The following is a 144,179-nucleotide window of genomic DNA, read 5'->3' as shown; positions in this document are numbered from 1 at the left end:
AGAGAGAGAGAGAGAGAGAGAGAGAGAGACAAAGAGACAGAGAGAGAGAGAGACAGAGAGAGACAAAGAGACAGAGAGATAGACAGACAGAGAGAGACAGACAGAGAGAGAGAGATTAGAGCTTAGTACAGTTTATAAAGAACATTGGATTGGGTAATATAATTATATTTTTGTTTCATTAATTTGGAGTATCCTACATTTGAAACATTTTTAAATAAAAGAAAATGTGATCAAATTCCAAGGAACACGGGTATGTGAATCGAACCATTATCTCAGATCTAATTGGAAGAGGCCGAGATGTGAATCTTTCTAATTAGGCATTTGACACACACAACACATATTGTCTTATAACTAGTAGCACTGTCCATCTCTCTTTTCTCTACAGGCATAAATGATTTATCCATAAAGTGTGCAGGCCTTTAATAAAGCAATAAAACTCTTATTAGTCTCCCATTATGACTGGATAGCAAGTACTTTAATACAGAAAGTTAGCTAGTCATTTAATATAATAGAATATTGCCTTCTATAATTGCTACTCTGTCCCTTTTGTTTTTTTTACCTGTGGTTATAAGTGTGAATAAACTGTAATAAAACAAAAAGAACTTCCAGGTGTTTGGACTGGTGGTGTACATTAACCACCAATTAAAGCCCTCTTAGGATCCTTTTAACATACAATCAGTGTCATCATCCTAAATCAACCAACCAGCTCAAAATCCTGGCAACTCCACAATAAATCTAATGACCAGCCTGGAACCATGGGAAAGTGCACTGAAAAGAGAAAATCCATCATATCTCTGACATCATTAATGCCTAAAATATAATTCATGCGCCGACTGGTCAGACTGGAGCTTTAAGGATGTCTTGTTAGCAGGCTGGAGGTGGTGAGAAATGTGACGAGTTGTGGAAACGAATTCTCTGGTAATCTTTTACATTGGACAAAAAAGTCCAGCACAAAAGAGTGGCACAGAGGTGACAAACGGTCCGCAAAACCAAGGTAAAAGCATAACTACTCATTCATATCAATACTCTGGTTAACGTATAGCTTCAGAATCTTTACTGATGTCAAGGTAGAAAACTATAACCTATTTTACTTGATTGACTAAACGTATGAAAGTAATACGACAAGCTTCACAAAAGAAAAGGACTCAAATTGCGCCCTGATTTTAATTCAAATGAAATTTATTTTCATTTCATTTCATTTAGTTAGTGCTCCTATCATGAAGGAATGCTTTAGCTACTAGTTACTAACTATTCCTAATTTCTTAAACGTCAGCTAACACGATATCTGATATCTTGACCGCTTCCAATGATGCACGTAGTTAATATAGAATTACAAGTGTACAGAGCAGCAGATAGATTACAGTGATACATATTAAGTCTCATTCTCCCAAAGAAAATTTTTTTGTTGAATTTGTTAGGAATTTCGATCAAAACCATAAAGCTGTCTGATGTTAAAAGTTCACATTCTGTCTTTATAAATAAATGATTATAGAGAAATGTAGTGATTTAGAGAGTCAGAAGCATTAAGTGAAAGAAAATCTCAGGTAAAGTACAGATACTTAAAAGTTGTACTTATATATATAGAGCAACAAAGTATAATTCCTAACTTTTCGAATAATTCTGGAATTTTTTGGAAATGGCCATCACCAAAAGCTATTTATATCAATTTTGAGATTTTACAAACATTATAAGATAAACAGGGATATACAAATGATAATGATACATGATAAATGGATGAAGTGATTTAGTTTTGCTTCAGAAATGACATGTAATGTCTAGTAGCGAGGCATGACATTTAATCAAAAGTTACATAAAGAGGTTAGTAAAGCAGAATCTGCTGAAGCTATCCCATCTGATCCTTTTTCGGGGTCTTTCTTGTAAAAACAGATGAATAGATTTTCACCTTTCGTATTACGATGCACCATCCACAAGCTGTTATGTTCTCTGCTTCCAGACTTTGTCTTTTTTAGCCCTTGTAAGTCACATTTGTTTGTGTTATAAATTACATTTTAATGATGCTTAATAAAACCAAACCTTTCCGGGGAGATTTAATGTCCACCTTGAATCATAAATGGATACCTTGCATTTTTAAATATGAAAGGGGATTGTATGGATGCTTAAGGTAACAGCTGGGTGTTGAGAAGTGGATGAAGAGAATGCTTTTTGTTAGTGTCGATGTGTGTGCGTGTGTGTTTTATCTGTCCAGATGGTACGCATTGATTATCCGATGCTGTGGGTGCAAGTCGGGTGAATTCTTACAGCCAGAAGCTGCCAGTACTAAAGCGCAGGCGGCTGCTAAAGAACCTGTTTAAACGCTGGGCTGCAATCTGAGGTACTGTACAGAAAATATAGATAGAGACGTATACACATATAACAGTTGTTCTCTGTAACTAAACTTAATTAAACTCCACCAATGGAAAACACGGGCCAGTGTTATTCTATTTATCATTTATTCTCATCATTATGAGTCATTATTTGACTCGCCATAAAACCTGAACCGATTTAGTCCAAAACTCAATAGCTAAAATTGTGCCTTATAAATAATGGACCTAATGTGACGGAACAAAAAGATCTAGGTCTACAATAAATAAAGCAATTTTACTGTACACATTTAAATCCTGTGCATAAAATAAATATTTACTGAGGAATCGATGGAACTGAAATCAGGAATCCATTCGAGAAATTCTAATACAGAAAACAGCAGGAAATAAATAACATTACCTTAAGGAATAAAAGACTGCAATCGTCGTATTTATACCTACTATAAGTAGAATTCAATTTAATATTACAAATAAAAAGCCTAAAGATGCGTAATGGCTATTTGTTTCGTTTTTTTAACTACATATAAAAAAGCACACATTTCCAATATATCTCACACTTATATATATATATACATATATATATATATATATATATATAGTGTGTAATTTGATGATTCACACAAGCCTAAAGCTAAACAATTAGATTATGATTGGTGTAGTGTCTGAATAACGACATATAAGGTTATTCAAAAGGTCCACTTTGATAGCTGTTGGCCTATTAGTTGTACTATAAACAATTTCTGCAAATAAATAACCATCCATTACCTTTACACAGTGCTGGTACATAATACTAAGATTTTACTGTTTATCTGTGAGGCATATTTTTTTTCTTCCCCTTTTTAAAGACACGAATCTCTGTGGCAAGATATAAATGTAACTCTCTTTCAAAGAAATCCTAAATTATTAAGATCTTTTCTGGCATGGCCAAGGTCACACGCTGTTAAAGGTTAAGGTGCGAGTCACGGAGGAGAACACCCACACTGTTGTATGGCATTCCTGGTACACACAGTGAAGACCTTTCCTAAGAGCTATATATGTATATATATATTTTTTTTTAGGAACATTACCACAACTCGAATTAGTCATCATTCTTCTCCCAAAGAGAGATGAGTCACAATTCTGAAACATCAATAATTTTCAGTCTGTCCATTTCAAAATCCTGTTTAGAAGGAAAAAAAAACAAAAAAAAAAAACACACCCACGCATAAAAGCAATTACATGTGAGCTGAGATTGCAGCTACATGAAAGCCCTAAAACATGTCAGTGTGCTTCTTCTACAAGCTTCCAGGCTTGGACACTGAGTGCACTTCCTCCTGACAAATGGTTCATCATTACCAGGCAGATATAATAAATATGTTTGTCCACATCTATTTCTGTAGACATGCTTTACTTTACTCTTTACAGCTCACCTACTCTTCAGCATTTCACTTAACCCCAATAAGAATCTTGGAACACTGATACTGGAACAGGTGATCGGATTATATTAAAAACAACTAAACATGTGTTCAGAAGTGATTATCCTGTACCTCTCCTAGACGTGAAGCATCCATGAATTAAGGCTATACGTGAGGTTGTATAATAGCTGGCATGTGGGGTCATCAATCCGGATGAATCACAAGCCATCACCGCTGAGCTCGTATAGCTGTAGAGAAATTGTTATTTTTGCCACGTTCACAATCTTGTAATGTTGCAGAATGAGTGACACTCAGCTTTGACCTCTTTATGTGCTGCAAAATGCCAGTCTTATGCTTTAGACGTGTAGCGGCTGGGAAAAACCTTTCAGAGATTTTGACCTTTTCGTTTAGATGAATTCGGAAAACTTGCTCCGATTCGTCATGGCTTTAACAATTAATGTCAAAAATGTAATTAATTGGAATCCATTTACGTCTTTAGAGGTATCCTATTTTGATTACCTGACTTTACAAAATGAATTACATAATTCCCATAGTCTCTAACTACACAACACTTATTCTAATTATACCGACTGATTCACACGGTCATCGATCTGGGTTTAAACAGAGAAAGCAAACAACGGAGCAACTTACAATTGACCTGATACATCAAGCCCGCATGTTTAATGTCATTGTTAGATTATTTCTATTATTTACAGGTTGGCTTAGTAAACATGGCAATAAACCTGATGCGATTAGGCTGGTTTGCATAGCTATCTAAGAAGCAATGATTCCATTATCATGGTTAGTCTGTCTTACAGGCTGCTAAATAAATCTCGCTAAGCTGCAGGACAGACTGCACACACATGCCTTCATTACTGATGAGAGTGTAGACAAATTGAGACACTACTTAAGGATATTTATGTTTTGCTAAGAGTCATTTTTTTTTTTTTTTTTTACATATTATTAAAGCAAAGGCTTGGATCTAGGCAAGGAACGAAATGATTCGTTTTAAAAAATCCATTTCCTTTCCATCATCTGATTATGCCTGAAACTCCCTCTTTCCTTAACAAACTGAAATAAAAATCTTATATCAGAATTAAATGAAAAACAATTTAACGAAATGGATATTGAAAGTATTGCTTTCAAAACCAGCCAACATAAAATTAGCAGACATGAATTGATTTCTGTCTCTCTCTCTCTCTCTCTCTTTTTTTTTCTTCCTGTGGAACGTCTGCATGATATGACCTGGCGGCTGGCAGGAAGAGAGTAAATTCAGTGTGGGCATATTGTGAAGTTTAACCGTCTTGTACAAAAACAGCATGTGTGTGTTTTCAGTGCCAAGTGAAAGACCAAGGGGATAAATAGATAGATTTGCAATTAAAAAATGTAATCATTTAAATAATTAATGTATAATTATACACTCACCATCCACTCTAATGGGAACACCTGTATCCCTGCTCATTTATATAGGAATCCAATCAGCCAATCATGTGGCAGCAGCGCAGTGGGTCAAGAGATGTTCACACCGAACATCAGAATGATGAGAAGTGATGTTGCTGCCAGATGGGCTGATTTGAGGATTTCAGAAACTAGCAGATATCTTCACATTCTACAATTTACACAGAATGGTGCAAAAAAACAAAAAACAATGCCACACGTCAGAAGAGATCACGTTTTCCCCATTCCGATGTTTGATTATCTGAAGCATTATCATGAATAAGCCTTCCATCTGTTTCTAAAATTCCAGTTGTATAAATAATTCAATGTTATTTAAATATTTAAGTGTCAAAAAATATCACAAGATATTGTGACAAACTGACGCTAAACTACGACTAAAACTGAAGGCTAAATTAGAATTGCTAAAATGACGGACTCGCACACGCAGCAGTCCGACATTGTCAAGCTCGTCTTATCCGACTATGTTTTGAGCTGCGGCGATTTGTTTGTTTGAGAGAGCGAGGGATTGTGCGAGTGTGTAGGCAAACGTGTGTATGATATATGGAAACAGGTTGCACCATCGATTGCAGAGGTTTTCCTGTGTCACATTCTGCCTCTAATCACTCCATTGCTCCTCAAAAAGTGTGTTCTTCCCATATAAACACACCTCTAATGTCAAAGAGAGGTGCAAAACTCGGGCTCACACAGCAGCATGCGGATACACACACACACACACACACACACACACACAGAATACAAGTTCTGTTTCTCACTTACACTCCAGCTCTCTTTCCTCTTTCTCACTTTGGTTTCCTCCTGCTGTTTCACTTTCTCCTCATAATTCACCCGCATCCCGCTTTACCCAAACACTTTCTTTTCTTATGTTTGAATTTTTTTCCCCTCTCACTCATTCCACCTTTGAAAATGACGGAAAAAAGAGACTCACCCCCTCCTCCGCCCAGCAGGGTCTTGTTGGCTGAAATGACAAACAGAAAACAGAAGAGTGTTCAGGGAAAAACTTATCAGAATGACAAATACTGGGCTTTCCAGCCCAACGCCTGTAACCAATATGATTACTGTTCAGATTAAGGAGAGAAAAATGTATGAGTCGTTCTAACCCATAAGGATTAAGGTAAGGCTGGTCTACCTGTGCACTGACCTGAATGTTAAATAGTCCATTCAGAAGTATGTGTCATCACTCTTTAGCTGGGTTGAAAAGCTTTAGCCTGTTGCTGAAATGCTCATGTCAGACTTGGCTTTTAAGCCTGCAATAATTCCACAGCTATGCAAAGCAGCAGCATTAAACAATTCAAGCTTATAAAATAAAGAAGACTTGCAGGAAAAGGTTGAATCCAGACTAATTCATAAGGTTGGAGATGGATAATGTAGGTGAAAAAGCAGTCAGTGCTTCTGTGTGGGTGAGAAACAAAGCACCTTGATAACTCAGGTATATGTTCTTTACACATACTCTACAGTAAACACTGCAGGATAATATTTTCTCAGTCTGAGACTGGAAATATTGAATACTACTACACATTTGGAGTAAAAGACAATAAAACCATTTTTTTTCTCAATCTAATCATTACCTACTATCTGTGTAATATAGCCAAAAGTATCTGGACACCTGACCATTACACGCATATGCTGACATTTCGCAAATTGTTGTCACAAATTTGAAGCACAATTATCTATAATGTCTTTGTATGCTACTGAATTACAAAATTCTCTTCATTAGAACTAAGTGGCCCAAACCTGTTCCAGCATGACATTACACCTGTGCATAAAGCAAAGCCCATAAAGCCATGGTTTGGAAAGGCTGGAGTGGAAGAAAATAAGTGTCCTGTACAGAGACCTGACCTCAACCCAGCTGAACACCTTTGGGATGAACTCAAACACTGAACGATCTTTTCAACCCATGTCAGTAACTAAGCACACAAATGCTATTGCAGCTGAATGGCAACAGCTAAAATCTAATGAAACACCTCCGCATCAAAGGAGACTGGATGTATAATGGGATGTTCATGAAGCACATACTGTATGGGTGTAATTGGTCAGATGTCCACATACTTTTGGAAATACAATTTAAATGTGCTTACCACATTCCCCTGTTCTAAGGGCATTTAGTATACTTTAATATTTTCTCATACTGCCTAGTCTTACATGCCAGGCAGCTAAAATGGCTGCCTTTCTTGTTTACATGCAGGCCATGAATATTTGAGCATCTATGAATATATTGGGGCTCTTAAGCACACTCTCTTGATGACTGGTGTTAAATTAGCAATGTAGTGCTCATGTCCCTAAAATCTCATCATTCTGTTTGGTGAAGCAGTGTTGGCATTTTCTGTGTAAATGCCACCTTGGGTGTAGAAAAAGCTCAGACAGGGCTCATGTTCCTCAGAGTGTACAGCTGGTAAAAGGAGAGCTTAGCAATATAGAGCAGCACCTGAGGGCCAAGATACAGTACCCTGCCTGTGGCTCAATGAGGATTAAACGGCACACTTTTGTATTTAGAATGGATGAGCCTGGTCAATACAAGACATACTAGCAAATCGAATACTGGATTTACTTTTATTCCTGAGTGGTTGAGCGTTAAGGACATTGCTCATGGGTTCAACGGTGACACTGTGGAAGTCCTGAGATATTAATTAACAAGCTTCTGGCTACTGAACCTGTACAACCAAGCTACTGCATCTGTAAGCACAAACTACCATATGCTGGTATTCATACAATTCTGCAAAGGCTTTAATTTTCATCTAATGAAAATGAATGAGGTTTAGATTGAAGGCAGGAGGTATGATGGTGCAGCAGGTAATGTTGCTGTTTCACTGATCCATGGTGCCCAGTTTGATCCTGAGCTTGCGTTACTCTGTATCTCCCTGTGGGTTTCTTACCACCTCCCAAAAATGTGCAACAGGTTAATGGTGCCTTTCAGTGGACTAGAATACCACCCTGGATGTACAACCCAACCCCAGGGTTCCCACAACAGGCTCCAGATCCACCACAACAACTAACCAGGATAAAGTGGCTACTGTAGATGAAGATGGATTGAATGCAAGGTGCAGAGAATACTGGGAACTTTCAACAAATGGTGAGAACATGCCCTGGCTAGGACATCAGTTTTTGGAAGATGGGAGGAAACCAGAGAAACAGAGGAAACCCATATCAAAATTATTTCAACTGGCCACAATTTCTAGATACATATATGATTATAAAAGGAAGCTCTGACTTGTTCTCCCACTTGTAAAACAAACGACTTTTTAGGTTTTGTGTGCAAAGACACTAAGCACAATTACATTCATTCATCTTGTGGCTTAATCACACCACCATCAACCCTAAACATAATGACCATTTTAGGGATAATTGTGAGGCCACCAGTTTACTTGAATCAGACATTATAAAGGCTTGGTGGACACTGAGAGTTCTTGACACCGTACTCAGGATAATGTACTCTGGCTGATGAACTGGAAGGACCTTAACGCTGAACAAAAAAATGGACAGCATGGTTTAATCCAAGATTAGGGGTTTATTAATCAGGGCAAAGAGAGAAAAGCTGTAATCAGGGGGAAATTACTGAAACTGCTTCTTGACCACTAGTATAATATCAGTAAACAGGCATTACTGAACCCCTGCTGAGATTGATGGAGGTTTGTATGTGAGGCAGCGCCTGAAGCTGGAGGAGGGCTGTGCGCAAGTAACACTTTATGACCAGACTGCACAGCTCCATCACAAATGAGCAATTTGATAGTTGATTAAATGTCTCTCATTTGAATTTCATTATATCTGTGCACACAGTGAATAAAGCAAGCAGTCAGCAATGCCTTTATACAGAGAGCTGTTAAACCCAGGCCATGGAAGTAAAATCAAAGAGCTTTTTATAGCATTGTACACCTGAATGGAGACAAGGCTGTAAATAAACATGCAAACACACAAAAAGCAAGATAAACATCACCAAATTCAGAGACACTCAACCGACACACACACAGACACACACACAAAAACACTGTGGATGGAGAGGTAACCATAGCAACGTCAAAGCCCAAAGGTTTTATACTGAAACCTTATTTACTTATTTAATTACACAGAGAGGGGAAACGGGGAGAAAGATAGAGAGAACTGGAGAAGATGAGAGTGCGAAACAAGAAAGAATGAATAAAATAAAGGAGGGAGGGAAGGAAGGAAGGAAGGAAGAAAAAAAGGGAGAGAGAGAAAACTGATGGGGAGACATGAGAGAAAGAGAGAGAAAAAAAAAAAGAAAAACAGAGAGAAAGGATATAATTTGCCAGCGGTGGTGCCGCTCTGTGCTGTCTGTCAAAAAAAAAGACTACTAGTGAAGAGGAAAAGGGATCAGACATGCATGAGGAAGGACAGGCAGGGAAACAGTGAGGGAGAAGATGAGTGCAGGCGGTTTGTCCCTGATACCCCAGGGAGAGAGATTTGCCATCTGCCAGAACCCTGTATGTGCAGCTGTACCCAGGAGAAGGGTGGCAGAGCAACCATAGAGCTCTTTCGCTCTTTCATATATGCATGGATGCACACACACACACAGCCTAGTGAGATGAAACGATATGATCAGACTGAACATGTCAACGTGTTCAACACACACGTTTTGCTCACATCCATAACAATCCCCCTTAGACAGAAGGCACATTAACTTCAATGCCAAGGTTAAGAGTGAAAGAAAGCCCCTAAAATTGACTCTTTCTTCCCAGTGGAAAAAAGATCAAATAAAGGCAAATAAAGTGTATAAACATAAGAGTGAGTATATCTGGATTACAATTACAAAGAAAAAAAAAAAAAACAAAGATGGGAGAGGGAACAGACAGTACAAGCAGAAAGACAGACAAGCAAGATAAAGAGAGAGAGTCAGGAAGAGTGTGTGCTCAAATGGAAAAGCAACAAAAAACCTTTTAGAAACGGCAAAAGCGCTGGGTATTAATGCTATATCATTTCAGGTAGAACACACAGATCGGTCTTTGTGTCCTGATGAGGACGTCCCATCTACATAGCTAATGAATGCTATGTTACACCTAAACCTAACCCTAAACTTAACCGTAGTTAACTTCAGGCTCTTTTAAGTTTTTGTGACTGCAGATTATGTAAAAGTTCAATTCTTTTAGGGACATTTGGTCCCCACATAGATAGCAAAACAAGCCCATACCCGTGAAGAGTCGATGGACAGCAAGCATGGTTTTAAAGAAGGGAGAAGAGAAAAGAGCAAAAGGTAGGAAGCGCTCACATCAAAAGAGAGTGAGTGACACAGGTAGAGAGGAGCAGAGTGAACGAGAACGCCAGCCACAAGATGATGACATGATATAGTGTGGTTTGAAGATGTGGTGGAAAGAGAACAGGAACAGAGAGAATGGAGAATGTGAGTGTGCCGTGGTGAGAGAAGGTGTGTTAGTGTGGAATGAGCTGCTGGATCTTAAAGAGCATTCAGGGCTTTTATCAGAGAACCCTGAGGTTTCAGTTTACTCAGCCAGGTTCTGAGTAAAGGCCTTATATTGTACTATGGACAGTTAATTACATTACTTATCAAAATCCCAGAATCTAAATCACCAGAATGTGATTTTCAAGCTTTAGCAAAATCACACTGTGTGCTAAACGAATCAATTTACATCGACTCCACCCTGTATTTTGCACTTTTAAGTCGAAACTGCTATATTCACTTGCAAATTCGACTTTTTCAAAAAAAATTTTTATAGGTGTTCCGCATTTAAAAATACAGTCCTCAGTTATGAAACCATCCATCCATTATCTATACCCGCTTTATTCCTAATTAGGGTCACGGGGATCTGCTGGAGCCTATCCTACATTGGGCGAAAGGCAGGGGTACACCCTGGACAGGTCGCCAGTCCATCACAGGGTCAGGGCCACAGGGACAACCACACACACTCACTCCTATGGGCAATTTAGAATTACCAATAAACCGGGAGGAAGCCGGAATTAACCCATGCAGGTACAGGGAGAACATGCCCCTGAGAACAAGGCCCCTGCCTGTTCGAACCCGGGATTCGAACCCAGGACTCGAACCCAGGACCTTCTTGCTGTGAGGCAACAGTGCAAACCACCAAGCCACTGTGCTTCCCGTTATGGAACCAGTATGCTTCTATTGTGTTGGATTTTATCACTGTTGTTTGTAGTTTTCCACATGCAAACCTTTAGTTAATCAAGAATGAATGAGGTGCAGGCACATTGAGTGCAGGCAAGTCTTGAACAAAACAAAATCTGAATCTAAGAACTAATATGAGCTGGATTTTGCAGTTGCTCCTTCAGTCATTTGGAAAAAAACAAAAAAGAAAATATCCAAAAATATAGACGAGAGATTGGGCATTTCTGGCTTATGTAATATAAGAATTCCTCTCTTGCCAAAACTTTATCAGCCTCCTTTTCAACTCCTGGGTCCACCTGAACACCAAGGAACTTCTCCCTGAGTTATTTTGGCTTTTTCCATCTTATACAAACTTATTTTTTATTCTCACACTGGCTGGTGCTCAAAAGAAAAAATCTGCTTTGTGGTACGCCGTTCTTGCTATTTCATCTACCTGTGCTCACATTATAAGATTCATTGTGGTTTATGTAAAACACGCTGTAAAAAATGTCGGAGCAGCTGTGCCTGCTCACACACTTGGTAAGTCGTGTCTCTAAACTGCTCACGCTTAACGAGCAGATGTGATGAGCATGCTCAAAGAGTAACGGTGATGTGACGAGCATGCTCACTGATTTCAGGGGGTGGTTGTAGACTCAAATAAATTGTTGACGACAGGTCTTTGCTCTAGGTTCGCCCTCTCTACATCATATTCCTTTCATATCTCTCCTTTGGGCATCTACGCTGTTTTCTTCTGCAAAATATCAATGCCATCTGCTCGTTCGTCCTCCTGCTTTAAGTCTATACTATTGCTCATTAGAGTGTGTTCAATGCCACTTTTAAGAGTAAACTTTTACGGCATATATGATAACTCTGAACAATTACAGATGCAGTATAATAATGTGAATAGAAATCACAACGTATGCAAATATAATTTATAGGTACATTAAGGAAAATGAATGGAAATCGTGTATATTTTACCGGAAATCGTCCACATGTTAATGGACATTATGTATGTAGTTGGAAATCATGTGTATGTTAATTAAAATCATGTATGCTAATGCAAGTCATTTTTATTAAAAAGCATGAAAAAGGTTGTACAGACTGTACAATACTAGTGGAAAGTGTGTGTGTGTGTGTGTGTGTGTGTGCATGGAGTGGAAGCGTGTGTGTTCTTGTGTCTAAAATAGCATTTCACAGGGGTGAGTGGGTGAAGTACAGTGAGCGAGTGAGACGCACTGTGCTAGGGGATAGTAACAGATGTCCTTAGTGTCTGACACTCCAGAACCCTGCCAACACTTTGGCTAACACACACATACAAGCCTAATAGTCACTTCCTCCCACTTAGTACATATGCATTCACTAACACTTGACTCCGTTCTTGGACAATCTTACACAGCTTAACGATTCATCTGGGCAATAGCAACATCTGGATTGGCTGAACCACAGGCCTGGCAGTTGAAGCGCTGGTCTAATATAAGATGAAATAGACGCCCTACTGCAAACTCGTCTTTCCCAACATCCGTTTTGCTTTTGATTGTACGGATGATAATCGCAGAGGCAAATATATTGCTGATAGAAAACTGTTGTGCTAGACCTGAGAGACCAATATGTGTCAAGTGTGATTTAGTTTGTCACATAATTTAAGATACTACTGCAGGCCATGCTAGGTGGAAACAACCAGAGCCCCTTACATGCTTTTTTAACATCTCTAACTACACGGATCAGGCATAACAGTGAATTATACTGATTATCTCCTCATCATGGCACCTGTTAGTGGGTGGGATATATTAAGCAGCATGTGAACATTTTGTCCTCAAAGTTGATGTGTTAGAAGCAGGAAAAATGGGCAAGTGTAAGGATTTGAGCGAGTTTGACAAAGGGACAAATTGTTTTGGCTAGACGACTGAATCAGAGCATCTCCAAAACTGCAGCTCTTGTGGGGTGTTCCCGGTCTACAGTGGTCAGTATCTGTCAAAAGAGGTCCAAGGAAGGAACAGTGGTGAACCGGCGAGAGGGTCATGGGCGGCCAAGGCTCATTGATGCACGTGGGGAGTGAAGGCTGGACCGTGTGATCCGATCCAACAGACGAGCTACTGTTGCTCAAACTGCTGAAGAAGTTAATGCTGGTTCTGATAGAAAGATGTCAGAATACACAGTGCATGATGGGTCAGAGCGGTTTTGGGAGCAAAAGTGGGACCAACATAATACTAGGCAGGTGGTCATAATGTTATGCCTGATCGGTGTAGAGCCATAGTTTCTCTGTAGTTTCAAATATTCGAGTGCTTTAAATGTCATCCACTGCCAATGCTTTAAATTAACACTAGATTTAAATAAATATGTGCTAGATATAACAGCACAAGAGTAATAAGACCTCTGAGGGTTACGATGTAGGGCCAGAGTTGGTGGAAGATGTTGTGTCCAGTCTTATTTCAGGGATAGCAGATGTCTCCCTTAGCCTGCAATAAAGCTTTCTGATGCACAGCTCCACTGATTGTTTTTTTTTGTACACAGATGCACAGCATATGCTAATTTAAGCACATTTTGAGTCAGAAGGGAAAATATGCTTGGTGTCAAAAAGTAGCGCATTTAGTTAATAAGGTGTAGCGAGGATGAGGAAGTTTTTTGTACAGGGGAACGAGTAGCAAACTTAACTAAATGCAAACAGAATAAACATCAGTGCTGTGGTTATGTTATAGACTGCTTTCTAAACTGTGGTGCCCTCATCGTAGAAAGGTGTATATAGGCTAGTGTACATGTAAAATTTTACTCTAACATGTAATTATGTATGAAAATATCTTTTAAGGTACAATGTATTGAAAGACACAAATTAGAGATATAAAAGTATAAATTCTAGTTTAGTTCCCCTAATCTGAGGGTGTAGACCAATATTTAGCAGTTTTATGCAAGTTAATACTAATAAACTGAAATCTGTTTTGTTTAACGTTTGTCTTTCACACAGAATCTGTAGACACTCGTGCATGTGGCCTGCATGGCCATTTTCACTTTGAGTGCATGGATGCTGTGTTTTGTGGAAAGCATGAACACTACTGAAACTTGGATTGTTTCGAGGTTCTGTCACCTGGACTTAATGAACACATTCACGTGGAATGCGTGAGCACTTTCACTCGGAATGCACGGACACTCGCTTTGAATGTGTGCACAGTTTCACCTGGAATGCACGGACACATTCATGTGAAATGAGCAGATATTTTCATATGGAGTGCGTGCACACCTACGTGGAGCGCATGGACACTCACATGGGCCGTGTGGACGCTCACGTGGAATGCATGGACACTGCTCGCTTGGAATGCATTAACACACTTTCACTTGGAATGCGTGGACGCTCGTTCACACAGTATGCCTGAACGCATTCGCTTAGAATGTGTGGACATTTTCAAGCAGAATATGTGAAAACTTTCAGTTGGAATGCATGGACACAATTTCATGTGAAATGTGTGGAAGCTCTCGTTCGGGATACACGGGCGTGGCTTGTGAAATGTGTGCAAATGTTTGACTTGAAATGCGTGGACACTCTTGCATGGGCACTTGCATGCACTCACACAGCGCGCATCATGCTGACACATGTTGCGTTTGTGTAACTGAGGAAGTGGCCCTGTCCTGTGCATATGAGCCAAAGGGATGACTTCATTTACCATCTCCCTGGACAGTAAACAAATAACAAACTGGCATTTTATGTTATAAGGGTTTCCCTTGTGCAGGATGACCGGTTGTATTGTTTATATACATGAACAATCATATCGTTAAGACAGTGGCTAATGTTCTAAGTGCATTTTTTTCTCTCCCTTATTGGCCCACAAAACGGTTCGAGTCCGCTGAGGAGCTGGAGGGGTGGAGCGCGCGCGCGGAGCGGAGCGCGCCGTTTGTGTGACAGAGAGAGACAGCAGAGCGCGAGAGCCTGTGCGCGCGGCACTCACAACAGACCGGCGCGTGCCACAAGCGTTTTAACGGCGTTTTAACGGAAAGCGGGGTCGTTACACACATTAACTCTCGAGAGAAGGAAGCGAGAAACGGAGAGAAATGCGGACTGCTGAAATACAGGTATGCAGCGTTCAGATTTATACACACACACATATATATATATATATATATATATATATATTTATGACTAAAGCGTCGTCTAACGTTACCAGATTTAACCGGCTTGTTTCTTACTCTTAGAAACGTCTCACGAGAGGAAGCGGGAATCATTTGATTACACTAATAGGCGTCTTTTGACTTTAATAAAGGATGCTTTTTATTCATGCATTAAAATGATGCAATAAAAGATGTAAAGTGCGTTAAATGGCTAGGGCTGAGTAACTTAGTCCTGAATAGCCAGGCATTCTTCTCCAGATATTTTAGAAGTATATAAGTGGATGTGTTGCTCAGATAAATGCTCCCTTTTTTCATTGCATGACGAGTTGTTTGGTGTGTTTTTGGCATCGGAGTCTATCCCAACCTGTTACAGATCTGTGCACTCTCAGAAACAAAGACACCAAACTGGACTTTTCCTTGTCGCTTACATTAACTGACCATCTTATTCCTGGGGAAAGGGCATGTGGCGTACCTTTAAATACGCCTTTAAAGCTTTTAATAGATGCATTATCGGTCAACATTATGTACCTTATTTTTATTTATTTAAAAAAAAAAAAGAAGAAAAAGATGATTCCAGACTAGTGAGACAGAAAGTACCTTTAAGTTTAGTACCATTAATAAAACCCTAAAACTGATCAGCATCTCTTCTACAGAGGAGCCATGGGTTTTGTTCGAGGCTCAAGTATCTACAGGTCAGCAATTGTAAACTGAAACCTTCTTGTTTTTAGTGATGACTTTTCCCGAGATAAATACAAACATTTTACAGATAAAGAGAAAATCTACATAGGTGTAGATGAACACACACACACACCGTGTGAGAGCACGTACATATGGAAACAATCTCTATGTGAGGTGGCAGGTGATGACGCCAAACACACGAGTGTGTGCATGTTTTGGTTAAAACACACGGTCAGTAAATAATCCTGGCTGTCAAAATACTTTAACGCTGTAAGCCATCATAATATGATGTCTGTTTTAATACGATTTTAATGTTTATTGTGCCTCTGCATCTCTTCTATAAAGGAGTACACTGCAACGTGAAAACTAAATGTGGATTTCAAGTATCCCCCGGTCATTTCCCTCCAGACATTAGTCTTTACCTTGTTTTTTTAAGCGGCTAGTGATCACCTTTGAGATACAGACAGTGCCCTGGACAACTTACAGAGGTCCATGTTGAGCTGAAGATGATTTACAGATGAATCAGATCGCGTACAGATCTAAACGATCCCAATGTGTGGTGGCAGGTGATGATTGCTAAAGTGCCAGCATGTGTATGTGTGTGTGTGTGTGTATGGTGATAACTCCGCTATCTTTCATCGCTTTCCACCGTCTCTCCTCTTTCTTCCTGCCCTGTTGGTGACAGCCAGAAAACAGTGGGGTTTTTGTAGACTCGCCAGCATGAGCTCCCAGCCATGCCAGCACAGTGGGAAGAGTGTGTAACATAGTCTACACCGCATGAAACCACTCCGTACTGGACCACAGAGAACCACATCACACACGCACACACACACACACACACACACACAAGCCTTCAGTGACATGCACACACTTTTCTGCACTGCTGTCAGCTTCATGACAGGATCTGGGTTATCTCTCTGTTGTAATAAATTGTGACTGTTTTAAATAATGATTTGTCAAAGTACCAGAAGTTTAACTGCTATTATAACACTACTAAGCCTTTCTATTGTGCAAATGTGATTTCTCGATTGCTTGAAGCGCAATTTCAGCAAATCAACCCAATTCTAATTAAGGTGATAGTTCAGTAGTTTGAGAAAGAGTGAAACTGGCTGAAATCTATTCCATGGCTGTTTTTTTTTTAATACTCAAACACACTTGAGGTAATTCCATCGATCGAAATAATTTAATTATAACCCCTAGCTCTAAAACTGACCTCAACACTAGGATACTAATAAGAAAAGAAAATGTATAATTATTTAAGAGGACCCTAAGGGCAACAATTTTCCCATAATTGTGGCTCTTCACCCAGTTGTGAACTGTCTATACATGTGACTGTTCTGTACATAACACTGAGATCACACACTGAAATGCCAGCTTTTGAGTATAAAACAGATCCATTGACATTGAATGGCCTCAGTCAAGGATTGTACAGTCTTCGTCTTCATAATCTGTTCTGTGGTCAGCAGCTGCAGCTGTGTTTAATTCACAGCTCGATTCTGACCGAGTGATGTGTGCGTCATGGGTCAGTCTGCGCTCAGCAGCACGATAAAAATACTGCAGCCACAATACTGTGCGGATTACAGCGGAAATCTCTCGCCCTTTCTTTCTCTCTCTCTCTCTCTCTCTCTCTCTCTCTCTCTCTCTCTCTCACACACACACACACACAAAGAGCTGGCCTGCCTTGGAGCTGACACTTAAACAAAAGCATTTGCAGCCTGCGAAAAAATACACAGCTGCAGCACAAAAGCAAATACTGTCATTATGCAATTGGACTTTATAGAGGTTTTATCAAGACTCTCTGTTTATACAAAGATGTAGGTTGAAACTAGAGCACTGCTGGAAAGCTAGACCAAAGGAGAACCTGGTTGATATATTAAAACAATTATAATTGTTTCAAACAATTAATCAGACAGCTCTGATCCGATACTTAGGATCGGTATCAGGCCAATAAATTAAAAAAAAAAAAGAAAAAGAAAAAAAAAAGCAGACAGGATATTAAAAAGAAAAAAAGAGAATGAATTAGATCCAATCATGTAACAGCCTGAAATATTAAATAAACAATTAAATATAACAGCCAGAGTATTGCTCGCAGCACAACAACATAAATCAGGTAAAAGTAATGCACGCCTTAAAAACAGTAGCCATGTGGCTTAAAGTTAACAACAAGCCGTGAGCTATTCAGCACAACATATGTGTGGGAGTTGCTCTCATATCAGCTGTGTGGAAACACTTCACACTAAATGACTGTTGATTTCATGGACAGATTTGTATTATTATCGAGATGGAAATGGTTAGGCTAGACTGAATGTTTTTTTTTTTTTTTGTTAGGTTTAATTTTACTATATTAACACTTTATTATATTTATTTATACTAGAACCGATTTGTGTGTGAATCAAAATAACTGTGTTTTAGATATCTGTTTTTTTCTGCATTTTTTCCCCCCTATAAATAAAAAAAAAATCAAGAAAAAATGATCGGTTAGATATCAGTAACCGCTCATACTCAAGGTTCTATACTGGTATTGAAAAATAAAAAGTGGTATTATCTCATCTCTGAAATGAACTTTTATCTCCTAATGAATACTGCATGAAGAGTGTCTGGAAATCTGCTTAAATAGAGAGTGTTGTCTATTACAACTGTATTAGAGCACACACATACACATGCACACACGTGCGTATACACACACACATGCACACAAAGGCCTCTCTAGAGAAGACTCCACTCCAGCACAACAATGAGCAGTTCTGTCTCATCTTCTGCCAGGCCAAGGTTGTCATAGACACCATGAGATGTACATCAGCCTCTTTCATTAATCACTGTGGCCATTTTATTCATTGTCACCGAGTGATTTATTTCAGTCAAATCAAACATTCTTCTGTCGTGCACAGATTTTGGACTGAATGCCATTTGTGGCGGACAGTGAAGTGAAAAGCCGTGTTGTTCATGAGCATGGGGAGTATTGAAGAGCAGCCGTATGGCACTAAACTGCAGCTCTAAGACTTTCTTACAACGTTGCGGAGTTGGTGACGGAATATCCCAGACCCTATACTATGAACCGCTTCAGTGTGTTTCAAAAGGCTGCGTAAAAGTGAAAGATGCCTAAAATCCATCTCTGCCTAGGTGATTTCTTTAAGATTTCAGCACATGCAAAAGTGGTCAGTGCATGCAAACCAGCTCCTGGACAGGACCTTGGACATTTGTGTTTTTCACACAAAGTAGTCTTAAGGCGTGACTTTGTTGTGAAAGGTAGACAAGTTTAACTTCAACAGACTTGTGCGGATTTAGTAAACAAGTAAATCTCGCCCAGGTTTTAAGAACAAGTTCCTTCAAATGTAAATGCTGTGAAATGTAGGAAACAATGTAAGAATTACAGATGGGCAACTTGTATCGTTACAAATAAAAAGCACGCAGCTGTATTAACAAAGTGACTATTTTAATATCGCCTACACCCGAAGACACTCTACTCTGAAACATTGAAAGGAAAATTCTAACAAAGATAACTATAGCTTATATCTGGACTATAACGATGTCTTAAATACAAAATTGTGTCTGTAATATTTAGACTGGCCAAAATACATAGGAAAAGTGTCACCCTTTTCATAATTGGTTTGTGGTGTGCAAATATTATGTCCATTTTAACATCGATCCATCTTCAGTAGGCTCTTTATTCTGGTCAGGCTTGCAGTGTATCTGGAGTTTATCCTGGTAACACTGGGTGCAACACAGTTGGGAGAAATCACTCTGGACGGGACACGATAAACAAGCCCACATGTTCATGTCTGAGACAAATTTGAGAACTATTATAGATAGAAAAAATAATCTCCACTCAAACACAAGTGTCTGATGCTAAATATCTCCAGACGTTGCTATTCCACTTGCCATGCAGATGCAACACCAGCTGCTTTTGACTAGACATTCTCTGTGGTTCTACCCCACAGTTCATGATTTGCCAAAAGGAAAGACTACGTAACGTAACGATCACAGAAGTTCAATACAGAAAACTACTGAACTAATTTTTTAAAACCAGATTAAGCAAACGAATAATAAATGAGTTCCGATATCCAGATTAACTAGTACAGTAATACCTCACACATCGGCGAGGTTACGTTCCAGGACTCCATCGCCAATGACGAGGTTTTGCAGATGGGCGGTGGAGTCACTAAAAATGCTAATACTGTACTGTAAATGCTTATTTTTAGAGTTTAAACCCTAAACATGACCCCGATCATGCTCCCAAAACACTTTCATTTAAAAGTTAGCTTAATACATTACCCTTAAAAAATAAATAAATGCATGACGTAAAAATAGAGTACAGTATCACCTGTATAAAAAACAAGGAAAAAATCACCGACATCACTGATTCACGGAATATACACGCGTGTTGAACCGAGTACAAGGTACGGGGAGATGAACCGCCACATCACGCATACAAAGCATCGTAGCTACCAGCCAATCGGCATCTAGGTAAAACTGTTAATGCTCTGCAATTGGCTACTTCCAACCCTTCCGGCCAATAGCGTGTCTTAATAGCTGTACCGTACGCATGGGATATCGGCGACGTTCGATATCATTCAAATAACATTTAGATTTTATTTATATTGATATTTTGTTGATTTTACTTTTATATTTCTATTATTAAATTAATAAACAAAATTTTTCTTAATAATTTCGCATTAAAAAGCATGAAAATGACGTAAACACTTTTGCAGGATTTTGTCAGGATTTCGCAGGAAAAATTCGCAGATGCAAATTAGTTAGGTTCCAAAGAAAATTTCACGGATCGGTGAAGTCGCGAATCGTGAGACGCGGATCTGCGAGGTATTATAAGATTTTGACATGAACAAACACAGCCAGGGATACGTCTGGGATAATAATATTGTTTGTGTTAATTAGTCATGCCTTCTGTGGCATAAATGTCCCATCACAATACCTGATGTTTTCTTAATACATGATATTTATCACAATATTTCATCACGCTGACTTTTTACAAGCACGACAATTTGCTACGTCGTGAAAAAACAATGTGAAAAGTGCATAAAAATATTTAATAAAAAAAAACAAAAAAACGATACTAATATTCTAAAAAAAACCCCACAATGATTATGATCATATCAGCCTTCTCGCATTTTGAGTATCATGATCGAATAATTGCAAATTAATTATTGACACATGAATGCGTCTACCACTCATTAATATATTAATAGTAGTTTTACAGCAGCAGAGTGTCTACTGCTACAGCCTGGGTCTGTTAAGGGCTTTTAAACAAGCAGAACCCCATTAACACCAGTGTTATGTGTATGTGTGAAAATTGTGGATACATGACTGAGACCTTCACTCACAGCATTACCTTGTGCGCCATTAGAGTGAACATTAGGACAACCATTAGTAGCATAATAAAAGTCGTTACTGTGTGGTTTTTGGTCATCCACAAGTGATGTAAGGAATAAAATGCAGGACGGCACACGGGGAACTGATCAATGCTGGGGTTGGTGTGTGTGATGTGACCTGTCGCAAAGTGAAATTTATTATTTCTATTAACAGGACGCCTGTAGTAGTTTATTCCTTTTCTACCACAACAATTTGCCAATTTTTTATTTATTAAAAAATATATAATATATATATATAAATATATAAAATATATTTTAATAAAAGACATGATTTCTAACTATGGTTGTAAGGCAGATGCTCCACATAATCTAATAATAAATTGATTTAAAAATAGTGTTTTTCTTAGGACATGTTACATTTATGGAAGGAGTTTCTGGTGTCAGTGCAGTATAAAAGTCACAGTGTTTTGTAAATTTCCCAGCACAGGAGACTTTACACACAGAGTTGTTTATGCTTTCCAGTTTTTCAGTGACAAACTACATTTTTTTAAACAAAAAATTTTTATTATTAACTTGAAGAGAGAATCCGAGATGCTGGAGAGGGAAGGGCCGTTTATCATTGATATAACGTAACTGATAACAGGAACTCGGACGTCTTGTGAACGTTTCACAACAATAAATGTAACTATAAACCGTTCATAAGTGTGACATGTTCATTAATAAATGAAACATTGTTATCGTAACCCTTCAAACTGTGCGGTTATACACACGTCAGTTCATATCACACCGCTCCAGCACGTGCTTTTATAAGAGCCTCGTTTGTCTGATAGGATGTGATATATCTATTCAGTCTCTTTAAGCAACTCGCAACATGTGACTGCAATTTAAAATGATAACTAGCTAATGTAAACAGGATTACACAAATTTACATGTACCATCTCCCTTTCTAACACACCGCTTGGTGCCTACTAGTCTGGCTCTAATTAAGCTATAAAAAAAAGTGCAAAGACCTCCCAGAGGAAGGCTAATCATGTTCAGCTTAGTAGAGAGTGTTTGTTGAACACGGCCAGTTCCACATGATGATCTTTTAGCAGGGCACATTTACCATTTAGGCAACTATGTTCACTGACCTAAATGCTGAAGGCAGCCTTATATAAACAGAGACATGTTGTGCTGTGTGTTTAAACTGATGATCTCTAACCTCCTCCTGGAGATCTACCTTTCCGTAGAATTTAGCTCAGGCTCTAATCCAGCTGAGCTGATCCGGCTAATCCACTAGACTGATTATCTTGAGTCGGTGTGTAGGATTAGAGACTAAAGTGAATTCTGTAGAAAGGTAGATAATCAGGGAAGGGTTGAAGATCATCACTAGGTATGTGATGACCTACAGGTTTACCATTTTAACTAGAAAACAGACATGAAATGAATCTTTAGGGATATTTTTATACGGAACTCTCAATATTTCCTTAGAGTTGTATGTCCATGTGTTTATGAGAACTGTTGGAAAGAGCATGAAGGTGTGTGTGTGTGTGTGTGTGCGTGCTGTACTAAAAGACAGAGCGTGGAAAGCTGTGAAGAATCCAGTGCTTAAATTGCCTGTTTATTTCCAGACACTGCATCATTTACACAGCTACAGAGGGAGCAAGTGAAGCAGAGAAAGACAAAGGGGGAAAGTGAAACTGAGGGCTTGGAAAGGATGAAACATAAAAGCAAACAAAACAAAGTGGTGGTTTATCTCTGCAGAGAAAGAGAGATGATTAAGATGATTAGGATCCTTGGTTTTTGATAACCTTGAATTTTTGCTAGCAGTTGTCAAATAGTTCAGGCATAACTCCAATCAAAGACAGAAAAATTTTCAGCTGACATGCAGTAGAGACTAAAAGCAGGAGATGAGTTCAAACATCCAACTAAAGTGACATGAATGGAGGAAAGAGGAAGAGGGGTGAAAAGACTAGAACAGGGCTGACAGGATGTGATTCCTGTTTATAGCTTTTGCCAGTTCATTAGAGAGCATGAGAGAGGGAGAGAGAGAGAGAGAGAAAGAGAGTGAATAGTGGGAAGGAGGGAAATTGCAGGAGAGGTAAAGCATAAATAATTCCAAAAAAACACTGCATCAAATTTAATAGGCTGCATTTATACAGTGCTGTGTAAGGTGTGTGAATCTCAGGTGTGTCTGTGCGTGAAAGAGGCAGAGACTGACAGAAAAGGAAGAAAGAGAGAACAGAAAAGCGAGTGAAAGGGAAAGAGAGCAAGCGTTTGAGTGAAAAGAGATAGTTTGAACTAGAGATAGTCTGACAGCGTGACAATTATTCTAGGCTGAGAGTAACTGTGAGGAGATTGGATTCAGAGCCATTTCGTTTGCTACATACATGCACACATTTTCAACATTTACAGGGCAAACAAACATATTTACATAGGCTTATAATAGGCTACACAAGTTAGACTATTAATTATACTAATGATCTTCAAGTAAAAATAGACAGTTTGTTGTATATTAATCAGGAACATCATTTTTGGCTTTGACATAATATAATTATCAATCAACAGGTGAATCTAGCTGCCTAACTGGTTAACGTTATATTTTTGTTGATTTATGGACGTCCGGTTTGTGTTTAGACTACGTATTTGGTGGGATACTATGAGGGGAATAATTACTTAGATTTATTTCGAGTATAACAGTGTGAATATTTAGCATTTCAAAGATCTATTTAATTAATGTAACTAATGAGGAGTATAATTTTCATTCAAAGTCTGAATGAATACAGGAGTATTAATGCAGAATATGAAAGAAAAGCCTCTTGGCTAAATAATGAAATGCTAATCATGAGTTCGTGATCAAGCAAAAAATAATACTGATTATCATTCAGCTCCATCATGTGCATTACAGGCAGTCCCTTATATTTATCTACCGTTTGTACTACTAAAACAGACCTCAGGGTTCAGCTAGAGGTGAAGGAAAATAATCTGCATCAGTTGAAGCATACAGTGGATGAAAGGAGCTATTGTGTAGGATGTGTTTGTGTGTGTATATGTGTGTGTGTGTGTGTAGTCTCGACATTCACTAACACACAATTTGTATAGTTCTCTCCTGGAATCTAGTCTACAAAAGTAAAAGTAGCGCATGATTTTGTTAGGAATCTTTCCGAATGCAGGTACCACGGACTAACCTACCCCCAAAATGCCACACAGCGAAGTAAGAATTAAACCTCAGAGCAGGATATTTTTCAGAGCTGACTTACTACCAGTGAGAGCCCATGCCACAGAGATAAATACAACAGGTCTGTTATAAAAAGGCTAGAGATCAAAATCAATCACAAGATGAAAAAAGAACAGTCTGCTCCCATCTGCTTCAACAAATGAAACATAACTTTGGTAGAGTGAAGCCGAACTGCTAAGAGAAACATGAAAAATGGCAAGTGGGCAGCAAGTAGAACAGGAAACAAAAATAAATCCTAACCCACCTTGTTATGAAAACCAACGCAAACACACGGCATTGCAACAGTCCAGGGCTCAGGTGGACAGTCCTGTCCATCACATTTAGGGCCAATAACGTGATCATCTTTAACGGCACGCCAGGCCTAGTGTGTTAAAGGGCAGGTCAACCTTCAATTTTTGTTTCACATACTACGATATCAAGCATGGCTCAGACTCAAGGGAGCCAATTTAAGAAAAAAATAAAAAAAAACCTCAGAGAACAAGAAAGGAAAAAGAACCAGTGTGTGTATTTGTGTGTATAGATTAGTGTCCTGTTCAGGGTGGTAGAGAGAGAGAGAGAGAGAGAGAGAATATTCAAAAGAGGAGTTTGAAGAAGTCCACTGTTTAGAAAATTCTATGATGGAAAATCCCCTATCTTTTCTCTTTCTATCCTGTTTACCCTTTACCCTCAACTCTCCTGTTCTGTTGTTCCCTGTCCTCTCCTCCGCCACTGCCTCTCTCTCTCTCTCTCTCTCTGTCTGTGGTTGTTCATGCTAAAAAGGCTGCTGTGTGCGGCTCCGCGTTGAGAGGCTGGTCACATCCTTCTGTGTCTGTACATCTCCCACAGATTTTTCCCTCCCATTGCCGAGTTATTCTTGATTACCTTTAGCTAATTATCATCAGATCATACACACACACACACACGCACACACAAATTACTATTCAAAGCCATAGTCAGTTTAAGATCTGTGCTGTCACCAGGCCGGAGGGAGGGAAAAAAAAAGGCTGGTTTCCAGACACCTCTCATCAAGGTATTTTATGGATAATACCTGGCAAAACACTTTGGTGTAGCAATTACGTTCTTTCTCCTTCTTCTGAATAGTACATAATTAGACTGAGCCCTGAGGACAGGTTTGATATAGAAACTCTGAAGCCTCATTAGTTCGTGATCCTGATGTAGAGGATGTAGAGGAGGAAGATTTGAAAAATGTGACAGTGATATTAGTGGCCAAAAATATCTTAATAAACAAGCAGTCCAGAGGCCACCATTCTACCACTCCACCACTCTAAAGCAGGACTGGGGGACAGAAAGACATGTAGACATGCCCACACTTATACACACACACACACACACAAAGGCTGGCCCACTGCCCTAATGCACATGCACCATATCTACAGTACCAGAGCCTAAGGGATACACTGTAAATCATATTAAGTGTTTTGCTACCATTCTCATGTACTAGACATCACACACACAAATTACTCTGTCTGTTTACTCTGCTCACATGGGTCTGTATCACAACACCATATATCAAGTCCTGCCCTGAATTAATAATGAACTCGATCTGCTGCAGAATAATTATTTCATGATGTACTTTAGTAATATTTTATGACAAAGCAGTGTGAGGGGTCATTAAGTTTTCATGTTCCTTCATGAACTTAAGACAAAGAGTGCGCAAGCATATAAGTGTGTGTGTGTGTGTGTGTGTGTGTGTTTGATGAATTCAGGCACTGTGTTGGGCTTAAATCCTACTTGGCCTAACAGTAATTTTTGCCTACAAATTTCATTGCAATGGATTCATCAATCTTCCTTCTTCCCTTTCCTTCTCCATCTGGCTCTCCCTCACTTTCACTCTCTCATTCCCTCAGTCAGTAAATGAGAAATTGAAAGCCAGAGATGGGGAGGGTTACGTGCACAGGTTGGTTAAATGGTTTCCACACACACACACACACACACACACACACACACACACACACACACACAGGCTATGCTAACATATAAGCACACAGGGGACATTAATCACATCTTTTCCATTTACAATTTTCTAGAGAATAGTTTTAACTACTGAGACCGAACAAGCTGTACTATATAGCTGTGTCCCAAATGGTGCCATAAGCCTTGAGGTCCTCTTCCAAGTCCACATTTTGTTGACATCATTGAAGTGTAGACCTCTAGTGCACAAGTGACCAAGCACACAGGGGTGTAAAAGTGAACATAACAATCCGGCCTTGCCTAAGATCACACTGACAAACTTAAACCATGTACTAAAGCAAAAATCTCCCAATAAAACAATATATAAACTGTGAAAAACGTGATTTTTTTTTCCGGATTTGGTTAACATAAGGTGTTTCACTAATCCTGCTTGATACATATACATTATTTATGAAATTCACTTTAGGACTAAGTTTATTTGGACGTGTTTCTTCACATCATTGCCTTTTAATATTACTCTACTGTATCCACTAAGCCTTGATCTTGACAAACCCATCCACAGTGATTACAGTCCTTGCAAATAATTGCAAAGGCTTTCGAGTAATAGACTGGTGCGAAGTCTGCAGGATTCAGCAAACACCCTGCAATACGAACAAAGACTGCAATGCCATGCATTATAGCCCTGTAGTGTATAAGTGTATAAAATATTACCTGCTGCCATCAACAGCAATAACCATGAAGCAATACAATGTGAATTGCTGTGACAATCTCATGCAGGTCTGTACAGTCAGGGTCAAAGTAAAAGCAAGTACAGCAGTAGCCGTGACAAACTTCCATCAAATCTGATCATCACATTCGAGCTTACACTATCCTAATAAAAAGGTTATAGACAGAAAAAGAAGTAAAAGGAGAAAAAGGATAGGCAGCAAGCTATAAGCACAAAAAGGTGAGAGCAGCATATGAGAATGTAGAAGTGTAGAGTAGAGTGTAATGAGAGTGTAAATGGAATATAAAACATAGCCAGCTCTGAGTGCAGGACAGATGGAAATGCATCGCGGATTCAGAAGTTCATCTTCTGCATATCAATCTATCGTTCTGCTCCTCCCCTGTGTACCAACAATCAGCACAGTTTCACTAAAAATCCCCAAATCCATTATTGATTTTAATTAACCCACACATTCATTATTACCACAGTGAATCATTCTATGTGAATTATCTCCGAGCTGGAAATGTTCAGTCTCCCCACGCAGGTCAGTAAAGCTCTCCAGCGATCCATTTCCACCTGGCTCGCTCTATATTGCCCACACTGTGCCCTGCATGTCAGGAATATTGTTTTTGAACACTGCATCTCTGATTGATGCATAGCAAAACCATTAGATTGTGAGTCAATGGGCCCTGGGAGAGACTTTAAAAAATAAAAAAACTCTTCCACAACATAGCCACATGTTAGGACTGGGAAATACATCATAGTGTTGCAACGAAAGATAATACTCACCAGTGTAAAACTCCGGGTCCCGTAATGGCCATTGTGGTAAACATAAACACAAAACAATCAAATATCTACACACTACAATTTTAGACTCTTGCCATGAAATTACTGAGGCATCTGTAAATGTCTTTTGTTTTGCTCTTGCATAATGAGGCATTTTGTGTGGAGATGTATCCATCCTGTTCTTCAGCTCTTTGAACAAAGTGACCCAGTTAGTATTAATATTGTGTTTAGGTCTGGGCCGTAGCTTAGAGCCATCTGTAAAAGAGATTTTCCACTTAATTCTGCATGCCGAATTCTTTTCACTCCCCAGTTTTTAAAGCTCCCATTTTGTCAAGATGTGGTGTTTTTAAGTACTTAGACTATGAATGCATTCATTCACCATTGTGACTTCTGTGTTCCCGACAGGTGATGGCTTCTCAAAATTGATGCAAGCGGTTGTTCCATCCATCACCATGTGATATACAATCAGAATGATGACAATGCCTTTGGATGAACTGAGACTTCAACTCAAAACATCAGCTACAGGTCCTTTTGGTTTTGGAAGTGGTGACAAACACTGACTGCTTTGACTGGTTAAGACGGCAAACTTTTTCTTTCCTGAATGGAGTTATTCTCGCCTCTGTGCCTATATTTTACAAGAATCCTCCCAGTAATGGCTTTGATGGCCATCACTCACTGAAGTGACACTGAAATCCAATAAGACTGAAGATTTTACCACAATCTTATCTCATCACTGAACAGTTTGATCCATCGGCAGTGGGACACCCACACACTCATACGCTACAACTTACACAAAAAAAGGACCACCAAATTCACTCAAGCAGGTAAGGTATTTATTCTATATGCATATTCTGTATATATGTGTATCTAACATTTTGTATGTGACTCTTTTAAATAGCATGTTACCTAACAGAAGAAGAATTTACTTGAACAGTAGAGGACAAAAACTTCATTTAGAGACAAATTCATCCCAATATTGCATTTTAAAACAAAAAACAAAAACAAATAAAGTGTAAGGAAAGAAAAAATGAGCTAGATAACTCCTACAAACAAGATATTTTCAAATAGTGATGGTGACAGAAAAAGATGACACTAAAATACTACACACAGCTGTAGAGTCAGCGGGAGAAGAGGGCTGGTTAAGAAAATGACCAGTGATTAAACCATTTAAGTGTAGGGGGAAAAAAAGGAAATGAGCTGGAAATGAAGGTGGATAAGCAGGTGTGTAACTGTATTCATTAGGAACGTGGAGTAAAAATCCTGTCTATAAAGTCATGGCTGCAGTGCTAAAGTGTGCACACACACACACACACACACACATACAAACGCACAGCATACTTTTTCTACCATACATAGAATATTTTCTTAATAGACAGACAGACAGACAGACAGACAGACAGACAGACAGACAGATAGATAGATAGATAGATAGATAGATAGATAGATAGATAGATAGATAGATAGATAGATAGGCAGGCAGACAGGCAGACAGACAGACAGATAGATAAATAGATAGATAGATAGACAGGTATGCAGGCAGGCAGACAGACACACAGACAGATAGATAGATAGATAGATAGATAGATAGATAGATAGATAGATAGGCAGACAGACAGACAGACAGACAGACAGACAGACAGACAGACAGACAGACAGACAGATAGATAGATAGATAGATAGATAGATAGATAGATAGATAGATAGAGGTTTATATTAGGTGGGTTATGTTGGCATCCGCTAGTTCTGAGGCAACAGTGGGCTCAGGGTCACCAAAACTGGACAGTTAAAGATTGGAAAAAGACCAGGCAATTTTTTTCCTAATCTTTACCTGTCCCATTTTAGTGAGTCTGTGCTCACCATAGCCTCAGATTCCTGTTCTTGGCTGAAAGGAGTGTAACCCTAAATCTCATGCTGTTGTAACCCATCCAGCTCAAGGTTTATGTTTTGTATGCTTTTTGCTCACAGCCGTTGTAAAGACTGGTTATTTGAGTTACTGTATCCTTCCTGCTGGCTTGAACAAATCTGCCCATTTTCCTCTGACCTCTCTCAGCAACAAGGCATCTCCTCAAACAGAACTGTCGCTCTCTTGATGTTTTTTTTTTTTTTTTGCACCATTTTGTATAAACTCAAGAGACTGTTTGTTTGAAAATCAAGGAGATTAGCAGTTTGTGAAATACTCAAAACAGCTTGTCTGGCATCAACAGCCATGCCATGGTTAAAGCCACTGAGAACACACTTTCCCCATATATCAATTTGAAATTCAAAAATATGGCTACTGCAATCACCATCCTCTGTTCTGCTTGGTCTCCCTGCTCAAATACAAACACTATGAGCCTGGAGAGACAGTTGATTTTAGTCTAAAAATACCCATATGCATACACACTGAGAGAACAATTAAATATGACATTTAAATTGCTCTCCGTTTTCTGCCAAAGTACCTCTTTTCATGACTGGTAACAGTCGTAAATGGTGAGTGTTCTTTATATACTGCTTCATTTTTAAGAAGCAGTGATGTCTCTGGAGCTGATTTGAAGAAAATGAATTTTCTAAATATAAGAGAAAAATCATTTGTTTGGTAAATTGGTTTCCTTAAAATACATTGCACCTGTTACGAATTGTTGTCAATAAGCATAGCAAACCGTATGCAAAATTATTTCTCACTACTAATCTTTCTCTTCACCTATCTGGGAAAACCAACTCGATCGGTTTTGCATGTGAGCTAGCTCTGTTCAAGGGCTTGTTTTGCATGTAGTTGCTGCCTGAGGCAACAATGTGTGCAGCCGAGGGGCAGCTAACCAACTCCCATCTGGCCTGGCCAACAACACAAACAAGGCCGACTACACCCCCACGAGAGAGCAGGCAGCAAAAAAGAATGAGGCCCCAACAGAAATCTCACACACCTTTGCGCTCAAAACATGTAAGAATACAAACAGGTGGTGGTGTGTCCCTTTTGTGGCTTCATGAATAAAAAATCCAAATGGATAAACTTTCAGCAAAACCTGTGATGAGGCTTTGAAACAGGCTGAATTTGGATTAAGGCTAATGTTGATCTCACACGCCGTCCCACTCAATTAAATGAGAACTGTTCATGAATTAATTGACAAATCAATAAATAAAATATAAAAAAGATAAATTATGCACATATAGGCACATTTGATAGGTAAATAGAGAAAAACTGATGAACTAAAAAATATTTATTTAATGGTTTTCCATCCTATTTTTCTGATTTGACTGAACACATTTTCCAGTTACACTTTGATTTAGCAATTGTGCGAGGACAGAGGTCCTGTACTCCTGTCAATTATTTTAACTACAAAAGCTGTTGCAAACTACAGAGGCTGTCACTGGCTAGCTGAAGTTCCAGCTTTTCACCGTCAATAACTTTAATCACATCGGGGACTGAATGAGCAGTAATCATGCAGTAATCATCTGCAAGTGAATTTAAAAAATGTCTTCTCTTTGTTCACAGAAGCAGAAGGTTGGCATTAAAGACATAAGTACAGAAATGTAAATGGTAAAAAAAAATAAAAATAAGTAGAGCTAAAACTGTACATACCTCACACTTCATATCTGAAACATTAAAAATGCTGAGGATTTTTGAAAACGCTATAGAGACAATAAAAAAAAAAATCCTCAAAATCTCAAGGTGCTCATCTGGTTGAAGCTATTGGTCCATATATCTATCTTTGGCTTATCTGTACAACACATCTCACCTACAGTCAGAATATCAACATCGTCATTACATATAGTGAGTGAAATTGTACGTGTATTAACAATAAAAATAGCTAATACCAAATAATGCTAATCACGACTCACACAGGAACCATGTAGCTAATGGGATTCAGTGTGATTTGTAAATGTGAATCAGAATGCATAGTCCTGAAACTTCTATGATGGCTTATCACAACTGTTTGTTTGTTGATGGCTACTGCCAGTGTCAGTCATTCAGGTACATTCATCCAAGATGAATGACTTATTTACCACTTTCACACCATCACTTCCAGTTTGGTCAAGTTGTCAGTCGAATCCTGTTGTACACAACCAGTTTAACCTAAGATCAGCCAGCTGGTGATGACGCCTACACACCACTTTTTCTGTTTTGTATGAGCTGTGAAATGATTGACAACCATTTGGGATCCCATATTTGTATACGGAAGACAGATAAAGAACTAAAGAGGAAAAAAAACACTTGACAAGTATGAATTTATCCTATTGGTTATTGCATGATAAAAAGATTTCCACATTATTTTTACCCACACTTTTTGTCCCCTCACTTGTATTATATATTGCTTATCCATCACCTTGTGCATTTCTCAATGCATTCATTTGTTCAGTTCGTTAAATAAAACAAAAACATATTTATCAATCTTTTTTTTTTTTTAGTTTTTTTGCAATAATTTCCTCCAAGAAGGAAGAGAATGCAAAGTATTCTAGATTTTATCATTTTAAGCAGACAAGATGCAAAATGAAATGTGTAGAAGTAATTTCCATCCTAATTGCAAGTGCTATTCCCTCCACATCTCCCTCTGGTGATGATGAAGGCCTACATAAAACAGACACAGAATATAAAGCAAACCAAGCCTTTATCTTTCATGGGGAGTCCAGACTATCTCTTTGAATAATTCAACTTATTTTGAAAACAGTTTCCACAGACGGGCATAATTTGTATTAAACATGTAGTTTCCCATGTTGTTGTTTCTCTCTTAAATCCCAAATGCAAATGATGCAACAAAATGTAGTTGCAAAGGAATACAGTTTCAATTTGTACATTTAAGCTATATATGTCTACTGAGTCTGTTTCACCTTTTGCTTTATTTTTCCACAGGTCCAAAAAGTGCTGTCAGGAAAAAAAAAAATTGCCACCAAAAAAGTTTCCAAAGGAGTTGTGCTGTTTGCAGGATACTGAAAGACCATGGCAGCTGAAAGCGTGATCGAGCTCAGGGACTGGCTGTTCCTGCTTCTCCTTTGCCTGACTTTATTGGTGGAAGTGCTGGAATTTGCAGCGGCAACAGCTGCGATCACCGAGGCAGCACTTGGGGAGGCAGAGCTTCAGGGCGATGTTCCATGTCCATCAGCATGTAGATGTGATGATGGCTTTATTTACTGCAATGACCGTGGATTGAGCATCATACCACCTTTACCGTTAACAGCAGCTGTGCTCTATTTGCAAAATAATCGCATTAATAACGCTGGCCTACCAACCTCCTTAGAGCGGCGAATGACTGTTCAAGTAGTTTATCTCTATGACAATGAACTTGATGACTTTCCAACACATCTGCCTCCATCACTACGTGAACTTCACCTTCAGGACAACAACATACGAACTTTGCCTCGTTCAGCTCTTGCACGTTTACCCTTACTAGAGAAGCTCCACATGGATGATAATTCAATTTCAACCGTAAGCATTGAAGACAAAGCTTTTGCAAACAATCCACGACTACGACTTCTCTTCTTGTCACGTAACCACCTTTCAAGTATACCATCAGGGTTGCCATCATCACTAGAGGAGCTCAGATTGGATGACAATCGGATTTCTACAATTCCAACACATGCATTCAGGGGACTTACCTCACTAAGACGTCTTTTTCTTGACGGGAACTTGTTGGCAAATCAACGTATAGCTGATGACACATTTTCACGACTGTCTAATTTAACAGAGCTCTCTTTGGTACGCAACTCTCTTCAGTCACCACCTTTAAACCTTCCCAGCATGCACCTTCTTCGACTATACCTACAGGAAAATGCTATGACTCACATGCCAAGAGGTTCATTGGATGGTATGCATAGGCTGCAAAAGCTTGATTTGTCAGGCAACAACCTGACAACCCTTCCTAGGGGTTTGTTCAGGGACTTGGACAGCATCTCACAGCTACTTCTGCGTGGGAATCCCTGGTATTGTGGCTGCAACCTCCGCTGGCTCCATGATTGGTTGCATGTCCGAGGTTCATCGGTAACAGTGAGGGGTCTAACATGCCACGGACCAGAAAAAGTCAAGGGCAAATCACTTAGGGACCTCACAAGTCAAATGGAACAATGTGAGGCAGGTGTGGATGGACCTGGAGGAGTTGGAGGAGCAGTGGGAGGCGATGGACCTAAAAGAGACAAAGTGGATTCTTCAACTGAAACCCCAACCACAACAACCCTCACTCTTCCCCAGGGTTCTCTATTCACACTCAGGTCCAGAAGACCCGTACACAGATACCCTGACTTGCGACAGGACAATTCTGCAGAGGGTGAAGGTGAGGATGTTAGTAAAACATTGTTGATCAGTGTAAAGCCTTTAACTCCAGAGACAGCCCATATTACGTGGCAGGCTGCTCAACCAGCCTCAGCGTTCAGGCTATCCTGGCTAAGACTTAGCAGTAACCCAGCCATGGGATCTATTACAGAGACACTCGTCCCTGGAGACCGCAGAGAGTATTTACTCACTCAGTTACAACCACGGTCAAGTTATATTATCTGTGTGGTGCCTCTTGTTGTCAATAAAGGAAGGAGGACACCATTTACAGGAACAGGCGGGTTGAATTTGAACACTGACTCAGAGCATGAACACCCTGCTTGTGCCAGAACAGAGACAGCAGACCTTCAGATTCAGCCTAGTGCTGATCAAGGTCAGGGTGATCAAGGTACAGATGAATTTACTGTCTTACCCCTTGCAGGGATTATAGGAGGGGTGACTGCATGTGTTTCTCTGTTTTTAATTTTTGGGATTTTCTGCTGGTATGGACATCGGGCAGGATATCTCACAGCTGATGATCATACGGTCTATGCGCGTGACGTTGTCGGGCCCCGTAGTGCTGTCAAGCATTATGATGACTATGTAGAATCTGGTACCATTAAGGACACTTCGATCTTAGAGATCGGAACACCTGGTTTCCAGATGACGCCGTTGGCAGCCCAACAGCCACTGCAGCCAAAGGCAAAAGTTGAGGACATGACATATATTCATACTATTTTTCCCTCAAATAATACAACCCTTTACAGGAGCACCCTAAACCACACAGCGAATCCAAGCTATGGAACCAACCGTGGATACAGAGAAGGTGGAATACCAGATATAGATTATGCTTACACGTGATAGTCTTTGTAACGTCCCCTATCTTTCCTGGCGACTATCTTTAAGACAAAGTAGCTGAGTAGGGTTTTGTTCATTGTCTTAGGTTCCAAAGTAGGGGTGTGCCAATTCTGATGTAGTCTACGTATCATCTATATCCACAATAATCTTGTTACATTAAAATGCTTGTTTTAAACATATTAAATCAAAAGGTTAATTAAACAATTGCATAAACAGTGTGTAGAAACAATCCATGAAATCCATATAGTCTCCAAAATCCAGTGAAAACCAAATTTGATTCCCAAACCACTCAAGGTGCAAAAACAAAACCAGAATATCTTCTGAGTTTTAATATATTCATTGATTTCTTATGTGATTTGTCTCATCATAACCACAAGATTACCACAAGACAAGATTACCAAATGGCCTCATTTTCACACAGTCATGACGCAGGTTTTCACATGGCACACCCCTAATCCAATGTACCCTTTTGTGCCTCCTTCGGTCTGTTTCCAGTCTATCTGTAAACCGTTACAATTTGGGACAATGATTCCCTGGGGAAAAAAAATCTAGAACAAATAAGTGCCAGAGATACCATTCTTGGTATTGATATTATTTAACATTGAAGGTTTGGGGAACTTTTATATTTTTTTCATACCTGTTTATTTCCTTGAGCTAAGTCATGTTAAAGGGACATAACAGTAGCAGTAAGATAATGTTATCCTGAGGAACCAGGTGTGTATAGTTAGAACTTTACTACCTGTACTGTGTATGAGCAAAGGAAATGGGTGCCTTTCATTTGTTGTCAACATCTACTATGACAAAAATAACAAAAAATTTTTGTTTGTAATTCAGATTATAGGTTCTTACTATTCCCATTACCCTGTCTCTCTTTTGATTTTCTCCGGTATTGTATTTTCTTTTATTTTTTATGCTGTGCAGCCCGAAAAAGCTGACAGGGGTGATAACGGTTTGACATTTAGTTGGTTTCTTTCTTTTTTATTGGGGAAGGGTGTGGGTGCCAGGAAAACAGAAAAAAAATGGTTTCATGGTTTTGTGTTTACTAAGAAATTAGTTATTAAAAACCAGTTTTTGCAAAATGAGCATCATATATTAAAAACCCGAGCTAAAAAAGAAGCTAGATGAGATGTTCAAAATGGGAAAAGGCCTATTCAAAGACAATCATGCGAGTAAGACATCTCTCTCAAACTGACAGGCTGACACAGATAAAGCAGTCAATTTGGTACTAACTTAATCCAAGCTAATGGGAAGAGGATATCGATAAAGAACCACTGTCTGGAGAATAACATGAGCACTTAATCCAATAAAGGCCATGAAAAGTAGCCAGTGGACATTTCCATGACTCTAACTATGTCACCATGAAGAACCACTAATAAAAATCCATCCATGCCCTTAGACAATAGAAATCAGGTACAAATTTAAAAATAAGAGTTACAACACTGTGGACCTCTGCAACTTCTGTATAAGTAATGGAATGTGGTATAGAATGCCGTCTTTCTTTTTTAAATGGATAAAGGAGAATCTTGTACCCAAATTATTGGTAGAAACTGGAAGCATTGCTTGTAAAGCTGGAGTGTTAGTAATGTCAGCAAAATAGTATATAGTCCCTTTAATTTTCCTGCCTTTTATGATGCATTTTGAAAGTGAAATATCTGAACAAATAGCAAATCTGTCACTTTTTCTCTGCAGTAAATAATAAACAGCTTGTTTTTTTCCCATCCGTATACATATCTATATATATATATATATACATCAAAATTAAAACAGTTGTGCTGAACAGCATTTCTGTGTTAATTTGAGTTTTACAAATATACATCTAAAAGACAACATACTATTCTTTTGCCAAATCTAAAAATACACAAATTATGGGTAGGTCCTCAACTGGTCCTGGCATTTCTAAAAAATAAAAAAAATAATGACCTTTATGGCACAAGAGTCAGTGAGGAAAGAGAATGATGTGAAGAGAAAGCAAATGGATTGAGTCTTTTCTTTTTTGTCTTCAATCTGAAGTGTGTGGTAAAGCCTGTGTAAGCAACACATGGATCAATATAATAAGAAAGGACAGTGTAAGTGTTCATCTAAGACAGAGAAGAGGTTTTTCATAGGCAGGTATTCCCAACACCAATTAACACCATTATATTTTTCATTCTATTTCTGGACATTTACTCAAACCCATTCTTGGTGAATTATTATCAACAGCAATTAAACTTCTATAAATCATGTATGCTATTTTTAACAACTACACTTACATGGATTTAATGCATCTCTGGAACCCAAAACTCTCTGTGTATGTTTGTGCGAAAGAGAGAGAGAGAGGGCAAAAGAAAACAAGGTTTATCTGGGCTAATTAGTGTGAAAACTCTGTTGATTTTGGTTAAATGATACATAGCACTAACAGGGAAGTTAAACCATATGCTGAATATTTCACCCATGTTTGGATTCAAGTGAAATTTTGAAATATAAAATTAACACGTTAACATCACAAGTTCTAAAACGTTCAACTGAAAGAGTTCATACAAACTGAGCAAAACATCAAGCTATTTTGTTTAACAGCGCTATGCAACAAGCTTCCTGATGATGGCCCTGATGATCAGCATGTCTCTTCTTCCTCCATTTACCACATTGGGGCAATTAAGCTAATTAGACTAAGAGAAGGCCAGCATTCAAGTTTCCTTCATTTGAGCTAAAGTGGCGATTGATTGGAAGAGAATGGAAGGGGTGGGAGGCTTTTAACGAGGCCTGCAATAATTGCTATGCATGCCTTTCTGCAAGCTCACTGAGTTAGTTTTTAAAGCCACCGTACTGTTCATTAATGGCTCAGCATCTGAGAGTTGGTTCGTCAGTGCTGTACATCAAACGGAATTTCAATTAACACAGTCGACGTTCCGCAAAAAAAATTCCAGATGTTGCCGAACATTCACGTACAAGAGTGTATCTGCTCATTAACTACACATCATTTACACATTCATTTTCGAAACTCCGTCCTTACAATTCTACTCCAAACCATGATATACCATTTCAAAAGCGCTAGGCTACTCGGTAGGTAATTCGTAGTAAATGTTAAATAAATGTGTATACTCGCTGGAAAAACAGCGTCATGCTGTTGTAGCGCATGATATCAAAAAATTTGTAAGCGTCTCAGATTGCAATGAATTTATTAGGCGTGTGACAACTGTTTCCCTCTATCAAGCCTGGCTTCCAATTAGCAACAATGTGACATACGCTGAGAGATGTGAGATTTCACTGCGTGAACTCATTTTGAATTCGCTTATGCTAGTGAGAGAGGGCTCTGAACCAGGAGCTTGGAATGCTATGCCTCATTTGCAACAGATAACAGATTTAATGGCTTACACACTTTGACAAATAAGGTGCATTTTCAGACCTATTTAGAGATGTCTACACATTTTCCCCCTCATATGCCCATACGACAAAATAATCTGCATACTAAAGCTATGTAAATTTACTCTCTCTGGGTTAGAGGAGCATGTGAATTATACGCTGTGTGAACTAAACTATCCTCCCTACTCTATTTATCATCCCTTTATTTAAACTACAGGGCCAGTTTCTGTGTCTTACACTGGAGTGGGATCTGTAGGTCATATCCCTGGGCCTTTTAGATAATACTGTCAGTCAGGGAAAGACATAAAATAATAATTTGAAAAAAAAACAAAAAAAAAACCCTCTAACCACATTAACATGGCTCTCTTATCTAAAGTGCCAGGGAAATGAAAACATAAAAAAGAGAAACCTGGTGCTGCATTCTGTTTCGAGCTACAGTATATCGGACAGGGTCCCTTCTATCTGACATCATTCCATTGCCTCCCTGGGAATCTGGTTTGCAATATCTATTATCTGTGTCCCAGAAATATACATTCTCCTCCTCCATCAGAGTAATCCAAACAGAAAGACTCAAAGGGAAAATTTAAATCAACATGCCAAATTCAATCTCTTTTTTCTTGAGCCAAGGATGCCTGACGATGAGACACGTCCTTAAAGCCCTTGTCTGAGGAAACAGGCGCTGTCAGCGTTGTTTAACAGAAGTTATGTGGTCACTGACGAAACAGACGTTTAATAAGACATTCAGACCAGTGTCTCTTGAGTTTAAAGTGTAGTACTCGTGACTTTTCCGCATGAAACCCTCTCTCTGGGCATTGTCATAATCATGTCTACTTTGATTGTGGCTTTAAAGTTTAAAGCTTTAAACACCAGTAAGAAATCAAACAGAAATAAACCCGGGAAATTTTATTAGGTCATATGATTTACTAGGACTTACAGACATCTGTGCATGTAAGTCTCTTTTCTCTCTAGCTCACGGCTTAACAATCCACTCTACGTGAAACAACGCATCTTAATAAACCAACCTGCAACAATATATCCTCCCTAATTTACTAGATGGATAGACGGATCAATGGATAGATGGATGGATGGATTTAGTAGTGTAAAAAGGATGTTTACCCCTCCCCGGTCCCCGCCTCTCAGGAGGACAGTTCCTAAGTGCTAGTGGATTTTATGTTGGGTGTATTTTATGGGGGAAGCAGGAGCCAAGAGTTGTAAAATGTTGTGAGAAGGAGGAGAGAGAGGACAGGGGGTGGAGGCAATCTTATTGGAAATCCAATCTTTATTGAGAACAACACACAAACAGTCCTCCCCCTCTCCCACCCAGCCTTGCATCTCACACTGCTCTGCCTCTCTCCATCTTGTGATCGATCATCTCTCAGTGAAGTTTCAGGAAAGACGGATATGTGTGTGTGTGTGTGTCTTAAAAAAAAGAATAAAACACTTGAATGCATGATTTTAGACGAAAATATTCAATTACAGCAAGGTGCGATGTCGTCGAAAGAGAATGCACTGAATTGTTCTATTCCTTTTATACCACTATTTTCACATCCTGCAAATGAAAAGATTTTATTTATTAAAGGCCAACTTTATTACCGTTTGTATTTACAGTATTGTGGAACATCCAGGAGAAAAGTAATACCTGTGCTGATCAACAGCAAAGCAACAGCACCTGTATACTAAAGACTTTAGAGACTACTGACTGTTACAAAGCGCTGACTCCTTTTCCGTATGCCTCATGAGGGATTTTTTTTTTTTTTTGCTGTTACATGTTTTTTAATCTATTTATTGTTAGATTGTCTGCAGATGATAGAAATATTAACATATAAGAACGAGAGCATAAAATATAAACCTTTTTTGTGTGGTGCTACGGTAAGAGCTGCCGTTATAGAAAAGTAATGAAATGCCAGTGCCGAGGTATAAAGGTATATATACGATGGCACGGATTATAATAAGAATTCAATTAAAAGGAGTTATTACGGTACAGATCCTGCCCAGCTGCTCTTCATTTAGTTTAACACGATGTTTCAAGAAGGCATCGAGTCTCCGATTTCCTGCGAAGAGCTGTCAAAAGCCTTTATCAGTTAAGAAGATTGAACCTTTTAGGGGACAGCCTTTTATTTTCTCATCTAGTTCCTGGTTGTGTTCAGTGATACATTAGCAGGGCTACTCGCATAGTTTAATCAATATCTCTATGTGAAGGAGCGAAGCAGCTCAGTGGGTAAGATGAATATTTCATATTTGGTTTTAAAAAGGTAATAATGAGCAAGTAGGTCTGATGAATGTAAGACAGGTTTTTACAATCACATTTCAATCTAAAGGATTTAAATCAGGCTGATATCACAGTTCATATTCAGCTGTCGGATTTGTTGATCTGAAGTCGTCTGGGGCTTAGTGATGGAGAAATTCTGAAATCTCATTCTGTGAAACTCTGCTACAGACACTTCAGGACAGAAGGGACAAGAAATCAGATGCTTAAAGGGATTTTGAACCACTTTTTTGTGGACAAATATTTTTATAATCCTTTTTAAATGACCTGTATTAAAACCTAAGCACAAACGCCATCATTTCAATTCATGTATCGGCAAATCAGTTATTATTTTTGCCACAAGCATGCACCAAGAGTGGTCTCTTATTTTGTAAAATGACCTTTTTAAACTGCCTCAATTATAAGCACTTACAGTTCATCTGAATTTTAAGTGCCGGCCAAAGGTTAATACAAGTCCAGAAGCTCATAACGTAACCAAGAAAACTAGAAACACCTACAAGACTATTCTCAAATTAATACTGAACACAAGTCAGCACTGTGCAGCAGAAAAACAAGCTACAAGCTTCAAACACTGCAATAGGATGCTTTGACCTGCTATAAAAACAGCTCACATGAAAACATCGGACAAGAAAACGCCACACACAATCACAGTAGACTGAATTTCTTGATTAAGTTCTTGAGCTATCTCTGTTACTAAGATACAGGAAAGTAATTAATTTAATCCATTTATCAATTCGTCCATTGCGTGACTAGTTTTAGACGTGCTGCTGAGGAGTTTATTGTGGATTGCGGCTGTTCCGGTGAATCGCAGGTGTTCATAAAACTGTGCAAATCCTAAGTGTTGCTGAAGAGGAAGGTGCGAATTAATGAAACACGCTGATTACTTTTAAGCATAATTTAATAATTGCAAGCACATTATCACTCAAAACAGCTTCATCACAATTAACATTTCTGTCATAATTGAGCACTCGTGAGTGTCCTCAGGGGGTTACGAGCTTTTGAGATACTCAGCACTCTCTTGGTGCCTTTCAAATTTTCACCGGATTTTGGTGCGAAGGTAATGTTTATTACAGCAGAGAGCTGTGGGAGTGCGTACGTGTTATGGACTTATTTTTCACTCAAACTAAAGAAACAGCGTATAACAAGAAGAAACGAATGACAAATCCATATTATCATATTACACCTACCTACTAGAACAATGGGTAATACAGCAAATCCCATTGGAATATACTTGGTTTAGAAGCCGTTGTTCTTACAGAAATTAATTGTGTACAAACACTAGGCAAGATTATCCCACACTTTCCTTCTGCTGTCTCGTAAAATGAGTTTATAGGGAACATGTATATCATGAAAAAGAAATACGTAAACGTTGAAATAATAAGGAAAAAGTTATAGTGAGAATAAATGATTTTTTAAGGACATTAGTATTTATTTATCTATAGATGGTGTCTACTAGAATCAAAAACAAATGGCTTCCGTTCCTGAAACATACCATTGCGCTAATAATTCACAATAGTCAGGAGGATAGATGATTGATTTTAGCCTTTACATCATCGGATGCATTAACGGAGGAAGGTGGACAGATTTAAAAGGGGGTGGAGTTTGGATAACGATCACTTTGCATCGTAATAAGCTGAACATAGTTTACTCTCATCGTCTACGGTCATAGAAAAGAAATCTGCATGGCAGTAATTTTATCGCGTTTGACAGAGTGGCACAGCGAGTAGCGGTGCCATCTCACAGCTCCAGGGTCTCCAGTTCGATCCTGAGCTCAGTTACTGTCTGTGTGAAATCTCATGAGGTGTCTGTGTGTGTTTCTTTTGGTTTCCTGACACTTCCTAAAAACATACCCATTGTTGGATTGGCCTCTCTGAATTGCCCCTAGGTGTGAAGGAGTATGTGAATGTGTAGAAGAGCTCTTCTGATCCATTGTGCCCATGACCAGGATAAAACAGTTACTGATGATAAATGAACATACTTTTATTGTGACCTTTTAGATATCTTTAAAAAAAAAAAAAAATGAAATGAGTAATGTAATTCTGGATGACAGTTTTATGTCTCGTTTAATATGTTTCTTCAGATCTATTAGATAACAAGAAGTAAAGACGGAATTATATAAAACATTTGCAAAAAAACAATCAGTTTCTGATTTTTTCTGACAATCTACAAAACTGACTGAATTAAAATGACTTAATTCGGCAGTGCATCATGTGTGTGACAGTAAATGGCATTGTTCATGCATAATTATGGACGCTGGAGAAGAATAAAGGAGCAATGTGTGGTTGTGCTTGACATTCTGTATGTTAAACTGGAGACCAGCGTCTGTGATATCCAATAACACACCCCTGCAATGTTTAAACTGTGTGTGTGTGTGTGTGTGTGTGTGTGGATATGTGAATACACTAACGTACTGGATCGTTGCACACTTAGCAGTCTTGAGAAGTCCATTCCAGCAACCAAATTAATTACCTCTGGACAGTCTGTTAATCCTCACGCTTTTACACCGAGGCCCAGCGGCCAGTCGATCAATGCTGCTGAGAGGGATGAATCAGTGTCCTGTCACACTAACTCCTATCCCTATCCCTTCTCTCCCACCTCCTCTCAATAACTTTTTCCACTCGCTTCTTTTGTCTTACGCTCCTTTAATTTCTTCAGCAAACTCCACTCTAAACTCCGAATAGGATATTAAGCCCTAACAGGTTTCTCTGGTGCTGTTGGGATCACGTGTTGCCTTCTCAGAGCATGACTGCTCAAATGTTAACACGTCGTTGTCTCGCTCTATAGCCCATTTTGGAACAGATGATGGACAAAATAATAAACCCTGCGCAATTTTACAGTGCCGTGATACCGCATTAATGTCAGCACTGCCAAATAACCATGAAATGCTGACACTGATCCTGGCGGCACAACATCTGTGAGACTGATGCGACCATTCTCTATAAAGTGATGTAATCGACAGCAAATTCCCTCTCGAATTGCAGCATATGGAATTATTTCTCTTCAGGGAATTGCCAGACTGAGTGTTTACCAGGCAAACCCCAAGAGTCCCTGCTAGCAATAGCACCAATATGGAAATAAACTTTGCTTCCATCTAGTGGTGATAAACTCTTATCATTAAGCCAGATCCTTTAAGTTCTAAGTTGCTTTTCATCTTGCTTGTGCTACATCTAGCATTAATGATATTATATTTAAATCTTTGCAGGGGTTGACCTCGTGAGTATAATGCATTTTATAGTAGTCAGATTGCTCAACACAAAATATTTCTTTTCATACCCTTGTATAGCCATATATATACACTACTCACAAAAAGTTAAGGATATTTGGCTTTTGGGTGAAATTTATGGAAAATGAAAAAAGTTCACGCTACATTGATATTATATCATGAAAGTAGGGCATTTAAGTAGAAGCATGCAATGGTGAGTTCTTCATCTCAAACAATTTATTGAAACAAAAGCCAACAACAGTGGTGGGTATACCGCAACAAAAAATGTCAGTGTCTCAATAATTTGTCATGTGCCCTTGACCATCAATTACAGCTTGACGACGATGTCGACTTATTGTCTGCTGAGGCACGGCATTCCACTCTTCTTGAAGGGCGGCCCTCAGGTCATTGAGGTTCTGGGGTGCAGGGTTACGAGCCTCTACACGGCAACTCAGCTGATCCCATAGGTTTTCTATGAGATTCAGGCCTGGAGAAAGTGCAGGCCACTCCGTTTGAGGTACCCCAGCCTCCAGCAGCCGTTCCCTAATGATGCGACCTTGATGAGCTGGAGCATCGTCATCCATGAAGATGAAATTAGGCCTGTGTTGTTCATGCAGGGGAACAATGACTGGATTAATGATGTTATTCAGGTAGTATTGGCTTGTCACTGTACCATTCACAAGATGCAGGTGACGCATAGCGCTCTCCTTGACGTCTCCACATTGGCCATCATTTCTCCTTAACGTGAATCGACTTTCATCAGAGAACAGCACTGAGGCCCACTGGTCCCTTGTCCAGCGTAAATGCTCCCTGGCCTAACACCTGTGACTGGTGGTGTGGTCAGGTACCCTTGCAGGTCATCTAGCAAGCAGACCACGCTGATGTAAATGGTTTTGAATGGTCTGAGGTGACACTTGGGTGCCTCTCACCTCCCGTAAATGTGCCTGGAGTTGAGTGGCATTCATCATCCGGTTCTGCAGGGCACTGTTCACAATGAAGCGGTCTTCAACGTGGGATGTGGCCAAAAGATGTCCACATCTATGCCTTTCTGTGACTCTTCCAGTCTCTCTGTATCTCTGTCTCAACCTGCTGATGACACTCTGTGACACTCTAAGCTCAGTGGCCACTTCCCTCTGAGAACATCCTGTTTGAAGCCTTGCAATGGTGAGGTACTGTTGATCAATTGTTAGGTGTGGTCTTGGTCTCATGATGTCAAAATGTGAACAGCATGATGAAGAGGACTGTTTAAATACCAAATCTAATTGAACCAGAAAATGTATTGGTCGATTCATGGATCAAACACCAGTTGTGAATTTTGCCGTTAAGCACCTTGTTAGAGAACAGCAAGTTATGCAAAAAGTACTGAAACACTGAACAGTTGGACATGTGCATTCCAAAGTGTAGAGAAGGTCAAATTAAGTTCACCTGTAAAGGTTATAGTGCATTTTAGGTGCATCCTGAAATTTCACCCAAAAGCTGAATATCCTTAACCTTTTGTGAGTAGTGTATATATATACACTGTATTGCCAAAAGTATTCGCTCACTTGCCTTGACTCGCATATGAACTTAAGTGACATCCCATTCCTAATCCATAGGGTTCAATATGACGTCGGTCCACCCTTTGCAGCTATAACAGCTTCAGCTCTTCTGGGAAGGCTGTCCACAAGGTTTAGGAGTGTGTTTATGGGAAATTTTGACCATTCTTCAAGAAGCGCATTTGTGAGGTCACACACTGATGTTGGACGAGAAGGCCTGGCTCTCAGTCTCCGTTCTAATTCATCCCAAAGGTGTTCTATCGGGTTGAGGTCAGGACTCTGTGCAGGCCAGTCAAGTTCATCCACACCAGACTCTGTCATCCATGTCTTTATGGACCTTGTTTTGTGCACTGGTGCACAGTCATGTTGGAAGAGGAAGGGGCCAGCTCCAAACTGTTCCCACAAAGTTGGGAGCATGGAATTGTCCAAAATGTCTTGGTATGCTGAAGCATTCAGAGTTCCTTTCACTGGAACTAAGGGGCCAAGCCCAGCTCCTGAAAAACAACCCCACACCATAATCCCCCCTCCACCAAACTTTACACTTGGCACAATGCAGTCAGACAAGTACCGTTCTCCTGGCAACCGCCAAACCCAGACTCGTCCATCAGATTGCCAGATGGAGAAGCGCGATTCGTCACTCCAGAGAACGCGTCTCCACTGCTCTAGAGTCCAGTGGCGGCGTGCTTTACACCCCTGCATCCGACGCTTTGCATTGCACTTGGTGATGTATGGCTTGGATGCAGCTGCTCGGCCATGGAAACCCATTCCATGAAGCTCTCTGCGCACTGTTCTTGAGCTAATCTGAAGGCCACATGAAGTTTGGAGGTCTGTAGCGATTGACTCTGCAGAAAGTTGGCGACCTCTTCGCACTATGCGCCTCAGCATCCGCTGACCCCGCTCCGTCAGTTTATGTGGCCTACCACTTCGTGGCTGAGTTGCTGTCATTCCCAAACACTTCCACGTTCTTATAATACAGCTGACAGTTGACTGTGGAATATTTAGGAGCGAGGAAATTTCACGACTGGATTTGTTGCACAGGTGGCATCCTATCACAGTTCCACGCTGGAATTCACTGAGTTCCTGAGAGCGACCCATTCTTTCACAAATGTTTGTAAAAACAGTCTGCATGCCTAGGTGCTTGATTTTATACACCTGTGGCCATGGAAGTGATTGGAACACCTGATTCTGATTATTTGGATGGGTGAGCGAATACTTTTGGCAATATAGTGTATATATATATATATATATATATATATATATGGACAGTAAATAGCATCAAACTAAGAAATGATTAAAAAACTAAACATTTTATTATTATAATCTCTGATCCATTTTATTTTACTGCTGACCTTATGATAAAGCTTATGGATTTATTTTATTCAATCAAGTCTTGTTGAAACAAACACTAACTACATCGATTTCAGGCTAGTCTGTCAACATTTCGTAGCTAACTAATAATAGCCAATTAACTGTTGATTTAATTTGCCAAAAGTTGCAACGAGTACACCTTTTTGCCATTTGTTAGTTAATTATTTTCCAATAACAGTGAATAAATCTAGAAGTGTTTTCCCCTCTCATACCACAGCAATTTGCAAAAGCTTTCAATTTTAGATGTGATATGACAGAAGTGTAACAGACAATACACCTTTCAAACTCCTATGTAATAAAGAATTTACCATGATAGAAAACTGAAAAGCTGAAAAATTTGGCACTCAAGACTCCTTCCAGAAATGTTCAATAAACCTTTCTTGTACAGAAACCTTCACCATTTTGATTTTTTCTTTGTTTAATAATAACCCCTGAGTTTATTATTAGTCTTAAATTTTGTACAACAGCCGCCATATTATATTCCTGTGAATTAGCTGGGTTTTTTATTTAAATAATCATAAACCTGTGATTTGAGTTACAGCCAGCACTAATATCAAAGCTGCTGTTATAGAAAATTAATAAACACCTTCAGACCAATCACATTCAAGAATTCAACACCGATATGGTATAACCAAGGTTGAACCACAGCTTATACTTTATATTCTTTTTAATATTATGGTAGAACTTCAAATCACAACTATGAATTATAATTTTTGTCTTTTTGTTGTGTGAACTAAAATCATTTTTATTGCTTCTTTCCTAGGAACGTGAAACATACCGTCACCTCTGTATTCTGTGATTGTGATATACATAACTGCTGGATTTATACTCATATATTCATTTTCTGTCCAACTGTCTCAGATAGAATAACATGTGAACTGATGCACCAGCCATAGCGGGTCTGAGCATCTAGTATTAGGCACACCATGATTTTATTTCAGTGCATAATCCTCACCTGCATTGGCAATGGCATCTATCTCCAGTTTGGTGATGTCACCACGGAAGAGAGAGATTTTCTGATTCAGTTCATCGTTGGCCTTGTAAAGAGGCTTAGCAGATACAGTGTCTAGTCGCCAAAGAGGGGGGAAAAAATGTTCAGTGTGATAAAAATGAAATTATTTAGGAAAGGCTGAGCAAACAGCAATGCATAGAACACAGTGTTCAAAACAAGTCGTCTTTTATATCATCGCCCTGCAACAAGGTTAATGGGGTTATGGACATGTGGTGAGAGACAGAAACAGAGCTAGGTCTGTCTACTGCACTTGAGACAAAACAGGAGCTTTCCTTTAGAATACTTGCATTCTATATGACCTGTGAGTAGATGAAGAAGCAAACAGGAGTATGCTACAGTTTGAAGCCCTGCAATCCTGCCAATGTTGCCGTCTCCAGCTGTGGCCAAGATCAGCTTCAGTGACTTAACTCGAGTGCCTCACCTCGGGAATACAACTAGTGGGCTAGATCAATTTGGTTTTAGGAAAGGCCTCATAGATTATTGCATATTATGTTCTGGGGCATAGGGAGAGAGAAGCAAATAACACTGTAAGGCATATACAATAGCAGAATATGTAGACTGAGCTCTATGATTTCTGTGCAATATAATGAAGGTAATGCAGAATACGAGAAGCCACAGATCTTATTTAACTGGATTGGCCAAAACAACTACAATATTTTAAGCACTGCTTTAAAAAATTTACAACTGCAGGTTTTTTTTAAAGGCAGAAGATGTTTTATACAAGCGCCATGTTATAAACAGTGTGTGTTATTATAAATAAAGTGTGTGTGAGTTGGGTAGAGAGCTGATTAATAGAAATGCTAAATCTTCATGAGCTAGATATAAGTATTTAGTTACCCATGTGCTTCCAGACAGGAACCTTGTCCAGGGAGATGTAGTCAGTCCTGTACATCTCTCTTCTCTCCTTCACGCTCATGGACAGAAGCTCCTCTAATATGGCACACAATATAATGATACAAGGCAATAATGTAAAAACACACGCGCGCACACAAACTGCACATAAACTAAAGCTTTCAATAATTCGTTAAAAGGTTAATTGAGGCATTTAATCCCTCATTCATTGAATCTATTTTAAGACCATTAAGGCTTTATTGATATTTTAATGAGACTGTATAGTCACATAGACAGAAGGAATTAAGGCTTGTTGTAAATACTAAATTGGCTGTTAAAATATTTACGATTTAAAGGTAACTGAATGATAGATAAACCACCACACTTGTGATTTTGTGTTATCTGCTTTTATTTTCATATTGCTTTATTATTTATTCATTAAAAAGAAAGTTACTGTATACTCTACGTACAGTCACAGACCGAGTTGACTACCCCTTGGTAGGCTATATACTCCAACCTCCTTATTATTGACAGAATTAAGTAAATGTTTGATATTTCTGTGCAGCACAGTTTTGCAGTGATTCGCGTTGCCATCTCATAGCTCTAATTACCCCCAGATGAATTCTGAGATTCTGGTTGGAGTGTTGCATGTTTTCTCTGTATCTGTGTGGCTTTCTTTGGGTTCTCTGGCTTCCTGTTACATAAACACTGCTTCTAGCTGTGAATCAGTCTGCAAATGTGTGTGTGTGTGTGTATAGTGCCCTTTGATGGACTGGTGTCTCATACAGGATGTATTCTAGTCTCATTCCCAGTGCTGCTGGGATAGCTTCCAGAGCCACTGGAACCCGGACTGGGATAAATCGAGAAGTGGAGATGCATGAAGGAATAACTTGTCCATGATGTAGCATTAGGACTAATTTAGAAACTGTTCCCTTTCTACCAGTGCTTACCAGCTGGCAAAAATGGTCTACCAGTTTGACCACTTTGAACTGTGTTGTGGCAACTGGTAGCTAGACAGTCCAAACTGGATTGTAAATTTGGGTCAAATTGATGATGCTAAATTTCACCAAGAATAACACTGTTTTAAAAAAATATATATAGTAGTACACTCTATTACATAAGTTTGTCACCCCCCGAATATAACACACTGACCACGCCCCTTTATTCATAATCAATAAAGGGGCGTGTCTGCGCTCTCCTCAGTTGACCTAATCACAGTAAATGAACTCACTTTTCACTTCTTTCCAGTCACTTTTGTCCGAGTCTAAGTTGACAGGTGGGCGCGCGGCCATGGCACAAACTGCACTCGAGCTCAGCACGGCGGCGGACACACCGACAGCTCCGAGCAGCACCGCGACAGAGCGCTTCCGACTGGACACGCCACTGGACACACTAACACCTTTCCACTTCGGGGTCACAGAAGAGGTGGAGAACAACTCCGAGCGCGTGGCTATATTTACACCTCGGCGCGCGCACGGCGGGGTATTCCCAGCGGGGTGAAATAAACTGAACTTCACGCGACGCGAAAGCTGGTGCTTTTCCAAAACACGACTTATCACGGACACTGAAACACGAGTCGCTAGTCTGGATATTTGAAACGCCATAACCCAAATTAGCAGTACTGTCCACAATGCTTTTACGTCGGCCAAATTTATTACCAGTCTGATTTATTACTGATTCTTTATCCCCCCTAAAGTTTGCCTTCATAAACGATGAAAGCGAAAGTACAGCGTCGCTCACTGGGAATGTACCATTAAATAGGGGTCCAGTGGACGTACACTTCTCGTTGGACTTTCAAGGTGTCTTATTATCCTGCACTGCCGTCTAGTGGTCAATACATTCAGCTCCGAACTTTTTGGGTGAGATACTAATATAATGTCCGGTTGGGGTTCTCTACATTTTTACTTAAAAAATGGACTGTGATTCATGATGCAACTATTCAGTTATCATGCAGCTATAATGTCAAAGAGCACTGATCTAAAGTTCAGTACTGATGTACAATGATCATGCATTACATTATGACCACCTGCCTATTATTGTGTTGGTCCCCCTTTTGCAGCAAAAACCCATCCTGCACTGTGTATTCTAGCACCTTTCTATCAGAACCAGCATTAACTTCTTCAGCAATTTGAGCAACAGTAGCTCGTCTGTTGGATCGGATCACACGGGCCAGCCTTCACTCCTCACATGCATCAATGAGCCTTGGCCGCCCATGACCCTGTCACCGGTTCACCACTGTTCCTTCCTTGGACCACTTTTGATAGATACTGACCACTGCAGACCGGGAACACCCCACAAGAGCTGCAGTTTTGGAGATGCTCTGATCCAGTCGTCTAGGCATCACAATTTGACCCCTGTCAAACTCTAAATAAATAAATAAATAATAGTATGCTTAGAGTACAATTACAGCCTCATAGATCACAGGATCCCTAAACACCATGCTGAAAACCACTGCTTGACAGAACAAGTCAAGGTGTTTGATAGACAATTTTTTTTCTTTTTCAGATTAAAGCAGGACCACACAAATATTTCAACACAGAGAACAGTGTTTAATATATGAACTGAATATTGCATATAATGCAATACATAAATAACCTGCTAGTTGTAAATCATGAGAAAGTGTCCCACAAACTTCAGCACATAATTCAGAAATTAACCAACAGCAGAGTGCCGTGGTGCAGACCATTACAAAACAGACAGTCCTTACCATCCCCAAGGTTATTATTTTCCTATAATAATGTGTCCTCATGTGTTTTATACGTCTTATATCACAGCAGTTTGGTAAATTACAGCATGAGTGTGAGCACAATTATTTATTAATTAAAGAATGACATGCCATACTTTTGTAAAATCAGTTAATCAGTTTATATCACCGCATTGTGTTATTTTCCTCATGTGTCTTATATAAACTGATTACAATAAGGTCTTATGAAAATAAATTAGCACATAGCTTTTATTATGTTTCATTCTACATTCATTCTGAGGATTATCATCTGTAACATGCAAATAGAAAACCATATAATACCTTGTGACAATTCAGTGAGGTTCATATTTTTAATTGTAATTAACATTATTAAATATTAAAATATTCAACTTTAAATAACATTCATGGAGCTGGAATCAATTTCCTTTTCTCTGTGAAATTAAAATTTGGACAGATTACAAATAGGCCATATTAAACTGGGTTAAATGGCTGGAATGGTATTTCAACAAGGTCTTCACTCAGGTTTGGTCGTCTTCACTCGAGACTCATTATCTTACACTGCCCTCTAGTTGTAAACATCACCAAGCACCAAGTCTATTTTAGTGACAGTACTGTAAAGCAAACTTATGAGGTTGTGCTGGATCTTTAATAAAAAATAAGGCAAAGTATAGACTCCTTGGAAAAAGAAAGCAGACCTTTTCCAAAGAGTCTATTAAAAGACCGTCCTATCCTCTCTATGCTTGTCTAATTGTAATGGATGTAGATTGTACTACATTAGTCATTTTTGTGGTGGGTGAAAAGGCAGCACTGACATGAGTCACTGTAGCAAGAATAAATTGAAACACTAAGTAATAAAGATGTTCCTTCCTATCTGCCTTAATAGACCAGATAAACAGTTATTTTAGGTGCTCTGAGCTCTTATAGGAACACACCCAAAAGAGACTGTGGTCACACACTTTTCCGTTATACAGAAACTGACAGAAAAGTAACACCCCTTTCTCACATAACTACGGTGGCATACAGGAAAAATCTACCACCTTCAGTGTGAAAGCGAGCTGGAAGATATAAGTCATTTTCAGACGTGAAGACACTGCACTCAACCAAAGACAGAAAAGGTAGTCATATTTTATTGCTCGTTTCATTGATGACATTGTACTTAATAGTGAGCGTCATAGTTATCTGATATCAAGTAGCAGGACTTCTATTGAAAGAGACAATCTGTTAAAAACTAATCTGACTGAAAAGCCTTAGAAATGACCTTATAATGTGCATGTGAGAAAATACATCATTGTACGTAAAGGTATGTCCTTTTAATCAGTTATGATCGTGGTATAAACAACAACAACAATGGCGACAACATCAATAGCAATAATATGAATATCAATATTTACATAGATTAATGTTTTTAAAAAAATGCAAATGTAGGATATTTATGCGACATCGTCCTTAATTTAGTCTTGTGATATAAACTGATTAATCTTAAATATTGGCAGCAATATACTTTACTTCGAACAGCATATCTCTACCATCATCTTAAATGTCTATAATCAGTGTAAAATCTAAGCAAATGAATATGATGTCTAATTCATATTCAGTCATTTATGAAAGTTGATAAGTTACATGTACTAGTAAAGAGTAAAGTATACACTGGTTTGTCCATCTTGGGATCCTAATACGTTCTTTGTAGGATCCTACTAGAAGGGGTTTTCCTTACAGAACAAGTTTCAGAAGAAGCGCCTTTATAAAGCTTGACCATCTTTAGAAAGAACCTTAGAGAAACCTTTATCTTCGTTTTGATATGATTATCGTTCTGATGAAGCTAATCAATTAAAATATGTTGCATGAGCAAGTACAATATGCACAATAACGTCTGGGTCTGGGACATGGTAAAGATATATAGATAAACATATTTGAATCATATAAGTCTATTTGTTCTAACGTTCTCTGGGTCCCCACCCTTCCCCATTCTTCTGTGCCGGTGGGGCTGTGTGTGTGTGTGTGTGTACACATGCCTGTGTATGGTTAAAAGCAGCTGTTGATGTTTAACTGAAAGAGGAAGCATGTTTTAGTGTGATTGTGGTAAAAATGGGAAGTATAGTGTATTGCAGGGCAAGATTCGGAAAAGTAATGTCATGCACACAGGGGGATGTGTGTGGAAGGAAGTGTGTGCATTTCTCCATACATGTGTGAGTGCTAGCATGTGATAGACAAACCGAGTCATTCTTTTTAACAGCATGCACCATGAGGTACATCATCAGGAACATTATGTAGCACATGTTTGAAAAAGTAAGAACTCAGCACATATTCATGCTTTCTGTTATAACACTGGGAGTATTAAAACAACTACTGGAAATAAACAAAGGCATTTTTATGGCCAAGAAAAATAAGCACCTTCACAGCTTTGCATGTAGAAAGGGAAAGCTTCCCAATGGAATTGATGCTGGAAATTAAAATTTGCCTGGCAGACAGCAGAGATCTCTGAAAATGACAAACCGCTCCTTTAAACATGCTCAGATTATTACAGTGTCTGTAGCACTTCTTTATGAATATGTCCATTAATTGAGATTGCTTATATTCTTTCTCTCATTTATATATTCATTTCTCTCCAGCTCCTTGAGGATGGCGGCGTGGGACCTGTCAGTCAGTATAGATGACTTGGGCCCTGAAGCTCCACCCGTTAAAATCAGCGTAACCTCTGACCTCCACATAGGAGGGGTTATCCTGAAAATTGTACACAGAACACGTGAGTTATATCATACATCCTGCATGGTTGGGAAAGTTTAATGGATTTATAACAAAAAATGTTTCGTCCAAACAGATTTCACAGAAAAGATGATGAGATAAAAGTCAAATCAAAGTATTCAAAATCTAACAAATATTTGGAACAAAACAGGATTCTTATGATGCTCTTTTATACTGTATATGCAGTAAGAATATTCTGATTAAACCCCCTGCATTAATGATTGCATATTTTGACCTCTTGTATTAGAGATGCAGCAGAACTGGTCAGATCATGCGATTTGGTGGGAGCAGAAGCAGCAGTGGGTCTTGCAGACAGGCTGGACACTTGACAAATGTGGGATTCATGCAGATGCGCGACTGCTCTTCACACGTCAACACAAGCCTCTGCGGCTGGGCCTTCCTAACGGAGTCACCTTGCGGTTCCCTGTCTGCTTCTCCAGCTCCATGTTCCGAACTGTCAGAGGAATCTGCAGGATTTTGAGTAAGAAACTTACTTAGAAACATGTTGCTAATGTTCACAATTAAAGCAAAGCATGCTGCAAATATCAATGGCACAATACAGCAGGTGGATTTATTTTTGATACAGTATGTGTATCAGGGTCTCATAGCAGATCTATGAAACTATTCTAATACTATGAATAGTCTGCCTTGGTCAAAGCAAAATGTGCCATAATTCAGTGATTGCATACCAAATCATGACCTTACTTGCTATGGGCATGCTTTTTGATATGTGGCTCATACACAGAAATCCTAGTCAGTCTGATGCTGTCTAACTAACATGAAGCTCATGAAGCTCAGCTAGCGGCCAGTTATCAATACAGTTAGATTAAGATAGTAGGTTGGAAGTGTTTCCAGTTGTTATTGTGATAAGGGAAAAGTGTAGGCGATTCTGTGTATTCAAAAGTAAAAACTTTTGTCTTTTTCAGAGGGTGGAACCACCACAATGAACAATTTATTATCTAGAATTTGGGTGGAAAGTGACATGGTGGTGCAATGGGTAGTGTTGTTGACTCCCAGTTCCAGCAATTTCAACTTGTACGGGCTACTGTCTGTGTTGACATGTCCATGTGTGTTTCCTCAGGGCTTTCTGGTTTCCTCCTAACACAAAAACATGCTATTGGCTACACTAAATGAATCCTAGGTTTAATAATGGTGCCATGTGACGGTGTCCCATTCAAGTGGTTTCACCTCAAACCCAGTGCTTCTGGGAAAGCCTTGGGACCCACGGCAACTATGACCAAGATAAAGCGGTTACTGAAGATAAACAAATGTATGAATTGAATGACTGAAAGGTTTGAGTGACTTTATTCTGTTTCCATCCGTCTACTTCTTCCTCTCTCAGACATCCGCCACCCAGAGGAACTGTCTCTGCTAAAGCCAGTGGAGGAGAAAAAGAAAAAGAAAGAAAAAGATTCTGTGGAGGAGGAATACGAGCTTACAGGCGTACCACTAACATCAGGTATTTTGCACAATTGTGTAACTTAAATCGTTACCTTCTCAAAAATAATTAACCCCTAAAATACACTGACTGTACATTTTATCAAGTTGATAAGATCAAATCAAACCATACTTCCAGGATCAGATCCACATCTGTATAATGGCATGCCGGCTCATTTCGCTGACTCCCCTAAAACTGAGGCTGTCTATAAGAGTCTGTCTGTGTGCCAGCCGTCTCCTGCTCCAGAGACCATCGCTAAACTCTACCGACCAGCCAGCAAGGTGGACAAAACACACATCCACACCAGGTATCAGCAAACACTACTGAATGAATCTCCATACTGCGAATGCAAAACATTTATACTGCATTTTTTTTTCATTCAGATGGCTGGATTCATCACGTTCACTCATGCAGCAGGGGATACAGGAGAACGATAAGCTTTGGCTCCGCTTCAAATACTACACCTTTCATGACATGGACCCCAAGGTGTGTGTGTGTCTGAGTGTGTGTGTGTGTGTCTGAGTGCCTCTGTGCAATACAGATTATAAATTATGACAAGTATGATGTCTCAAAACTTTTATTATTTCTGGCAGTACGATCAGGTGCGCCTGACGCAGCTGTATGAGCAGGCACGCTGGGCAATTCTGCTGGAGGACACCGACTGCACTGAGGAAGAAATGATGCTGTTTGGAGCCCTGCAGGTTGGTTCATTACAATACAGACTCTCAAAGCTACAGAGAACTTTACACCTGCTTCTCGCTCGGTGCCTTACAGCCACCCACAGGAAACAAAGGTCAGAGCTTTAGGATGACATAAACAAAGGCTTTTAAACCACAATAAGCAGGCAACACCCACTAAACTAGCAGCAGTGCAGTTCAATGTGTATCTGTGACTGAAAACAGAACAGAAATTTTGTACTGCTCATGTTTCTAGTCAGTTTGTGCACAACATATGAGCATCAGTCAAAAGAAAAATCTTTCATTAGATTGTTGATTATGTTCTACTTATAATCAAAATGTAATGGTCTTTGCACATCCCTAAACACCTTTTGCTTGCCACCAGGCACAAGGCATCATATAATGAACTGACGGTACCATTCAATTTTATTCCTACATCATCATTTAAATTACATTTCCAGTAGTGATCTCTTCGCTATCCTTTTATTGATGATTCCTATTTCTGTTTCTCTTATCTGTTTCAGTCTTCACACCAGTCCTTCTGGCCACAGGCATAACCAGTTACAGCTGGGTGATATATTAGATGGCAGAGCTTACAAAATAAAAATCTCATAAGATAAATATTAATATCGCTTTCACTTCTTCATTCTGTTTATTTTTCTTCCAACCTTCGGTGGTGCTGTCGTGTATAGTTCCACAAAAAGAAGAATCCTCCTCAAAATGTTGATTTCGAAATCTGATGTGGATACCGAAAATAAAACCCTTTTTCTTCACCCACACATACAGTACTGTATAGAAATAAACTGTCTCTATTCCTCTCTCAGTACCATATAGGGAAGATGTCACTGTCTCAGGATATCAGCTCCACCCCCACCCAAGGCATGGATGACCTGGATTCTGCCTTGAAATCTCTTGAGGTCAAGATAGTGGGAGAGAACAGCAGCACAAACCAGCTGGTAGGCAGCTGATTAACTGTTTATACGCTACCTGATGTACCTCATTACACATTAGTTTGGTTTGATATGGACATACACTTGACCATACAAGTGCATTTTTAAGAAATGTATTTGAGGTTTTGACTATTTTTAACTGTTTAGGATAACTTGACTCCACCAGAACTGCATGACTACTTGAAAATATTTCGGTAAGACTAATTATTTATCTTTTGTCTTCAAGTTACTCTTTTTTCTAGAACTAAAAAGGGACCAGAATCATTTATTGTGAGTCATTTTTACTTGTTTTGATATATATAGGCCCAAGAGACTAACTCTGAGGGATTACAAACAATACTGGTTCAAGTTTCAGGACACTTCTATCTTCTATTATAAGAGTAAAGAGGAAAGCTATGGGGAGCCCATCCAGCAAATGAATCTGAAAGGTATACACACACACACACACACACACACACAAATTTCGTATAGTTAAATTTCTACAGTGGCCCTTACATAGGTGAAATCACAAAAGAAGGATTTTCTTTAGATGGAAAATGCCACATTTCCATTTCAATGCTAAAGTTGGCATACTCTAAGGACAAACAGACAGGGGACTCCTGAATGGTGCAACAGAAAGATTTCCTTATCCATATGGAAATTGTGACTTAAAATCCCAGTGATGCCACAGACAGCCATAACTGAGTAGTATATGGAGTCCAAGAGAGTATAATTCGCTGTGCTCTCTGGGTATGGCCTACTCTCTCTCTCTCTCTCTCTCTCTCTCTCTCTTGTGAATCACAGCGATGCAAGCCAAATATGGGCATTTTCGAGGTCATATATATGTCTACAGAAGAGGTCTGACTTCACCACATGTGCTATGATGCAGCATGATGAGCTGCAGTTTTAAAATATATAGTTCATAAACATGTGGTTGGCTGACTTCACATCTCAGAGGAAGCAGGTTTTAGTTGTCACCCTTCCTGGATCATAGCTGTTGTTCACGCTTTACAGAATATGTTTCTGTTGATTTTTTATTATGGTTTGAATTAGTATCTTGTTGCAGGAAACCCCATACCACACAATTCTGTTGTAACATTTCAAACTTTTATACCTCTATTCAAAAACCATGGGGGGTGTAAACGTTTGCCCTTGGCTGATATGTCATTATTATATACTGAGGCACACAAGCTGTTTGTAGTGTTGTCAGTCGCTGTCAGTAGTTTCTGTACCCTTACAAACTCATTTCTTTTTATGTGAAAGTGAATGTGCCTTCTAAAGCCTCAGGGTTGTGTCTCTGCAGGCTGTGAAGTGGCTCCTGATGTGAACATAGCAGGACAGAAGTTCTGTATCAAACTCCTCATCCCAGTGCCAGAGGGCATGACGGAGGTGTATCTGCGATGTGAGAATGTAAGTGATGACACTGACTACAGCGGGATGCCTTGGGAATCAGCTTTGTGCAGCATCTCAGAAAACAGACATCATAATGCTGTGAAAGCTTACATCATGATGTGAAAGCTTATGTTTTATTTGACAGGCACAAAGCAACATGTATCTAATCCGTCTCATTTCACCAGAAGTGTTAAATCTATTTCTGGCTTCTGTGCTAATGTACCTGCTGCTAGCTCTCTACTTATACGTTTAAAATGTGCACAAGTAGTCATTTTACTGTTCCATACTCTCTTTCCATGACCTCTCTCCCTGTAGGAGAAGCAGTACTCTGAGTGGATGGCAGCCTGTAAGCTGGGGTCTAAAGGCCTGACCTTGCTGGACAGTTCTTATCAGAGTGAGGTGAAAAACATCCAGACCTTCTTGGCCATGCAGCGCTCCAGTTCATCTGTTTCACCTGCACAAACTGATGACAGCATTAACACACTGAGCCTTGTCTCACCTCGCTACACAAAAAAATACAAGGCCAAACAGGTAATCAGATAAAATAGATTCTTTATGTCTACTGTACAATTTTTATACAAAGATCAATGATGGACATCATATCCCAATGAAAAAACTGTACTTGGATAAGCTAGTTTAAATTGCCCCTAGATGTGAATCAGTGTGTGTGTGTGTGTGTGTGTGTGTTCTGTTAATTCCTTCCTTGCACCAGATCCATCACAACCATGACTAGGATTAAGTGGCTACTAAAGATCAGTAAATGAATGAATAAATAAATAAATAAGAATTATGTCAAAATGCATTTTAAATAGGAATTATATAATTTCATCCTAACGAAATCTACGAAATATAAAACAAAATGAATGAAGCAGATGTTTAGCTACACCACTCTCATGATACACAGTAAAAATTTGTAATTATTTTATTTGTAAGTAATAATGTTTTCTGCCATAGTTACGACTCCTACTTTGTTCTGTTTATCTGTATAAAGTTCATATTAAAAGATACACGTGAATCAAAACACAAAACACAATTCATGTTTTGTATTTGGAAAGTTTCACTCATCTGTCAGTAAAAAAAATATAATAAATCTTTTTTTATATTAAAATATGAACGTTATTATGAATGACAGTAGAAACCTAACACTAACACAACGATTCCCTGCCCTCTGCTTGTATTTGCAGTTAACTCCACGGATCCTGGAGGCTTATCAGAATGTGGCGCAGCTCTCCCTCACAGCAGCCATTTTGAAGTTCCTCCAGATCTGGCAATCCCTGCCTGACTTTGGCATTTCCTACTTTATGGTCAGGTAAGAAAGTATTAGGCAGAAAGCTTTCACTGGAGGTGCCAGGCTTCTGTTCGATGGTTAGCTTTTAATACTGAATATCAATTTAGACTGGGAAAATGTAAATTAGAGCTGCAGTGAATTTTGATTTTATTTATTTCAGATTTAAGGGTAGCCGTAAAGACGAGGTCTTGGGCATTGCCAACAATCGCCTGATCCGTATTGATCTGGGAGTGGGGGATGTAGTGAAGACCTGGCGTTACAACAACATGAGGCAGTGGAACGTCAACTGGGACATACGACAGGTCAGTCATGATCAATTCAATTTATTAAATCAATAAAAAGTCCATTTCTATTTGAAGTCCAACATTTTCAACCATGCTGTAATTGCACTTCTCTACAGGTGGCCATAGAGTTTGATGGCAACATCAACGTAGCCTTCAGCTGTGTGAATGCAGACTGTAAGATAGTGCACGAGTACATTGGTGGCTACATCTTCATGACCACGCGTGTGCGACAGATCGGTGACGCTCTGAATGAGGAGCTTTTCCACAAACTCACTGGGGGCCATGATGCTCTTTAATCTGCAATAATGCCCAGCAGGACCTATAGATCATTTTATAGTTAACAGCTGTATAAAATTCCAATGATATTAGGCATATCTGGCTACCATGAAGAGCTACAGCTTGATGTGGTGAAAAACCTCCCTGAAGAGCTGCAGTGTGTGTATGTGTGTTTTTTAAAGATCATTACAATTTCTGTCCGATTTCTAACCACATAGCATTCCATTTAAATGGGCTTAGAGAAATATTCATTCATTTGTCCTATCCACTGACTGACAGGTGTGTGATATATAAAGACATTTCTTTATCACACTCTTTATTCTGTTGATCATTTTTGCACCGTGTCTGAGCACGACTGTAGCACAAGTATTTTATTGTATACGGATGCTTATACACATGACAATAAATGTGAAACCTCAAACCATTGTCTCTACAGGAGCATTAATTAAACATACCTACAGAAGAGATTTATTTAAATTACAAAAGAGAAAAATAAATAGTTGCATCAATAATCGAAGAAATCCGCACAAAACATTCTAGAACTAAACTATATTCTCATTACAAACTATTCAAGTGACAGTTGAGGAAACCACAAGTCTATCATACCCAGCACAAGAAGTGACACATCAACCAGCAGTTTTTTAACAAAACATTACAAAAGAACTTCCTTATCTTTATCCAACATCATGCAGGCTTCAGTTGAGCAGACCACAACCAGTGCCTGCCTCTTTTCTGATAGTCTGTATGACATGGAGCTCAGTGGGACCAAGCTTCAATTCATACAGTATGTCTTTGACAGTGCAATCGGGTGTCTCTAAGAAACTTAAGCTACACAGGTTTCCCAGTCCATTGCATTTCAGTGCTGCTGGTTACCATTAACAGGCGTTCATGGTTTTGCTAAAGATCAGTTGTAGTTTTTTGTTTGGTCATCAAATCCATCTTTTCCCATTGTCTATTCCAGATCAAGTTCACATGCTGCAATTAAAAGACATACATTAAGTTATTCTTATTATGCTACAGGAAAAAGTATCACCAAAGCAGTTATATTTATTTCCCATGATATTGTCTAATGAAATCAGTTTTCAGTAGCCACAGACAATGGAGGAACATGCTCTAACGAACTCGTTAAACCAGAATCAAAACCACAGAGACGCTGACCAGAATACAATATTTACTGAAGAATGACCGGAAAACAAAACATTTACTAATGACCCATGCCACCAGTGTACATTCGATACTGGGTGACATCTGATAACTGACTTCTTCAGTTCACAGGATCAAACCCTGGAGCTGTGAGGCTTCACTGCATACACCCATATAAGGTGGCATTGTTTTTACTCACGGCTACCAAGTGGCAGATTTGTTTCTACAGAAACCTGTGGACTCTTTTGATACAAATGTGGTAGAGCTGTTTGAGAAACTCACTTGCAGGTGTCAGTCTTTGCGCACGCAAGAAATATCGAGGAGCCAACAGTCCGTCAGCATCACCTGGCGTCAAGAGCACTTTATTTTCGGACCAGTAAAATTGAATTCCGTCTAAGGAAAAGAAAAAATAAATGTTAATCTTAAGAGGTAAACTAAGACGATGAAAATGCTTCTGCTTCTCTGCTTACCTGCTAGAGCTTTGGGGACATTGATGTACACAGCAAGATCACAATTATGTCTCATACCTGACCAAAAATAAGATAAAGAAATATTTTTACTCATGAATGTGTACAGAATATTGCACATGTACTCTGTTATTTAGCTACAGAACCTCACAGAAAGCTCTATGTCTCAGTCATATTGCCATCTTCCAGAATAGTGGGTCTCTACAATGAATCTTGAGTTACCCTGCTCTAGACATACCGCTTTATCTTCAACACCCATATCAACCTAAAGAACATGGGAATGATCTAAACAGCTGGAGAGAAACAAAGGTTCTCCAGGACCTAGGTTGAGAACTACTGCTCTAGAACATCTAGTCCAAAAAATTAGGGTGAGGCAGACACAACTCCAGTGCAACACTAAAGAAACAGCATTCACAGCATGTGAAGTAAAACCAAAACACTGAATTCTCTTTACAACTCGCACCACTGATGACTTGGCCCTCTCCGGGCAGACCAGGCGCCAGATGGATGTGTGTTCTGCTCATCCTAGACAGGCCCCGGCTACGGATTGATGGCCAGTGCTTCATGTAGGACCCATGAACAGCCTCCTGTGGACAATCTGGAGCTCCTAGAACCACTGCTGTCAATTCTAAGTCTTCAACCTGAACACACACAAAAGAGTCCTTATAACATTTCAGGATCAGAATATAAAACCTTTGTGGAACAGTAAATAAAGTCAAGCAAATTAAAAAAGCACAAAGTAAGTATTATTACATAATCATAAGCTTTATCATGGCTACACTTACCTTGTTTCTATCAAAGGAGAGATACTGACTCCACTGACCTGTACAGTATGTCCTTGATTGGCACGGATCTGTAGCCGTCCATTTTCAGGATGGTCCTGCAGTTTGAAGCGCTGCTTCTCATTTGTAGACACCACTCTCTCAACGTCCTCCAATGAAAATGAGCTGAACTGTCCATGAGTCAGAAGTTCGTCCACAAATACAAAGCCGTCTGGATTCAATGACAGGAAAGAAATCAATACAACCAGCCAAGGGGGGGGGGGGGGGGGTCTCGGACTTTTTTCCAGTTAGGACCTCCTTTAACTCTAATCATATACAAATCATGGACTCCCTTAGGACATTCTTGTTTTAGAAACATAAGCAATTTAAGTTACATAGTATACCCATTATTTACATTTTTATTTATATTATATACATTACAAACAATCGTTTAGCTATGTGCTATTGCCCTAGAGCAGTTTTCATGGACTTTCCATCAAGAGAACACTTTAGGTCAATTCAGTGGCTAGTTAAACAGGCTAAATAAACTAAAATACACTAACTTGATCACTTTAACAAATTATTGTAAAATTATTGTGACTCCTGGGAATCCCTGATCTCCACATTAAGAACCATCCATCAATTTTCTATACCTGCTTTATTTCTAATTAGGGTCATGGGGATCTGCTGGAGCCTGTCCCAGCACACATTGGGCAAAAGGCAGGGGTACACCCTGAACAGGTCACCAGTCCAGCACAGGGTCAGGGCCACATATAGACAGACAACCACACACACTCACTCCTAAGGGCAATTTAGAATTACCAATCAATCTAATGTACATGTTTTTGGACTGTGGGAGGAATAAGGAATAAAGAATAAACAAACTCTCTCTCTCACACACACACACACACACACACCTGAGCCCATTTTAAGCCCCATTTTAGCAGCACCATGTCTCAAGGCATAAGACAGGGATTTGGACAGACGCACATCTCTGCTCTACAAGAGAAACACGAAGAAGATTGAGTAAAGACTGTACACTTCAAATAAGGAAGTAGATTAATCAAGTTCACCAAGTTACTATAAATAGTAAACACTGGGTGTTAGTTTTTGTATCTAGGGGTGTTACACCTCTTCTCGGTTGTCTCGTCTTCCTCTTCCGCTTCCTCTTTTCCCTTTCGCTCGATGCTGCCCGTCCATCTAACCGTCACTTATTACCAGATAAAACTTTTATATGAATAAAACTAGTTGTGTTTACAAATCTACAGATACAAACACCCGTGAGTCGACACACACACACACACACACACACACACACACACTTGTTTCTACACGGAACCTAAACAGCGGCGTACGTCACTCTCCTGTTCAGTATATGGGAGTAGTGAGTTCATGAAGCGTCTGGAAAAATAGACGAAAATTTACATTTCTATTTGGATTTTAAAATGGAATGCAAATATAAAGTGAATTTAAATAGTGTGGTTTCTATAGAGTGTACGTAAAATGTAAAATCTCTAAGATTTGGGCCTTTTCTGTGCATCACAGCACTCGGTTCTTATCATTAATAAGAGTCGACTCCAGAGCGACTCGTTTACAAAACCAGTCGGATTTTTCCCCCTTATTAATTTTATATTAAAACAATTATAGATTTTAAATTACTATTAATGTTTAAGGTTTATTATTACTTGTTTAAAGTGCAAGGTGCGATTTAGTGATACATGATTATTATTTTAATATGTTGGCGCCATCTAGCGTACTAAAATGGAAATACACTGCAGAAATAAATACATTACAACGCAACAACTATTGTAAAATTTCATTCTCTGATTTTTTTGTAAAATATTTCGTTAAATTATTATGTTAAAGCAAAGGGTAAGTGGGTGTTGGAATACAGATAGAGAAATAAGACGGACAATATTGTTGCAACGTTGTACATCAGTAATAATCTTAATAATAATCAGATTTATTCATTAGTAATTATATCAGTGTCGTGATAAAGCCTATTTATAATCACTAAACACTAAATAGCCTCAATTTATGTATTTGTGCATTAAATTCAGGATGAAACAACAAGGGGATAATGATATTTTCATACACAAACACTGGTTGTTTCATTATTTCAAATCAGCTTATTTTGGGAGAACATTTATAGGCCTATATAGGGAGCTTGTTGGTCAGTAAAGAAGGTCATTAATCATTATATACATATACATATATACATGTATACATATATACTATTGACTACACTGTTCAGACATAATGTTATGGCCACTGACAGGTAAAGTGAATAACACTGATTATCTCCTCCTCATGGCACTTGTTAGTGGGTCAAATATATTAGGCAGCAAGTGATGTGTTAGAAGCAGGAAAAATGGGCAAGTGTAAGGATTTGGGGCCTTGTACCACCTAAGCATTGTTGCAGAACAGGTACATTCTTTCATGGAAACAGTATTCCCTGATGGCTGTGGCCTCTATCAGCAGAATAATGTGCCGAGCCACAAAGCAAAAATGCTTCAGGAATGGTTTGATGAGCACAACAACGAGTTTGAGTTGTTGACTTGGCCTCCAAATTCCCCAGATCTCAATCCAATCGAGCATCTGTGTGATGTGCTGGACAAACATGTCCGATCCATGGAGGCCCCACCTTGCAACTTACAGGATATAGAGGATCTGTTGCTAACATCTTGGTGTCAGATACCACAGCACACCATTTAGGCATCTAGTGGAGTCCATGTCTTGATGAGTCAGGGCTGTTTTGGCAGCAAAAGAGGGACCAACACAATATTATAACTGATCAGTGTATTTAGATAGATAGATAGATAGATAGATAGATAGATAGATAGATAGATAGATTTATATCAGATATATCAGATTTATTATTTATTGGCATAAAGCCAATGAAAATTCAGTTAGCATCTAACCAGAAGTGCATAAGTGGTATACTCTATTAACTATATATATATATATATATATATATATATATATATATATAGCTATGGGGGTGAGATTTACCAGAGTGTGAATGTCTTATTCTTATGAATAATGTCTTATGAATTGTCTTATTTAATGTCTTAGTTACCGCTGCACATTTTCTCTATCAGCGGAGGATAGGCCTAACAGTTCCTGAATTTATTTTCTCTTGTATTCATCTCCACATGCTCATGTTTATGCATTAGCAGCATTGCCCTATAATCACGCCACTGAGCGAGGTAAAGCATTACTACGTCACAGCAGCCTCAGGCGCCATGTTTGTTTGGGGCAGATCAGTGTGATCCGCTAAAGCCGCACCAGCTGGTCGATCTTTAACTAGGACAACAGCTAAAACAAGCCCTGACCTAACCTCAGTCCCTTTCTGCACTCAAGGGCTCGACAAGATGGACCGCTGCTTCGTCCTGGCTGTGTGTGTGTGTGCTGCTGTAAGTGTTGTGAATGGAGATGATGGTGATGTTGGACACACTGCAGGGGCTCCTGGAGCTCCGGTGCGTTTATCCGACTCGGACCCGGGACTCCTTAAAGCACTGAGATTCGCTGAAGAACGCTACAACATTCAGTCCAATGGGATGCACATCCGCAGGGTCAGCAAGATAATATCTGCCACGAGACAGGTACATTATTTTCTTTTCATATTTATGGAATCATGTGTATGTTTTGTATCTCTATGTCTTTAGACTTATAAGTCACACATATGGCATTATTCTGCAGTTCGTTTTCTAGCATTTGAGAGACACAAGCGGTGGTTTTTGTTCGTGTAAACAAGTCAATGAGTTTGTGTGTCAAGCCTAATTATACAGTCAGCCGCACACAGCCACAACATGTTCATGTGCCTCCACCCTGCGCTCATTTTGCGCGACATCCTGTAGAATTTTACTAGGACAGAAGCAGTGGCCCAACAACCACTGTGTTGTAAGATTGTGGCTTCAGCCTGTGATTCTGTAATGGGATTGTGTAAGTTATTATCGCTTACAGTGCGTCTTTCCTGTCATTGAACACAACTGGTGAAATATAAAACATGTTATTACACAGTTATAAGCACAACCTTGGCACCTATAGTCTGTGTTTAACATAAGTAGCAGGTCTGGGTATAATTATTATCTCTCTCTCTCTCTCTCTCTCTCTCTCACTCTCTCCCTGTTTGTGTGTGTGTATGTGTGTGTGTGTGTGTGTTGAACAGCTTGTTAAAGGAGTGAGGTACAGCATCACTGCAGAGATTGGACGAACTCAGTGTAAGAAGTCCGCCGAGCTGCATGTTACCAAGGACTGTGAATTTTTCCAAGAGTCGCACAAACAGAAGGTGAGCAAACCTGGCTGTAGGAGGGAGCTGATGAAAAGTGACGATGATAATAACAATCATTAAACCAACAATGATAATAATAGCCCTGCAAATGACTGACATCCTGTTTGTGTGTATTCACGCCTCATGTACGGTGTGCAGCACCCTGACTTGTACTTGAGTTATATAATACGTTAATCTCAATAAGAATAATAATGGTTTATATATAATAATATTGAATATTACTTCAATTATGCTGTCAGTAATGCTTAATAAATTGAGAACACCCCAAAATGATCACAAGTGGTTAATAGCGCAATCTATTTCAGTACAGCAGAATAAAAGTCAACCATAGCCAACTCCCAAAATATACTTAACAGCAAATAAAAAGAGAAATATGCCAAATCAATACAACACAACAAATATACATATCACAAGAGTAAACCATTCCTGAGAGGATCTGGGTATATGGGTGACATTTACATGAATTTGTAGTACTTTATAATAGAATTAAGAACAGAATCTCAGTTTTTATTCTAATGGTGTAAATAATCAGCTGTCAGAACCGTTTTTCTTGGGTTTAGTATTTCATTTGGCAGGGTAGATATCTCCCTTGTAGTCTCACACAGTCCTTATGCAACCTGTTGAACCTGTAATCCCTAAAACAAGCATTACTCAGCAGTTTTCAACGCTGAACCCTGCTCACAGTGGCTGCTGGAACTTTTTGTTGTTTATCCCGATTTTCTTCCCTTCTGACTCAGATCATGTGGTTAAGGATCCTGTGATGAACAATATTTCTAGCTTGAAACCAATGAAACTTCTTTATTTTGTTCTTTATTTCCCCTCTCTCTCTCTCTCTCTCTCTCTCAGACGGAAGTGTGTTTGTTTGAAGTCTGGGACATTCCCTGGGAGAACAAGTCCACTCTGCTTAAACAGAAATGCCAGCCTGTAGGTCAGTAAGTGCACTGATGGCTATGTATTTCTAGTTGGCATTTGAGCACAGAAAATCATCTGCTGTTTGAACAACAAAGAAACAACACAAAATAGTTCTTTTGTATATTGAAATGTGTTACAAACAAGGCTTCATAATTATGCAGTGCTGCCTCAGAGCTACAGGATTATTAAGATAAAGTTACCATGTGGGGTTTCACATTTATCTTCCTCTCCCTGTGTTCATATGAATTTCTTCCCGGTGTATCTGGTTTCTTCCCGGTGTAGCTTTTCACGACATTGAACATTTACGACAAAACATCAGCATGCATGAAAAGAATCCCCTGCACTGAATGCCCTTTTGTTAAAAAATAATCCACGGAGAAATGTTTGTCTGCTAGTCATCTGAGTAGCCAGGTCCCATCTGCCCTGTACTCATCCTATACACGCATCTGTCATTACTTTAGCAACCAATAAAAGACCCAAACATCTGATTAAAAAGAAAATCTGTTTTGCCCTGCTATGTAGCAAATGTCGCTTTCTGCATCAGAAATGAAGGCTTTTAAGAGATTCACAGTTAGTAGAATTAAGCTGAATCAGTTGATTTTTATTATCATTCTACTGACTGTAATTTGCTTCATTTTTTAGTTCCAAAGGAGACTAAAAACATTGTGCGTGTCCCTCTCTCTCGTGACAAGCCCAACCAGGTAACATGAAGAAAATGTACATTAAGTATGCATGTGCATCTGTGTATTATAGATAATCTGTATAACACGACATTACCTTGATCTTCTTCAGGAAACTGTAGACCTTCTGATGCAGTTCAAAGACTTCATGGTCAAATACAACCGCACCTACGCCTCTCAGGAAGGTAAATCCACACTGTGTTTATTCTCATCTACTTGAAAATCACACGCAATCATCTGTCATTATACCGTAATGGTTCTGTGTAATACTGCACACATTGACACAGTATTCAAAAGTGAGTAAATCTTTAAATGAATCCCTTGACTCCTGCTGCAGAGGCTGAGAAGCGCCTGGGAATTTTCCAGCAGAATCTGAAAACAGCGCAGACTCTGCAGACTCTGGACCAGGGAACAGCGGAGTACGGTGTGACCAAATTCAGTGACCTGACAGGTGTGTAATATTCTCACGACACAGGTATACATTCCTAGTAAAGACGTGGTGTTTTGTATATACTACATCTCAGTCAGCATTAGCAGATCAGATGTCCCGGGGGTGGAGCTGGACCTGATCCAACTCCTTCTATAAGACTAACCCTAACTCTTAATAATACAGTGTTCAACTCAGTGTTTGTGAGCGTGTGTGTTCATGTGCACTTATCCCACACACTGTTCCAGGCTGATATGTACAGTAGCCTTGCCAGAACACTGCCCTCCTTCTGCTCTTCTGAAAGTGAAAATGTAGAATTGAAAATGATCACTCCATCTGTCTGTCTCTGTCTCTTTTTCTCTCTGTCTCTGATGTAGACGATGAGTTCAGAATGATGTACCTGAACCCCATGTTGAGTCAGTGGAGCCTGCAGAAACCGATGAAGCCAGCAGCTCCAGTGAGTAAGGCAGCTCCAGACACCTGGGACTGGAGAGACCACGGAGCTGTCAGTAGTGTCAAGAACCAGGTCAGAGACAATGAACCACCTAATGAGAAGCATTTGCACTGAGTTAACCAGTCAGGATATATGTTTGATTTGGGAATCTAAATGACTACAGATTCATTTAGCTTCTGTTGAAAGAAATGACTTCATGTCAATGTTTGAACTGTTTTAAACAGGTCTGGCTTCAGCGGTAAAAAGGTGGTTCCAAGCAATAATTCATTAACCTTTTCTACACTGCTGTTCCCACAAAGTGGAAATGAAGTTATCTGGGTTTCTGGATCTAGAGTATCATGACTGTCAGTGTTTGGCTGCTTGTAGTTTCACATAACCAGAGCTTCAGACTGACAGCAAAAGGTCTGGACTCCATAGCAGGTTTTATTGGCCAAGGACTGGCCAAGAGGGTGTCTGACTACAAAAGCAACCCAGCGTGCAACTATAGAGCGTTCATTTAAGAAATTCGTGCAAATGAATGAATCTGTACCATAAACTTCACACCATTCGAAAAACCAGCATGTAGCTGATCCTCATAAGTTTTAAACACGGCTTCGTTCTTCTGTGAGGGAATTGGAGCATCGGGACGGCTATTTTTTCCAAAGAAGTGTTTTGATTTTTTGGTGTGGCGTATGCGTCAGATGTTCAGATGACGGCGTTATGTCTGGGAAATATGCCCTCTGCTGGGCAGACGATCCACACCTCTTCGAAGCTAAAGCTATATTGCTAGTAAAACACTCTATATAACTGCCACAATAAAACAATAACATTTAAGCCTAGTATTCTAGCTAAACCATATAAATAAATACTTGTTAAACTTAAAATTCTAAAAGCCATGCATGCCTAATTTCATATGAACCATCAACCACTACTGAGGAGTGTGACATCATGACTATTGAACATAAACCCTTTTTTTGGTCATCCATTGTACATTTGTTTATAGTGATTTTTAAGAATACCTTCCCAGCAGTGTTTATAGACTGATGGTTTTTTTTTAGTCTGTGACATAATGAACAAGCATCAGGGTGTATTCATTACTAGAGACTTCGAAGTATTTCTGTAATCTGCTCTGGAAAAGGGCATCTACCAAATTCCATATATGTAATTGTAATGATTGCTGATTGCTATGTCTGCTTCAGGGCTTCTGTGGCTCTTGCTGGGCTTTCTCTGTCACTGGGAACATTGAAGGCCAATGGTTCAAGAAAACTGGACAACTGCTGTCGCTCTCAGAGCAAGGTGAGAATGAAGCAATAAATGAAACTGTAATTAATAAACAGTTGAAATGCAATATACAGGGCATGCTGTTAAAATAATAATAAATGACAGAGCGTTGTGATTTGGCCTGATTGAACAGCCTGATTGACATTTATAATTTGTTCATGAAGGACTTATATTTTACTGTTACAGTGAATACTCACTTATTTTATAACAGCTATAAACACTCATTCCCTCATCAGCCAACGATAAAACTCAAAACTCCCCTTTCCTGCATGCTTTGCCATGGTGGAAAGCTTACTGCTGGTTACAACCCAGTTATACCTGAGACTCCTTCCATAAATGTTAAATAAATGTCTCTTTACAGAAGGCTTAAGTAGTTATAATTTTTTTAAATTATTAATGTTTGTTAACATGTTTTAGTCTCAGATTGTGTAGAGTGTTCATCATAACGTTCCTGTGTATGAGCTGTTAATGTAGGAATAAAATCCAGCACTGTTATCAGAGCTACTTTTATATTATAAAATTAATCAATACCTTCTGACTCATCAGATCCACGAATCCAGCAACAGGGTGGAATAAAATTCAATGAAACACTGTCTAGAAAGTCACAGGTTTGTGTGTGTGTGTGTGTTTCAGAGCTGGTGGACTGTGATAAGCTGGATCAAGCTTGTGGAGGTGGGCTTCCATCCAACGCATATGAAGCTATTGAAAACCTGGGTAAGAAACTGCAAAGAAAGCAGAATGCAAAGAATGATTTCGAACCATGTACCAGTGATGCATAACATATATATTTTTATTGTCTGTGTAGTTTCATTCATGATGCCAAAATCTTTAGCTGACATCTAATGAACATCTAATCAATGTTCTTCCACTTGCAGGAGGTCTCGAGACAGAGACAGACTACAGCTACTCAGGACACAAGCAGAAGTGTGAGTTTACCTCTGGGAAAGTAGCGGCCTACATCAACAGCTCTGTCGAACTGCCCAAGGATGAGAATGGTAAGAAAAGGCAGACGGGTACTACAACACACAATGTTTATCCAAATATTCACATCTTATAGACATCTTATATTATTATTATTATTATTATTATTATTATTATTATTATTATTATTATTATAATACACTATAATAAATCATTTTTACTGATGATAATTGTTTTTAAGACAGTACATCTCTGAGAAATCTAATTTGCAATGATTTGTTTATGTTTCATTTTTAATGGGTTTTTAATTTTATGGGTTTTTAGAGATTTTGAAATTAAATGTAAAAATCTTCTTCTTCTTCCAATTATAGAAGATCTTCTAATTATAATTATTATTGTTATTAGAGATGGGCATGAGTATTACTGTACTTACACATGAAAATAGAGTCAGATAGAAACATTCTAAAAAATAGAATTAACACAAAGATAAAAATAAAAAAGATACCAGTAAGATACGATAAAATGAAAGTTGAACATATAAAGCATATACGAAAATACGGTGGAAAACTGCAATATAAAATAAGATAGAGAGATAGAAGATAGAAAAATAGTATCCGAATACAGTGATTAGATGCATCACAGAATTTCTTTACTGTTAAATAACGGCACAACAGGTTGCCCTTGTTTATGGCTAACGCATCCACTTTCTTATCTCTTTGTAAATGATTTCATTTACATATACATAGTTCAGAATTATAATTAGTTTACACGTTTACATATAACACTATATGTATTGTATAGGAACACAATGACCATGCAGAACTGAAAGTGTGTGTTTGTGTGTTTAGATATTGCTGCTTGGCTGGCTGAGAACGGTCCTGTTTCTGCTGCTCTCAATGCTTTTGCCATGCAGGTAATATATTCTTTGTGAACTCCAGAAGCTCAAGCACATCAGTAGTAATAATATCTTTGACCTGTGCTGCCAGATCATTGTGAATTTTGGATTTTAGCTGCAGGATGCCCTTGTGAAACGACCAGCTGTAATGTTCATTGTACTAAGCTAGGACCTCATGCAGTCTATACCTGGGAACTCCTACCACATACCCTCTGTATTGGGCACATATTATTTAAAAGTTGCTAAAAATGGCAGATATGGGAATTCGACTAAACTAATATACGCTGGTTAGTTTCAGTCTGATGACTGCTTTGTATAAAATTGTGTATTTTAAACTGCTGTCCATAAACTGCATCTACTGTAACGTTAACAAACAACTATTGCCATTGAAGTCATAACAGTTTAATGTGTTTCAGAATGCTTGTTAAGTGTAAAGAATTTGATGTCCGCAATTATAAAGCCAGATTAGATTGCCTAGATAATTCAATGGCAATGATCCAAAATGATTTTGAATAATGTGTAAGCAGACGTGTGTGTTAACGTGTATACGATCTGTTCCATACAAAATAAGGGATTTATCAAAATAGACATTTGCCAATGTTTGTGTATGTATATATGCTTGGGCTCAAGACTGAATAACTTGAATGATACCAATTTGAATGGTATTGAAATTTGTGAATTTTGTTTACGTTTAGTTCCTGTTGAATCCAAACACGGTCGTCTGTTGAGAGACTCGCTAGATTAAAGAATGTGGCTCTTCTTGCTTTGTTGGTGGATGTGTCATGTTGAGTGAGTGTTAGAGACCAGACCTTTATCTAATCTGTATACTCTGTGGTTTCTCACCACACACTATTCACTCCTGAAACCACAGCTCAGTACATTTCTGCCGTCAGTTCTGAGTCACACCCAAGTTGGTCAAGGGAAATGAGGTGCAAGAATGCAATACAGGTGTTTCCAACAGTGGCTATGACTGCAGGCACATGTCAAGCTAAAATCTGTATTTCCCATTCATCACTGAATAGAAATGTGCTCACGTCTTTGGATGCCGTAATTTTGCAGTTATCTCTTACCAACGTGCCAAAAAATAGAACTTACGCGTCTCGCATGTTCCTGACGTCAATCATTCTGATGTTATTTACATTATATTAATAGCAAGAATTTATGTCTTGTGAATGAGCGGCAGACTTGAGGCGTGTTGTGATTTGTTGATTTTCAAATATGTGCTAAACAGCGCAGCTATTAAAAAATAGTTAATTAAAATCAAAAGTCATTTTCTCATATCATGTAAAGCCTATATACCTACAGTATGTACCACATATGGTTAATTGTGGGTGTATTTTCATGTAGTTTTGATGTATAGCCCCATATCAAATACGCTCAAATGGTATTTATTACTATTCACAATATTTTTATATTACGTGTATTGCTTTATTACTTCCATCCGATGAATCCCAGTTTAATTTGAGAATAGTAGAAACAACTTACAGCCTTTTTTTAACAGTGTTTAAAAAATGAGACACTTGATAGGACATTTTTCATCCTTTAGTCAACATATGCTTTTGTATTTTACCTCTGGACAAAAATACACAATCCTGAAGTTACACAATTTTAATTGGCTGCTTCAGTAACACTCTTTTGACTTTGTCTGTTCATGTGTGTGTGTGTAGTTCTACAGAAAGGGAGTTTCTCACCCTCTAAGGATTCTGTGCAACCCCTGGATGATCGATCACGCAGTGCTGCTTGTCGGATATGGAGAACGTGAGAGTTATTTTCCCATAATTCGCACAAATCAATAAACATTTAGCACTTAATCACAACCATGTGGTTTGAAGCTCTGTCAAAGTGACCACAGTAAACAGCTAATGTATGATGCTGCTTTGTAATGCATTTTTTATTTATTTATGATAATATAAATATTTGTAATACATTATTTATTTTTTCCCTCATTTCCTGGAGAAAGTTTGTGAAACACTGCAGATAACAGTTTTGAAACTAATGTATCCTCGTGAAATATCTTTAAATGTGAGGAATGATCGTTGTTGGTGATTGTCACGTAACCCCTATCCCACGGACGTCAGAAAATGAAAGCTTACTGAAAAATATTTCCCTGAAAATATTTTAAACAGTTAAAAAGCCTTTTTTTTGTATCTTTAAGCAGTGCCGCACCAGTAGATTTCCATCATTGGCATTTCAGGTTTTGTGACTCGTGTCGTAGAATGACATGAACAAGTGCATCTCTTATTGTTCCCTGTGTCTTAAAAAGCTCACGCAAACTGCTTGAATTATCCCCATTCTCAATGGATAGACAGTGTTTTGTTAATTAATTTTTTTTTTTTTTGGTACTCTTGTGACTTACGAGTAATAAACAAACAAATAAATAAAGCTAGGCATAAAATCTGTCAATCATATAGCAAAAGAAGCACTCTGCTTGCTGCAGCTGCAATGAAAACCACGACAAATACCTCTTTCCCTCAACCAGCACTTACTGAGGGTATGTAAGAGCTGAGGCGCTCCGCTTTGTTCAGAAGAACTGTTGTCAGGCTCATAAACATATTAACGGAAATCTAAAAATGAAGTATCTGGTCAGATTCACTGCAAATAATACAAATAATGTTGCTGGTCTTTAGGAGGATAAAGAGAAAGGAACCCTGTATTAAAATAAGCCTTACCTTCAGGAACGAAGATATGTTTTTAGTTTGTTTTACAAACTTGTCACTCTAATTTCATTCTACAAAGCTGTTCATTCGTCATTTTTTATCCTAAGGATAAATTGGCTCTGCTTTTTGTGCACAGGTAACGGCGTTCCATTCTGGGCCATTAAGAACAGCTGGGGAGAAGACTACGGTGAGCAGGTGAGCGACACATCAATGCTGGTCCTGTGTTCAGTTGAAAATATCTAGCCCTTTAACAGCGTTATATGAAAGCAGGGCGCTTGAGTAATCAATGTTTAACTAAATAAAGTTTAGCTGAACATTATTAATTGAGATCCTGTTCTGGTCCCAGCTGTAATGTTTGGTAAAGGAGCATATACACAATGCCTGTCAAACGTTCATTTGTCTTATTAAAGTTTCCATTTATAGTATTTGGCAGATATCCTTGTCCAGAGTAAATTTCATGAGCAGTTGAGGGGTTAAGGGCCCAGCAGCAGCAAACAACCTTTTGAGCAAAAAAAACCCCACAGGGTTTGACCAGTGAGCTTGCATGTTGCAGGGTTTCATTCCAGTCCATCAGGAACCACAAATGACTTGTTTAATCATTCAGACTTGACGTTCAAACTATGTGGTATGACTCCACAAACCCACAAACTCACACCAGCCATTTCCAGGAAAATCATACACCTCTGGTTTATTAACCTAAGTTTATTAAAAACTTAAAGAGAGAGGCGGGAAAAAGCTTATGAGGGAACTACTCTTAGAACTGTTAGATAAATGTTTGTTAAATAATACAACATGTACATATTCTATCAGTTTTGGCAAATTGCCATAAGAATGAAATATTTCCAGTCATACTGTTATAGGAAAATGATCATTTTGTTGTGCTCAATCCAGTTTTTTTTTATTATTTTCCTTTAACAGCATTCCCCAGCCTGTTATTTTCCTTTCTTAATCATTATCATTATAAAAATAAACCTTTATGGAACTTAATAGCTGGTGCCTAATTAAAGGCAGATACATTATGATGGTAAATCCTTTAAGGCGTTCAATTAAAGACTCATGCTCTTGTTGATCGTAAAATATAAATATGACATGTTATAGGTGTCTAAATGGCATGATCATGATTTTGGCCGTTTTTTAGATTAGATCAGAGGTGTCCAGTCTTATCCACAAAGGGCTGGTGTGGGTGCAGGTTTTCATTCCAACCGAGCAGAAGCCACACAACGTAGTCTATTGAAAGCCACTGATCAGCTGATTAAACTGAGGTGTGGCTTCTGCTCGATTGGAATGAAAACCTCCACCCACACCAGCCCTTTGCGGAGAGAATTGGACACCGCTGGATTAGATCTAGACTGAAGGTCACAAAGCATTTTAGCGATACATCTTTCTTAATTGTTTAGTACATGTTCATTGGTTAATTTTGAAATACGGAAAACGTTAAAATATAGGAAGGTCTATATGTGTGTACTGCTTTACTAATCATTATGTATGAGTATGTAATGTATATATAAATTAATGTTTTTATTGTGTTTGTTCAGGGTTACTACTACCTGTACAGAGGATCCAATCTGTGTGGAATTAACAAGATGTGTTCGTCTGCAGTGGTCAACTAGGACCATATGCGAGCACACACAAGGATATAGTTCACTTGTAGGAAAGATACGTGACCACACATGCAAAACCATGCATAAATGCACTATAATATTTGCAGTGTTCTAATCTGATCAAGCTGTGACATGTGAAGTGTTCATGTATTTGCTACTCTATGTCATTTATTACTGCTCTTGAGTTTAGACTAAAACACCACAGACAGTAAATGGCATAGAGGGATGAATCAGTGTGTCAGTACCTCATATTACCTTCATTTCCATTACAAACAAGGTACAATGTCTCTAAGCCTGTTACTGTGACACGAAGCTTCATCGCACCCTTACATTAATGTTTTATTGCATTTGAATCTAATTTAAATCCTAACTTAATTTTAATACTAAACTAATATTTTGTTTTTATGTGTGATATTGTGGTGATACATTGGGAGGCCTAATTGGACGCGTTTGATTCCAGTGCTACTGACTTTGAAAACACTTTTCCATTTTTATTAACGTTATTAAATAATATTGATTAGTTAGTTCTCATTGTCGTTTTGATTTAGAAATAGATAACCTGCTTCCAAGGAACAGAAATGATTTCTCTGAGATTGAAGTGTACATAACATACTACATCTAATATATTCAAGTATTCAATATTATTAACAACAACACGGAAAGTGTGACATAATGCTAACTTGTTTAATTATTAAAGTTTTAATTTAAAAATGATTGCTGCTTCTTGCATGGTTTCAGATGTCATCATGGTTTAGTCAGTCTGCTGAAAAAATAAAATCACTAATTAGTTCCAGACTTGTGTTTCAATTTCTTGTTGTTTGTTGTTTATACTGCCATAATGACCACAAAGGTGGCACGGAATAGCATTTCCACTTCAACTCTGCACTCAAATCACACATCTCTTAGAGATCTCTTGGATATATTCCCACATGTATCTAAAGTATTGCAACAGTTTATGCCCAAGACACATCCTTTGCTTCAGTGGATTATCGTACCTGGACACGATAATTTGTACATAAGAGCTGTTGATAGAATCAACAATACTGTGCATATCCCTAGGACACTGTATTCACACTGAAGATCCTTTCGACACAGTTAGTAGTATGTGTCTCCAGACTCTTCTACATCTGTATACTATCCAGTGTCACATATAAGAGGATGAGTCCCCTTCTGAGTCTGGATCCTTAAGGTTTTTCTCGTGTCCTTTGATATGAATAAGCGTGTGTTTACTGAAGATGAATGAATAATCAGGTGGCACCAACAACATGCCTAAAAAATAACCTGCACACACAACTGTAATAACCGCTGCAGTTTAGCCGACATTATGACTACATTACCCACAATGCCTCACGTACTACAAGCGGAAGCAACAGGAAGTGAGTTCCACATGAGCCTGACGCGTTCAGCGGTTTTTCAGCGTGTGGGACTTTATATCGATGTACCAAACAACAACATCCAGAATTATTTCACGTTTTAATGAAGATTTTCTAGGTATGTGGCTTCCACAAATCGCGACTTTTACGATGTTAATGAGTCTGAAAAACTAATTAACGTCATTCTAGTCCAGTATAGGCTAGCCGGCTAACAGAGCAGCTAGGCTTTCTAGCACACTCTGCCCATTACACAGCACGCTGAACTGCAGGGATGTAATAACCTTCGCTTGAAATTTTATATTAAATAAACGTACCATATATAAAGCTTCACAATTTACGATTGATGCCATGTGCTGTTTCTCACAATTTCTGACACCCTGTCTATAAAGGGACCACAATATTTGGATGAACGCATATTCTCAGTACAGTGATGGTGTAACTGTATAGGATGCAGGAACTGCAGTTACTGCCAAATATTTATATATTATATACACTGAATACATTCACATCATTTCAGGACACTGGTTTTATCCAGATCTGAGCTCATGACCTGCTGAGCAGTAACCCAGTGCTGTAACAACGGATGTGTACAGTCATTGGTCCTGTTTTCTCAACTCTCTTATTATTTCACAGTGTACACTATATTGCCAACTCATTGAATTCGGCTGTTGTTTTTCAGGGGTTGGGCTTGGCCCCTTAGTTCCAGTGGAAGGAGCTCTTAATGCTTCAGCTTCATACCAAGACATTGAATTGAATGATAAATTTATCAGTTAGAGTGGAGACTGCGAGCCAGGCAAAAACTGATGTCTGCCTTTACATGCACATGAATTTAATATGGAGTTGTTTCAACTCTTCTGGGAAGGCTTTCCACAAGGTTTAGGAGTGTGTTTATGGGAATTTTTGACCATTCCTCTAGAAGCGCATTTGTGAGGTCAGGAACTGATGTTGGACGAGAAGGCCTGACTCCGCTCTAATTCATCCCAAATGTGTTCAATCAGGTTGAGGTGCAGGCCAGTCAAGTTCCTCCACACCAAACTTGCTCATCCATGTCTTTATGGACCTTGCTTTGTGCACTGGTGTTGGAAGGGGTCATCCGCAAACTGTTCACACAATGTTGTCCAAAATGTCTTGGTATGCTGAAGCATTAAGGGCTCCTTTCACTGGAACTAAGGGGCCAAACCCAACACCTGAATTCAATGATTTGGAGGGGTGTCCGAAAACTTTTGGCAATGCAGTGTATGTGTAAAAATTGACACTAGAGACATTTTCCATGCATGATTTGTGTTTATCATTATCTAGTACAGGGTTCATCATTTGGAGGATCACAGTCCAGATGCAGGCTTAGTAAAGTATTTCAGGGGAACAAACAGAAAACCTGGAAAAATTTAATTAATTTATTATTATTTTTTAAAGCATCAGCGGTTTCTTAATGCATGTGTGTTTAATTATTTAGCTGAAGGCCTCAGATCAGAGACGAACTGCGGTACGAAAAAGACGCAGCTCTTTGGTGTAAATAGGGAACAGACAACATGACAAGTGTTTAAGGAATAGATAAAGAAATATGTTTGTTCTACAGACATCAAATTCGCAACACATGGTTGTATACCACTGACTCTATGCATAAGTTTGGTTTAAATATTTGTTAGAGAAAACCAGATTTTCAGTACATACTGTTCTTACAGATAAGGAAGATTTCAGAGATCAGCGATGTCAAAGGCAACCAAGCGCAAGCATGTTGTCAAGGAAGTTCTAGGGGACTACATCACACCTAATGAGAAACAGCAGATTATGAGGGTGAGTTCTGCTTTACTTATAGTAAAATTTGTTGGTTTTGTTTCTCAAGATATGAACAAATTTGAAAATTTTATCCTGAATCGTCACGTTACCCGCTATATAAACAGCATAGAGGTGGAGAAAGTGGCCAGATTCAAATTTCTGGGAATGTCTGTGCCTGAGGACTTCAGCTTGTCACTAAACAATCTAGACTGTGAAGGAGGCTCAACAAGGGAGCTGAAAAGAGCCAGCCTACTATTTCTACCTGTTTATATTATAATATAATATAATATACACTATATTGCCAAAAGTATTCGCTCACCCATCCAAATAATCAGAATCAGGTGTTCCAATCACTTCCATGGCCACAGGTGTATAAAATCAAGCACCTAGGCATGCAGACATACAAACATTTGTGAAAGAATGGGTCGCTCTCAGGAGCTCAGTGAATTCCAGCGTGGAACTGTGATAGGATGCCACCTGTGCAACAAATCCAGTCGTGAAATTTCCTCACTCCTAAATATTCCACAGTCAACTGTCAGCTGTATTATAAGAACGTGGAAGTGTTTGGGAACGACAGCAACTCAGCCACGAAGTGATAGGCCACGTAAACTGACGGAGCGGGGTCAGCGGATGCTGAGGCGCATAGTGCGAAGAGGTCGCCAACTTTCTGCAGTCAATCGCTACAGACCTCCAAACTTCATGTGGCCTTCAGGTTAGCTCAAGAACAGTGCGCAGAGAGCTTCATGGAATGGGTTTCCATGGCTGAGCAGCTGCATCCAAGCCATACATCACCAAGTGCAATGCAAAGCGTCGGATGCAGTGGTGTAAAGCACGCCGCCACTGGACTCTAGAGCAGTGGAGACGCGTTCTCTGGAGTGACGAATCGCGCTTCTCCATCTGGCAATCTGATGGACGAGTCTGGGTTTGGCGGTTGCCAGGAGAACGGTACTTGTCTGACTGCATTGTGCCAAGTGTAAAGTTTGGTGGAGGGGGGATTATGGTGTGGGGTTGTTTTTCAGGAGCTGGGCTTGGCCCCTTAGTTCCAGTGAAAGGAACTCTGAATGCTTCAACATACCAAGACATTTTGGACAATTCCATGCTCCCAACTTTGTGGGAACAGTTTGGAGCTGGCCCCTTCCTCTTCCAACATGACTGTGCACCAGTGCACAAAGCAAGGTCCATAAAGACATGGATGACAGAGTCTGGTGTGGATGAACTTGACTGGCCTGCACAGAGTCCTGACCTCAACCCGATAGAACACCTTTGGGATGAATTAGAGCGGAGACTGAGAGCCAGGCCTTCTCGTCCAACATCAGTGTGTGACCTCACAAATGCACTTCTGGAAGAATGGTCAAAAATTCCCATAGACACACTCCTAAACCTTGTGGACAGCCTTCCCAGAAGAGTTGAAGCTGTTATAGCTGCAAAGGGTGGACCGACGTCACATTGAACCCTATGGATCAGGAATGGGATGTCACTTAAGTTCATATGCGAGTCAAGGCAGGTGAGCGAATACTTTTGGCAATATAATATAATATGATATAATATAATATATAATATAATATAATATATAATATAATATAATATAATATAATATAATATAATATAATATAATATAATATAATATAATATAATATAATATAATATAATATATAATATAATATAATATAATATAATATAATATAATATAATATAATATAATATAATATAATATAATATAATATAATAATATATTATGCTATGCACTGCTGCTGACAGGAGAGAACTGCAACAGGTAGATAAGAGCCCGACGTATTGTCAGAGTGGAACCAGCCTGAACCAGCTACTTCTTTTAAGAAATCCCTCAGTATTATCAGTGACTCCTCTCACCTAGAACCTGCTCATTTACCCCAATGTCATTAGGAAAATGCTACTGGTCTGTCCACATCTTCACAAAAGGACAGCTTTTGAATTAGTTTCTGTCACAGAGTTTCTGGTTTATCTAGTACCTTTGTCATTCAAACAGCTCCCAGGTCACCCTTTCCCCCGCCTTTACCGCAACCTCCTGTGCAACGTAAAGACTAGATAAACCTTTGCAATAGGACTCGGGTAACCTGATACCCTGGTCCCATTCTAATGGTTCACTTTGCAGTACATTTGCACAGTCGACATTGTTAGGAACATTTGGTACTAATCCATCATCTTGCATGAACTGAGCTCTCTGCTGTTAATTTGTACTAGCACATCCTCCTACTGTATGCGTATCATGTAAATGCAGAATCACAGACATCGGTACTGTATGAACTTGAATTGCTCCTCATCCTCACTCTGCTTGTATAGTTTTTTTAGTATTATAAATGGTCATGGAATTTTATTCACTGTGCATTGAATATAAAGGAATCTTAAGATGAAGAGACATGCCATGCAGCACAGCATGAGCTACCTGCAGCATACAAGGCACTCCCACCATATTGCACCCTTTATTCGTCCTGCAAACAGGTTAGATGTAATTCTAACTGTGCTGTATGTAAGCGAATGCAGAATGGCATATATCAGGAGTGCTATAAATCTGTGAGCTATCCTGAACTTGTGAATAATTTTGTATCTTCCAGATCTTGGGAAGCAATGGCAATAACCTCCATGAGGCTGTGACCGAGAGCGGTGAGAGATTTCTGCTCAGCATGCCCACAAAGTTCCGCAAGAACATCTGGATCAAAAGAGGTTTGCTTAAACCTGGCTATACGTTGGTTTCTGTTACACTGGTTTTCTTGATTTGGAATACTGACGGTCTTTTTCATCACCGTTGTTTTCGGCAGGTGATTTTGTGATTGTAGATCCTATCGAGGAAGGCGACAAGGTGAAAGGAGAGATCAACTTCATTCTGTACAGGGACCATATTCACTATTTGAGGAAACTTGGCATCTGGTGAGAAAACATTTCTCACATTTACAATGTAACATTATTCTTTACACAGTATTTGATATAAAATATTTTTAGCAATGTACTGAATACGGAATTTTCACACAGGCCTAAAGGATTCGAGGCAGGAGGAGTAAGAGAGCAGATGCAGGAAGATGCACAAAAAGACGAGGCTAAAAGCAAAGAGCAAGACGAGGAAGAGGATGACACCGACAACAGTGATTCTGAGAACGAACAGGACCTTTTCGTTAACACAAACCGAGCCACTGTGCAGTACAGCGAGAGTGATGAAGACTCAGATGAAGATGATGATGAAGAAGAGGACAAAGACGAATGAACTTTTAGTGAATTCTGTACATCTAATCGTGTGTTCAACTTTATAAAAGTAGTCATTAGCATCTATACACCTACCCTAAGTCACAAGCGGTGGAAATGTGTTAAACATCAGAATTTAGATGCAGACTGAAAAAAGATCGTCAGTTGATTTGGAAACTTCGATCAGGACCAGGTTTAATCCACATGTAAAAAAAAACAAATAACCCAATATATAAAGATCTTCGATTCTCTACGCATATAGGATTATATATGTTTCAGTAAGATGTTATGTTGACAAAAAAAAAAAGTATCATAATTTGTGTAAATATGGCAATAAACATTTCCTATTTTGTAAACATGTTTGATGCAAATGATCTTTCTCTTCTGCAAGCATTTGTTTAACGGAAAACTTCCTGCATTTGAAATCAAGTTCCAAGAAGAGATAATAATCACATTTATTTATTTCTTTTTTTTATTCAAACATAAAAAAACAAAAACAAATGCATACTTTACGTCATGAGGTTTTTATACACAGGTATATGAAAATCTTGTATGTTGTCTGTTTAAATAAGCTTTTCTTTCCTGTTAACCTTTACCCCCCCCGAGTATTCGAAAAATGCATTCAGTCAAATGGTGACATTTTATAAATATATGCACAAATAAGGTGTCTATTGCCATTTTAAAACAGTTTCATTAGCAGATAAAGTTTCTCTATGTTTACACAAAATGTTTAGACACTACATAGAGAGGAGTCTTGGTTTCACTGACTAAGCTAGACAAACGTTATCGTTCTACCGTCTGAATACTTAAATGTACATACATAGTTATTCTACCGTTTAGACTTCTTGGTATTCAGCTTCATAACACACAATCAGGAATAGTTGACTGACGGTGAGCTGTGTTTGCAGTCAATACCCAGAAAAGTAGTCAGGGGAGCAATGTCTCTCTTCAAAACCTGTTAAACCGAAATGTCTTTGCCTCCCAAGGAGGTCAGGTCACTCCTAGTTTTGTGTAACACAAGCAGGTTCATCTAAAAAGTATCTCTCATTCTTTCTCTCCAGTTCTGAGGGTTGTGTTTTTACATTCGTCACTTGGTATTAGAGTCTCTGTCCATAGTTTTAACATTTCTAAGGGACTACGTTTGTGGACCAGCAGGATGGTGTGATGGGCACAGGGCTGCTTCGCTTCTTCCTCATTAAAGTCAAATGTGAGGAAGGCCGGGTGGTTGACGGGGATGACCCCCAGTCTTTGTAGGCACATCCCCAGGTAAACGTCATCAATCGGGAAAAGATGAACTCTCTTGGACATCTGGAGAAGTCTGGGAACCAGGGCACCAGAGTAGACTACTCCTCCTCCGCCTGGATATGTTGGGTACAAGCCTTTATAGAAACTTTCAGGGATGAAATATTTATTGGTCTCTAAGCGCAGAGGCAAAGCAGAGGTGATAATGTCCCCAACGAGAAAATCATCCATTTTCTTGGTGCGCCCATGTTTTTTTAAGTAAAGCTTTTCCTGGTCCTCCAAGTAATCCAGGAGAACAGGCGTCCTCACAAAGACATCATCGTCACCTTTGAACACAAAGCGGGTATTCTGGCAATGTTTGGAGAACCAGTTCCAGAACAGGATGTCCTTCAATGTCAAGTTAAAGAAGGTGTCCATAAAGTCCCACATTAAAATGTCACCATACATATCACTCTCCTTTTTAACATCTTCATCGAATTCTTCTTCGATCTTGCCTAAGAGAAAAAGTCTACGTACGATTCCTCCTTTCCCCACCTGCCCTCGCAGCAGACCTGAATACCCCCATGACATCCTGATGGCTTGTCTGTTCTTAAAGTTAGGTACCTGTGACTTAATGGCCAGCAGTAACATTGGATGCTCTTCTTTTTGGCCACACACTGCTGGCTGGTCAATGAGCAGTGGGTAGTCTCTACAGTGCATAGAAATGATAAACCTTTGCATTTGATGTGGTAGAGTGAAATAATCTGACAATTTCCATATCCCCTCATAGTTCGGAAAACATCCATATTGATTCAGTTGTGTGATGCTATTTTTACGAGAGATATTTACTGAGTCTTGAAGGATGGGGTTATACTCGCGGTCCATCACATGTTGGATAAGGTTCCAAAATGCAGCTTTGTTCAGATCCAGTTTCCAAAACGGGTGAGCTGGGTAGGCGGCCAGTGTGTTGGAATTATTGGTCCCCTTGGCTACAAAGCGTCCCTCTGGCAGATGGACGATAGGCATTTGTATATTAGCTGGGTAGGTGTGAGACATGGCTAAACTTAAAGCCAATATTATGTAGATAAAAAGGCATCCAAGTAGTATACATGGTGTACACATGCAGAACAGGATCCGGCACCGATATCTCCACAGACAACTGGCCATTACCTTGAGCAACATAAAAAGAGAAGTTTTTAATGTAATGGTTAATTTGTCATTTTTCCCCCTAAACCAGTCCTCAAGGAACCCAGATATATCACAGTTTCTCCCATGCCTAGCCCCTACCACAGTGATACCAGTTATTGTGTTATTGATTAGGAGCCAGGAGACAACAACATGTGCTACAAACACTGGTTTAAAGGTAGCTATAGATATACTTATTGGCAAATTAAAGATTGGGTTATGTTTCTTTGAATCAGAAATGAGATTTAGCACACTAGAACATCTGAAAGACACAACACAGCCAACACTAACACTAGAAATGGAATGCAATGGTTCTCAAAAATGGGACTGGGAAAAACCCCAGGGATCTGTGCTGCATAGCCCAGGAGTTTGTGATTCTTTCTTACTACAGGGTAAATACAATCCCTTATCATCAAGGGTATTGTATTCTCAACAGTCACTTTCTAACAGTCAACCGTTAACCTACACATTCATGCGAGAATTATCCAAGCAACTAATTGTGTAGCAGAAGCACAATGCATACAGTCATACACATACAAGGTCCAGAGATGCAGCCCATGCTCACAACAAATATTAGAATCGGAAAAATTGTGATCTTTCATTGTGGCATAGTTGGTGCCAAACAGCATGGTTTGAGTATTCCATTTAAAAAAAAAGCTGTTCTCCAGGGTTTTTTTTTTTTTTTTTTTTAAATGCACAACAATCTTAGAAATAGGACCAGGCAATGTTCCAAACTTCAACTGCGCTGCTTCAATGATCCTGTGCCCACGGTGACCTCAGATTCATGTTCTTGGCTGATAGGAGTGGAGCTTGTGGTTTTCAGCTGTTGTAGCCCATCCATATCAAGGTTTGATGCGTTTTGTCTTTTTGGCTCATTGTGGTTATAAACACTGGGTATTTTAGTTACTTCCTGTCTGTTTCCATCAACAAGGCATTTATGCTCTCAGAAATCCTGGATATGCCCCCCCCCACCACCTCCCCTCATCATTCTATAATCTCTAGAACCTATTGTATGTGGAAGTCACCGATGATCAGCATATTATACAAACTCTGACAGTTAGAATATAGCATCAACTCAAGCTCTTGTCCTGTATCGCCATGATTTTATTGCACTGTGTTGCTGCCTGATGATTGGATGATTGGATCGTGTCATCAGTGAGCAGGTGTACAGGTGTGTGTGTGTATTATTGAGTTGCTATAGTAATTGCCCTGTTTGACAGTGATAGATGTAATGTAAACCTCAATAACTCAGAAACAAGCAGATCTATAAATAGGTCCAGTTCAACCAAATGTTTGGTCTGTAGAAAGTGAAAAACTTAAGGACACTGAGGCTAATAATTATTTTTCTAAATGTAAAGTAATCCCTGGCAGAAATATCCAATGCTGATAAAGCCTTTGTCTTATAAACCATGTGTACTGTAGTGTCTTATAGGTATATTTTATATAAATATATACACACACATATATATATATATATATATATAAAACACCACAACGTTAAAAACGCTGACCAGTAGGTAGACAGATACATACCGAGATATAAGTGCCTTTAGCAGAAACAATCCGAGGTCCTTTCGTGAAACTCCTGTGGTCTAAACTTGCCGGTGTCTTCTTTAACAAAAATAAAACAGAGTTTACTGTCTTTTCAACCAGGAAAAAAGAGAGCTAAAAATAAAACAAGGAAATAACGAAGCGAATTTGACACACGCTTTCAGATAATACACAAACTGACTGGCGGTCCGAGTAGCGCGCGACGTTAGCGCGTGCACACACACCTCCCTGTCTGAGAAAAAACAGAAAAGAAGCGCGTGGCCACAAACCCAGATTACTAAACCGGAAAACCTTGCCAAACGTTGTGTAATTTGTGAATTTGTGGCATGTTCATTTTTCCTTATTTTTAAAATAAATAAGTAAATAAATAAATAAAATAAGTAAATTATTATTTTCTGTTTAACTACACTGAATAACATAAAGGCTATAGGTGCAGGTTATCAGATAACAGAATCTCTTTGGTTATAAACTAACAGTGATTACATAGGGTTCGAATAACTTTAGCGACTAATTCATGAATATTCTCTATCTATTATTTTCTATCATGAACTGGTCAAAAGGTGTTTGATTGCATAGAGATGCTGCTCTCAGTTCAGAGGAAAAAGAAATGATTAAAGTAGGTTTAGACCTACCTTCAGTATCGATCATTAATGAGACGATGCAATTTGACATTTATCTTGTCGTAATGAATAATGCAAATGTAGGCACTTTTCACTGTAAGAAAAATAAAAGAGATGACATGGTTGCTGAGTGCGTCAGGAAGAGATTCTGGCGTAAATCCTGTGCCAAATGAAACATGGGTTCAGATATCGAAAGTCAAATATCATTTATAGGCTGTGGCGACATCTAAAGGGGGCAGCAGAATAAAGAAAAGCTGCTCCCACAAGCATCTTTATTTTTATTTTTTATTTTTTGTAAAAGTAATATTTTCTTTATTTATGGGCATATGGCAAATAAAATAAAATAAAATAAAAGGAAAGGAAATACCAGGCTTGCATGTAGTCTTAGCAAAATAAATGGTTTTTCTTATACACACACACACACACCAATCAGGCATAACCTTATGACCACCTGCCTAATATTATGTGTATTCTGACACCTTTCTATCAGAACCAGCATTAACAATTTGAGCAACGGTAGCGTCTGTTGGATCGGCCCACTGCACCCCACAAGAGCTGCAGTTTTGGAGATGATCCAGTCGTCTAGCCATCACAATTTGGCCCTTGTCAAACTCGCTCAAATCCTTACACATGCCCATTTTTCCTGTTTCTAACACATCAACTTTGAGGACAAACTGTTCACTTGCTGCCTAATATATCCCACCCACTAACAGGTGCCATGATGAGATAATCAGTGTTATTCACTTCACCTGTCAGTGTATATATATATATATATATATATATATATATATATATATATATATATATATACAGTATATATCGTAAAAGCTTTGTTTGTAATGTTTCATGTCAATTCTATGAAATACTTGGTCTATGGCTGAGGGAGTTTTTATTCAAAAACAGTCAAAAGATCTCTTGTTCTGGTCATGCTGCATTCCTTTCTTTTTACTTGTGCTCTGTCATGAAAGGAACTTGTCAGATAAAGAAAACAAACCTTGGGTTACAAAATGTCATGTCTTGTGTGACAATACACATGTCAGGCTTTTATGGATGTATATTTTGGCAGTAGTTTAGAATAGTGAAATACCTACCGTTCTTTAAATGCTTGCAGGAAGAAATTCTGTGAGACTTCACTGAAAATGAGTAAGAAACATTACATAAATATGACAAATTGGGAATTTTTTTTTTTTTTTAAAATGGTAGGAATAAAGATTTATTTTTTTTCCATATGAACAAGTGGTTTGATTTTTGTACAAGTACTATTTTCTGAGAAAACTTGCAAAAATTTCTAGCATATTCCAAGTCAAGAATGGGCATGAAAAAAAGGGGGGTTTATTGCTGGATGTCAAAATGAAAAGTACACTTTCACCGTGTGAAGACAACTCGGTTGCTGCGTTTACCATGCACCCATCTACCAGAACCACTAGGACATGCAGAAAAAGGGAAGCCTCGACAGGCAGACAGAGGAAGAACAGAACAAGAGAAGAGAGAGAGAAAGGAATGAAGGAAATCCATGAGTCAGGAGAAGCTTTGGGTGAGTGTGTAGGAGTGTATTTGGATGCAAGGACACAGTGTATGTTATGCGGATACAGGCGTGGAGGTGGGTGTGTTTGCGTGTGGATAGGGCAATTTTGGGTGTGTAACATTGCTGGATGGAGCGCTTTCAAGGGTTTTGGGCAAGTGAGAAACTAAAAAAGAGGTCATTTCACAATCTGTTCGCTTAAAGTAGCACGCCCGAACCTGCACTGCTAACAGCAGCTTGCATACAGACAAAACACAACCAAAGAGACAAAGGGGGCAGCAGAAAAAGCACTTTAAAATGTCAGGTCATCACAGACTTTCTACAGGTTTCACAAATGAGCAAAAAATAGCCAGTGGTATCATTCTCAGAGTGTCGGATCAGATCTGAGAGTGAGGAGTGCGTATGGATCATGTGGGTTTTTGGATGGAAAGTCCTGAGACACATTGCGGCTTTAAGCTGCTGGCATAGGAACAGGGGCGTGTGAGCTAACGGGATATGTCAGTCTATGTAGGCTAGAATCAGGCTGGATTGGTTCATCTGCAGGCGGCACCACTGCCAAACACTACACATGGAAGGAAGGGTACAGTGCAATGAGCTCATCTTGCCACTGGGTAGCGGCAAAGTCACCAGTGTGTCTTTCATCGTTCTTTCAAAGCCAACATAATGGAAACAGAGTGTCAGAGCTCCCCTATGACAAAACCCATCAGAGAGAGCACACTTAGATACAAACATACACCCAAACCTTTAGACTAGTGCCTGTTACACTTCAACACACAACACGCAGGTGCATACCGACAAAACCAAACACATACAGACAGACTACAGACTCAACCTAGCATTCACATGCACACACAGAGAGCACAACACTCAAACACACACACACACAAATACATACACAGTCCCCTTCTCTTACATACAGTAGAGTAAACACATTCATTGGACGTACACACACTGCCATTTTGAAAACCCTGAACACCGGGGCAGGTACCATGACCTAGTACAATGCCCTATGAACACCTGCAGACCTGCAAACAATATGTGATAACCAGTGTGTGTGTGTGTGTGTGTGGGAGGGGGGGCATTGTGTAGAAAGCATTAGAATGTCTACACAAACACACCATTTCCTGTCTCAAACAGGAAACAGCGTGCCCATGGTGATTGTATATATGCCTTGGGACAATGACCAGTATGTGGACCCCTACTCATGTAAACAAACATCTTACATAAAAGTGATTCCCATATTGCATGATGTCAGAATTAGATCACAGTTCAAATGGGGAGATCCTGAACAAACAAATCAAAAAGAAAACGAGAAAAAAAAACAAAAACAAAACATGTCTATATAAAACCCAGGAGTCCATTTTAAGAAAGGCTACAAAAAACTCAACGGAACCTCCCTCATCGGCATACAGCAAAAGGCACCACAATATTATTCTATTTCTAAGTTGTGAAAAAATTGGCACGTGATTCTTCTTCGTAATGCTGTAAACCAAAGAACAGAAATTACATATAAATATTCCCCCCTATAAAAAAGTCTTTGCTGCTAGCTAGTAGACAATTTTTGCTGAAATGAAAATAAATATTTCCTTTGTTTAGAATATCTGTCTGTTATATAAAATAAAAAATATTTCTTATAGGTGCAGGTCTATAGCATATATCATTTTTTCTCTCTCTCTCCTAGATATGTTGTTTCACTGTCCTCGTCACTGCTCTTTGTTTAAAGGGGTGCATTGTCCGGTTTGGACCGTGACTGTGACAGTTTGTTTGTGTGTGTGTTTGAGCGTGACGTGCTGCGTGCTGTACTGCTGTACGTCCGCATGTCATTGGGCCGGTAGATGGTGGCCGGCTCGTTGTTCATGCTCATGTTCTGCATGCTGAGGAAAGGCGTGCTCTCGCCATGCCCCAGCTCACCCATATCCTCCTCCTCCTCCTCCTCCCACTCGCTGTCCGACAGGCAACTCTGCGAGCTGTAGTCTCTCGGCCCCTTGGCACGCTGGGAAACGTGTCCATTGAGGCGTGACCTCCTGTGCCAGCGTCGCCCGCTGCCACTCTTTTTGGGCTGCTCGCGGGACGACATGTACTCCTGTGTTGTCTCGTAGTCCTCATCGTCCGCAAGGCGGTATGGGCTAGACGGGAGAGAGCCGGTCCCCTCACTGTGGTATGGGTTACGTGTACGGCGTGGCCGGCGTAGGAGTGGCTGATCATCGCCAGGTGAGTAGGAACCTACAGCCGGCGGTAGGGACAGTGCATGGCTGGCATTGGGTGTCGTGATCTGGAAGGTAGGCACCTGCTGGGGCAGTGAGGAGGAGTGGAAGTCCACTGGAGACAGACGGGCCGGCGTGGTCAGTGCTGACACATACCTGGGAAGGAAGAGGAAAGAAGTGGAGAGGGAAGCAAGGGGGAAAGAAGAAGAATGGGGAAGGGAAGGGAAGGGAAGGGAAGGGAAGGGAAGGAATGGAATGGAATGGAATGGAATGGAATGGAATGGAATGAAAAGGAAAGGAAAGGAAAGGAAAGGAAAGGAAAGGAAAGGAAAGGGAAGGGAAGGGAAGGGAAGGGAAGGGAAGGGAAGGGATAGGAAGGGATAAGAAGGGCATATTTCTTTTTAGATGGTCACATCTCTCTATAGATTTACTCAAACTAGTCATGTAGTACTTGAGTCCTGGATTAAGACTTAACTCTGACTTATGGACTATATATGAACTGGGATTTATAGGACCCCAGCTTTGACTATGATTTTAACAGCATGCAAAAACATTAGAATTGACTTACATGGAAGGATGAGATGGATTAATCTACTTTTAAGTATGACTGGAATATCATGCTTACATTCACACACACAAACTTTTTTATCTGTTTGCTCATTTCAACCAAACACGACTAAGGCATGTTTGATTCCCAATTTTCAAATTTAAGTTCACATTTATGTTTTCCAGGCCCGAAAAGCAAACATTTTTAAGTCTGTAAAATAGTCTTATTCGTGTCATCAATTGTTCATAACCCTATTCTTGGATTGTACCTATTCTACATGTTCACACCTCCCCTTTCCATCACCTGTCGCTGTGAGGTGAGTCCCGCAGAGAGTCGAATGAGTCTCCGTACTGCAGGGGGCTCCGTGCAGGCTCAGAATAGCCACGGTGTGCTGCATGCCGAGCCATACATGCTGGACTGCTGCATTTACTGGTGCCCACTGAGGAAGAGAGTGCCCCCGAGTGGCAGTTCGAGTTCATGCTGTCTGACCTCTCCATACTCCATGTCCTCTCCTCATGCCTGTGGGATTCAGGATATTTTAGCATCAGGGTAATTCGAGAAGAAGCTTAGAGATATGTTTCTGAGTTAAAAAGGGAAGATAAAAGGGAATACACAGTAGCAGCCCAAAGTAATTGCTTAGCTTTACGAGAAATTGTAATTTATCTGAATATCCTATTTGTCCCAATATCCAATATAGCTAATCATTAATTCTGTTGCAGTGCTGCATATTCCAATAAAATATAAAAATGTATGCTTGTAATATGCAGCATTAAATAAATACTCCAGCATTTCTTTTGAACCTAATTTCCAAATTTGTATAATTTTTCATTTCAGATGTATTTGAGAGAGAAATGTACTATGTAGCTCTGGTGCATGGACATCACAAAACCATAGGGAAGGTAATATTTAATCAGAATGACATTATTTAAGCGACAAATATATTAGGAAGACATTAGCTTATGTCTGCATCATTCTAAAGGCTTTATAGAGCATTATATAGGCATACAGATTTCTTAGTTTTTAGAAAATGGTGTTTTCTCAATACAGACAAATGTGTTGAAGTTATTGTCTGTGATACACATATAGCTATAACAATGGCTTTGAAAAGAGACCGTAGTATTTCCTTAACTACCGATTCCTCTTAATGACATAATTAAGCACCTGTTAATGATGCAGTTATCTGTGCTAAGCATCTCCGCATATATCCGTAAAACATAATACAACCTTGTTTGAGAAATAGTTGTACACCATTGCTTTAGTTTTCATAATTTATGGTAAAGCTTCTTAGTAGTGGACTTCCTGTAGATAGAGAAAATAGGGAGAGGAGACAGATGGTGAAGTTGTGATGTGGGTGGATGTATGTCTGAGGTATGTACGAGGGACCTGCAGAATGGATAAATAGGGAGAGAGAGTTGATACTGTTAGATAGGCAGGGTCTATACCGGTGACTGGAAGCGTGGGTGGCAGTAGAGGAGTGGTGGGACCGCGAGGACATCCGGCTGCCCGAGAAGTTGCCCGATGTCTCTGTTCCATGTCGTATCACTCGCTCGGTGGCTGGGGCATTCTTAGAGATATACTGCAACACAGACCGATGTGAGATGAGATATGGATTTTTGACATAAGAGTTGTACGTGCTACAGCCTCATAAAGAACATATGCACTGTGTCTGGCTATCAAAATATACTCAGAGATGCATAACTAGGAGCCAAATTTCTTTTATATCTCAAACAGGACAAAGCAAACTCAGGTAGTAGTGATAAAACATAAGGACTGGGACAGTAGTGGAAATATCAGTGGCTTAAGTTTGATTAGTGTGAGAAATTACAACCATTATAATCTTTTGAAAAGTGTACACATTTTTTTCCCCAGTATCTTACAAGACATTTTCCTGTAAAATGACATCATTTCCACCTTTGCATATACACATCTACTGATTATTTTGCTTTTGTAATGTGAAGGTGCTGGAGTTATCAAGGTCACCCCAATCCTAATGGATAAAATGGAAACCCAGTCATACAGTAATACCTGCCTGAATAATCCGTTTCACTTTAGCTTTGTGATTGTCTCTTATGTGGAGGATGACTCAAATACGTTTTGGGTTTTTATCATGATTACGATTAATTAACATGTAGACCATCATATATCAATGCTGCACCTTAAGTAAAGCGGTTTTAGGAAAATATGACTATAGAACACTTTTGCAAGTCCCCTGAGGTTTTGTAGTATGCAATTAGATTAGATTTGATTTAGTAGAAAAATTCCCATCCAATTTGAAGATCTGAAGTAATGATTCACACTTACATCGACCATAGGGATCTCCTCCGGGCCGGGACCAGGCCCTGGGTGGTTGGGTCCATTGGCCAGCATACGATTAGGGTGTTCTACACACATGTTCTGGTGCAAATGGCTTTGCATCTTCTTCCTTTGTTTCCTGCAGAGATATTATTTCACTCATAACTAAGCCTTTTTTTTTTTTTCCTGGAACAATGATCTGGATCGTTTCTTCATCAATAAAAAGATCTAAAGAGGATTATATTATCAGAACAGAGGAGGAGAAAAATCTATAATATCCATTCATAATCATTGATGTTTACTGATTCAACTTCAGTAAAGTTTCATACTCATAGAGCTCATAGAGAACCATGCAGCCGAGGTTAGCAAAATGAGGCCCTTGCCAAAAAAAACCAGTACTATTTTGTAAAGAGTGTTACAGTGGTATCTACTACCTACTATTGCGAAAGCTCTTAGAGTATACTTTAAAACTCAATCATTTACAAACAAATATGAAGAATGCCAAGTGTGATTTTTCTAAAATGAGGGAAAGCGCTGTTAATATGTTAGTCAGCACAATGGAGGTGCTTTTAGCTCTGTGACTGAACAGATCAGGAATAAAAATCTCTAATAGCTCCAATAATTATGATAATGCACCTGATATTCAAAATAGCATAACAGGGTTATAGTTCTAAAATTGCTATGGCCAAAAGGTCTGTAGGATTTTTCCACAATACGAAATCTTTCCAAAATGGCACTTTAGTTGGCTTCAAATAGTTTAATATCACAGATATGATCATGTTTTACAGATATAGGCCGCATCTGTTTGCTCTAATATCCAGACGATCAAGTATGAAGGTTATACTAAGTTCAGTTTTCCAGTATTAGACCCACCACTTTCAGAAGTGAAAAGCTTTCTTCTCTGGACTTACTTGGTTTTGCAGTATGCAACAACACACACGATGCCAACCACCAGCAGAGCCACGCAAATGCCTGTTATTGTCAGGACCCGCTTTTGGTACAGTTTTTCTGCCTCTGAATAAGTGTGAATAACAAGCAAACACACACACACACACACACACACACGGACAGTGAATCAGTAGCAGACATGTTATAAAATGCTTTAGTTTGATCTGATTAACCTAGACTGATTACTCTATGTAAGATTAAATAATAATAATAATTCAACCATTTACACTTTTGGAATAAACATGAACCGATAAATGACAAACAACTCTATGAGTTCATTGGGACCCCAGGGTGATCTTTTAACCACGCTATAAGAAAACAAATTTTTAAAACTCTGTGGCAGGTTTCTTGCATTTTCAGAGCCGATTGTGCTAAAACAGTCTAAAAGTTTTAGGATCCTTGCGTAATGGCACTAAACTTAGAAAACAATAACTGCCAAACTTAGAAAACAATAACATTGCAATTTCTCTGGGAAGTGTTCATAAGCGGAGGACTCTGCCTCTCCTGCAGTCCCAATAATACACTGGCCTACAGACATCATTAGTGAAAGATAAATGGAAGATAAAGCAGTATAAGCTTTAATATTTTTTTTTCTCACAGTACATGCCTGTAAAGTAGGGTTAAAACACACAAACAGCATTTTTATGATGCACACAAAGAGGGTTGTTCATAAAACTGTGTTGTGCTGTATCAAACCGACTAATGCGGCAAAATCTATTTTTATTTTTTTTCATGGTCAGATATTTTTCTATATGACACTGACGTGCATTTTCTAGCATCTGGCATTGGTAAGGAAAGCAATAGGCTTTATGAAGACCCTCTACAAAGGTGCCTTGAAGACATTTGTTTTGGTCTGGCGTTAAACTTGAGGCCCCAGAGGGCAGGCGATGACCACAATGACAAAGGAGAACACACAGAACATGGAAAGGGAGAACAAGAGAGGACGAGAGCGTTGAGGAGAGGGAAGTGACCGACAGCAGTGAGGGAAGTGAGGGGGATGAGTGTGACAAAAGGAGGAGAGATGATGTAGGGGGTGGGGTGGGGGGGTTGGGGGTGGGGGCGACGCGGTGCCCAGGTCAAATGCTGAAACTTCATCTGATATCGCATTGCATGCTTGTTACAGGAAGTGAATAACACAGAGAAATAAAACTTAATACTATTCAGGAAGCTTGTTAATATCTAAATATCTGTCATTCTGGTTAGTCTTTTATTTAGTTCTTAGTCAACTTCATGTTCTTATTTGCCCACAATTATAATGTTCTACTTTTGGCTACATTAATCTATTAGATTTTCGTGGCTAATAAAGTCTTGTAGCAGACAGTAGACAGAAGAGTAGAGCTCATGTTTTCACTGATGTACTTTAAATTGAAAAAAAAATCTATATTTGACTTAAGCTCTTACTATATATCTACATAAATGGACATATTACAGTATTTGCATGGTACAGTTTATTGTGCTTCAATCGACTGTGTCTTCATCAGTACTTTAATGGATCACTGCAGGTATTTTGATATGGCACAGAGAAAAGAGACTGATGTGACCTTATATACGCCTTAAAACTAAGAGTCAAACAAATAATAGTTCCATACCCATAATTTCAATTCCAAGATGCTCTGCCAATGCAGAAAGTTGACAATGTAAAGAAAGAAAAAAAAGAAAAAACAGGTTTCAGATAAAGATGTCCACTTGTTCAGTTCGATGGGTCAAAAATGCTAAATTGTTATGTTTCTGTTTGCTTCAAGACACTGACGTGAAGGGGTGTAAGTTCCAGTAACAGACAGACAATGCAGACATACTGTGGCCAACTCCATTTTCCCAATTAAAAAAAGCAAATTATTATAATATTTAAGTGCACAGATGCATGCAGACACACAGATAGACACAAAAAGGACTTCTATTTACTAACTACCTGCGGTTTTAGTAAATGTAGAATAAAACGTTTTTTGTCAAAAAAAAAAGAGAGAAAGAAAAGAACCGTTACTCTCTAACACAAAAGACACAATTGAGTACAGATGAGTGAAGACATGGAGAATATGACTTCTATTCATTTTTAGGTAAACAATATAATGAGTACATTTGTTTACATTCACTTGCTATTCACAAAATGCTACCCATCTTAAGTAATACTCTTATTTCTAATGTGGAGGTTTTGTGTAGCCCAACAGCATGCAAGATTCTTTCGATTATCTTAGGACGGGTCTAATCGGTGAGTGTTATTAATCAGATATGCTGGTTGTTAAAGGTTAGAGGTCATGCATCATGCCTTTGGCCTCATAACACACAGTACATTACACCATTCCCATGTTAATAGGATTAGATTTCATATAGATTCTCAAAACCACATGTAACTTGTTTTATTCTGTATCAAGCAACAAAAAAACTTTTATGCTCTATCAACCAGCTCCAGACAAACTCCTTCTGATGCACAAAATGTCTTCTTCCGAACATGGCATGAAAAGAGAAAATGCTGTCATTCTATTGTAAAGCTTGCTATACATGCATTATAATGATCTCTCTTCTACTGTGCTACAGTTTAAGGATCTTCCACAATTAATTTGAATCATTGGGGGGGGGGACCTGTCACTTCAGTTCTCATCTAATCTCATGTGCATTTTACATGTACCTTATGAGTCAAATCAACAAAACAACAGAATGGAGACACACTAAGGAGTGAAAGGACACAGAGAAGCACAAAGACATCGTGCATTCACCTCATAAGCAGCATGCAGCTTTAAGCAGACAGACAGACAGACAGACAGACAGGCACACAGACAGACAGACAGACAGACAGACAGACAGTCAGTCAGACAGACAGACAGACGGACAGGAAGACGAAATGGACATACCGTAGAAATTGGCCATAACGGAGGTTTCACAGCGATCACCATTATAGTCATTTGGACACCTGATGAAGGGACAACAAACCCACAAAAGGGAGAAGAAGGGAACAAGAGGAGAGGAGAGGAAAGGAGAAGAGGCAAGGGAGAGGACCAAACACATAACACGCAGAGAGAGAGGAAAGGAGAAAGGGAGGAGAGAGAGATAGAGAGAGTGAGCGAGAGAGAGAGAGAGAGAGAGAGAGAGAGGGAGCAGAGAAACACCAAATTAGAACAAGAGCACAGCCCACAGGCAAAGTAGTTCTGCTTGATGATGTGAAGATCACCGTGGGATTTAAAGAAAGACCTGTGGAGGGAGTCTGGGAGTGGGAAGACCCATTTTAGTCCATGTCAATAAACACATTTTCAGAAGGGCAGGTGTCACAGTAGTGGCTCAGATTGTCCTTGTTTGACCATTCAGAAATCTCATGAGCTTCTAGACTGTTCCATGCTGCAGTTTCAGTCTGGCCTAGCATCAAGTGTGCAAGTTTATCACAGCTTTACTTTTATTTTCTTCTTAAATTACCCCAGAACACATCACTTAATCCATCAAAATCAACTCGGAACATTTCTACACATATATATACGCACATAAAAGAATGCCAGGATCCATGAATATTTATACACACGCCATGTCCTCTTTCTATCTAAGCCCAACCCCTTGCACTCACTTGACTGTTTATGCTGTGCTGAGGCTACATTTGGGAAATACCACTGCTTGTCTGAACCTCGGGCTGTTTCGGAGTCCAAAGAAGAAACACTGGTTCAAAAACAGTATCAGAACACTAAATTCGCTTAGTGGTTTGTGTTTACTGACGTTGCTTGTTGCTAATGTTCAAATGCACTGTGATTTATTGCACTGTGGAGAGGCCATGAAAAGTTTATTTGTGCTCTTAAGTTATGTATATTGTGCCAAAATTTTTTTTTTGTTTACTTGTGCTTGAGTAAATCATAAGTCGGCTAGTTAACTGCTTGTGAGCTAGTATGTAATGATAAAAATATATATCGAATATCTGAATATTAATTTGCATTGCAATATCCACACAATTTAATTAGTCAAAAATTAGACCAAAATTTGTGTTCATTATTAATATGAACTGATTTGACCAGCTGTCTCATGCTATGTTCACACATACAGCGACTCACAGCGACAAAGTAAACCGGAGATCATTGTTCGGACACGTGACGGGTTGAGAAAAGTTTTAGTACACAAATATAGAGCGACTTGGTGCAGCGACTACCAATGGGAGCGAAGCACACACTGCTTCTCCTCCATCTCATGAGATACGATACATATACTCCATACACTGGTGCATTTTATATACAAACACAAAGGCAAACTGATTTCAAGTGGAAAGCTAGTTGCGCCATCCACCGATACTATGGCAACCAGTAGTATGAATGCCTACTGGCGACTTGCTGATAAAAATCACTGCATGTGTGAACATAGCTTTAGAATGCTTGTCTTGTAGCTAGATTGGATGATCCAATAGAATTTAAAGAATCTTGCTGAATGCATTCAGGCAGTGCTGATGGTCTGAACTGCAGAAGTATCAGAAACCATGGTGAGATTTTTCTTTTCTTTTTTTTCATAATGGTGAAATCTAACAAAAAGGTTACACTGATGTAACACAGTTCACCAATATACTACACTTAGCTTTCCTCATAAACTTCCAATTATGCAGTCTGTATTTAAGCCAGAAACCTGCGCAACTTTAATATGATAAAGATGTCAGAATATGTTTTAGGGGAGAATAATTTCCCTAAAAGCTGAGCAATGATGCCAAAAATCCTCCTCTTTTTTGGGAACTTCTCCATTTTATGCACTGCGAGTTTGTAAAAGTGCAGAATTCCTACATTCTTTCATTCTTCTGAATTTACTGCAGAGGTCAATGAGACTGCTGCATTTAATTTGGCTCCGGGGTTGCTGACGCACACGCGCACACGGATGATAGTGCTTATTGGGTGGTTATTCACATGCATACATTTTACAAAGCTAAACTTTTTGGGTGACCCCCTCAGAATAACCACTGCATTGCACACAAAGAATAAAGGTCATCTAGAGAATAGACATCTATGCAAGCCTATGCAAACCATTCTCCAAGACATGAAGCTTATATATCAAATCAGAATATTGCTCTTCTTAAATACATTCATTAAGCCTAAGAGCCCTGACCAGTCTAACTGCCTATGCAGTGAATAAGGAATATTGATTCTACAGTAGAGTTAATGCGGGGCTTTCCCACAGAGACCCTGCACTTAATCACAGAACACAATAAGAGCAGATGCATCGTAAATCTGAGCCGTCTGCTACGACATGGCCACTAAAGGCAGAGCACTGTATCACCTTCAGCTCACTTCCCGGCAGGGGTGACTGCAAGAAATAGGGGGTAGCAGAGAACATTGCAGACCATTCGTCTGTTTTCTTCCCTTCTTTTCTCTCGTCCAGATGGGGTAGCTGATTTCAAAGTGTCTTCTATTCTATCTCCCTCTCGAGGCCTGAAATGCAGCACTGGGCTTTATTGAACTCAGCAGTGTGTGTCTGAAGTGTCTTAAGCGCCTCTCTGAGAACACAGATATTGTCAATGTTCCTAGCAGACCCTGAACGCCATGAAACAGGAGAAGAAAAAGTGTCTATTTTAAGCATCATGAAACTTCATGGGTTTTTTTTTTTTGTAAACTTCCAGAGCACCCAGACATGAATGAGAAGGCCATAAAATAATAATGTAAAATAAAAGAGAATAATAGAATATCCTGAAAACGGTTACTTGTTTTCCTTGAGGCTGTAAAAATATGAAGGAAATTTGCTTGAAATAATGACATGTTACTCATGGAATCAAATCATCACTGGTTTCATGTCCAAACAGAATGAGGAAATGTCATCACATATAACATTCGAGTGAATCGAGAGAAACGAGAGAGAGGAGGAGAAAAAAAAATAAGCACCCAGATACTACAACAGAAGAGCTATTGGGTGTCTGAATTAAGTCAAAGAAAGCAATAATCAAAGGATACTTGATCATTATGTGAGATTCAAGATCAAATCTTTATTAAGTACACTACCTGTCAAAATCTAGGGACACCTTAATTTTTCAAGATTTATTTATTTTTAAATAAATGACCTTTTTTTGGTCATAGTAAATAATACCTAACAGGTTTACTACGACTGAAAACTAGTAAAGAAGCAGCCTGTAATGTTTAGAGCCTTTGCCACATGCACAGTAAATCGCTGTTCCCTTTTTACAACTGACTCTGTTGAAACGTTGGGTGTGTCAACTGGCTTTCGACACTGGAAAGTGTCCACACAACTGGTTAGATTGTTATAATCACGAGAACACTGTTGTAAGACAACTGGGATAAATATACACTGAACCTGAAATGACTTGACTGAATATTATATTTCCTGCAATTGAGCTAGGTAGCATTTAGCATGAACACGAACTTTTACATAAACAGAATGAAAATTGTGATGGGATTATTATATTGTTGAGGATATCAATATTTTTAGAGACATTGGATCTACAAACTTAGCATCAAATGTTTTTAGGAAACATCAACCTTGAGTCTTGCTGTGCTGTTTGATAACCGAATATCAAACTCTCTCTCTCTCTCTCTCTCTCTCTTTTGAGCTACACATAATTCTCCTGACCTCTTCTTCCCCCTGTTTCAGCCTGAGCCAACCTGATGCCCTACTTCTGGCCGGTGTCTCATCACTTGGTACCCACTCGCTGCTGCTGAGGACGGCCCAACATGGACAACTAGAGATAAATGAGATTACTGTGGATGGTACCACTTAGAAACCATGAATATGGACTGCAATTTATGCAAACAGTTTTATTATAATGGCTTAGAACTACAGTTGCTATCATAGCTATAGGACTGCAATTGCCACAAACAATTTGGTACTCAAGGGTCACAGTCGATACATTCAACAAAATAGACCTCAGCAGTTAAAACTAGAAGGAATTTTTTGGTTACACAATTGCATGACTGTATAGTATACAGTTATTGAAGGGAAATGGCACTGTCCAGTGTCACCCAGGAGAGGATGGGTTCCTTTTTTCAGTTCATCTTAAGGTTTCTTCCTCATATTATCTCAGGGAGGTTTTTCTTATTGCCATCACATCTGGCTTACTCATTAGGGATACATCTACAAATTTATTTATGAAGTTTACATCCAAAATAAATATATATTTCTGTAAAGCTGTCCACTTTGTGACACTGTCCACTGTTAAAAGCACTATACAGATAAAATTAAAATGACTTATATTGAGTGTTCCTCAAAAGTGCGTAGATCAGTTCATGTAAACTGAAGCCTGAAACTAACACTGTCCATTGCCTGGCACTTTTGTAAAATCATGTTTTTTTCTTTGTAAAGTATCCTTGAAATTATAAGATTAGTCAAGGTCTAGTTCTATTTTTAAACATAAACTGCAACTTTATATTATACAATCATCACACACCTTCCTTACTTCATAAGACCAGTCAGTGTTTGTTACTAGGCTTTCTTCTGCGATGCTCTGCTGTGCCTCCTGCAGGACTTCTCCTAGGTTTGTGAAGCTGCCTGCACACCATTCTCGAACACTTTAATCTAACTTCTCCCAGAACAGATTGATTGGGTTAAGGTCGGGAGGCTGGACAGGCCATTCTATTACACACAGCACTCACTCCTTTCACACAAAAAAATAAATGCTGGTCTCTCGTATAGCTTTGTATTTGGCGTCAGTGAAAAATCTTGAAAAAAGCAAGGTGTCCTCAAACTTTTGACAGGCAGTGTAAGTAAAATCTGTAATAATAAGTGTAAAAATGTAAACAACAAAAAAAATATTAACAACAAATGACCAATCTAAAAAAAAAAACCCCATAAAATGCCATTTAAGCAGTCTGTATGAATAGAACCTGGTGCTTTAGGGTGGGTGTGACTTACTTGCAGGACAGCTGGTTTATACCATGTATGAAATAACAGTCACCACCATTGACACAGTATGCCTTTTCCGTCTCATTGCACTTTCTGGCATGGCTGGAGCCTGGAGACAGCGTGGTAGTTACTGTGGAGAAACACACATATATAATTATCAGCATGTGTGGCAATCAGTTGTGAAACAGGATGCTACTGCTTGCACTGAGTAACGAAGATGAAGGAGTGAGTCACCGCAAGCCCAAAAGCAAAAAACGACAAAGATACCCTTGCCAGAGGCACGTTGAACAATTCATAACTCAGCTACTGTGATGAAGAAGAAAAAAAAAAGATTGCTGTAATTATTCTGTATATCTTTTCTATGACATATGGCACCATATTTCATAACACAATTATGCAAAAATCACTATCAAACATTTTTACCTACAGTATGGCTTTAGGACAGAAAGACACATATACACACATACACACACACACTACAGTTTATCATGACCATGCCGCAGGCTGAGATCCGCACACTGCCAAGTCATTCCAGATCCGCCTGGCCATCGGGTCAGGGATACCACAGAATATTAGCACACTGTATAGCTTCAAGCTGAGTAGTTTGGACGTGAGGAGATCACGTGTGCTGTAGGTATTGCCAATGCTCGGGAAAGCCACAAATCACAATTAAAGGGCTCTAATTTCATGCAATTCTATCTTAATGGAATAATACTGGCATACCGCTATTTCAGTTGGACATAAGCCAATTTTTTTTCCACCCAGTTGCTTTTTTTTCTGGTCAGTGCCTGCAGTGATATGAGTGGACTAATGCAAATGAAGGTGCACGATTCAAAATCTGAGCTTTGTGCTAGAATTTGAACATTTTCCTCTATAGTGAAGCCCTTCCTAAGAAGACACAAGGACAAAATGGAATTTTAGTGAACAGTCCGGTCCCACCAGTAATCTGTCTTGTTAGACTACTTCACACAATACTCACTAAATACAATAGACTAGTATTTTTAATTTTAACAGATAAGAACAAACATTTTGGATAGGGCAGTGAATTAATTCATGCAATATTACGAATGGAAAATGATATGATTAATAGAATTTAGATGTCCAACGAAACTAATTAAATACAAAACTTGCCAGATTTATTGCCATCGTAGTGGCAAAGAATTATCCAGTGTAAACATTACGTGAAGATTGACCACCTGTTCAATTGCGCTAGAAGACTTAAAGCATTTAGTTAGCAATTTACATCTGACATTATTTTTACCACTAAAACATTGGTGTGTGTTCAATATGTATTTTCATATGTAATTAATGAGACTTTCAACAAAGACACGAGTTGAACTCAGCACCATTGCGCATGCCTTCGCTCAAATACCATACAGAAGGAAAGAATCAAAGCAAGACTATTTCAGCCATTTGACCTTGCTGCAACCTTGACCTTGTTCGGATCAATTCCAAAAGTTCATCTGCTAGTTACAAAGACAATTCCATCTAAATCCTACAAGTATTCAACCACTTGTTTTTGATATATTGCCCTTAGAAGAATCTTTGATGGACGTACAAACAGACAGATGGACACATGTCCCCACCACCTAGTGGCAGAGGCATAACAAAAGGAGCTGCAAGGCACTTATCAACAGCTCTTGATAAAATATTCATATCAACCAACTCCTTTTTACCATCACCCCACTCTTGCCAAGCTACCCTCTGCACCAAGGGTCACCAAAATACCATGCATCCTTCTGTCAAAGCAATTTTATGCCTGAATGTTGTGCCATGAACACAAAAAGGCCCTAAATCTCTATTTAGCCATGAAGCCAAACAGAGGATTAACGTCTTCAGTACTTCAGTAGGACATTGAGATGCACTAATTTTGGAGTGCTAAGGAACATCCCCTACAGAGAAGAGCTAATTTACCAAGTAAGGTGCTGAGACATAGGACACCACAGAGCCCAAAAGAAAATACATGATATGGCAGACTTAAGTTACCGATTGTCCTTCTTAGACGAGCACTGTCGAAGCAAGGAAAGACCATCAAGATATGGCAAACATTCAAAAAAAACCTTCAAGGCCAGTAAAGAGAAATGTTTATAAAGTTTACACCAGCTTTGACTGAGGAAAACAGCCACATCTGACACCTTTGTGCATGAACAAGATTTTCCCATTTAATCCATCAGGACCTGGCCACCTTATCCGGCCACCTAGAATATATGAAGCTGAATATTGGATTTACAGTCCAAATAATTTTCCCCCAATCTAACCAGTCTATTTAGACAAGTCAAAAACTATGTTCAAATATATCCTACTATAAAGAAGTATGTCTTAATTCTCTTCATATAACAATATGTTACAAACACCCACATGCTTCCACTGACATCCTGCATTATGGAATCAGTAGACACTGCTGGTGATGGGACTGACATGGGAGAGCTGAGAGAATCAAAAAATGACAGAGGGCAGCACACTGGCTCTTTTTAAATGAAAGTGCTACAGGTATTAAACGTTTACATTTTTGGCATTTGCCCTTATCCAGAGCAACTTACATTTCTATACAACTGAGCAACTGAAAGTTAAGGGCCTTGCTCAAGGGCCCAGCTTGGTGGACTTGGGATTAGTCAAACACCTTCACCACATCGCAAATTGTTAACTAGTTCAAGGTTTAAAGAGGAAAAGAAAAAGTTGCATGGCAATGCCAACATGGTGGATGCTATATGCTATATGCCCTGACTGTATTCATACTACACACATGTACTGATCAGTAGGTACTGTATCAATGGCAGAGCTACAGGTACTGACTCAAATGCAGTAGGTTCTGTCACAATTTGTCAACAATTTCTAAAAGATTAGCTTATATAAGTATTTGTAATTTGCAGGAGCTGCTAGTAGAACTGGGTTGCGGGGCTAAATCATCCTACTCCTTCAGAGACAAGTAAAATATCAGTGTATCTGGCATCGGATACATCAGATTACATGGCACACATTATACGATAGACAAAGCACACATTGTACAAATTACACAAAAGGGCAAACAGCCTGACCGTATGTTTACTGTTTTTTGGTAACCACATGTATTAGAAATCACAATTCTGATTTAAGCGTATGTGTGTGAAATAGTTTGCCCTACATCATTCTTATTATGCCATTGTTTGTCAAGCTTTTGCTAGATTTTTTTTTGCACTTTCCCAATATCACAGCATCATTGTAAGTGATAACAGTAATTAACTTATAAAGTCTGGTCGCAGCAATGCCCTCTGACCTACCATGAGTATAATTTTTAAAAAGAGAGAGAGAGAGAGAGAGAGAGAGAGAAAAGAAAAAGAAAACATGCATACACAGACACACACACACACATTCACAGGATTCACATCCAGACAGAACCTCTGAATTATGAGTTCACAAGACCTAATGGCCTGATTTCCCAAAGTTACTAGCATGCCCTAATTCTGTAGGGAGGAAGCAAGCAATAATAACCAAGTGTGCTAGGATGCAGTAATGAGTCTACTGAAATATGCAGTTTACAAGCAGATTCAGTATCTGCTATAGTAGATCTGGTCCTATGTTGAGCAAATTAGCTCGGAACGCTGTACAGATTAATAGCTGTCTCAGCCAGGCTGTTCCAACAACAACGAGGCTTGTGGGAGGCAAAAATGTATTTGAAAACAATGTCCAAAGTCAAGGCAGTTGCGTAAGGGCACATAAAACTGTTTCAGCGAAGTGTATTGTGCTATGCTAGCATCTAATTGTGTTTGAGATGTAGCATGCAACATTTTTTGTTTTTTACGTGAGAGTAAAGGAAAGAAAATTTTACAGGCTGAAAGTGTGTTCATAAAATTTTTTGTCTTCTAACATAGTCTTTGTTTTTCTAGTATGTTCATGCAATTAACATAAATGCTTTGTGTGGGTTAAAGCATGATTTTTTTGAATCCAATCACAAATTGCTTTCACTGGTCTGTTGTCAAAATGATGGTCAAACCTATATTACTTAAGCTTAACCACTCACAAAATGTTTCTATAACCTAATTTGCATCCTTTTAAGTGAGCATGTAAAATTCAACCATCTAGCATTTTGCTAAGCAAGATATACTCAATTACAACAAAAGCTTTTAGAATGGTTACGGAGACAAACTGCGGGTTGATGTCTGGTTGTAGCTCCGCTCACACACTGAAAGGCTTTCAGTTACATAAGCAGCTATGAGAAGAGCACATCTTTGGAATGATTCTGCTTAAGATCCAGCAAGAATTAGAGAAGTGGGTGAAAAAAAAGAAGACAAGCGGTCACTTGACGCTGAGGGAGAAGAGTATAAATACCTGGTGCTATTTAGAAACACCTCAAGCTATTGCCTCAGATGAGATAAGAGCTTCTACAAAAGACCATGTCATAAGTCTATCAGTGAGAGATGTTGGTGTACCAGTTTAGAGAAATCTCAGCTGTGCAAGTGTCGCATTTATAGAAAGAATTCTCCAATGAAGTAACAAGTGGGATCCACTGGATATTTCCAGGGAAACACATTTCCCCCTGGTGTATGGTAGGAGAGAAGATAGGGGACTGATTATGTTTCCAAAGGAGAGCAGACTCAGAAGCCTACAGAACTATAGTAAACATTTCTACAGTATAACAAAATTGGAAGTTTTTGTTTGTAGCAGATTTTATTTGCAGTTATTGTTTTTGCATGTAAAATGGTATGTTGTAAAGAACAAAGTGTACCAATCAAAGAAAGAAAGAAAGAAAGAAAGAAAGAAAGAAAGAAAGAAAGAAAGAAAGAAAGAAAGAAAGAAAGAAAGAAAAGGCACACTGCCTGCTGCATTTACTGATTTGTAGGACAAACTGTATGCTGTAATCCTTTCTCCAGGTCTAGTGTTTAGAGTGGTTTTAAAGTTGGTATAAATATGGTATATTTATGTTAGTACAGTTTTGTTTTGTTCTTTGGGACTGGAATGATTGGTGCATCCAAGCTATATTAGTGAATTAATACGGGTTCTAAAAATATGAAAATGGTACTTTAATTTATTCATGGCATTTGGGGGGGTAATTAATTTAAACATAAAATTGAAGAATACCTTTAAACACAATATTCAAGGGTGAGTTTAAATGTGGAATTAAGTAATACATTAAAAAAAAAACCCAATTTGGTCAATTCCCACTCATTCATGCCTACCAATAACTGCAACCATGAATCTGTTCACATGAAACCAGCCACTGCATCTTTTTAAAACTGTTGCTCATGCAATGCCACAGTGCATCTGAATACACTTTGAATGCTCTCTGCCATCTCTCTGCCTTCTTCTGCATACATGAGTTCACAGATTAGCCTCATTTGATTAACGGGAAAGAGAGTAATGCCGTCGATCCCACCCAGAGAACATGAGCAATTTTGCTACCTTGCTATGACTTCCAGCCACGGATGGCTATGACATTACCGGGATTTAAATTCACAAAATCTGGGCAAACAATGTGCTGTTGCACCACTCAGGTGCCAAGAACGAAGCACTGAGGAGTAACAGTATTATTAAAGAATGCAGAATTAAGGCATACATCTGAAACTTGAATTTCAACAAATAAGTGAAAATAATGATATTGAGGAATGCTTGTTAAAAGGATGTAATGCACCTGACAGTATCTCTTGATGCAGATGCTCACAGCGAGCAACCTCCTCCCACACACAGGTGTTAGAGGCCACTCTGTCTGCGGTGTCTGTGTGAGTGCATGTTTCATAATGATCTTAAATGTCTGTGTACTTGTATGAGAGAGAGAGAGAGAGAGAGAGAGAGAGAGAGTGAGAGAAATGTGCACGTGTTGGAAAGTGGCTGGTGAATAAATGAAGCAGCCCAGCAGCAGGTGTGATTGGCAGGTGTGTCTCAGCAGAGCAGGGCCGTAAGTAGCTCTCAGTGCTGGACTAGCATTATGGGAGAGACGGAACAACCTCGTCCTAATTAGCTAACGAATACATCAACACACACTGACACACAGCAGCCGAGGGAGAGAGAGAGAGAGCGAGGGAGAGAGAGACCTACACACAATAACATCTATCTGTTAAAGGTCAAACCCTGTTCAAGTAGAGAATATGAAAAAAGGAGAAGGATAGCAACGAACAGACTCCGACTAACATCTGTGTTCAGAGAATCAGAGGCCTGTAATAGGACATGTCCATGTCTTTGACTTAACTTCATGTTAAACCATCTAAGCAAGTGAAAAACAGAAGGAAAGATAACGCCCGACGTGGCTTTTGCATTTCCGCTGCTTTCATTATCTGATAGAAAACGAACCAGAACAGATTCACCATAGCAGCCTGTCTCTGTTTATGCTCTCCATTTGTACAGCCCACTCCCTCTCTCTATAATAGTCGTGGGATGGATGGGGACAGGCAGGACAGCCGTGACTCACACCCAGAAAGAGCAAAAGAGCACGAGTCATGGTGAGGGTCCATGCTGGAGTTCAGCAGCATTCAGGACATTCAGCGGTCTTTCACAGCCATGTCCACCCTGACAGAAGGACACAAGGGCACCGAGCGCTCAGGACACAAGAGGGAGGGAGAATAAGGGAGTAAGAGGATAGATGGGGAAGTGGAAAGATAAAGCATGGGGCAAACACAAAGGCATAAACAATACAGCCTTTTAAAATGAAAAGAAAGTATATTTCTGGTATGCAAAGAGAGGCACATGCTTCACAAAAAGGCAAAAAAAGCAAACTGTATCTAGTAATGTTTATTTGTTAGGGCTGTCAAATTTCCTAAGTATGGCAAATTTAAATATTAATGAGGGTCTTCATTTGAAAATGATCAAATCCTATTCAGCATTTACTGTACATCTGTTATGTTTTCGGTCCAGGGTTATCCGCAAAGAGCCGGTGCAAGTTTTTCCTCCCACTGAAATGTGAAAATAATCTTTGACATAAATTAAAAGCCTTTACCTTTAACTAATCCAAGGGAATTTCCAAAGGCTTTAGATAATTTGTTTTAATAGACTTACATATCATGACTGAAAGTACAATATGTAAATTTACAATATGTAAATATTTAAATATAGTATTTAATCCTTAAATGAAACAGTATTCAAAAAGGTTGACCTCATAGAGAGAGAGAGAGAGAGAGAGAGAGAGAGAGAGTGTGTGTGTGTGTGTGTGCATGTGTTTTTTTTTTACTTTTACTGTGTTTGGGGGTGTGGAAATAAGATTGATGAAACACACTAGGATCCGTTTCATTCTATTTACTGCTCATTGGTCTAAAGACAAAAAGTGTCCAGAGACTCCTAAAGAGACAGGAGTCAGATGAGGGGAAAAAAAAAATAACACAAAACTTTCGCTATGGGAGTCTGTGTGTGGATTCTGTGAGTTTGAGTCACAATGAGCTCCTTAAAACAGAACATTACATCAACACAGTTCATGTTACCGAGTTTAAGTCACTGTCATGTTAGACTGGCTAACACGTTTTCGGTAAAGTTCAGTGTTTAATATTCACCAGATACTTAGTGGAGAGGCAGAACATTCTGTAAAGAAGTGGACAAGCTTTCATAAACCATTGATTTCTTTTTATTTAAGTAATTCCCAAGCAATGACCCTCAATGGTAACATTAGAAGATGAGTAATGGCATTGTATAATGTGTGTACGCTTTTGGCAGACTGACTTACATTTTATCACATTATTTTTAATACAGCTGAGCAACTGAGGGTTAAGGGCACTGCTCAGGGGCCCAGTGGACCTGGGATTCAAACTCATAACCTTCTGATCAGGAGTCCAACACCTTAACCACTAAACTTCCACATCCCCATGTGGTTTACGTTATTTTCAACAACCAGAACATCTACGCCCTAGAATCTTGGTCAAATATAAAATGTTCAGCAACTTCAATGTAGACAACCTTTTTCTTCTTCTTCTTCTTCTGTTATTGCTGCTGTGATGGAAATAACTTAAAAGTCTTTAAAAGTATGATTTAAAAGCTGACAGGATCCGAATTTCTTGTTGTCATGCGACTTTATCACTATGCCTTGCTCCATTCATTTACATAACTTTGAATTAGATTACATGCGATATGAAGACTGAAGAGTGTGTAGAGTTCAGATTAAGATCCATATAAACTACTCATTAGGACAACCCATTGTTGAATCCCTTCAACCTAAATTAAATGACTTAATGCGTTTGACCTGAAGTTGCAGCGTGTAAATCCCAATCTCTGACCAGGGAAAGCCAGGGAAGTTGATATTTCCATCACAGTCTTACAAACCCCTATGAGTGGTACTGATATTATATAATACCGATATAAGTAGTACCAATATTTCTGTAATAAAATTCTGCATTTTTCTTTTGTAGCTATTCTTTTTGGTTATGTGATGACTGATTATAATCTCTACAAATTAGTGACTAAAGAGGGTTATCAGGTTTTCCAGGCCTTTGCATTTCTGAACTGATTTATTTGACATAATATATTATCCACACAATCTCAGATTTAGAAAAATGCTTGCATTGTTTCTGCATTTGGTATTTGTATGGCAGGCAGGACTACAAGAGCTGCAAAATGTGTTTAGTTTTGTGTTTATTGCCAGGAAAATCCTAATATTTACTGAATATGAAAATACATATATTTTAAGCAATGCCTTGACCATATATATATATATATATATTCACAGCTTTAAAAGGGGTGGGGGGTGTAGGGAGACGCACGACATAAAGCCAGTATTTTTATTCAAAATAAACAAAGTATAATGTATATGATGCAATTTATTCGAATCTTTTAACACGTAATAAACAGGTTTGGATGTATGCAGTCTTCTAAGTTCAGGAGTCAAAATCTCGCTGCACAATTTCCTGATGTGCATAACATTTAAATAATTGGCCTATACTCATGACATTAATATATGCTATGGTCATAAAGGGGTATATATATATATTTTTTTACACTGACCTGTGTGTGTGTGTGTGAGAGAGAGAGAGAGAGAGAGAGAGAGCCCTGAGGTGTGAGCAGCAGCTGGTTGTACTGTTGGTTGTATGCAGATTCTAGCTGACAGATTTGAAATGCTGAGCCTCTGCAGAAATATGCCTAGACAGATTTGTGTGTGTGTGTGTGTGTGTGTGCCTTCCTTTCACATTTCACATTAAGAATATTTGGCAGACCCTTGGCATTCTTGTAGCAGCTAGAGTATTCTGAATCTAGCCCATCTGTGTTTCACATCACACCTCTCTCTCTCTCTCTCTCTCTCTTTCTCACACACACACACACACACACGCACACAGAAAAACACACACACACACGCCTAATAAGTGGCCTCTCAAGGTCACTGCTATGAGTACATCTCCTATTCTAAGTAGTACACACACACACAGTCTTAATACACTATAATACTGCAGAGCTGTGCCCTAGTGACCCTCTGTAGCTTGTTGCTCACTCAATTTCTCCATACCTCATCTCTCTCTCTCTCTCTCTCTCTCTCTCTCTACCTCTAACACCTACATACATGTATACACACACTCATGTTCTCTGTCCAGAGCCTTTGTCTGTCTCTGTGTCTGTGTCTGTGTCTGTGTGTGTTTGTGTTTTTATATATAGCGGAATATCTGCACAGTTATGGACCCAAATGCTGTCTACTCCTAGAGTGCAGAATGTGCCAAAATGACACGGTTTATCTTCATTAGTCCTGAGAGCCATCTCCAACCATCTCCCTCTCTCTCTCCCTCTCCCACACACACACACACACACACACACACACAGCTATTCATACAGACACAGTTTTAACCTTTAGCAGAGACTAAACTGCAGAATAGAGCTCACATTATTAATGACCCCTATTACCCCTTAGAGTGGAGGAGGCCATAGGAGTCCTCTTGCTTTATACATCATTCTTCCTCTCCTCTCTCTATCTCTCTATCCTTTTCTCCATCTCATGCACATCATGCACCATTCATCCACTCACTCTCTTTTTCTGAAATGGAAAGCTGGATGGTGGGATGAGTGTGAGGATAAAAAGGAGAAAGCGAGGCTGAGATGAGGGTAGCTCTGTAAAAACAGTGTGCCGTGAGCAACCTCTTCTACACAGCAGAGCAGAGTGCAACAACTTACACACACTGACACACAAGCACACACACACACACACACACACACACAGACATACACACAGAGGTCTATGGCGCATCAAGAAATGAGAGAGGCTCTGGAGACTGCAACAGAGAGATGTATGACTACAGTAGTGCGGCTGCAGCAGAACGAAGACTGCTTTGTACATTAACTAAATTAAAGCATGTGTAGTGCAAGGGGAAAAAATGCAACCAAAAGCAATAATGAAAAAAACATTAGGGGAGAAAACACAACAAAAAAAACAAAACAGAAACTGTACAGACTACACTACAATCTAATTATAAAAAAACCCCAGTATCATTAAAAATGAAGGGAAAAAAAACCCTCATATATTAGAAGTGTGGTGTTAAAAGGAGGGAGAAGAAAGGGAGAAGAAGAAGAAAGTGTTCATAAAATACAGATAATGATGTGAGAGAGGGAGAGAGAATAGGAGTATCTATTCTATAGGCACAGATTCGTGTAAGGACCAATGGTTAGAGAGAAATCATCCCCACCCCTCATGCCACAGCAATTTGCCAACGTTAACAATTCCTTATTCTTAACAACCCAAACATCATAAATTTTTTATCTATTACATAGTTATATTTAATGTTTTTTGGAATGTCCACAAAATCACTTATATTACAACTGTTCCCTCACCGAACTCTACTCTCTTGAAGTTAATGAGACAAAAAAAAATGAAGCTTGTGATGATATCAAGAAACCACCAAGCACTCGGTCCTGAAGACTTTCACGTCTTAAAGTTACTGCTTCATCTCTCTCTGTTATAAAGAGCTGGCACTGAGATTCCTTCCATAAATGTTAAATATACCAAACTCTCATCTGCTCAGTTGAATCCTGTAAAAATAAAATACAATAAAAGACAGGTTGCAAGTGTAATTTTTGTCTAACAGACTATAGTCGTGCCTAAATGTGATACTATGAAATAAAACACAATACCAAGTTTGTATATAAATGTACAGGTACGTGTTAGTGATGTATGCATAACATTCATTGGAATAGTTCTCAGTTTAGTTCAAATAAAATTATTAATGCAACAGAAAAAGGTTTCTTGTCTCCCTTCTCTCTCCTGAATTCTTTAGGGCTGTCTTATACAGTTCTCTGTACAGAACAGGAAGTAGACAGTAGTAGTGAGTGAGGGAGGGATTTCAGACATTGCATATGGTTATACAGTCCGGTCTTGAGCAGTATGTCTCCTCAAATCTCAAATGCCTCTGATTCATTCCATGCCCTATCCAAGTTTGTTTCAATCCAATACTGCTTCAACTCTAAACGGGGTGACTGGCGAAACAACAGTGCCAATGCTCACCAGCCAAACAAAAAAAAAAAAAATCTGTCAGAAGGCAGAGACGAAAGGGAGAATATTGCATTACAAATTTGCTAGACAACAACCCCTTTTCCGTCTTTCTCTTCTTCCTCCTTTATTTTGACATTCGTCTTCAGTGCCTGCTCAGCTTACAGAGCATCTGACACAATCTCACGTCCACATTTTTGTCTTGTCAGCCTACAATTACCACGGCTCTGTTTTCAAGACATTTCTATGCAGCATAAGGAAGACTGCTTGTGCTATACCTGGCATCCTTCGATCTCTGCAGATCTATGGACTGAGAAGCAAATGTTCTAACCAGCACACCACATGCAGACTTATTACAAAGCCTCGGGGCTTCATCATTGATGGACAACAACCCATACGGCTAGCACTAATCTATTAAACAGCCCAAACCCTTAATAACACATGAATCAGTCAAGTAGGAAAGAAGAGTTCTGCTCTTACTGCTTTGGACGCTGATGTAGCTGGTGGAGTTATCCTTGCCCAGCGAGTTTTCGGCCACGCACGTGTAGTTCCCAGAATCTTCCAGTCTCACTTGGCTAATCTGGACCTTTGAGTTTTTCCTGTTGAGCAGAAGTAGGAAAGAGAGCAAAGCACATCAGTGAATGTTTTTCAGTGACCTGATTAACTAATGATGTACTGCTTCCCTCAACCCAACAACCTCCATCCTACCAGATTTTTCACCCATTTTATAAAAATAACTACAAGGCACAAGTCATTTTTAAAGTTTTAACGGTGGCAATGTAGCTTAGTAGGTAATGCCTCACAGCTCAATCCACACAAATTACTCAGGAACCTTTATCCACTGCATGCTAATCTGCCTAGCACGCTGACACAGCTAATTTTAGTGATAAACAATTGTTTTAACAGGCCACTGTTAATTAAATGGCTGAGAGTAGGAAAATATGATGGCAGCTCTGACTACTCTCAAGTGATCATGTCTATGTCCTTTTCCCTAAACAACTATCCTCTTAAGGTTTCTCCATTTTAGGTGTGAAAAGCAAACTGTAAGGTCTTCCCAGGACATTTACCAGTTACATTTCACTTAGTATGAACACGATTGGCTATGACTGATCAGGCCAATTTACATATGCTGGGTGCATAAACACATATACAGTGGAACCTCATATTTAATTCGTCCTGGATGAGAAATTCTGTATTGCGATAAGAATTTGTATTAGAAATAATGTAAATGCAGATAATCCGTTCCAGCCTCCCAAAATATTAGCAATATTACCGGTACGAAGAGTATGTAAACTGTATGCCTGCTTACAAAGAACTGACCCAAGTCAAGCATTCCATGTCAAGGGTCCTGACAGGAAGTCGTGCCACCAAGCTTGAGCTAAAAATAGAACAGACCAAAATTTCAATTCTTAAGGTGAAAATTCGTAAGGGAGGGCATTCATATGCCAAGGTTCCACTGTAACTGTGTAAATATTCAGTTACATAAAATGTGACTTTATATGACGTTCGTTAACCCATAATTGAACTTTTACTGAATTTGACCTGCCCTAAAGTTCAGTCTGACGGTTATGCTTCCATTCTGAATTATAATAATAATAATAAAAATAATCAAGAATCCATTCACTAATAATTATTCTTGAAGAGCCTTTTGATGTACCTTTTTTTTCAGCACTTCGCTTTGCTGTGACTCTCCCATGACTGCTTTGACAATTCACAATGTACCGTGTAATAAATCTGCGGTGCTGTATATACAGTATCTCATTTTATTCTCAATTCATCAGGGTGTGTGTGTGCACGTCAGCAATGCCGCTTCAGTGTAAACGGCACACCTCCCCACCCCCACCCCCTTCCCCCACAAAACATACACATCCTCATATATTACACATGGGAGCAGTAACCAGGCAATTTTCTCTGGTTGCAGTATAACACCAAATATCAGCACTTTCTCCAGTAGAGAAAAGAGTAATATATATATATATATATATATATATATATATAAATATATATATATATATATATATATATATATATATATATATATCACCTCTTGACTTACAGTATGAACATAAAATTACATATCATAAAATATCAAATAATTCTGATCTGTAAATTGGTGTGTTACGTATAATTTATAAAAAGAACTACATTAAAAATGTCACATGCATAATGCATATTTTTCCTTTTGCTGTTTATTTTTAATAACAAACACATTTAGGATGAGTGAAACTGTACGCTTCCACATGTGCTGTATGTGTAATTGTGTAGAACACTGTTTAAAGGATATGATACCATTAAAAATGTTGAAATGATATGAATATAAAGAAATCTTCACAGTCTCTTAAATGGTATGGCATCTCAATGCAAATGGCAAATTAATCTAACTCGATGTATTTTAAGGTATTTGTTTTTCCGGAGATGGAAGCAGACTGGTAAACTCAGAGGAAACCAGCAAGAACCTGCAAAACACCCCACTGATTGTAACCCAAGCTCAAACCTAAGAACTGTTGGCTGGCTGTATGTGCTACCCATGGCATGTTGTTGTTGTTCTTTCGGCTGCTCCATGTGAGGGGTCACCACAGTAGTCAAACTTACCACTGAGCCACCATTGTCCCATATAACGCTACCCATTGCATTGCCATGATAATTAGGAATCATAATTAGGAAGAATCATAATACAGCTAATATTTTTATTTTGTCTTCCACTGATGGAGGCATTGTGAATTTTGCACTTTTTTACATACCTAATTAATCATTTTCATTAAATGTAGAACACAAATAACTGTCCTGTTTTTGGCCTAATATTGGCTTAATTTCTAAATAAGCTTCAGATTACAGGTATAATTTTGCATAGAAATATACAGGTGTAAAAATGTAGGAAAGCCCGAGTCACAGGTACGTCCAGTGCTGAGTAAGAACTAGGACATGAGTCCTGAAGTATCCTCCTAGATGGTAGTGTTCATTAGCTCATATGGAAAATACCAAACTGGCACAGTTCAAGGGGACTCTGGGGCATAGACTAGGAGCCACTGGCCCATATAATACTCTGCAAATCTTAAATATATATAGAACATTTTTTTAAAGGACAGCTCTGTCAGGAATCTACCTTCACTACAGGAGCAGCTCAGTACATTTCTACATTAATTCTTTTTTTTTTTTGCAGTCTGAGCAGAAAACTGTCCCATAACAACAGACCTGTGCTTCACTCCCCTGAATATCTATATTTACAAACTAGGGCAATCTAGTGAAGGAGTTGATAAAAAAAAATGTATTTTTATTGCATCTGATACTAAGAATAGCTCCATATCTGTATGTGTGTGACTGAGTGCATTTCTATGAGTGATATCTGTGTGTCCATCAGTGCATAAGTGTGTGTGTGTGTATGCATTCATGTTGCATGTCTCTTACTTGTTGGTTTTGATTTTGACATCTTTGCTCTTGCGGAGTTCATTCCCATCTTTGAGCCAGCGAAAGGATGGGCTTGGGTTGCCCTGCACCTCACATTTTAGGGTCACACGCTCATCCTCCCACACCCACTGAGAACGCATGGGTTTCACCTTCGGGGCTAATGCTACAGAGAGAGAGAGAGAGAGAGAGTGAGAGAGAGAGTGATAGATGGCAGTAGCAGATAGTGAAAAGTGGAAAGGTTTGGGTGGAGCGGGGAAATAGATGGCCGCGAAAGATGACAGGAAAGACGTATGAGAGGCAGATTGACAGGAGAAAGGTAGAAAGAGATGCATGTGCGTTTATAGGATTCATGAAGGAAAATGAGAGAGAGAGAGAGAGAGCGAGAGAGAGAGAGAAAGTGTAAAGAGATTAATGTGTTTGATGGAATAATCCATCTGGAAGCATAACTCTAAAAAAAAAAAACAAGAGCAGTAATTCTAAAATAATATAAAAAGTGAATCAAAAAAATATAGTTAAAGCCAAGCATATACTGTCTGTACTGTCTGTACACACACATTAGCAAAATCAATGCTTGCCCATATAGAACGGTCCGGTCTAGATTTGTAGACAAAATGTACCGACTTACTATTGATATACTAGACATACTGAAAGACTTTCTGTTACTTGTATTTGAAATATGGATGTTGTAGCAACACCATGTTCACCGGTACACTGGTTAAAAATATTGCAGCAGCTTTACGTTTGAAGGTCAGTTACAGAATTCTTTAGAAACCATTTATATTTTAGATAACTTATAACTAACCGACCATTATCAGCTTAGATGGCACTGCTGAGCTCACGTTCCTCTTACGTGTTTTACATATAAAAAGACAAAGCAATTTATTTGGACACATTTTTCAGTTTCGTCATTTTTAGGTAATCTAGGATTATTTGGAATTTCATATCAAAATACATTTTCAGGTGGGGTTTTTTTTTTCCAGCAACACATTGAAAGAACCTTGTTTCTTAACATTCCTATCATGAAGTTTCTTTTCTCTGAAAGGAATAGCTTAACACACAGATGTTCCTGCCTCAGGCTTTTCTTTATTGCAAGACTATAAGAGCTGATGCAGTGGGACCCAAGGAAGATATCACAGCTTTTCGCTTTTGTCAAGAACCCACCCGCAACCCTCTTTCGCTCTCACTATATATATACATATACACGCAAACACACACACACACAAATGCATGGCATGCACAACTGTTAACACACTTCTTTGTAATTTGACATCATTTTGTATTTTAACAAATGCTTCTAAATATGAAGCAATGTCAATATAACACAACCAATTAAACAGTGAATAGTCTGTCAGTGAGTCCCTTGTTTGTGTCAGGTTTTTCCGGAGGATGACTGTGAAGCAGCTATGAGACATTGCTTGAGAGAATGTATTCAGTAGCAGACTCTCAGGGACTGTCTTATGTGTCTCTCAGTTCAACTGCAGCTGCATTTCAAACGTGGCTTACAAAAAGAAAAAGAGAGAGAGCGTTAATGGACTTTGTTACGTAGGAAACAGCAAATAGAGACGGTTCTTTAAAATATTAAACACCAGGCTTGATGATTTATGACTACATTATGGTGGACAACAAATTTGAAAGATATAAATACATCTCTATGCACATGAAATATTATGGATGGGGGAGCGGTTCAACTGACCTTTTATCTCTAACCTTGTGAAACATTATGTGAAGCTCTGTGCTGTCTCTCTGTTCATGGGAAGTTTCACTGAATAGTGCCGATAATTTTGAAAAAGCGCCGCTTACACAATTCTTAAGTCATGAGAACTTATGTTCTGCCAGGGCAGTTTCCTTCAGACCTAGTGGAGTATTTTCATGTCCTTGCTGATAACCATTAGTGATGTTGTCACCTCTTGACCCCGTATTGCTAGCGTATAAAATGATCCTGCTATGTCACGTTTGTTCTCATTCTCGTCTTGCCAAGAAATTGAGGGTGTGGATTCAAAGATGCTGAGTACAGCGCTCCTTGGGTCAGAGTAATTCTAGTGTTTGACATATTGCTATTCTTGCCATAGTTGAATGTGTCTTTAAAGTAGACTACATAAAATAACATAATTTTATAGAAATTCATAAATGACTGCAAACTGAAGAAGGAGATGTTCTAGGCAATGCTCTAGTTACTGAATTGAGAGGTAGAGGACAGCTAGAAGGGCTGCAGCAAAAGCAGTTGCAGAAACAGAATTTGGAGAGACCTTGGAAACAGACGTGCGGGCGGTTTCAATGATGTTCTGGCAAACTGGTCAGCGCCTCAGGAGGAGGAGACGAGACTGTGAACAAGCTCTGCTGAACAAGTGAGGAGAATGTTGACCCCTAGTGAAGATACTGTTCAGCAATGGAAGGAGTACTGTGACAAACTTCTTAACCCAGTGGCTCAGCCCATGCTTAAGGAACCAGTGCCAGGAATCTCTGGTGTATTGGAGTCCATCTCTGTGGCTGACCTTACTATGCCAGTTCGAAAAGTGGGAAGACTGCTGAGGGGGATGATATGTTGGGATAGCTTGGAGTTTTGTATTGGACATTTCAATATTTCATGCAGATCTGAGATGGTGATCCTTTCCAATTATAGGGGAATTATACTCCAGAGCCTCTAAGAAAGGTTACAGGGATGTTATCACTGTGGGGGCTAGAGGTAACAGCTCTGTTATTTGCAGATGTTGTTCTCTTGGTACCAATAACAATGGACATGAGCATTTTACTGCTGAGAATGAAACATTTGGGATGAAAATCATTTTCATCCATGACCAAGGCCATAGTTCACTTCCAAGAAAAAAATGGGTTTAGCTATTAGTGAGGGGACAGACCTTGCCCCTGGAGATGAAGTTTAAGTACCTTGGGATCTTATTCTTAGGTGAAGGAAAAAGAGAGTGTGGGATGGATCGGGCCAAATGGATCTGGTCAGCAGCAGCACTATTACAGTTGAGCACTATTAAGTCTGTGGTGAAGAAGCAGGAGATCAGTGTTTGGTTCTCTGTTTACTGCTCAATCTTCATCCCTGTCCTTACCTATAGTCATGAGCTGGTGACAGAAAGAAGTACTGGTGGTGGACATGAAATTTCCACAGGAATGCTGGGCACTCTCTTAATCATAGGATGAGGTGCTTGGAAACCCTTGCTGAGGTGGTTTGGGCATCTGGATAGCTCTCCATACAGCTGTATCAGGCACATTCCACTCAATCGGAGAGATTATATATCATAGTTAGCTTTGAAAATTCTGCTGATCATCCACAAGAGCTGGAATATTTGGTACTTTTTCGAGTATAGGATTCCCCCAACACACACACACCTAGACCTCACACACATCAAGTTCCTGATCATCTCCTGCTGCTCTACCCAGTAATTTTACCCAGTGTAATGAGTTGGATGGGCTTCACATCCCTTTAATGAGCAGACCCAAAATAATTAACTAAGAGTTAAACAAGAGGAAAAAAATGTCTTCTGTGCCCTGCCATTAGGAAAAGTTACAAAGAGTCCTTTTTTATGTATTAGTTTGTTTTCTTCTGCAATTATATTTCTATAAAGCATTTGTATTTCACTTCTTAATACAATCTTAAATTAAAAAAAGAACAAAGGTGCCTCGAAGATGCTATGGATAATTAAGGGTTATACAATCCTAAAATGGCTTCACGTGCAACCTTCTTCAAAAGTGCAACCCTCTTTTCTGTAGTAATCAAGCTATATGTCATGAGCAGACATTCTCATCACAATGGGTATGTGCGCTGGTGTGTGTCTATGTAGGTGTGTGTTCACACATCGAAGTGTGAGTGTGCCCTTGAAGTGGGTGTGTATTGCTGTGAACCTGCAGCACACTGCAGTTGTGCATGAGGGCTTTCGCTCAAATCAGCATTTTCTGACAGTTGTATCACTCTCACTAAAGAGCAGAGAGGGGAAGAGAGGAAAAAGCGTGAGAAGGTATAGAAAGTCATCCAGTACCTCCCTGAGACATCCACCCCCCCATCCACCCACACCTACACACACTCTTGAGAGTACAGCCACACATATACAGCACATACACATACACATCAGGGGCTAACAGTACAATGACAATTAGAGAATAAAAATGCAAAATAAGCAGCCTTTGTCCTTGGGCTGCAAACCAGAGCTAAGGCACAGCTTGGCATTTATGTCTTGTAGTATGTACAACTCAGGTTAGCTCAGGAACACTCAACCATTAACTACAGCAACATCACAGTGAAGATCAGTCCACTCAACCTGGCTGACACAGTGCACATGCTAGCTTGAGGTAGCATACATTCTACTGTTGTCCTTAACAATGAGTTCTGAAATGACTGATAAGCTCAAAAGTATATGTACGGTTTTATTTCAGTGATGCATTATTCCCCTGGTTACACTCTCCCATTCTTGCTCGAGCGTGCCATGAAGGCACAGGTGTCATGATCAGCAGCATTCTCCAGGTTCTCAAGCCTTTCATTTGATTTCAGTATGTTGTACACCAAGATCCATAATGTGCTTATATGGAAACTCTCTAGAACCTGCCCTCTGTAGGTGACCCACACTAAAGAATAGGTTAAGGACACTTCTCAGATCCGTCATTGCCCAGATACTGGAATGATCGTACCTGTAGGCAACTGAAGATGGTTTGGATCTTTGGATCTCCTCTGCTCCTTACCTCCCGATTTCTATTGTAGAATTGGTGAAAGATTGTGACAACCATACTTGAGAAGCATTAGAAGCAGAAGAAGAAGCTATTATTTGCCACATATTTATTACAGCACAATAAAATACTTTTCTTCACATATCCCATCCCCTTAGGAACGTCTTAGGAAGTCAGAGTCAGGGTCAGCATCCTTGGAGCAGAGAGAGTTAAGGGTCTTGCTCAATAGCCCAACAGTGGCAGCTTGGTCGTGTTGAGGCTTGAACCTCCGACCTTCAGATTAGTAACACAGAGCCTTAACAAAGCCTAAACCTTTGCTGCTGCCTTGTATTGAGCACACTACCAGATAGTCCAGCAATAAAATTAATTAAGCATGTGAATTTAGACAGGGGATGCATTCAAGGACATTTGTTCTTTATTTTGTCTTATTCCATTTGCATTGTCACCTTCTGCATCAAGTTTCTCATTCTATTTTTTTTTTCTCTTTCTAGCACATCACTGCTGTTCTGTGATGAAAGAAGGAACAATGGGAGGAATCCAGAAAGGTTCTTATATCCCATATACAGTATATCACAACAATTTTGCATCGTAGGATGAAATGCAATTATAAATGTAGGACACTCTATGCAGGGTTAATGTCTGTGCCACCTTTTCTGGGTTCTTCCCACATTTGGTGTGAACGGTGTGAAAAATGACAGTCTGCGACGCACAATGCACAGAAGTTGAACAAAATAGTGATAAATTAGCTATTTGCCATTTAAGTTGGTAAAGGCGGAATTCTTGTTATATTTTGGAAGCTGGCAATAACGTATTTGTTCAGAGGAACTATGTTATTTTCTGCAATGAGAGAAAAACAAAATATATGAATCAGGACCAGGAGAGCTGAAATTACCACTGAAGAGAGGAGCTGGTAAAAATTTCCATTTCAAAATAACTAGTTAATGTCTACAACATACATAGAATAAACCATTCACAGTGCAGCTGATTGTCACATTCAAAACAATATTAAAGGAGAAACAAAGTCAACGTTGTCGAAAGAATCGAGATATAAATCATATCAGCACCTCCAACACCAACACAGGTGTTATGCAAGATCCATTCTCCAACATCGCACAAACTTTTCACCTTGTCTGAGGGTGTAAGTGATGAGGGTGATGAGGCTTACACTCTGTCTGCTAGCTGTCATTCACGAAATGAGGAATACCAAAAGGACACATCCAGGTCACATTAGATTAGGTTTATAGTTCTTGAAAAAAGAAGGCTGGGATTAAAATACAAGTTTTTAATGTCAGTGCTCAGTTAAAGCCTCTTTTCTGTCCTGTCTTTTCTCTCTCTCTCTCTCCTCTTTCTCTTTCAAACTGTGACTGCACTGCTTGGCAGTTGCACTTCAACAGAGTGACGCATACTTCCACATCTCCCACACAGCGATAAACGAATGTGTGTTCGCGTTCTCTTCTCTCCCTGCAACGGATTATCTTTCTTCCCTCGCTCCTTCCTTTTCTCTTTCCCTTGCGTCTCTCTCCTCTCCTGCTGTCTCTGCTGCTGCGGTTTGTCATGCTGAGGTGGGATTATGGAGCGTGGCAGAGAAGACAGTGTGTGTGTTTGTGTGTGTGTAGGTGTGTGTGTGAGTGTGTGTGTGTGTAAGAGAGAGAGAGAGAGAGAGAGAGAGAGAGAGAGAGGAAGAGAGAGAGAGAGGAAGAGGGAAAGAACGATGCAGAACGCTTCAGCACTGCAGGAGAAACCAACCCCTCATACAGCAGCGAGAGAGAGGGGGAGGGGGGGTTAGAAAGATGAGAGAGAAGCAGTGAGCGAGGAAGGATGGCTGGAAAGCTTGTCACAGTCATGGACTTAACTAGTCGTGGAGGAGAAGCTGGATGAGTAATATTACAGTTCTGGAGAGGAGCACACAAGGAAATGAACGACAGAGAGAAATGGACAGAGAGGAAAAGAGAGAGAAATACAGGAAGGTGACTAAATGAAGACAGAGTCAATGGGAATATTAGGTGCCGGGGGGTGAATGTAATGTAATTAGAGTGAATGTGAAAGCGGATGTTAAGCCTACAGGACACTGAGGAACATATCTACTAATATTTTCTGCCATTGCAAACCATGTTCTTTATTCAGTTGTCCAGTTAGTCTTCTAAGCCAAAGTCTGGTATGTTTTATTTTTAACAAAAAGTGGTCTACTTTTACAAAATCTGGCTGACAAGATAAGTGACCAAACCAGGTGACATATAAGCTCACTGTGTCACACGGTAGGAAACTTGTATAGTGTTTTTAACAATAAACATAGCCACAAAGCAGCTTTATAGATATCCAGATGCCTAAAGGGGAAAAACACCCTAAGACTACATGATGAGAAACCATAGTAGCAAGTGTATATGAAAGGATGTTCCATATAAACATACTGGTATGAGCACTGGACCATTTTGTTTTGGATTACAGCAACATTTCAGTTCTTAGAAGGTACAGATGTCTACAAAATACAAGAATAGCATTTGAGGCCAAGTCTGCTTCAGTAAACACAGGACTTTTCTGATGAGAACGATGATGATAATAAGCAACTTATCATTAAATATGATTGTAAGAACTGATATTGTCTTCACAGCTTCCACAGATGGTCCTATTTTCCCAATTTCGCCACGATTATGACATCTTTCGCATTAGCTAGTTATCTAGATTGTGATATCTTCCAAATATCAGTGCCAACTGGGAAAAAAAAGAAAAAGAAAAAACATTGCCTGTGTTATTCACACATACACTACTGATATCTGCAGAGATGAAAAAACACAAATATGCCATTCCTTTATGTTTCTTTTATAAGCAACCACGAAGAAACTCAGACCTGTAACCTGCTTTTTTTTTTCATACAGCCATCAAACTGTCTCACCAGAATCAGTCTGCAGACCTGTTACAAAACAGGCCCATAATTTGATAACACACACAAATTTAATTTCCCTGGTGAAAGTAAGAACAAAATAGTCCAGGCTGCTGTCTCAGTGTTGTGTATGGCATCTCTAGGGGGGGAAAAAAGCTACTGCAAACCTCCATGCTGTGTTTCTCATAGAAAGAACAAGACTATAGTATCAAATATTTTTAGGTGTGTGTGAAGGCAAACATACACAGACACACAATCACAGTCCTGAGAGTTCCTTTGCTAGGACAACCGACAAGGACTATACCTTAATATAGTTGAGGAAATGACTTAATTCCCATGCAGGAGGGGAGAAAAAAAGACTCAAAGATTCAAAGAGGCAATACAGTGCTTTAAAAATTCATGAAAGGTTGACAGATATATATCAAACATCGCAGAATTTATATCTGGTGGAAATGAGGGTGTGCATGTGGACGTAATCGAACAATGATCTAACAATAGCGCTTTTCAGCTAGCATATGTTGCAACAGTGCATTTTTCTTAATTAGATGTGAGCATCCAATTATGTGCTCAGTAGAATACTATAGTGGAGGTCTGTTGGCTGTAGAATGGATACTGGGCCTGAAGCATGTGACCTTCAGTGTCTTCCAAAAAACTGGCAAAACTAGACCACAGTAAAGGACAGAATAACTGCAGTAAGGAAAAGTCAAAAAAATATATAGATATATATACCACATACTTCTAAGATAAACCTATCTTGTACTTAGACTTTGTACATAAACGTTATGTAATTTATTGACTGGAGCCCATCTATCAGTCTGTGCTGAATATGATCTGCTATCATAATAACATCCGATTTGATGTCAGGAACTGTCTGACAAGTGAACATATCCAGCCCACAGCAGTCCTGTGGACTGAAACAGATGAAGGGCTAGACGATGATTAACACACACTGTGCTGGAAAAGGATGAGCTATCGTGAGCTACCTGTACATCTGAGCTCTGCCTTACAAATCCATCCATTTTCTTCATAGCTCTTCAGGGTCCAATAGCATTTGAGGACACAGTGACTTCAGGCTTTAGACTTTATCATTTATTTCAGTTTGAGTTGCTTCAAAGGAACAACATGATAATCATCTGCTAATTAGCGAGCCAAAACTTGTGGAGATATTGTGTTTTTTTAGTGTCAGTTAGTGTAGCCTTCAGCATGGATGCTGTACATTTGAAAAGACTTTTGCTCAACCCCGAGTCGTCAGCCTGTTTTCTAGAACGGTCTGAATTTAGCGATGACTAAATATTGCATGTCAGATAAAATATGTATTAGCCTGCAGTGCGCTGATTACGATGCATATACAATGCACAACCCACAAGCAAGAAAGCCTAAATTAAAAATAAACAGAGTGGTGAAAGTCTTTGGGAGATTGTGAGATGGAATCTTGCTCGTGCTTAAGAGAGTCCAGGAGAGACTCATTTGCTCGGCTCTCTTGGTGGGAAGGATTACATTCCTCTCTGTCATGTTAATCAGAGTGACATTAAACAATCATAAGCACACGTGAGCCCATGTATACGGCTATTTCGTCTCCTCCAAGTGTGTTTAGCTGCACTGTCTCGAAAGACGCACGAGTTAGTCTTTGCCCTTCACAACTGGTGTGACAGGAGAACGCTAGTGGGTGGAACCTAGAAATGATTAAATGAGCAAAAATGGAGTTCAGGAAGAATTTGCCATAGGTGTAATATTCTGTCTGTGAGAACATTTGCAATTCATCCATCTGGCTTTTGAAGTAACTGATCAGAGCCGATGAGCAACTTTCCAAATTCGGACAAAGCCGAATTGCCTGCATCATGATGTGTTTTTTAAAAGAAGCAGATGCAGAAAGAGACAGAGAGCTTGAGATGGCAGTGTGCTCTGCCAAACTTCGGCTGCCAGGAAACATGTGAAATAACTACATTAATAAACTTAGTGAGTAGTGTTATATACTTCTAGGGATCAGTGGCCTTGTAGCGGCCCCTCGACCTTGATAACTAGACACACAGTGTTTCTGACGAGTGCCTTCCGATTTATTCAGCTTGATGCAATGAATTCAGATGCTGACGAATGTATTCCTAACTGTTTCCATACATCACAGCTCTTTTTTGCACATTAACCTTGCACCAGAAAGCCATGTAGCGATTACCGCATACAGCATTGTAGCACTGTGTTTAACATGATCCGCGGAAACGCTGTAATGCACCGTACTTCATAGAATGAAATAAAATGTTCAGAGTACTACATACTATCATTTAGCAGGCACTGAATCATTAGCATGTGTGGAGTTCAATCTGTACCATTACAACAAAATAAAAAATATATATATAACTATGAAATCAGCATGAACTACAACACAAAGTTTACATTACATACCTCGTGGTGCTTGCCAAAGGGATCACACTGAAACGTTAACTATTTTTCGGAGCTCCTTTTCGTGAACTCGTGTGAAACACAAATGAACTTTTTTCGTGCTGCACATATCAATACATTCACTACAACTAAAGGGCACAAAGCATATAAAGTAAAACAATGACCCAATTAAAGTGATGGCCACTACAAGCCTATAATTCACCACCTTTATGTACACTGTTCAAGCATAACATTATGACCGCCTGCCCTAATATTGTGTTGGTCCCCCTTTTGTTGCCAAAACAGCCCTGATCCATAGAGACATGGACTCCACTTGATTCCTAAAGGCGTGCTGTGGTATGTGGTACCAAGATGTTAGCAGCAGATCCATTAGGTCCTGTAAGTTGCGATGTGGGGCCTCCAAGGGTAAAGGATACTTACAGGCCTTAAATGACTTACAGGATACTTTTGATAGATACTGACCACTGCAGACCGGGAACACCCCACAAGAGCTGCAGTTTTGGAGATACTCTGGTCCAGTTGTCTAGCCATCACAATTTGGCTCTTGTGAAACTCGCTCAAATCCTTATGCTTGCCAATTTTTCCTACTTTTAACACATTAACTTTGAGGACAAAATGTTCACTTACTGCTTAATAATATATCCCACTCACTAACAGGTGCCATGATGAGCAGATAATCAGTGTTATTCACCTCAACTCTCTGAGGTCATAATGTTATGCCTGATCGGTGTATGACATACATGTGAATTAGGTATTTTCTTTCACAATAACATCATGGTTATTTGTGAACACTATTTGTGAATCTATGTTTCTAAATGTCTACAGCTAGAAGGTTAGGCTGTTACCTGTTACTCATGTAAGCACTTTAGCAACACCAGCTGTGTTCCATCAGCTTGAAGCACTGCACGTGGAGGCAGTGTACATATGAGCCTCTTTGTATTTTTTATAATAGAGCTCAATGTGCAGTTATTCACCAGTCAGGTCTCAAAGGACCAGCTCTGTGTGTGTGGTTTCTCTCCTTGTAGCTGTGTGTGTATAGCTGCATCTGGATGTGCTTTTCCTTTCCTGCGTCCTGCATGTGGATTATTAAGAACCAGATGCCAAAATGAGAAAGAAATTAATAAGGGACCCAATAAATGAAATGAATCTGTTGAAAAAATAAAAAATAAAATCAGTATCTGCAGTTATTATTTAATTTCAGTTTGCTTACACTGGCTTTGTTTCATCTATTCACTGTTCTTTTATTTATTCAATTCTGTATTTATTTGTTAATTTTGGATAATTCCCACTGAGCAACCAACCAGGGAGGGTGAAGGGTAACACATGCTTGATAATGTATGGGGGGTAGAAGTAGTAGCTCAGTGGCTAAGATATTGGCCCACTGATTGGAAGGTTGCAAGCTCAAATCCCAGGACCACCAAGCTGCCAATGCTGGTCCCCTAAGCAAAACCCTCAACCCCCAACTGCTCAGCTGTATAAGAAAAATGAGATAAAATGTAAATCGTTCTAGATAAGGCTGTCAGCTAAATGCCATGAATGTAAATGTGTATTATGGTAACTAAGCCAACCTCTTGAGCTGTGAGCTGCTACACCATACATGTTTGGAATCAGCCCTCTTCCAAATACATGAGCTAACAGACACATAACTGTGACAGACAGGGAGAAGAGAGTATGCAATACCCCTCACACAAAGATCAGAGCCTATATATACTTGCTTTCTATCTATGACCATTGGCTACAGACCACTGGCATTGTTGCTGTGGAGTGATCTCTGGATGATATGGTAACCGCTATTGACCCTGGCACTGATTTCTATTCCATGAGCCCTAATACATTTTAGTATTAGTATTGTAATAAATAGTGATTATTATTGCTACTGTTTTAAAATATATTCAATCTTACATCGTCAGTAACTGCTTTATCCTTGGAACAGGAATCTCCCCCAGGAACACAGGGAACAAGGCAGGAATACTCTGAATGGCATGCCAGTTTATCCCAGTGCACTATGCACACACACACACACACACACACATACCTAGAGCAGTTCATAGAAGCCAACCCACTTATCTGCATATTCTGGGAAGTGTGAGAAAACTGGAATGTACATCAGGACCCAGTTAAAGGTATGGCAGATGTAGGTGCAGACTTTTATTGTGAAAGGTGCAAAAAGAACAAACAAACCATGAAAAAAACATACAAACTATGAGCAAATCTATGGAAAGCAAAGCAGAGAAACAGGTGTGGGTGCAAGTGAGACATGATGATGACCAGGTCATGTTATGTGCAGGTGATGATGGGTAATATAGTCCAGCACCGATTCGGCATAACCTGGACACAAGAAAAACCTTCTATATACAAAACTTGCTTACAAATTCACTGATTCAGACAAAAGAGTGCATGAAAAATATGTTTATTCCAAAAAAACAGGAAAGGAATAAGCAAACAGCGATGCTGTTAACACACCTTTACACTGTTATGTACTGTCAATTAATGCATTTCTTCCAATAACTATGTTTCTCTGCAATGGAGCATCTGGTCATATCAATGTTCACAAAAAAGTGAACTTCTATATGGCAATAAGGTCAGACGGAGACAATTCAGACAGTGCTACAAGGTAAATATGGTTTTATATAAAATATGGCAATTTTGGTAAGTCACCATATGATGATTTTTTAAATACTATAACATGCTCATGAGTTTAATCAGGTGTGTCTAGCACTAAATAAAAACCTAAGCTGTACCTAACCAATTAGCATTTAATCCCCAACAACAATACTATTATAGTGATTTAAACAGCGTTTGTGAACTAAAATAGAAACAAATGCCTTTCCAAATCAATTAATATTAAAGAGAAACGCAAACCCCTTATCCATCTGATTAAGTAACTATCTTATAGATAGATAGATAGATAGATAGATAGATAGATAGATAGATAGATAGATAGATAGATAGATAGATAGATAGATAGATAGATAGATAGATAGACACAGGTAATAGATAAAATAGGAAGGAATAACAAAATACCCAAATTAGGGTACAAAATATAACAAAAAATATATCAAATAACAAAAATATAAAATATTACCAAATATAGCAGAATATAACAATATAATAAAATATAGCAGAAAAATACTAAAATACCCAAATTAAGGTACAAAAAATATAACAAAAAATATATCAAATAACAAAATATAAAATATAACAAAGAATATATCAAATAACAAAATATAAAATATTACAAAATATAGCAGAATATAACAATATAACAAAATATAGCAGAAAAATATTAATGTTATTGGTAAACCTGTTTATATACAAGTACGATTCTGAAAAAGGGGCTTCTGGGAATTTACAGCTTTTTAGCAGTGTACTCAACAAGCTCTGTTAAGAATTGAGTGATATTCATGCATCCTTTAAAAAACATACCGAGTTTTGTGAAAAGCTGATTAAACAGATCCGTCCCTAATCAGTGTAAGGTCTTTGTAAAGCTGTATTGTAGACTGTGTAGGCCTTTTTTCCTGATTACCAATGTTCATTATGTTACTACGCTATCTGCATCCTTAATGGTTGGGTTGATTAGGGTTTAAGAGCTTTTGTAGTTGGTGTTGTCGGTCCTAAGATGTAAAAGGTTTAGGACCTTTTACCTAAAAGAACTGAATGATTTGTAGCTTTATTGACACTGAAACAATCGCTTTAAACACAAAGCTTTGTGGTCTCTGTGGGCCCCCTTACCATCTCTTTTACTTCAGGCTCCTTGAAGGCCCTCTGCAGAATACTACACTGTCATTATTCCCATTACACGTATTCTTCTGCTAACGTGAAATGCTGGATTAAGGAACATACATAAATTCAGCTATCACTATTTTGTCAGAGGCTTTCTTTTATTTCATATTCAACATAAACATCAACACATCTTAAATTAGTTTCCATTTAAAGACTCCATTTGCAAACACACACAGAAGAAATAAAGCAAGTGAAGACTGTAGCAAACTTGAGTACACTGTCAGACAGTGCCTCTAAATGAGAGTAAATAATCTGGACAGGGTTAGATATATATCTCATTAGCAAAAGGGGAAAAAAAATACATGCGGAAATAAATAGCAAGATAAAGTAATTAAGAAAACATAACAACAAATAAGTGATTCAGGAAGTGCATAAAACTCACATTGTTAATGAGAGGGAAAAAAGGAGCTCATGAACAAAGACATAAATCCTTATTTGGACTGAATTTTATGTTTATTTATGTGTTTATTTATCATGAAATAATTTCTTTATATTTATTGAGCCTTTTGGCAGATATGATCACACATAAAAAGTGCGTGTGTGTGTGTGTGTGTGTGTGTGTGTGTGTGTGCTAGCTAAAGGTGGTTCAAATAGCCTGTGAATTATCTGTTGAAGGATGCTGGTGGATGCTGGTAAATCTATTGTGCATAGTCCTGCACACACACACATACACACACACAAAGTTCCCCAAACCTTCTATCTAGTGCTTTTCACTCAAGGTCAGCTGATTCTCATCTCTCTCTCTCTCTCTCTCTCTCTCTCTCTCTTATACACACACATATACACACATACAGCCTACATATAAATATATGCACAATCCATTTCCCTCTTACACTAACACACTCTTATTTTTCCCCCCTTACACACAAGTGCACACCCCACCCTTTCATTTATTCTCACTTCTTCACACAGGCATCAACAGAAGCACTCTATTCGCTCTGTTCTCACCTTGTGTATCTGCTTTAATAAGGCATTTACATGCAGGGACGGAGTCTGAAAAATTGCCTTCCATTGGCCCAAATAACACAAGACTCTATAGAGAATCTGTAAGCTTGTGTTATGAACTGAACTGTCAAGATATTGACAACAGTTGTATTATGTCATTATGAATGTCTGTATTCACAGCACTGGATATATTTCTGTAAATGCAAGGTGTGAAAGAGAGTTTGTATGTGTGTGTGTGTGTGTGTGTGTGTGTGTGTGCGAGAGAGAGAGAGAGAGAGAGAGAGAGAGAGAAAGAGAGAGCATGCACTAGAAACACCTCTTTCACTCAGAGTAGAATATCTGCAGCGCACAGCTGTCACCATGGAAACCACTATTGAGAAAAAGACAGAGAGAGAGAAAGAGAGAGGCAGAGAGAGAGAGAGAAAGAAAGGAAGAAAGACAGAGACAGAAAGACAGAGAGACAGAGACAGATCACCCTTTGTGACTGTTCAGCCTATGACTGATGCAATGTAAGATAACCCATGGTGCACTTTCCTGAGATATCGCAGCTATCACCTGTACTTAACACTGATTATCGCAATCATCACTCACAGGGAAAAATAAGAAATGATATCAGCTGTTTCTTGTTTACTTCATGACTCTGTAATATTGTATAATTCTATAATACTCTGCAAAACCTGTAACATTTATGCCAAAGTCAAAAAGAGAGTATTATTTTATGAACAAAGCCAATGTCTTGAAAGTACAATGTGTTTCTATCAAAATTCTAGGGGCTCTAACAAAATTCTTGAAACTCACTTACCTATGAGACCAGATTTGGCTAGGACCCATAAAGTTCTTGACAAAAAGCACAAATGAGTTCCACATTTCTTTGGACACAATGAAGAATTCAAACAAACGCATTTAATACCAAAACCATGTCACTGAAAATGAACGAACGACTGAGTTTGTGTAACTGAGCAATTACATCAGTACTCTTATTGTTAATAGTTTTTAAATCGATTGAATGCCATTTGTGTTAAAAGGCAGTACACAATCTTACGCCGTCTCACAGCTGTTGTAGACGTAAACGTAGACGTATGGTTAAAATAAAAACCTCATCAGCTCCATGATATGCTTGACTATACCAATACTTCCAAAATCTCTCTGTGTAGCTACAGCCACACAGTCATTAACTGTTGCTTAAGCAAATAATTCACTCAGTTGGATTTGGTTGGTATTTGGGTGAAGTAGCTCATTTATGTGGAAGTGGTGGACATAAATAATGAACAGCCATGAAACTGGGTTGTAAGACTGCACTTAAAGTCACTGCACCATTTTGTCACTGAAGGCAGTAACGCATAAGCATAAATAAGTTTGAAAATAGCAGCGTACAATCAGATTCTGAATGTCACATCTCATCTTGCGCTACTGCAACTAGTCTACTTGGGCATAGGCGCATCCGTTTAAGAGCACAACCATAGCAACAGAGTGCAAATAGGAAAATAACAGGCTCTGCACCCAATCTGTAAAAAGGGAGCCATCGGTGTGTTCACAAATACTCGATTACCAAAATTAACCTAACATGGCCAAACAGTGTACATGAATATATAAAGAGTAAAATATCATAATCAAAAAGTTGAGATATTATACATCGCTCCAATCAGTTTTTGGATAAAGTTTTTATACATTCAACACTCAATCTTTTTAAGTTCCCTGTTTTTACTATGACACATAACATACGCTGTCTTCTTCAGATCATATCTGTAGACCGTGGCAAATTCATGCCTTCTATTTTTTGTTAATATTTTCAATCAGGGTTTCCTTTTGCAATATAGATTCCCCCATGTTTTTTAAAATTGTAAAATATACATTCCCATTTTTTTCTCCCAGGGGGTACAAATTTTTGGAGGCAATTGTAAAGACAAGCCTATATCTTTGTCAGGTATTTCTATGTACATTGCATGGTCAACATCTGTGTGTGTGTGTGTGTGAGCTCTACTATGACTGCCCATACACAGGTTCGTGTTTAGTAAACGTCAGCAGTAGTCAGCGAGGTATCATAGCCAGCTATTTGTCATGTCTGTCCAAAGAACATGCCAACAATGGAACTCAATGGGTTATTAATTCATGGACTCACTGCTGCAGACTGGAGTAAATCATTTTAATTGTCATGTCACATCTATTCAAAGCAAATAACTCAACATAACTGTATTAGAAATCAGATGTGTCTTATAGTAGGACAGAGATGTCCAGTTTTGCTTCTGGAAACCTACTACAATCAATACCACACAGTGTTTTTCCTGCTATAAGACATGGTTCAGCTCATCTAGCTAATTACCAAGCCAGATAAGGTGTTTTTAGGCACAGATAGCACGTACCAGTCAGGGGCACCCCAGCGTCAGCGTGGCATTCACTGCAGTGCCTCTTACCTGGTTCTATCCTTACTGATGGTGGGATGGCTGACAGCAGCCTATTGGAGGAGCTTATTAAGCAGATAGCATGTCAGGCGTGGTTTACACATGCACTCGCATGGGAGCTTTGGCAGGCACAAGTGAATGGATTCCCCAGAGAGATGAGCTGCTGGCTAATTGGAAAGCAAAAGGAGCTGACATGGCAAGTTGCTCTAAGCCAGAATTTTACAGCCACATTACAACCTCAACATCTTGGCCATGCAGATACTGAGCTAATCAACGTATATGGATGAAGATAGAGCACATTAAAGCTGAAAAATATAATTTTGCAATTAGACCACTGTTTTCTAACTGGTACAAAGAATGTTGAAGTCTATTCATTATTGTGATTATTTATTAAGATCACTGGTGATGCAATTATGTCATGTAAAAACATATTCATAAGTATGAACCCATTGATGCCTCAGGCCTGAGAGATACAAGATAAAAATAACCATGAATGTTTGCACCTTATTTCATCACTATAGATCAGAAAATGAAGAATATTGAATTAACTGTAAGCTAATTGTTGGCTTTTTTTTTTTGTTCTATAGAAGAACATGCTTCATGAATCCATTCAAACTTGATCAACCAATGCAATTTCTGGCTTCAAAATGATTTTTATAAGAGGCACACAGTCCCTCCTATGATGTTATCCAACGAACAAACTTCAGGCTCATACATTTGTGAACAATTGGGATGGTAATGAGATTTTTGCAATCGCAGAAATCAAGCAAATACTACAATATTCATCGGTGCTTGCAATTTTTCGATGCATTGTGTGACATCATCATAATGCACATTCAGCCAAGGCCCTCTTCTATACATATTTATCATAGCTACCATAGAGAGGAATTACATATGTGTAGGAGTTTAAAAGAATAATCTTGTGCTTTTTCACTAATTCAACAAAATCAAGCATTTTTGGCCACAACAAATCTCCTTAAAAAAACCTTACAGAACAGCAACACCCATAACTGCATGACGCACACAGCGTGAGCTATGCATCATGGGGTTCAGCAGTGCAGCAATTATGATCTGATATGATGGCCTACTTAACAGTGCTAATGTCTATTAGCCTACTATGCATCAGTCAAATATACCAAGCAAGTGTTGACCCGATACTCCAGGCACTGCACTGTTATCAATTCATTTCTGAATTAGACATTCCTGACACCCCTGTGAGCAAAGAGCAGCTACAGGGAAAGTGGAAGAGGGAGAAAGAGGATGAGCAGAACGTAAGTGATGAATAGTTGATGAAGTGCTTGCAGGCAAAAAAGAAGAGAAGAGCTGTCTTTCTCTCTCCCTCTCTCCACCTCTCTACTCCTCTCACTCCTTCTTTCAAAGAACATGCGCCCCATAACATGATTTTTAATTATTTATTTATTTAATTTTTGGGTCAAATTTAAATCAGAGTTTAAATCCAAGTCTCTATGAATATTTGGTAATGCCATATGGACTGGTCAGTGTTCTCGCTCTCATCCAGAACTTCATTAACAATGTACTAAGAGATATGATTGGAATAATTGTGATTGCCAGCATTGAGCCCACACCAGGGCTTTGGATTGATTTATCCAGAACAATGTCTTTGTGCTCACCCAATCATCAGGAGATTGTGAGTTCGAATAGAGCCTAGGGAGCAAATCTAGCCATGCTGTATGGAGGAGGGGGGATGGCATGATCTATCTCTCCTGTCAATCATTCTACTAGCCAATTGTGGGTGTCTGTGTGCTTATTTATGTGGAAGAGGACAGATTTTTTCATAGGTCTTACGCTGTCTGGTGGCACAGCATGAGCAGCAGTAGAAAAGATGCAGTTCACTGGCTTCACATGTCTCAGAGGAAGTCTGTGTTAGTCTTTAACCTCCCCGGTTGGTAGCTATAATATTATAGCTTAGAGCTGGCTTGTGGGTTGGAATGGGCAGATGACCAAAAATCAGTGCTAATGCCTATTACACCGTTTCTGATAAGCTCTATTCTTCACTAGAAAGAACTTCACAATGTCATATTGTCTAGGTTCCAAAAATGTCAATGCACCCATCAGATTCATTGCTTCATTGCTGCTATAAGTTGGAATATCTACTGCCAGATTGTCTAAGCCTTCAAAGATCACCTCAATGCCTTCCAAACAAGAGACATGACCCTTTCAATCACTTTGGGAACCTGGGTTCTGACTTTCATTGCCACGGGTTAACTGCATGTTACAAAGAATCCATCAACCCCTTACGATGAAGCATTGGTGTAAAATTATTCTCCATAACCTACAGATGTTTGTTAAGACATATACTATGTGTATTGTACTTGATTTTCAGAATTTGACTCCGAATCCATGTCACGGAATATAAAACATATTCCAGGGTTTCTGTTTTGTATGTAATAAATGTTTAATCACAAAATCACACAAATACAATGCAAGTATAAATCTAAGCTTTCTGAGCTGAGAAAATAAATTGTATGAGAAAAGAAGCATCGCTCCTGTGACACATTCTTTTAAATCTAGTCTGTATTTTTTGGTGGAAGATAACAGAAAACAGTGCTTCCTGGGACTAAAATCCTACAGATACTCTAGCAATAATTATATTAGCCCACCTCCCCATGTAAGGCTAGCCCAATCTGAACAGATGTGTTAGGGATTTCACATTTCAGCCGAAATTACTATGTAAGATTTTTGTCCTAACAATATTTAAAAATTCATACTAAAACCCGCCCAACCCCTACACACACACACACACACCATGTACAATGTACAACATCCTCACAAGCGTAAAAAGATAAGACGACTGTATGACTATATAGATAGTTGGCTGCCCGGAGCAACAAATTCACTTTACTCTGGCTAAGCAATTGTTTTCCTATGGATAGAATGTGTTCCCTTTGTTGCAGGTGTAATTAAAGTTTAATCAAACTCAAATTTGACCCCGTATGCTTCATAAACTCAACCACAGAGACAAACCACTGTATGGTTAAACGTCTCAGTTTGTACAGGCATGGAGGGGGGAAAAAAAAATTCTCTTCATTTCCAGCACTAAATCATTTACACTTTTGCCATGACACTGGTCTAAAAATACTGCACAGTGACGTGTTAGCAGTGAGACAGATGTGCCATTATACACTAACAAAGGCATAGGTGGTCTTATGCCTTTTTGTCTTAAATGAAATGCTTTTTTAAACCTCGTTCAGAAAAGCACTGTTGAACAGCTTTCATCTAATCCACAGTGAGTGCGTCTCGATGATGCAATGCACCAACCACAAGGTAAGTAAAGAGAAAAACGCTTATAACCTGCAGGGAGCATGCATTCCCAACAGCCATGCTCTTAAATAATATGTAGAATTTTTCTAAGATTCTCAAATATTCCAAAATAGGGACTATTGTGATTGTATGTCAAATAAGCGTCCATTAGCAGAACACTTTTTCCCTTAAAAGAGCAAAAGAAAATGTCAAAGAAGACAGCTCCTGAAAAAAGAACCACTGATATATGCCAACAAGCTATTTTAAAATAAGAAGGGGGGGAAAAAAAGCTATAGGCGATAATAGGCTTACATTAGCGGAGAGGACTAGTGTGCCAGTAGCAGCAGAAGAAAAACTAAGAGCTGTTTAATTATTCAGTCACTTGATAGACATTAGTGATCTTCCATCTGCCACAGAACACTCACAACAGCCATAATCTTCCAAAGCCTTACCTCAGATCACAGACAAATTTTATGTTCAAAATCAAACAATTTAATTAAGAGGGCAAAATAATTGGAACCATTCCTGAACTTTTGAACCTAGGAACAGGTTCAGAACCAGTTATACTATGTTAAAACATTGCATCATATATAGTACCTCTGAAAATGTTTTCTATTTAAATTACGTTATAAGTTCATGAATTTTAGATAAAAACCCAAGCAAGTTAGGTATATAACCATAATAACCAAATAACCCCATGACTCTACGTGACATGCCCCGATTTGAGACCCAAACAAATGCAACCCTTCAGTAATTCCAGAGTGATTCTTGGGCCTTCATTCATGCTCACCTGAAACTAGACTTGACTTGCATTACAACAACATCGCCAACAGTTGGGGCTATTTCACTATCACTCTGATACTCTCAACTTGCTATGCAACAAAGAAATAAAAACTAAGGATATGTAAAATAAACACACAACTAAATCAGAAAGACTGAATTTTAAAAAGACATACACATGACACACATGGTAGAAGTGTGACTTGGGACAGAGAAAGTGTGTTATTTAAAGTGGGCTGTACAGAAAGTCCCAAATCTCTCTCTCTCTCTCTCACTCTCTTTCTCTCTTTCTGTCTGTTTCTCTCTTTCTTTCTTTCTTTCTTTCTTTCTTTCTGTGTGTGTGTCTGTTTCTCTCACCCTCTCTCTCTCTCTCTCTCTCTCTCTCTCATGTTACTGCAGGATGCAGTGTGCCTGTGTAAGGAGAAAGGCAGAGTCACCAAGGAATTCAGCATATGGCTACAATAACTCCAACCTTAACACAACAGCCACCATTAACTCTGCCACTAACAGATCTACCTTTACACATGCATCACTTCCTTCTGTATATAGACACACTTTTGTCTCGGTACAGAAGCTGGAAACTTTTGTATAAATGATAAACAGCAGGAACACACCACACAACATGTTTTTTCATCTTGTCCATATAAAGCGCACCAGACATATCCTCGGTACATCAGGCCTCAGTTTTAATAGGAGTAATGGGAGGTCTCTTTAGATGGCGACCATATGATTAGTTAGCTAATATGAATCAGTGGCTTCCTGCACTAACTCCACCCCTACCAGCACAGACCTCTGGTAAATTGACGTGTTATTCCACATCTCCAGAATGTATTCCCAGCTTACTCCGCCTGTATTTCAACATGTTTTATGCAATTGTGCTTCACTCTGTAATCAGTGGATCAACAGGTTACTCAATTTTAGTTTGTGTGCATTCCACTGATTACAGAGCAAAGCACAAAGCCATTTATAGGCCAGGTGAGGATTTTCTAATCATCAACTATATGTGAACCAGTGCCTAGTGTAGCTTTACATTCCTGCTCCTGTAGAACCCCAAAATTCTTCTACTTTTGTAGTCCACGTGCCTCAAGCTTTGACATGTCATGCATTCTGAGATGATATCTGCTCACCATGATTGTACAGATTGCTCATTTGAGCTACCATAGCCATCCTATGAGTTTGAAGCAGTCTAGCCATTCTCCTGTGATCTCCTGCAGAACTTCTCTATGTTTTTTTTTCTGGTTGTTCGTTGTTTTTCACACCAACCTGTGTAAACTCTAGAGACTGTCGTCTGTGAAAATCCCATGAGATCAGCAGTTTTCAAGTCTAATTGGAATAGGTGCTTGGCACTAACAACAATGCCACATGGACAAAGTCACTGAGATATTTTTTTTTAAATAGCATGGCCTCCAGGAACTACAGAAACAGCAGGAATTTTTCTGCAGGCTAAACTACCTTCAACTTTTAGAAATACTGCTTGTTTACTGATTATTTAGCTAGCTAGTGAATAACTTTTGCTCAGTCTTATCGGTAATTGCATGAACGCAGATATAGACTATGTTCATTTAACTCTGCATCAGCATGAAATGATAAATAAACTGTTTTATTCACATTACCTTTAATCATATCAGTTATGGTAGAAAATCAAAATGGGAATGAGCAATGTATTAAATCTAGATGAAGTATTTTGTCTCTAGTAGAATTGCATTAGGGTTAGTTATCATGTGTCTTAAATAAATAACACTACATCTACACATGGCTGTGTAGATCGAAAAGGTCCGTTTTCAGGTTGCAACAGCGTAAAGAATGGTCAAATGCACAATTACAAACTTTCAGATTATGCAATGTATGGTTCTGGCTTCTCTGTGCTATAACTGCTGTTTTATGTTAAATTAGGTCTCTAAACAGTAATTAAACACTCATAGAAGCAAAGCATTTTTGTTAAGTTGGTTACATATGCCTTATGTCAGTTTACCTCAGGTTAACCATCATTATGCTTCTTTTTTTAAAGAACCAGAACAGGTTGAGCTGAAACGCATGGTGGTATATGATAGTAGATTTATATACCCTTTATCTGCATTTTCAGTGGAAATCTCTTTGCAGTACTTGCTCTCACACAGCTCTTTTCTCATTTCCGATCACGTGGTTTTGTGCTCCATGCCCAATAAAAGCAAAGTGACACGTTGACATCTGCAACGTTACATATTGGTTACACATAAGCACAGCACCTAAAGCAAAGGCATTAAACTAAATTGAGGATGCATGTCAAACGTTTCACTCCGCTCAGTGGCTTGTATTGCCTGTTAAAGAATTAGAAAGGGGCAGCTGGGTCTAATGCTACATCATCTTTCCACACTGCATCACTTGAAACTACGTTTTAAATGAAGTAGCCTAATCTATGGAATGAAAAGATCTGCAGCCTGGTCAACATCAGAGCTTGTGGTCTGGGAGATAACGATAATTGGTAATTTAATGCAGGCTAAGCTGATGTGGTCGGTCTGTGTGTGTCCTCGTGTATTTCTTGACTGTTGAAACGCCCAGAACATACGATTGAACATACTTGCATGTTTTTTTTTTATCACTGAAAGAAAACCTCTACAGAAGGAAGATTGGGACGCGTTATTAAATCTTAATTATGATGATTATATACAGGAATGCATTGCTACAGCAATAGCGCGCGTCCCAACACACGCTGCTGGCCGATATAAAGAATAAACTTACCGCAGTCTTCGCACAGAACGCGCTCCACATCTTTTTTGAGATTCTTCTCAACGGTTTCACGAGGAGCAAACGACGCCCTGAACACCAGAGGCTCCTCTGTTGGGTCCATGAAAAATATGTATCTGTGGTCCTTCTCCACTGCGACGCACGGAGCCTCAGAGCCAAAGTCGCCAACGGTGACGAGCTGCTGGCGCTCGAGCCCGCCACTGTTGGTCGGCCACACGTCTAGGACTCGGACGCTCACGCTGTACGTTTCAGCGGAGGCGTTGGCGGGCAGTTCCTGGACCTCGCCCTCGATCACCACGGCCGATCGGTACGCCTGCTCCTGCAGGGAATCCAAGCTCGGGGCGTAGCACGCAAAGGAGACCCCGACGAGCAGCATGGAGAAGTGCACAGCATCAAGCCTCCTCATGCCGTCGGCTGTGGCTCAGGGGCGGCCGGCCGCGGTGGTGCAGGTGCAGGTGCAGTGGTTTCGGGGCGAAGGCGGGACGAGGAGGACAACGGAGTAGGGTTACGGCGGCGGAGGGGTATGGCGGGTGGGCTCCGTTGGCGGGGCAGAGCGGCAGACCTTGCGCAGGCTGTGCCCATGCCATCTGTGGGCGCCGCTTTCCCCGCGCGGTTTCGTGACGGGGGACCGCGGGACGCTCAGGAACCGGAAACGGCCCCGGGCAGCGGCGCGGGGCGGAAAAAGGCTCGTTGCTGCATTCTCCTTCAGCGCAGTCCCCCAACGCTGGTGTGCGTTCATAAATTACGCTCTTCGCGAGAGCGCAGATTCCGCAAGACGCCGCTAGTCTTTCTGCGTCCAGTGAAATGTCATCGCCCGGGTGGGCATACTGTCACAGATGGAAAAAACGTGGATTCTTAAGAAATTATTTGGGTTCAATGCACTCAACAGAACGGATTTATCCAAAACGGCCTCTCGAGATGTCCGATCTTAAGGTCTGCTGGTAGATTTTACGCTCGAATTGCTCTCCAAAGGGCGACGACACACGCAAGACGTGCAGCTGGGCGATGCAACAAGCGCGTCCCCTCTACTGCTCACTGCACACACACGCGCGCGCGCTCGCACGCGCACACACACACACACACACAGCGACCAAAATCGCCTGTCTCCTGTCTGTGTTCGGGCGTCTTCTGGTGCTCACTTGGTGCAAATAAAACTAAAGGATAGGGGCTACAGTGTGACCGTCAAGCTGCAAGCGGCGACTGGAGGTCTGCAAGAAATCCCACCATCAGCTGATCAAATGTTCGAGCAAAGCGTCGGTGGTTTATAACACATTTGCATCGCAGGCGAAGATCATAGAGCTTTTCCATGTACAGCAGCGTACACAGAGGCTCAGGCCGCCGCAGACCGCAGAGTCGGAGGCGATGAATAGCGCTGCGAATGTAGCTCTAATGGAATCGATGCCCAGACGATCAGAAATTAATTTAACGCTGGTATCCTGTTTTAATGAAATCGGATGCCGCATTCAGGTCACATTCACCATTTTGCCCCAAAAAGCGACAAGGTGGGGGTCAGAGCAGCTGAAGAGCAGCCCACCGACCATCCTATCAGCCATATTTACCACGGCAACAGGTCCTGCGGGCATTTGGCTGCGAGAGGGCACTGTCTATTAATAAAGGGAGGAGACCGGGCATTGCAGCGTTATGACAAACAAAGAGCGCATGAGCGTCACAGTAATGACACACGATTGGTATGAATGGATTACAAAGTGCGTATTTATGAATAAAAAGGGAATTTAAAGTGACAGACGTGGCTGCATCATTTTGGTCGTATAGATAGACTAAATGCGTCGTGAGACTGTGGCTGTTGCTGGGCGACGCTCATTAACTGCTGTAGAGCGACATCTGCAGGCCAAAGGACGTGATCATAGAGCGCAGATTTTGTAGACAATTTAATCTCTGCTATCATACTAAACTTTGCACAGATACAGAGAAATTTACAGTTTCTACATATACGAATGCACAAAAATAATGTGAAAATAGTATTAAAATTAGTCTACTTTATTCAAGAAATATATTTTATGGTAGTTAGACATAGTGGTGAGAGGATCAATAATAATTATTGTCTCTCACTGAGCAAGGTTTCTTCTATCCCATTTTTATCATTAATAATTCTGCATCGCTGTCCTGTTCTCGAAAATCTATGAAGCATCGCCTTGGCTCTGCCTAACGGGGGCCCGAGAACTGGTGCTGTCCGTGGTGCTGAAATCATAAACCCCCAGTCATCTCCTCTTACATCACGTAGGCAATAGAAATGCATTTTCTGTTTTTTTCCCCTTTATATTTCTTATATTCCTTCTGCTTTTTTCGTACCAGTCAGTTACTACTGACATCGTTTTGCATTAGAAATGTAGGAGATGTTGTGGTTCATTATTGGATGCAGTTTATCCATGGAACAATTTGTCAAAAAAATTGAAACAACAAATGAATGATTTAAAAAAAAACTCGGCACTGACAATAAACGATACTTACATGTAAAAACAAATTAAATTGTTCCTTTTTTCCTTAACGGGTACTTTGAAGTCAATTACAATGCTGCAAAGTAAAGATGCCTTCAAA

At 39.2% G+C, this 144,179-nt stretch overlaps 8 protein-coding genes across 11 annotated transcripts in view; 4 read left to right on the top strand and 4 right to left on the bottom strand.

Annotated features, from left to right (window-relative positions):
- Window positions 1-50,364, bottom strand: part of macrod1 (mono-ADP ribosylhydrolase 1) — a 75,321-nt gene extending 24,957 nt beyond the window's left edge. The window contains exons 1-4 of one of the 2 annotated variants that reach the window (XM_058396932.1): window positions 49,820-50,362; window positions 48,595-48,687; window positions 47,701-47,811; window positions 6,099-6,128 (exon numbers count right to left, since the gene is read on the bottom strand). In XM_058396932.1, the coding sequence (XP_058252915.1) occupies window positions 6,099-6,128; window positions 47,701-47,811; window positions 48,595-48,687; window positions 49,820-50,192 (607 nt within the window). In that variant the 5' untranslated portion in view covers window positions 50,193-50,362. Of the gene's footprint in view, window positions 1-6,098; window positions 6,129-47,700; window positions 47,812-48,594; window positions 48,688-49,819 lie in introns of both variants that reach the window. The other variant, XM_058396933.1, reaches the window with a different exon arrangement.
- On the top strand, window positions 14,933-38,080 carry flrt1b (fibronectin leucine rich transmembrane protein 1b). Its single transcript, XM_058396928.1, has 3 exons — window positions 14,933-15,299; window positions 28,366-28,784; window positions 32,786-38,080. Exon 3 carries the CDS (start codon window positions 32,873-32,875, stop codon window positions 35,036-35,038), a length of 2,166 nt encoding a protein of 721 aa, XP_058252911.1. The 5' UTR covers window positions 14,933-15,299; window positions 28,366-28,784; window positions 32,786-32,872; the 3' UTR covers window positions 35,039-38,080.
- A 1,884-nt stretch (window positions 50,365-52,248) lies between the features above and the next one.
- fermt3b (FERM domain containing kindlin 3b) lies at window positions 52,249-60,739 on the top strand. Its single transcript, XM_058397661.1, has 15 exons — window positions 52,249-52,407; window positions 53,902-54,035; window positions 54,282-54,515; window positions 55,377-55,493; window positions 55,611-55,779; window positions 55,856-55,958; window positions 56,066-56,173; window positions 56,974-57,105; window positions 57,247-57,293; window positions 57,403-57,527; window positions 58,382-58,488; window positions 58,786-59,001; window positions 59,655-59,779; window positions 59,919-60,060; window positions 60,159-60,739. Exons 2-15 carry the CDS (start codon window positions 53,912-53,914, stop codon window positions 60,336-60,338), a joined length of 1,929 nt encoding a protein of 642 aa, XP_058253644.1. The 5' UTR covers window positions 52,249-52,407; window positions 53,902-53,911; the 3' UTR covers window positions 60,339-60,739.
- trpt1 (tRNA phosphotransferase 1) lies at window positions 60,675-64,033 on the bottom strand. The gene is made up of 7 exons (XM_058397662.1): window positions 63,821-64,033; window positions 63,607-63,688; window positions 62,752-62,921; window positions 62,392-62,569; window positions 61,932-61,988; window positions 61,744-61,854; window positions 60,675-61,293 (listed from the first exon to the last, which is right to left on the bottom strand). Exons 1-7 carry the CDS (start codon window positions 63,887-63,889, stop codon window positions 61,271-61,273), a joined length of 690 nt encoding a protein of 229 aa, XP_058253645.1. The 5' UTR covers window positions 63,890-64,033; the 3' UTR covers window positions 60,675-61,270.
- Window positions 64,034-65,931: 1,898 nt separating this feature from the next.
- ctsf (cathepsin F) lies at window positions 65,932-77,585 on the top strand. Its single transcript, XM_058397646.1, has 14 exons — window positions 65,932-66,294; window positions 66,861-66,980; window positions 67,830-67,911; window positions 68,538-68,596; window positions 68,688-68,760; window positions 68,913-69,026; window positions 69,380-69,528; window positions 70,635-70,731; window positions 71,350-71,430; window positions 71,592-71,711; window positions 72,486-72,550; window positions 74,200-74,290; window positions 75,326-75,384; window positions 76,725-77,585. Exons 1-14 carry the CDS (start codon window positions 66,064-66,066, stop codon window positions 76,797-76,799), a joined length of 1,416 nt encoding a protein of 471 aa, XP_058253629.1. The 5' UTR covers window positions 65,932-66,063; the 3' UTR covers window positions 76,800-77,585.
- A 560-nt stretch (window positions 77,586-78,145) lies between these two features.
- On the top strand, window positions 78,146-83,407 carry eif1ad (eukaryotic translation initiation factor 1A domain containing). Its single transcript, XM_058396601.1, has 5 exons — window positions 78,146-78,281; window positions 79,846-79,957; window positions 82,531-82,639; window positions 82,735-82,843; window positions 82,946-83,407. The coding sequence occupies exons 2-5, from the start codon at window positions 79,871-79,873 to the stop codon at window positions 83,172-83,174; spliced, it is 534 nt and encodes a 177-aa protein (XP_058252584.1). The 5' UTR covers window positions 78,146-78,281; window positions 79,846-79,870; the 3' UTR covers window positions 83,175-83,407.
- On the bottom strand, window positions 83,227-88,035 carry si:dkey-160o24.3 (N-acetyllactosaminide beta-1,3-N-acetylglucosaminyltransferase 2). Of its 2 annotated transcripts, none has more exons than XM_058396597.1 (3): window positions 87,742-88,035; window positions 87,092-87,341; window positions 83,227-85,543 (listed from the first exon to the last, which is right to left on the bottom strand). In XM_058396597.1, the coding sequence occupies exon 3, from the start codon at window positions 85,538-85,540 to the stop codon at window positions 84,197-84,199; it is 1,344 nt and encodes a 447-aa protein (XP_058252580.1). In that variant the 5' UTR covers window positions 85,541-85,543; window positions 87,092-87,341; window positions 87,742-88,035; the 3' UTR covers window positions 83,227-84,196. The 2 variants fall into 2 exon arrangements, with proteins under 2 accessions (XP_058252580.1, XP_058252581.1); XM_058396598.1 differs by having other exon boundaries at window positions 87,092-87,169.
- A 609-nt stretch (window positions 88,036-88,644) lies between these two features.
- Window positions 88,645-142,154, bottom strand: nrg2b (neuregulin 2b). 2 transcript variants are annotated; one of them, XM_058396595.1, is made up of 11 exons: window positions 141,618-142,154; window positions 117,795-117,957; window positions 114,870-114,988; window positions 103,046-103,166; window positions 98,089-98,147; window positions 96,832-96,855; window positions 95,206-95,308; window positions 94,304-94,433; window positions 93,445-93,578; window positions 92,306-92,521; window positions 88,645-91,611 (listed from the first exon to the last, which is right to left on the bottom strand). In XM_058396595.1, exons 1-11 carry the CDS (start codon window positions 142,027-142,029, stop codon window positions 90,969-90,971), a joined length of 2,124 nt encoding a protein of 707 aa, XP_058252578.1. In that variant the 5' UTR covers window positions 142,030-142,154; the 3' UTR covers window positions 88,645-90,968. The 2 variants fall into 2 exon arrangements, with proteins under 2 accessions (XP_058252578.1, XP_058252579.1); XM_058396596.1 differs by lacking the exon at window positions 96,832-96,855.
- Window positions 142,155-144,179: the final 2,025 nt, after the last annotated feature.

The sequence above is a fragment of the Hemibagrus wyckioides genome, linkage group LG08, assembly GCF_019097595.1.
Source record: "Hemibagrus wyckioides isolate EC202008001 linkage group LG08, SWU_Hwy_1.0, whole genome shotgun sequence".
NCBI lineage: Eukaryota > Metazoa > Chordata > Actinopteri > Siluriformes > Bagridae > Hemibagrus > Hemibagrus wyckioides.
The sequence above is the reverse complement of the archived record's forward strand: the minus strand, read 5'-3'. Positions and strand labels throughout refer to the sequence as shown.

What these genes read in the sequence shown, in the direction of transcription:
- flrt1b (XM_058396928.1), top strand. Translation starts at nt 32,873, where the DNA reads ATGGCAGCTGAAAGCGTGATCGAGCTCAGGGACTGGCTGTTCCTGCTT.
- fermt3b (XM_058397661.1), top strand. Translation starts at nt 53,912, where the DNA reads ATGGCGGCGTGGGACCTGTCAGTCAGTATAGATGACTTGGGCCCTGAA. An exon ending in ACAGCAGCACAAACCAGCTG is followed by an intron (nt 57,106 to 57,246) that starts GTAGGCAGCTGA and finishes TTAACTGTTTAG; the next exon opens with GATAACTTGACTCCACCAGA. An exon ending in TGTATCTGCGATGTGAGAAT is followed by an intron (nt 58,489 to 58,785) that starts GTAAGTGATGAC and finishes CTCTCCCTGTAG; the next exon opens with GAGAAGCAGTACTCTGAGTG.
- trpt1 (XM_058397662.1), bottom strand. Translation starts at nt 63,889, where the DNA reads ATGGACGGGCAGCATCGAGCGAAAGGGAAAAGAGGAAGCGGAAGAGGA. An exon ending in GGGGCTTAAAATGGGCTCAG is followed by an intron (nt 62,922 to 63,606) that starts GTGTGTGTGTGT and finishes CATTGAATCCAG; the next exon opens with ACGGCTTTGTATTTGTGGAC. An exon ending in GCAAAGACTGACACCTGCAA is followed by an intron (nt 61,294 to 61,743) that starts GTGAGTTTCTCA and finishes TTTTAATTGCAG; the next exon opens with CATGTGAACTTGATCTGGAA.
- ctsf (XM_058397646.1), top strand. Translation starts at nt 66,064, where the DNA reads ATGGACCGCTGCTTCGTCCTGGCTGTGTGTGTGTGTGCTGCTGTAAGT. An exon ending in CACCTACGCCTCTCAGGAAG is followed by an intron (nt 68,761 to 68,912) that starts GTAAATCCACAC and finishes CTCCTGCTGCAG; the next exon opens with AGGCTGAGAAGCGCCTGGGA. An exon ending in TGAAGCTATTGAAAACCTGG is followed by an intron (nt 71,431 to 71,591) that starts GTAAGAAACTGC and finishes TTCCACTTGCAG; the next exon opens with GAGGTCTCGAGACAGAGACA.
- eif1ad (XM_058396601.1), top strand. Translation starts at nt 79,871, where the DNA reads ATGTCAAAGGCAACCAAGCGCAAGCATGTTGTCAAGGAAGTTCTAGGG. An exon ending in AGAAACAGCAGATTATGAGG is followed by an intron (nt 79,958 to 82,530) that starts GTGAGTTCTGCT and finishes TGTATCTTCCAG; the next exon opens with ATCTTGGGAAGCAATGGCAA. An exon ending in GAACATCTGGATCAAAAGAG is followed by an intron (nt 82,640 to 82,734) that starts GTTTGCTTAAAC and finishes TGTTTTCGGCAG; the next exon opens with GTGATTTTGTGATTGTAGAT.
- si:dkey-160o24.3 (XM_058396597.1), bottom strand. Translation starts at nt 85,540, where the DNA reads ATGGCCAGTTGTCTGTGGAGATATCGGTGCCGGATCCTGTTCTGCATG.
- nrg2b (XM_058396595.1), bottom strand. Translation starts at nt 142,029, where the DNA reads ATGAGGAGGCTTGATGCTGTGCACTTCTCCATGCTGCTCGTCGGGGTC. An exon ending in GTCAAAATCAAAACCAACAA is followed by an intron (nt 114,989 to 117,794) that starts GTAAGAGACATG and finishes TCTGCTCAACAG; the next exon opens with GAAAAACTCAAAGGTCCAGA. An exon ending in TCTTGGAATTGAAATTATGG is followed by an intron (nt 95,309 to 96,831) that starts GTATGGAACTAT and finishes ACACTTATTCAG; the next exon opens with AGGCAGAAAAACTGTACCAA.